The sequence below is a fragment of the Ornithodoros turicata genome, chromosome 4, assembly GCF_037126465.1.
Source record: "Ornithodoros turicata isolate Travis chromosome 4, ASM3712646v1, whole genome shotgun sequence".
In the NCBI taxonomy this organism is placed as follows: Eukaryota; Metazoa; Arthropoda; class Arachnida; order Ixodida; family Argasidae; genus Ornithodoros; species Ornithodoros turicata.
The window spans coordinates 34,654,256-34,798,434 of NC_088204.1; the positions used below are offsets into that span (position 1 = coordinate 34,654,256).

The window sequence follows — 144,179 nt, forward strand, 5'->3', positions numbered from 1 at the left end:
GCAGCCTGCGTCTTTGAAATGATCAGCTTTATTATATTTCTTGAAAGAAAGAAATAAAGCAATCAAAGCGCGGAGTTAACACCGTTTCGTAATTCCTGGAGTAGTTCGTTACTAATGTGTACACATGTACGCATGCAACAGCAGTTGACAAAACTATTGGCCACGTATTTGCGCATAGAGTTCAAAGCAAGACGCAACCGCAATTTTACATAACACATATCACACCAAGAGCGCCGGCAGCGTTGGGTTCTCCAGGATGAAAGATGAAAGTCACTGAAAAGGTTAGCCAGCTGTAGGGATCGAACCCACATCTTCTGGATTGCCGGTCCAGGGTTCTACCAATTGAGCTAAGCTAACACGCCTCTCCAGCGACTGAACCGGCAATCCAGAAGATGTGGGTTCGATCCCTACAGCTGGCTAACCTTTTCAGTGACTTTCATCTTTCATCGTTGATTTCTTAGGCAATTTGAGGCTTTGTTTGTATCTGTCCCTTCTATGTTGTTCCAGCCTCAGAACATCAGTTTATCTCTTGCGTTCTCCACTTTTCAGTGAGCTTTTTGCGCACCTCAGAATCAATATCCCGAGCAGTCGAATTCTTAAAAAAATATCTGATTTAATATTAATAGATTTCCCAGTCATCCATTCCAGTAGTGGCAGTCGTCAACGCATATTGCTACTAATTGCGCGAGCGCTGCATATAGCATTTGCATTGAGGCATAGCCTCCTATATACTATATATATCAGTATATAGGAGGCTATGATTGAGGAGAACCCTAGGATGCGAGCGCCCCAAGCGGAGCGGTGCAGAGGAGGATGGAGAGGAGGTTGAACGGGCGCTTCCAGGCTTCCAGGCTTCCAGGCGAATGCAGGCAAATGAGCAGGCATTCTCAAATATAGGAGGCTATAGCTGGCTATGGCTAGGCCGACTAGGCGGAATCCTAGCCAAGCCAATGGCCAAGCATAGCCAAGCAACTACTTCCATAATGGCGTCTGTGCGGGAAACTTGTGGTTTCGTGTTTTTGTTACAGAAAAGGGGCGTTTATTGCCTTTAGTAGCCATTTGTACGCAGCCTAGTACTGCATGATGCTGCTGAGCACTGCCCTTGCTCCACATGGAAAGCTGGCAAAACTGTCTTCCTTCAGAACTTTGGCATGCTTCCGAAGGTGCGTCTTTCACTAGTAAGTAGACAGCGGACTTTGAGGCATTACAAACACGTGGTGTGTTTTATGCGCCTAAAGAGGCTGTAAAAAGCCCCCAAAAGGCATGAATTTTTGCGGAACAGCCACGCCCTCACAGAGCGTTGTGGGTTGTTTAAAAAGTTTGCTTTCAACAAGTATGATGTATGATACACTGTGTGTCAAAAGGACGGTAGCGACCTGGAATGGTGAGTCAGTGCATCAAAGTTTTTCATGTAACCTTGAAACTGAGTAGCTGGCAGTAACTGAGTAGTAACACAATATCATTTCACGAGCAACTGCAACTAAGGTGCGTTTCTGTCTCAGTAACTTTCCCTGTAGCTTTGTTACAGTTAGAGAGATGTAGCTCTATGTTAATGACACTTCGTGAGTAGCTCATACAACCGTGGTCACACTAAGCACAGCTGGAAGGGCAGACGTGGTGTTGCACTGGATACTAGGAAAAAATAATAGGTTTAGGGTTGCCTATACCCTTTTGAGTCAGGGCAGGTATCTCAGGATACCACAGGCTGGGTCAGGACTGTCAGGACTACGGTGCAGACTGGAGTCAGGGCTGCCTCTGTGATGTTTCGGGGCTCTCCGGGGTTTGGGATCCGTCAGGGCTTCTGGTCGTCCATCCGAAGGGGAGGCCTGCTGTGCTTGTTGCCTGGGGTCGATTCGATTGTGCAGGACGCTCCTTGTTAGCCTTTCCCAGTTTGCCAGTTGGCTCTTGCATCTTTCAGCGATGTCGCTGGTTTCTTCTGCATTCGATGGGGCTTTTAGTCCAAGTGCTGTTGGTTCGCCTTGGTTTAGGCATCGTTGCATTACGTGTTCGAGGTCCTCACGCTCTTCCCCACATAGGATACACGTGTCGTCTTGGTGGTCGAATAATTTTGATAGCCTGGAGCGGGTTAGAAGCGCGCCTGATCGTGCCTGAAACTGGTGGCCACTTTGATGATCTCCTCTATACTGGTTTGGTTATATGGGGCTGGCTCTTCCTTGTATTGCTGTATAGATCCATACTTTATTTTTCTGGGTTTGTCTTTTCCAATGTTCGTTTTTTGTTTTCCGCATTTCTTCACTTACTTGTCTATGACATGATATGATGGTATTGGATTTATGCCGATTGGTGCCCTGGCTATATTTTGAGTCGATACGGTTCATTTTTTAAATCCAATCTGTTTTTGTTCCTTTGTATCGCACGTGGTGAAAGATACATTTGGCATAGTTGGTCTCTGGTAGGTGGATGAGGCGTCCAAGATATCTGGTCTTTGAGCGCGCTTCTCGAAATTTGAAACTGGGACCATCCTGTTTCTCCTTCAATCGCGACATTCGCTGTTGCCATGTTTCCTCCCAGGATCCACCTTCCAGTTTCCCTTTGTTGTCGTTCCAGTGAGTTAATCTGTCGTTACGATAACACAACACTTGATTGGCGTATGTTGCGTTCGGGACGGCAACAGTTTTCCAAAGTAGAGTCCCTATGGTGTACGAATTATAAGAGTGTCGAGCGAGGTGCCAGACATAGCCTTTCCTTCTGTTGCTCGTTGTTAACATCCCTTTTTCATCTTCCTGGTAGGTCTGGTACCCCGTCTTGCGTTACTGTATACCCATCAGAACAGCTGGACTGATCAGTACACCCTTAAAGGAGCGCAGAGGGCGCTTCAGTCAGAGCCTTTCTTTTTGTTTTTTTTTTTCAGACCGAGTCATTAACCTGACTGCTAAAACGCACCATATGAAGTGATTCACTCGACAGATGCGTACATATTGCGGAATTTCAGTTTGAAAATTGTGACCGCGAGTAACGGTGGTAATGCCCACAACTAACTGCCGGAGTCGTTTTGACGTCATCGCGGTGCAACCCGTTGTCTGGTTGCTCGTTTGGAGAAGCATTGTGTGCTATGCAGAGAGAGAACTGGGAGTAGAAACAAAATAGAAAAAAGTGCAAAAAGTGCCAGCCCCAGTTGGAGCGCAGTCTCTCTTGTGACCCTGATGACATCACAATCATCCTCCTTGTTTCAGCCTGCAGAGTGAGTCGAGCAGGAACGTGCGCGTCGATGTTCTGGGGCATTTTATTTCAAGAAAAATACTGCGTACAGAGAATTTTTTTGTGTTCATTGTCACGACAAGTTACATTCTTTTGTAATTCGCCAGAAACAGAATATCTTTTGGTTGGCTTCCTGGGCTCCTTTAAGACTACATGTGATTTGACAGCTACACTGAAGCTTATGCTTATGTGTGATGTACGTGTTGAAGTATTGGCTTGCAGTGGAAAGAACACTGCGAACAATTCAGCTTGCATATGTAAGCTGTGCATGACTTACTTTTCACGATACGTATCAGTCCACGCTAAATGAATTCAGATTATAGCAGTTGTGTTCAACAAAATAGGAAGCCATTGTAGCAGAGACAGGGCAGGTTGATACGTATCTGTAAATGAAGTGACACAACCACTGAAACAACAAGTTGACTTGCGACATTGTCTGTGTTGTTTGAGTGTGTTGTGCGTCGCTTCATTTAGAGATAAGTAGGAAGATCACAGCTGTACTTCCAAATGGCTGCTTCAATATCCAAGTTGTTGTATGCAACAGCCCCAGCAATTACAAGCATTCAACACTACCCTTCAAAGGACTGAAATGTTCATGATGAAAATGTAGCTCTAGCAAGATTTGGTGAAACGAAGGCACTTTGCAGTGGATCGCTTGGACAGCGAACCGTTCTTAGCACACCAAATGCCACAACCACACATGTAAAGAAAGCACTGGAAGCGCCACAAACAGCTTTTGATTTTCGCTTCACTTTTGCTGCAGCTGTGCACACATCCAGTTCCATTATGTAACATTAGGTATGAAACACAAAGGAATTACACAGAATGAAACATGACAAATTTGAGAGAGCAAGCTCTCGTGCAAAGCTGCCCTTGCTCCATAAAACCCTGAATCGTCATTATTAACTTTCATGCTAAGGCTGCACTTCATCACGTTACAAAAAATAATGTAATAATGGAAATATAGGGTAACTCTTGACGCAGAAGGGAATGATGGAAGAGAAAACATAAGTGAACTTAAGGATGTTAACCACAAATGGCAGCAACAGAACGGATGCTGTTGCCGTTTGTGCTTGATGTCCAGTTCTGTTTTTCTTTCTATGTCATTTCCTTCTCCCTCTCATTAACTGTATATTTCTGTCGTTACCTCCTTTTGTAACCTGAAGAAGTGCGACCCCTGCACAAAAACTTGTTCTGCTAAATTTCTTATGTTTTGTTGTGTGTAACTTTTGTATTTCATACTTACTAGTAGTTGGACTTGCTTTATTCTTTTTTTGCTTCATAATCTCTTTGGTCATGTACTATTCACTTTGGCTGTATGACTTCACTTTTTATTTGCCTCGGTTCCAAAATAATTATTGCCTTAGCAGTTAAGCATCAACATTTTACTGCAATCTTTTTTTTTTTTTTTTCTGGCAACAGCAGTCAACATGATCAAAGAGCCAAATCTACATTATGTCATCCATAATGGAACCCTGAGATTCAGGGGACATAAATGAAACAGGCCTCAGATTTGTGTCAATATGTATCAGATCTGTGTCGTTTATGTGCCCCTCAACCTCAGAGTTCCACTGTGGGTGTTTCTCATGTCTCCTCACAGCTCTATCAATGACATCATGTTTCTCCTCCATTTTATAGAGTTGCTATAATCGTACAACTGTGTGGACCCATTGTGAGAAATCCCAAAGACCCTTTCTACGGTGATAGTTAGGAAATGATGCCACAGGTTAGTCTCTGATTCACATAACTGGTTTCGTATTGCCATTCTGCAGGTGTGTGCTCGAATTTTTTTATACCTGGTGGACATGTGGTCAGTGAGGGCACATATAAATCTACATTTTTGCGTATTTTGCATAATGAAATGTACGAAACACATTTACGAAAGCAATTACACAGAACAATACATTACTCACTGTGGTTGTGATCACTGATTGTGAGATACGTGAGGAGCAATGTGAAGTGGCTTTGAGAATGTTCTAGAGGGTTGAATCATACGCATAATGCAGTGTCCCTTGCTTGTCTTTCCAAAATATGCACAGGAATGACGCATGATGATATGAACTAATAAACCTCCATTGTGTGTAATGAGCTGCATGGCCCGGCCGAGCCTGACTCTCGGAAACATGTTTGTCGGCCCGGGCCTGGCCCAGCCGGCGTTGGTGGCGTATTTTGACGATGCACTGCCGGCGTATTTTGTCGACCTTCGCACAGCCCGGCCCAGAGCACACAGCCAATCACAAACCCGGCCCAGCCCACAGGTAGGGCCAGGTCAGGGGCCTGGGCCCGTGCGGGGCTCTAGAATGCAGGTTTCGAAGCAGACAACAATGCTGGGAGACGTCATGGTATCCTCCTCAGGACTAACAGCCATAGACTTTCTGCTCCTCGCATTTTGGTTTCGGCTTGCTATTACCGTCATTTACAACCTAATTGCTCATGCAAAATAAATGCGAAGGTTGTATTCAGTATCAAGGGGGTGGTTCATGTGCGGTACGATGCTCACTTATTTTTTTTTTCGAATCTTTGCAAAGTCTTCCTTTAACCTCATACCTCAGCAACAGGCCTGATTGTGTTGCTGTTTGTGGTTAATGTCCTTATGTCGAATTCCATTTTTCTTTCTATGTTATTTCGTTCTCCCTCTCAGTTACGGTATATTTCTGTCGGTATATTCTTTTTGTAGGCTGATGGAGTGTGGCCTATGCACTAAAGCTTGTTCTATTAAATTTGTGATGTTTCATTCTGTGTTGTTTCTTTACATTTCGTACTTATTAGGAGCACGACTGGAGTTCATTCTCAATATGTTTTTGCTTCATAGTCACTTTGGCAATGTACTATTCACTTCGGCTCCAAAACGATTCAACATTTAATTGCGTAATCTACAGCGAAATCACTAACAATTCTGGCAGAAATAACCTACCATCTGATCTAGCACAAATATTTCCCTGGTACACTCAATGGGGCATGGAGCTTAACCACCATAAATGCAAATATTATGCACATGTCTAGGCGGCAGCAAGGTGTCAGCCACTGCTAAGCATTAGCCATATCCAGCTCCAGTCCGTAACCACATACAAATATTTAGGAGTGTTACTAACAACTGACCTTTCTTGGAAATCCCACATTAAACATGTCACAACGCCAACCGCGCCCTATATTTAGAAGAAATTTTTCGACGCCCCCTGTAGATGTGAAGTTAACACCATATAAGACTCTAATTCCTCCCAAACCTGAATATGCATCATCTGTCTGGGACCCAACTCACTCCACGTTAATACTTCAACTTGAGAGCATTCAAAGCCGCACGGCTCTTTTCATCTTATCTAACTTCAACAGAACGGCGAGTGTTACATCTATGAAGGCTTCATTATCACTAGATTGTCTATCACTACATTGGAAACGCAGGTGCCTCGCTCTTTTTCATGCCATTTATTTTCACAATCCAATACTAAAAGAACATTTGCTCACTGCACCCGCATTTATCTCATCGTGTATTGATCATTAACATAAGGTGGGAATGCAAGATCGATTTAATATCTAACTCTTTTGTACCCTGAACAAGTTTGGACTGGACGCACCTTCCATCATCAGCGATATGTATTAATCCAACCAATTTTCAACTGTGTATTGCTAATTTCATATAACCACTCCCCTCTGTAGTGCTTGGGCTTGAGGGTATAAATAAATTGCTGTGGCTTCAAAATGGTTATTTGCGCACACTTAGCAGTTAATACTAGTGCAATCTCTACTTTTTTTTTTTTTACAACGGTTGTCAACATGGTCAAATAGCCAAATCTACATGATATCAAGTTCCTTCTCCATTTGACAGGGTTGCTATCATCCTATCACTGTGTGGGCCTAGTATTGTGACAAATCCCACAGACCCCTGCTACAGCAACAGTTAACGAAAGATGCTACAGGTTATTTTCTGATTCATGTAACAGGCATTGTATTGTTGATCTGCAGATGGGTGATTACATTCACGGTAGACTATTTAATTGGTTTGAGTTATACAGTAAAACCTCCCTATGTCGGACACTCGTGGTGCAACCAGATCCTGTCCTACTTACAGGGGTGTCCGAGTTAGAGAATCGAACATTAGGAGTGTGAGAAAAACAATACACAAAGCATGTCATGGTGGTACATTTCAGTTTATTCTTGAGAGTCTCTGAATGTGAAGGAGTATTTATCGAAAATATTCTGTTATCTTACTCTGAACTGCATTCTTTACTGCGTTATCCACTAAGTCTCAGTCAAGTCTCAGTTTCAAGTCCAGAATTTCACTTGCCAGATGTGGAAAAGGCTGGTGTGCGTATTCCTCTAGTATCCGGAAAGCAGTAAAAGCATCCTCAGGCGTGTGATGTGGCACTACCTCATTGTCCTCTCCGGAGCCATCTTCGCTCTGACCTCCATCATCACTGTCCTGTTCCCGGGTGGTGTAGGGTTCGGTTGTCTCCTGGCCACGGTCATGCACTTCGACGTCATGGTCAAGGTTTGCATATTCTTCCGTGCTCACTAAACCAAATCGCTCCTGAAAGTAGTTGTACGTCTCGGTGTCGTCGTCGTCCTCGATGTCACCATAACACATGCTCGCTTCCTCTGCGAAGCCACACCTAGCAAAACACTTTCGAACTGTCTCCAAGCGAACTTCCTTCAAGGCACTTGCAAGCCAGCCGATTGCATCCAAAACGGTAACTTTCTTGAGATATTCGGAGACAGTGGTGCAGGTGGCAGCGTTGGAAACCAGGCTCGACAGTAGCAGTTTTCTGTAGGGGAGCTTGACTGACTGTGTGATGCCCTGATCTAAGGGTTGGACAGCGCTTGTTAAGTTTGGAGGGAGGAACTTAACTTCCACGTTGGGCAGGTTCTTCGTCATGATGTGGCTTGGAGCATTGTCCACTATGATGAGAATCCGGCGGCCTTCCCATCTCATTTGCTTGTTGACAACTGCCAACCACTCATTGAATATGACAGAAGTCATCCAGGCCTTCCTATTAAAAAAACCAATGGACAGGCAAATTGGAGGGATGGATCTTGCGTTGCCTGAATGCCCTCGGATACGCTGCGTGTCCTATCACCAAAGGCTTCAGCTTCTCTCCTGTAGAACTGCAGCATAGCAAAACGCTCAAACGTTCCTTCGCAAGTTTCCCACCTTTGCACTTGTCGACCTTTGTAACAAGGGACCTCTTCGGAATTTGTCTGTAGAAGAGTGCAGTTTCGTCTGCGTTGAAGATGTCTTTCGCTTCATAACCACGAGTGACATCCGGAACCCTTTTAAGCCATTCTTCGGCTGCCCTGGTGTCAATCTCAGCTGCTTCTCTACTGAGTGACTTGCATTCAGTGGCATGTCTTTCTCGGAACCTTGCAAGCCACCCATTGCTTGCTTTAAATTCGTGCACACCTTCACTCCTTGCCGCCGCTAACGCTGCTTCTTGCAACATTGGGCCGGAAACGGGAATGTTTTTTGATCGGCAATCAAAAAAGAAGTGGAGCACCTTATTGTTCACGCTCTCGTTGCCCGTCTTCCTGATGATCCTTTTCCTCTTGCTGCTGGAGTTCTGCTCCCAAGCGCATAAGATCTCATCTCGGCTCGTACCGATTTTGGACACTGTTGACTTGGAAATTTTAAATTCCTCCGCCACTTGCCTGCACGTTGCTCCTCCGTACAGCCTGTCGAGAACTTCTTTCTTCCTCTCGAGCGTCAATTCCACGAGCTTTCGCTTTGGCATTGCTGGGCAGTCCGCTGAGCTCACCCTACAAGGTCTACGGCCAGAATGGAAGCACACACACGTCAGGCAACTTCTATGGCGTCTGTAAGCACGCGAAGATGCAAGTGGTTCCATGGTGACTCAAATTGTCAAACGGGTTCTGACACCCCTTCTCCTTTGTAATCCGGGCAAAATCGGTCAACGGATTAGCCGCCTACGGGCCTTCCGAGTGGAAATTGAGGAGGAGGCACTGGGCCCTTTGTCCGACTTAGCAAGAAAACGCTGTCCTACTTCCGAGATAGGGAGGTGTCCGACATAGAGAATCTTCTCCCCATACATTTTCAATGGAAGCACGCCGGTGCAACAATTTTTCGTTGGACTTAGGGGGTTGTCCGAGATACAGAGGTGTCCGACATGAGAGGTTTTACTGTATGACTTTGTTCGGGTGGTGGACATGTGGTTAGTGGAGGTGTATCTAAGTATGCATTTTTTGTGTTTTTTGCATGATTAAATGTACAAGTTATGAGAACGTCGTGAAGTCCATCAACCAGGTATTCAGAATAAAATATAAAAGGTTAGGAACATTTATTTTTAGTGGCAAGCTTAAAAGAAGTGAGTGGGAAGACAACCAAGTGTCGTTTCGAAGCAGAAATTGCCCAGAATGCCTCTTCACATTGTACGATGAAATGTGCTACGGTGCCCAAAATATACGGAAGATTCATTGCACCTCGTACGTGTTCACGAAGCTCAGTGAGGAGACAAGCAAGCTGGCTCCTCACGCTCAAGGAGATGTTTCCGTTCAATCAGTGAAGTTGTTGCGGCTTTCTGGGGATTCTGTACATGATCCGATGTTGCATGATTAGCATAACCTCGTCGACTTCAAGGCACTTTCCACAACTAACCCGCCAATATGTGACAGGATATCACACTTGGCACCAGTTACATCTTCGATAAATACCTCCTCCAGGTCGCTGTTTTCATCCCTTTTGTCTGAGATTTTTTCCACCTGATCGCTCAGCAGATCTCGCGAGGTAGTCACTGTCGTCGATGTTGTAGTTGCTAGTCCGCGGTGTGTGTAGGAACTGGCAGACAGAAATTAGCTACAAGGCATGCTTGATGTATGTGGTTTTTTCGTAGTGTTTTTCAGCCTGGCTACTGAAAGGAGGTTCTTGGGGCAGTCTTTGCTCAAACGTCCGGTTAAAAAGAATTCGTAGCCGCCCACCTTCAGGCCTCTTTGTGCAACTTCAGTACAACGTCTGTCGACATAATAACACTGGCCTGAGCTGGCTTCCAATGGAGTGCACACCCATCTGCATATTGCGAATGGTGTTACTGGTCAGCTCGAGGACTTCGAGAGCCATTGCATACTTGTCCAGATTGGCGTGGCTCAGAGCCACACCTCGGTGCCTTGACACCATAAACTTGAACCAATTTGCAGTCAGCTCCATGAACCACAGCGTTGTCACAGCTGCCACAGGAAGAACATCTTTTTCAATCAAGTATCGGATGGCTGCGGTGCCTCCCGAAAGAGCCTCACGGCTACTCCAACCTTCATTTTCGTGAAGTGGATTTCACTGATGTGAGCATCAGAAGGTGCAGGGGCAATCTTCAACTCATTGCTTCAGTCGTAGCCTAGGATAGCTTGGATGTGTTCCACAGTCGCACAACCTGCCCAATGTTACTGGGCAGGTTGTTGTCCTCATGGCGCCTCATGTACTTTCGCCTAGTGAGGACCCACATGGCCTCACGAGTCCTCATCCTCACGTGCCCTCACCTCATGAGAGGCCTCATGGCCTCACGTACCTTCTTCTCATGAGGACCTTCATGGCCTCACGACCCTTCATCCTCACGAGCCTTCACCTCGTGAATACCCTCATGGCCTTACGTGTCTTGAAGTCACTAGGAGGCACATGAGCCTCAAAAGAACTTTCCGTCATGTTCACATGACACGTCGGCGTTGAACTACTGTGCCAGTAGTTGGTACTAATGATACTGCCTGGCATTAAACTGTTTATAGGGTTTCGTATTGTGCTTGGATAAATTTGGTAACAGTTGTTACTGTCACAGTGAGGTTTAACGTTAGTGTTTGGCATCAGCAAAGAGGAGCCCGAACCCATCACCTCATCCGTGAGGCCCCTCACGAAAGACCTCATGGCCTCATCTGTGAGATCCCTCACGAAAGGCCTCACGGCCTCATCCGTTAGGTTCCTCACAAAGGGCCTCACGGCCTCATCCGTGAGGCTCCTCACTGAATAGGGTGTACCCTCATGTATTGATGGCCTCACGACGACTGGCCTCATGAGGGCCTTCACGGTGGGCCTCATGTGGGACAGTGCCTCATGACTGTCCTCGTGAGGAACGTTCAGCGTGGTCTGGCCGCACTCGCCCTCACCTTATTGTCGAGAGGTGAGGGTGAGGCGCCTTCATGAGGGTCCTCATGAGTGAGGACGCCCAGCTATGCATGAGACGGGTCTGCCATGAAGAGTAACTCCTGGTTTTCAAAGAAAGGGTGAGGGATGGAATCAACAGTGTTTGAGTCTCAGTGGCTGCAAAATCTCAGGTAACTCCACATGGATCTGTTGGCGCTGCCCATGTCTCTTGTCACCACAAGCACCTCCAAATCAACCTCTGAGCACAATCGAATAATTTCCAAACTCTGACCTTTCAGCACCTGTCCATCAATTGATGCTCCGGTGAAATGGTATGCTATAACTTGTTTCCATCTGCTATTCAGTCCTCCAAGCGTGAATACTAACGCATTATTGGCAAGTTTCTCAGGCAGGTGTGGCATAGTTACTGCTCGAGGCAAGACATCCTGCGAATGGTCATGATGGAGGCCCTTGGTTATCTTCATCTCGTCACGAAAAAGAACACAGTCTCTTTCAATACCGCTCATGCTCTTCACCTTACTTTCGAGAATCGTGACAACTTCGAGCAAAATGCCAGGCAAGAATATGATGCATAATGTAAAAACCCGAGACGAGGGAACGCGAAGGGACAGACACAACACGAACTCTCAAACACAGCTGAAAATTTTACTTCACATACAAGAAATATATACACAGAGGGAAGAGAAACAACCAGTTGGGGACAAAATAGGAGGTCACTTCGGGAGAACGAGCAGTCTTCTCAAGGCCGGACCGAGGATTACGGATGGGTTGCTGACACAGTTCCCACAATGCAAAGGGTCTGTCTCTAAAGCCTTCTGTGAGGGTCCCGTGTGAGGGTCAAAAGCCTTCTGTGAGAGAGACCCCGTCGACACAGAGACACGAATCTTGCAATTGCATTTTGTTTCTGAATCCAAGGTCTCGCGAAATATTCTTATAGTGGTAATAAAAACGTGGAAATTTACAGGTGAAGTCACTCATTAACACCTTCATTACAGTATGGCAATAACTTGAATTTTGATCAATGCTGTCACTAATTGCTTCACAATTTTCACAAATTTCTCTAGTTCACTCCGTAACCACAAATTTCTCAAGTTCACTCACTGATGCGCTCATGCTGTCCGTGGTACTCTTCCGTCTGGACGCCGCTGATCCCCGCCTTCATGAACCCAGCACGCACAACGCTGACCCGTGCTTTGAGGCTTTCGTAAGTCTGGATCAGCCAGCCGGTATGTATCTGTTTCATTACGCTACTGCGGAGGTCAGCTTTCGTAAATCTGTGACATTCACTGCTTTTCATTGCAATGAACATTGTTCGGCATACCACTGCGTGAACAAATCCCGCAGTAACGTCTTGAAAATGTTGTTACTGACAAGATCGTTTGGCTGGAGCTCGCTTGTACAGCTAGCGGGAGCGAAAAGGTACTTGATGTTGTCTGTGAGCTTGTAGTGGAAACTTTTGTTTCTGTGAGCTGGGAAGACATAAAAAATACAGGGTGCTGATTGGCTAGGGCTACCAGTCTGGTTACGATCCGTTTCCTCATAGGGCACAATGGCGTGATCAACAAAACGAGACATTGTGGCTTCGTTGCTCCAGTGAGTCTCAGAATGCCACACATCCCAACAGTCAGGGAAGGTGACCTTTGCGTGGCACTTCTCCGTTTTATCGGCATAGATCACTCGAGGCAGCAGCATGCCACCGGACAGCATTGATGAAAGGATGACAGTGATTTCTGTGAAGTGAAACACCGTGCTGTTCCATTGTCCACTTACTGGTGCCAGCTTCATACCTGTCTGGTCAAAATTTATCACGAGGTTGTTCGGGATGTCGAACTCCTTGATGAGAGAAGTAATGGTCTCATGAAACTTGTCCCTCACCAAATGAAAATCATCTGGAAGCTTTTGCGCAGCTTTTCTTGCCTTTCATCGAACAAATCTCAATCGCTTCAAAAATGATTTTGCCCACGGCTTGTCCAGAACGAGGGCTCCACCGAACCCTGGCAAAAGCGTCTGTTTCTGGTCTCTGATGGTTCCTAATGCTGCTATGCATATTTGGGCATTCACAATTTTGCCACACCTTCGTAGCTCACATATGTAAGCTTGGATATCACAGTCTAGTTCTCCAAGCAAAGGCCTGACTCCACTAGGATTTTGTAGAAACTCAGACAGATCCATATCCACATCATGACGGGTATGTGTTGTTGTTGTTGTACCTTATTGAGCGCACAGTGCTTTCGCTGATTGCCTTGCCAAGTTCCGACGAAAATTTGCTCCCTGCTGCCTTGTTACCGTTTTCAATAGCGTACTTCACGATCTTGCACCTTACTTCAGGAGTGTAGTTGCCGTAGGGTCCACGGTTCCGCCATCCAAGCTGCTGACTGACAGCTTCGCAGGACACACTGGCATTCGCGGATGAGAATGAAAGCTGTGCATCTCTAGTTCCGAGCACCCTGGTGTCAGGCAGTCCGCACACGTGATAGTTGGTTGAAGATGGTTGTGATGACGTCTGCTTAAAATATTGTACAGTAAAACTTCGTTAATTTGGATTTCAAGGGAGCGCAAAAAAAATCCGAATTATCAGTGTGTCCGAAATAACGAATTTACGTCAAAAAACGATTATATTTATTTTTCTTTACATGCGCTGCACTCACACAGGTTTATTTTCGAAAAAACTGGTTAATAGTTGCCTGTTTACTAGATGTTTGCACGCGAATAATGAGTTTCCGGACGCCCGCAAGCGGTTCCTTAGCACAGGCGCCATCGAGGCCGCTGTAGAAGTCCTTCAGGGTGGCTAGGGCCCGAGTGGCGTCCTTCACGGACGGGCGCGGCGGCCGTGGCATCTCCTCACAGTTGATTCCGCTGTCGGATTCATCGCGTTTTGTGCCGAACGCATGATTGATACGGTCTTCGTCTGTCAACTGGCGTTGCTGTCGGCGGCGACGGCAACGCCGTCGTCAAGGGAAACGTAGTCCGCGAGTAGCACCGTGCGGGAAAGAACGCGGTCGAAAACGCCATCGTCTTGTATGCTGGCCTCGAAAGTTTCTCCTGGGGCATCCAGTTGGTCCTCAGATTGCACAAATCCGCTATATTTGAAGCAGTTAAACGCCACTTTTTCCACTTTTTGCGTGAGCAATCATGGCCATGTGCAGTCCGAACGCTCCCATTGAGTTACGAACGCCACGAGGAACAGCGAGGAAGGGCAGCGCACGTGCAATAAGAGAGGGAGAGAGAAGGAGAGCGGGTGATGGTCTCTCTCGATGGGAGCTTGCGCCGCTCATTTTCGCGTTTGCGACAGCCGATTGTCTGGCTGGGATCTCAATGGGAGTCTAATGTACCGCTCTTTTTCGAGTTTGTGACAGCCGATTGTCCGCCACGAAGTCCGAATTATGCGGAGCCCGCTCAATTTTTTGACGAATTAATGAGAGCGTCCTGCCATAGAAATACATGGTTGTTTTGACGGGACCAACTGGAGGAGCCGAATTATCCGAAATTCCGAATTAACGGGGGCCGAATTAACGAGATTTTACTGTACGTAACGACATCGCAGCTTGTAGGCGTGGAAGCACAACAGAAACTGTGAGAGTGTGAGAATGACAGCAAGAAGGGCGAAGGGCAGTGACCTGAATACCACCACGTCACAGACCACCCAAAGTAAAAACCCAGAACCTAAGTCCTTTGAGCCGGGTAGACGAGCGGTGACCTGACACGTAACACAAAAATGCCAAACAAAGGCTGTCATCCAGATGCCCTGTTTTGTATTAGTGTATGTTAGGGATTGCTTTGTGCTCCGGAATTTTCTAGAAGCACCGAATTCTTCAACCACACCAGAGAACATTCGTGAAATTAAGGTCCCGCAAAATATTCCCTGCAAGGTGCATCTTCGGAAATTCGTGAATTATTCAGACCGCAAAATTTACAACTTATACAGTATCGGAATACTTACATTCAAGTCTGCGTCTGAATGTCCGTAAGGATGGGAGTGGCAGCTTTTGATCCAGAAGGTTGCTATATCCTGTGTTTCCACAGGAGAAGTGGAGTTGCAGGGCCTTCTTTATCGTTTCTTCTGACCTCTTGCTCCCATGATTGCTAGACCGTGAAAGTGATTCCAGTTGGTTGTCGTTGAATACTGCACTAAGGTTCTCTGGGAACTTTTGCTTCTCTTCCTGCAGCTTGCTGACTTTCTTCTTTTCTCTGCAACACTGGTGTTCCATCTCTGCAGTTCTTTACACCAACCCCTGCTGATCACCAGCGGCTGCCCGCGTAGAGTGGAGATGCAACCTATTGGAGTCATGGGCCTCATATGTCTGTCTTGACATGCAGAGTAGCAGATATGCATCTGGTAATGCAGTTATGCAACCACAATAAACATATACCTCAGGATGAGATGTGGCTGAACAACTGTCAAGGGTTTCAACCAGCTGTGGGTTGTCCTGTGCCTCCAGCAAATAAGATGTGTCACATGAAAAATATGCAGAATTCAGATGCAGCGTAAAGGAAACTGTTTGCACAAATGAAATCATATTTCACAAAACCGAAGTAAACATTTACCTCAGGATAAAGTGCAGAAGAACTGTTCAGTGAGCTGTGCAGTGTTTCAACCTGGTTGGGCTATCTGGTGCCTGCACATGAAACTGTTTGGACAAATGAAATCTTATGTCATACAACTAGAGTAGACATTTACCTCAGGATAAAGTGCAGCAGAGCTGTTGAGTGAGCTGTCCAGTGTTTCAACCTGGGGTGGCCTGTCTGGTGCCTGTGTCAAAACCTCAGTGTGTGGGCATCAAGGTTCCCACTTGCGGAGCGTCGGCCCGTCCGTTCAGCAAGCAGAGAAAATGCAGCACTGCCAAATGAACAAGGAACAAACATCAAAGCCATTCTACAGAAGCACGAGCCCCTCCTCCAAAGCAGTGACCGACTTAGCAATATATTCACCCACCCCATACAGGTGACATACCGACGCGCAAAAAACCTAGCAGACTCCTTGGTCAATGCCAAAATCAGCGAAACGAGCGCCCCGTACACGGGAACACGACCCTGCAACCTCCCGCGCTGCAAAACATGCAAGCACGTTCAACACGCTAACTCCATCAAAAGCACTGCGAGCAATCACACCCACCCCGTTAACCACGCAATCACATGCACAAGCTCTAATGTCATATACTGCATTGAATGCGGCGACTGCTCTATGCAATACATTGGTGAAACCGGCCAACAAATGAACAACTGCCTTACCGGACACAGAACCGACACGTCCAACAAACCCCCAAAGCAGTCGCCTAACACTTTAACGTTCCTGGTCACAATTTTGACAACATTAAACTATATATTCTAGAAATCGGGTTTAGATCCACACGTGACAGACGTGATAGGGAGTCTTATCTCATATACAAGTTCAACGCTCTTCACCCGTCCGGTATCAACAAATCACAAGGCACCCTAGAAACACTTCACAAATAAAATATGCTTTTCCCTTTTACCTCCATTATCATCTGTTATGTTCTGCATGGCCACTGCTTTCTGCTTTCTTTATTGCATGCCACAACATTGTATTACAAATATTATAAAAAAAAAATCTTTGCTCGTTCTGGAATTTTCCCCACATAACCACTAACCTCCTTGTCTTTTGCTATGCTTGCCAATCCTTGCCTGTTGTCCCGTTTCGTCCACGTGTTCACTACGTTCACATAATCCCCTCCACACTCTAACAAAGCAGCCATTCACTCCGGCTGTAGAAGCCCGTACGGACCCTTTCTTCCCTCCGGGCTGTTGACCCACAGTTCGTATGAACCTTTAAAAAACGTCACACCTATCCCTTTAAATACCATGCCAATGATGAGGACGGTGCCCAGAAGAAGAACAGTCTCTGTTCGAAATATCGGCGGCTTCTGTCCTGAGGCAACTCCCTTCCTACATCTCTACCAGTTCGCTGGATTTCTACCCATCTAAGGAACAAAAAAGGTTTATTACCAACAGAAGAAGAGGAAGACATGGCCTCCAGCCGGTACATCAGTCGAAAACACAACTCTCCCTTTTTCGGGAAACCCGCTCCCTTTTAAAGCATTAACAGAAGCGCCCTTACGGCATTGTTCAAACACGTGCCTACAAGCCCATTCTCTCACGGCCTCGAAAATGCACTGTTGGTGCTACTCATGTAAACAAAACCCACAAGTGATAGGAATATTCAGTACTCAGTGAAACGACTCCTGTGGAACATACTTACCTCGAGGTCAATGCTGCATGTACTGAGATTCTATACAGCATCAGGAGCTTTGGTGTCCTGCATAGTGCACAAGATACTTCATGGAAGGAGCCCAATGGTAACTACGTTACTCACAATGCAATGCAAACCTAACATGCTGTCAGGTGGTGTGGCGGTGTCTCATGACAACTCCGACAAATCTATTTACTTATTTATTTATTTTTCCCCAGGGGCCCTTACGGGCATTACATGGGGGTGCGAAAACAAAGTTGTAATTGCAGTACAGTCACATATAGTGAACATACAGTTACAGTGGAACAGTGAACATACAGTGAAGAAAACAGTAAGTACAGTATATAAAATACAATAATGAATATTTTGTAATATGAAGATAAAAAAAGACAGAAAAGAGAAGAGGACACAATACAATAGAGTTAGTACACCATTGACCAACACGAACGCTGAGGCAAATGGTCATGCATTTGCTTGTGCAAAACCTGTAGAGAAACAGCCTTGACAACAAAGTGTTCAGTGGTGCGAGAACTGATTACATGTTGAGAGAAGTTTGCATTGCCTCGTATGCATTAGCTCGGAGGAACTGTCACAGGCCTGGTCATCCGTGTCTTGTGTGCTGAAAGGTATTGTCTGGCTTTGAGAAGCAAAACCATACATAAAAGCCAAGGCCATCATGGACATCCAAATTGCTGACATGATCTGGCACAAGCCCAGGACTTTGCAGAGGAACATTCCTTTTCTGGCACAGCAATGTGTGACACTGCCTGTAGAAAGCATGGGCGCGCAAGTATCTGTACAAGAGAAGAGTTATCACTAAACATGATGGTAGCGCGCCAAAATGTGGAACAGAACAACAAGAAGGGGACCGCACACACTCACAACTAACGTTTATTTATGAAGACCACAACCAGGAAAACCACAACACAAAAGAACAGAAACAACCACGCCCCCTACAACACCCTCTCCAGGAAAGCAAGCTCTTTTTCAGATAGTGTAATCTAGCAGATGATAGATTAGCACGTGTAATCTTCGGCCTTTTCAATTGCATGCACCTCTAGAATCTCCCTTACGAGGGCCTTGCCAGCCACCCCCAAAAGAACAGTCTTATCAAAATTTGGTTCTCATGTGCAGCGGCTGCAATGAAAAGCTGTCACTAGTATGAATAGTTCCGAACGGGAAGTGCTCTGTACATGATGGGCGTGAAGTTGTCTGCTGGGTGGTGAGCACTCTCTTCTGCAAGGCCTGTGTGCACAAGGCGGTGTCGTACGCAACGATCGATACATTTTTCGGTATCAGAGTGTGGATTGTGATACAGTGGACTCGTTAATTCGAACTCGAAGGGGCCGCGGTATTTGTTCGAATAAACCGGAGTTCGAACTAACGGGAGACGCTCTCCTGGAAGGGGGCTTGGGCGCAGGGAGCGCATGCAGATGTGTCGCGATGCACTTCGAGTTCTATTTTATGTTCGCGGTACCGATGTCACTTCAAGACGCATTTATATTGGCGTAATTCAGATCGTTACTGCTGCCGAACTCCGCTGCTACCATCGTTACGTTCCCAATGCAGAACCGAAGTTACGGCGTAGAAAACTCTCAGGGCGTCACGGTCGCGCGTTACGGCTTCTTATATGTACTTATATGTTCACAAGAATTCACTTACAGAAATTATGAAGCGACTTAAGGTTGAAAGCAGTCAGTATTTCGCTCTTGCAACGGTTTCTTTTAGCGGGACTGTTAGCATCGCTTTTGATTCGAAAACAAGTTCAAGAGTGGCATCCGCATTTTTCTCGGAAGAAAAATGACGCACTGTCATACCCAGCGCCGATGCTACATCAGACGCACTTGGTAAAGGCACTGGATCGCGAGACAGGTTCGTGGCTTGAGTCACCTGAACCTCCGTCGCTAAGCCGGTGCACGCGGTGTCGATAATGTCCGCGTCAGTTAAGAGCCCAGTCTCCACGCCGTCATCTCTGCTGACATGGTGCAAGTTAGGGAAATAAACGATATCAGTGAACGGGTTGTAGAACGATATTGACAGTCGCGAAGTCGTAAAAATGAGTGACTGCACGTGCACACACCTCCTCCACCCTTGACGGCCTCAAGAGCAAGAGAGAGAAAGAGTAGAGGGACAAAGGGACAATGCAAGCGTTCGCGTAAACTCCTTGCTGTCGTGAAAAGGAGAGAGCATCCTTGAACAGCGCAAAATGCGGAAAGAGGACGGGAAGCGTACGGAAGGTCAATAGCCATGGGGCGCTGCGACCCGTTCCTCTCTGACGTGCGAGCGCTGTTGGTTCGAATTATGCGGTGTATACGCTCGTCTGTTTGAATTACCGGGAGTGTCTCCCCATTGAAATACATGTGCTTTGGACGGGACTCGGACGAGAGCTCGAATTATCCGGAGGTTCGAATTAAGCGATTTCAAATTAACGAGATTCTACTGTACATGTACTTTTTTAAATTGATATTGGAAAAGTATTTTCATTACAAATTTATGGTAATGCAATCTCCATATTGTTTTAGTAACACTTTTAATGCATTTCATATAGAAGGACTACAGCGTCATTCCTCAGGGCACGTTTGCTCCACCTTCACTCTGAGTGCAGGAAGGAACTCCTCGAGAATGCCTGGTAAACTAGAGAAATTATTGCTATTGGTGTGAACTTTCACTAAAATGAGTGTGTGTTGTTCATATCCACGCAACCACAACTTCACTTGCACATTTGAATCAGCTTATGAGGTATGGCTGGTTGAAGCTTCATATTCTCAATCTTTCTCTGTAAAGCTCTTTGTACAGGGTAGTGGTAGAAGTTCTGCATTGACAAATTCATACCCTACTTAACTGCAGCCAAGTCTTAACTTCAATGCTTTGAGGGCAGTTGCATCGTCCTAAATATGCAAGAGAAGACTTTATTAGAATGATGAATGTTTCAGCTATTTTTACACTCTTGTTGCAGAACATTTCCAGTGAACGGGAACGGGTAAATCCCGCCTACTAGCATGTGCATCACTGTTTTTCATGCTCCTGAGCTGGTCGGAGGCCAGGTACGTCTTCGTGCTCTCTGAAAAGAGCCAACATCAAGCACTGGGACCGCAAGCACTATCAAGTACACGAAGCAGTGGTCACTTTCAAGAGCCTTCAGCTTGTGCACCAGTTAAAGGACTTTCTTCTGCGCAACATTCAGCCAGCATTTCAAAACAGCAATCAGGAACTCATGCTGGCATGGTACCCAATCGCAGTACAGTCATTCCTGACATGGCGGTATGAAACATGCATCATCGGAACCAGCCAGCATTACTTCTATAGGAGGTGAGTTGTGTGAGTGTGCTGCGATATGCTTGTCTCGAACGCTTATCAGATGTTGCACAGCTTGGGACAGAAGTTTATGGGACACAGAGGTGTTGCATTCCTCTATTGAAATGACACCCTAGCAGCAAACAGGAGCAGTCACACATACTAAGAGAAGGACAGGACAGCAGGTTGCCCCTTTCTTATTCAATCTTTTCGTTATGGCTAGCAAGGGGCTGCCCTGATGAAGAAATATGCTATCATCTTTTGTCCCAAGCTGTAAACCTTTTGAATCATTTATTTCCACTTTTACAAGATTTCTTTCCACTGTCAAAAACATGGAGGAAGGAAACACAGGAGCGGCCATTTAGAACAGATTTCCGTGGGACCCCTCTGGCGGTCGCTCATGTCAAAACCGCCATTACTTCCTGTCCACCTCGTGATCCTCTCTAAATTTTCGGTTTAGCAACGCTTTGTTGCTCGCACTGTTCTCCATGCTTTTATGCTGCTCCAAAGTAACTTACTCTTAAAGTGTGAGCACCCTTGCGGAAACAACGTTTCGTTAACGAGTTCTTACCGCGGTTGCGGCTGTCGTTAACAGAAAGCAGCTGCTCACGGGAATAACATTTCATTCGTAAGTACTTACTTGATCGGTTGTTTCATATGCCTGTCTGTGACAGAGTCATCTTGAATCGTTTGTTTGCAAGCTGGCGCTGTGCTACAAATTCATTTGATTTCCTCAACTGTTGTACAAGTTTGATTACTGGCATGCTTTACCACTTCAGCAACAAACACAAAACGAGGCCACATTGTCACTGCCATGATGTTTCTAGTCCTGCTTGCTTGTCCTGCAGACCGTGACAGGTCTTGTAGTAGAAGGGTAAACCAAGAGTAAACCTCCAAACACACAAATAAAACTGGACACGAGGCATTCATCACTATGCAGATATCTGAACTGCAAGACAATCATGACCCCTGTCGTCTGCTTTGGGAGCTGGCCTGCGCATGCTCTTGGGGTCACGTGAGTGGTCACATGGTAGACAGGAGCTTTCCAGAATGCAATGCGAAAACTGGCACGCCCGTCCCAATGGCAAAATGCTGGAAGGACTGCTCCTGTGTTTCCTTCCTCCATGGTCAAAATCACAGACTCTGACAGCATTCTGTTCACTTCCAAGGAACTGTAAGCTGCCTCAGATTCAACTGTGTGAGCAGTATCAATTTATCATGAGGAGACAAGCATGAAAGGTTCCTTCGAAGAGAGTAAATTTCTAACCTGGGTGTGACAGTGATGGGCCCACCATAATGTACTGTTGTGCAACAGACTGCTCAATTTCAACAGAAGACATGTCCATTTCCATGTGCAGTAACACCTTGTCAATTCGGACCTCACAGGACCTGCGACCAATGTCAGAGTTATCCGAATGTTGAAATAACTAGAGTCACCAAATAGGGGATAGAGTAATGACACTTATGCACGGCGGCAAGCACGACCGCCATTTTAAGTCAGACTCTGTTGTGCCGCAAAGTGGGGGCTGGGTTAAATCGAACAACGTGTGAAAGTCGTATTTTTTAATTCGCCCAGAAAAAAATATATGTTAGAGGACAGTTCAAACGACGCAAATGGCGCCACGTGCGACGCTCGTGCGTGGAGTAGTTTCCGCGTGGGAGAGGGGGAAAGTCTGAGGCTGCTTGAGCACGCTTTCTTCTGGACCGACTTTGACGGGATCTAGCACCGCTAATTTTATGTCTAGGAACTGGAAGTTTTTTGTGATTATAGGCTGCACCATAAACACTGTCGATAGTCACCCATAGAACTCTGAGAGCCACAGATTTTCTGTCAAAAAATACCAAACTTGGCGTAAACATTCAAAAAGGCCAAACTTTGTTACCAATTTGCTTCATGACGGAACCTCTGAGAACATCCAGCTTAGTGCCATTCGATAGGATATTGAAAGAGCTTTCGTGCTGTATAGAGCTCATTTTTCTCAGCCCAGTTGTTTCTGTGTTATTAACTTGAGAATCACACATAGTAGGCGAAAATTGCCAATGTTGCATCTCAGTTTTCTCAAAAATGCCATCTTCGATTTCCTTGATTATTTTTGAAAAGGTGGTGTCATGTCTCTACTTCAGACGCCAAGTGAGACAATATTTTATTTTTGCCCGGGAGACGCGCAGCAATTTTTTTGTTGTCAGGCAAGGTGCACGAGGCTGCGGCCTTGCGCGCCCCACCCACGAGCATGCGACTTTCAACCTCTTGTTTGCTACAGGTGTCCCGCTGACGGAGAAATCAATGACCACACTGCGTGAGCTTGTTGTAGTGTCCCCGGAGCATCACTTTACGTTTACCCAATGGTCTCCCAGTTCCGTCAGGCTCATTCAAACCGTGGGAGAGTACATGAGTTGCCTGTGCGCCCTTGACGAGAAGCCCCAGGTCGATGAACATACCGAGAAAGCAGTGAGAAGAAACAAAGCGCTTCGTAGAGATCTTTATCCACTGGTAACATCTTAGCTTTTGTTTCAGGTTGCCACCAGTCCCCCAGGAAGTGTGAAAGTCACATCCTTTTCATTCGTAAAAGAATGAAAAACTGAAGTTTCGAACAACGTAAAATGTGCCCGTTGGGAGATCCCTGCAGGTGGTGGCTGCAACCATTAAATTAGCATCATCCGATAGCTTTACACATGCCCTTTCACATGATATAAAGTGAATGGGTTCAAGCGCATGGATGCCAGAAGGACCACTGAAGACCACACTGAGGGTTTAAGGTACCTACGGCTACCGGAAACGAGAGATTTTAGTTGTGCGTTGTTCTGTCGGAAATTTTGATTCCCACGGTGACACTGACACATCTCAGTGAGGGCGAACGTGTTATACTTGAGAGCAGCAACTGTCATCACAGCGGTCTTACGGGTTTTGTACCACTCGTCGTGGTTCCGAAATAACGTTACGGAGCATAAAACTAATTAAAGAGAGCATGCACACCTTCAGAACTATCACTTATTGCGCCTAAGTTAAGAGGCGACTGCAACCACGCGACCACAAATTTGTATTCTCAGGTGTTGTAACTTTCTGAACCCTGTGGCCGTAGTTCTGCCTTCTTAATATTAACTCGCACGGCAGCCTCATAGCGCGCGTATGCGCATTGCCTCAAGCACATGTGCGGGAGAATAGTGAATATGCGCACGTGCGTGCGACTCCCATGAAAGTGCGTAATAGCAAGTTCAAGTCGCCCATGAAAGTATTGCCCTGCGTCTCCAAAGGAAAAAATAAACATACGTACCATAAGTGCAAAATAAGTACAGAACGCAACATCTGGGCATTAAATTACAAAGCAAAGACTACGAAGCAAAACGCGCTTGTAAACATACGAAGAGCGCCTTTGTGTGGAAAAATCGCTCCGCGGAAAGGTAGCCCTATGTCTCAATCAAAAAGAGAAAAGGTACTTTACCAGCAGCGCAAAGTACTGGCATAATTCTGCCCGTGGAATAAATCGTAAAAAATATTCCGGATTTTTAGAAATAATTGAGATCGAACATGCAAAATTTTCGCGTACCACTCGTGGTTTTGCGATACTAGGCGGACAAAGAATGCGCTTGAACCCAGTCGGATGATGCTAATCCAATGGTGGCAGCCACCACCTGCAGGGGTCTTGCAATAGGCACATTTTAGGTTTTTCGAAATTTTCGGTTTTCGTTCTTTTACCAATGAAAAGGATGTACCTTTCACACTGCCTGAGGGACTGACGGCAACCTGAAACAAAAGCTAAGATGTTACCAGTGGATAAAGATCTCTACGAAGCACTTCGTTTCTTCTCACTGCTTTGTCGGTATGTTCGTCGAACTGGGGCTTCTCGTCAAGGGCGCACAGGCAACTCATGTACTCATGTACTCTCCCACGGTTTGAATGAGCCTGACGGAACTGGAAGGCCATTGGGTAAACGTAAAGTGATGCTCTTTGGACACTACAACAAGTTCACGCAGTGTGGTCATTGATTTCTCCGTCAACGGGACACATGTAGCAAAGAAGAGGTTGAAGGTCGCTTGCTCATGGATGGGGCGCGCAAGGCCGCAGCCTCGTGCACCCTGCCTGACAAAAAAAATCGCTGCGCGTCCCTCAGGCAAAAATAAAAGATTGTCTCACTTGGCATCTAAAGTAGAGACATGGCGCCACCTTTTGAAAAATAATCAAGGAAATCGAAGATGGCATTTTTGAGAAAATTGAGATGCAACATTGGCAATTTTCGCCTACCATGTGTGATTCTCAAGCTAATAACAGCACACAGAAACAACTGGGCTGAGAAAAATGAATTCTATACAGCATGAAACTCTTTGAATGTCCTATCGAATGGCACTAAGCTCGATGTTCTCAGAGGTTCCGTCATGAAGCAAATTGGTAACAAAGTTTGGCCTTTTTGAACGTTTACGCCAAGTTTGGCATTTTTTAACAGAAAATCTGTGGCCGACTATCGACAGTGCCTATGGTGTAGCCTATAATCACAAAAAACCTCCAGTTCCTAGAGATAAAATTAGCGGTGCTAGATCCCGTCAAAGTCGGTCCAGAAGAAAGCGTGCTCAAGCAGCCTCAGACTTTTCCCCTCTCCTACGCGGAAACTACTACTACACACATGAGCGTGGCGTGATTTGCGTCGTTTGAGCTGTCCTCCAGCATATATTTTTTCTGGGCGAATTAAAAAATACGACTTTCACACGTTGTTCGATTTAAAATGAAACTACCCGGCTGCATTTCTCTTTCCCGCGCATTCTCTCAACGTGGAACACAGCTCCTCTACGTTACTGTGGTGTCGCCGAGTCCCGAAGAATGAGCCGTGCTCGAGCGTCTGTGCTCCCAACTCAATGCCTTTATTCTTTTTCCTCGTCATCCATCTCCATATCACAACATTCCCCCCCTTCCAAAAAATCCCCAGAAAAGTCAGTTAATAATGAAAACGATTCGGTCCACACTTCTTCCTGGTAGATCGCCGTAACTGTGGTGGAGTGTTGGATTGGGCGTGGGCCTTCCGTTTTTCTCGCAGTGGTGCATGTTGCTGCTGATCAGGTGCTTGTGTTCGTGGTGCAGATGTGCCAGATGCCTGCGGTTGTTCGTTGTGCTGGCTCTCTGACGGGTCCAGATGTTGCCACAGGGAGCTCATGTGGAGGTCCACTCTTACCGTTGGTTTGTCTGCATTGTGGATGTGCTTATCAGAGCTGTCAACTCGTCTGGCGAGGATTAACTTCGAGGCGTTCCACACCTTGTTGCCTTAGAGAAGATATGAGTGCTTCCCGCACTGTTTCAGTATCTTGACCGGCTTCGAGTACGTTCGTTCTGCTTTGAAACGTGGCTTAATTCGAATGCGTACGAGGTCACCAGGACGAAAAGTAGTGGTTTTTGCTCGACATCTTTCGTCTGTGATCCTCTTCATATATACTGTTGTTTCTGCTCCATGTGTTCTCTTAACACTTGTAATGTTTCGGTTGGATCTTGACGAGTCGGAATTCCAACAATGTCTAGCCTCGTACGTGGCTGTCTTCCATGTAGTAGTTTCGCTGGAGACTGACCAGTGGTGCTATGGGGAATAGTTCTGAACATGCCGAGGTACTCTGTAACAGCCGTACGCAGGGGTCTCCGTTCCAAAGATGCCAGTTGGACATACTGTTTGAATGTGCGGTTGAACCGTTCCATTAATCCGTTCCCTTGAGGGTAGTACAAAGAGGAGCAGAGATGTTTAATTCCTCGCTCTTTCAGAAAGTTCTCAAATTCACTTGACTTGAACTGTGACCCGTTATCAGAGACTATTTCTTGTGGATATCCCTCTCTGCTGAACACTTGCTGTAGAAAGGTGATAACAGTGGCTGACGTGACAGAAGCGGAGAAGAATACTTCTGGCCACTTACTGTAATAGTCCACGAGTGTTACCGCAAATCTGCAATCTGGTGATGCCTTCTCGAATGGCCCTGTGATGTCTATTGCAAGCTTCTCCCACGGCATACTTGGAAATGGTACGGGAGTAAGCGGTTGGGTTCGCGGTTTGGCAGATTCCACAACTGCGTACCACACGTTCCACTTGCGCATCCATGCGAGGCCACCAAAAGATGTCTCGTAATCTTTGACTCATGAGACTCATGAGCATTTTGTACTATCGCTTCGGTAAGTGCTGTTGGTACGACTATTCGGTCTTCCCGGAGAAGTATGTCTTCAATGCAGGACAGTTCTTCTCTTACGTGGAACTACGGAATATCTTGTTCTTCCAAGCACTGCTTAGGCGGCCAACCGTATGCGACGTACTTCTTGATTCTTTGAAGCGTTGAGTCCTCCGTTACCTTCTCCTGCAGTATTTCTCGACTGATGGGACCTGTCACAACTGATACAATTTCTTCCTCTAACTGTGTAGGAGTCTCGTCGTTCATCGGAAGGCGAGATAATGCATCCGCAACAACATTTTCCGTGCCTTTGTAGTACTGAACTTTGAAGTCATAGGCCAGTAATCTTGCACACCACCGTGAAATACGTAGCGGGCGGTGACCAGACCCTTGTGAAGATAAAAGCATCGCGAGTGCTTGATGATCAGTTCGAAGAACGAAATATCACCCCCATAAGTACACGTGCCAGCGCTCATGAGCCCATAAACAGGCTAAGGCCTCACGCTCACCTGTGGAGTACTTCTTTTCATGTGGGGCCAGTGTTCTTGATGCAAAAGCAACGGTTCGCAATTTACCGTCCTTTTTCTGTTGCAACACAGCTCCTACTCCAATGGATGATGCATCCGTTGTCACTGTGACGTCCAAGGTAGGGTCGAAAGGTTGCAGGATGTTCTCTGTGGCCAGCAGAGTTTTTAGTTCCCGAAACGCATTATCAGCTTCGTGGTGCCAGGCAAACTGTTCTTCTTTTCGAAGCATCTTGCGAAGCGGTTCTACAACGTCAGCATAATGTGGTATGAATCGTGAGTAATACCCTGCCACGCCTAAAAAGGAACGTAATGCTGCTACATCTGTCGGTGCGGGTGCGTCCAAGATGGCTTGTACCTTGTTTTCTTGGGGACTGATCCCACGACCACTGACCTTGTGCCTGAGAAATGTGATTTCTCTCTGAGCGAAAATGCATTTGTTATTGAGTTTGAGCCCTGTATTAGCAATGCGCCGTAGTGCATCACGAAGATTTCTTTCATGTTCCGCTTCGTTTCGTCCGTAAATCATTATATCATCAATATATACCATTACACCATTGCAGCCACGTAGAACCTTGGTCATCATTCGTTGGAACGCTGCTGGAGCTGACGACAGTCCAAAGCATACCCGTTTAAAACGGTATAGTCCTTCATGTGTGATAAATGTGGTAATCTCCCTGCTTTGCTTGTCCAACTGAAGTTGATGATATGCCGAAGCCAAGTCCAGCTTTGAAAATACTGTGGCTTCAGATAAAGAGTTCAGCATCTCTTCTATATGTGGTAGACAAAAAACATCCATGATAATTGCCTTGTTGACTTCACGCAAATCCACACAAAGCCTGATGCTTCCATTTGACTTTCGGACAACCACGACCGGTGAAATCCATTCTGAAGCTGTAACAGGCTCAATGATGTCTTTATCCTGGAGGCGTCGAAGTTCCTCAGAGACTTGTTGACGGAGAGTGAGAGGTAATCTTCTTAACTTTGCTGCAACCGGCTTTACCTCGGGACGTATTTTCACTTTGCGAGTGAAACCTTTGGCCATTCCAATATCTTCCGAGAATAAGTCCGTAAATTCATTCCTGAGGTTCGGCGGTAGTGCAGTTGCATACGTAGAAACTGCAAAACATTTCAGTTCTGCTCCGTCCAACCGAAGCTTTAGCTTGCTAATAGCGTCCATGCCTAGTAACGTTGTCCATTGGGGTGCGATGTGAAAGTTGATCTTTGAAGATACATTCTTGTACACGACATTTGTCTCAAAGCATCCTATTACTGGTATGGGACTCCCTGAGTAGTTCCGTAGGGTCACGTTGGAATTATGTAGAGGAAATTTGTCCCGGAACTTAGAACGAAGTATGTCAGACGACATGAGTGATGCCGATGACCCTGTGTCCAGAAGGAACTTCAATGTCTCCTGCTCTACTGCAACTTCAACAAAAATTCCTTTGGAGCCTTGGCTGGTATGTTCAACTTGCAGTATACTTTCGACTTCTTCGCTGTCAATTTCTTGAATCGGTAAGGATGTGCTTCTGCAGACTGATTTGAAATGCCCAACTTTCCCGCAGTTGTAACACTTCTGCCCAGTTGCCTTGCACGTCTTACTGTTTGCTAAGTGGTCTGCAGATCCGCAACGGTAACATCTTGCAGTAGATGATGTCCTTGTTCTTTGCCCGTCTCGCTTCCCTTTTTGTGTCCTCTTGGGACGACCTCGAAGCAGCATTACTTGTTCATCCTCCTTAGGAAGAAATTCACGAGCTGCCTTGGCTCCTTCTTCGAAATGGGTTGCAATGAACTGTAACCTTCCCAATGTAAGCTTCATCCCTTCACTTAACAAGCGTTCACGTAGTGCATGCGATGACGTTCCCTCGATGAACTGGTCTCTTACAGCTTCGTCGGCAGCTCGGTCGAATCCACATGTTGCTGCAAGCCCATGCAGCTCAGAAATGTACTCCAAGTAGGATTCTGTAGGCCTCTGCTTCCGACTTCTGAAGCGGTGACGTTCGACCATGACGTTCACTTTCGTGCCGAATCGCTGCTCGAGGATACTCAGTGATTGATCATATACGTTATCCGTCGAAGGTACGGTAACATCTTCGGATGGCAGTGGTGCATCCCCACCTTCTACGGCCTGCGCTCCACTTGTTGTTGCAGCAACCAGTCTCAGCTCAGCTGATTTTTGTAGTAGCGTGAAGAGCCTTTGACCTTCGATTCCCAAGTTGTGAACTAATATGGCCTTCTTACGTGCTGCGGAGAAGGCGTCAGCCCCAGCTGCTGCCATGTAGTTCGAAAATAGGCCTACCCACCGTGTCCATGGAAGAGGCGGTGTTCCCGGTACGTCGAGGAACGGATGCGGCGGTGCGACCACAAAATTCATTGTAGCGCGAAGCGTAGTAATGGCTCAGCGTAGAAATGGATTACATTGCAAATCCGTGATGAAATTCAGGTTTTCCAATCGTCGCCAAAATGTGGTGTCGCCGAGTCCCGAAGAATGAGCCGTGCTCGAGCGTCCGTGCTCCCAACTCAATGCCTTTATTCTTTTTCCTCGTCATCCATCTCCATATTACAACAGTTACTCTGCATGTCACGGATGAGAAACAAGTGTTCTACGAGGGAAACTAAGCAAGACTTTTTCCCTTAACGGAGTCAACCTTCGGACGTTGCTTTAGCCATTAACCTTTCCTTTCTTTTTTTATGAATGCAAATATCTCCCCGCCCTGTTTGGTCGGCGGCTACTTATTTGCCTGAGAGCGACACCTATGTGGCAGTCCTCTGCTTATTTCACAGCTAACCTCATTCAAAGGTGTTTCCACTACCTGCCACCTGTGGACAGTACAGCTCTGCAACCAGATGGGGACTACCTCCAGAGTCACCCCACTAAGTATACAGGGTGTTTTTTTTTTTAAAATGGAGACAGATTTTTCATTAAAAAACCATAAGGGCTATAGCCATGCTGCTTTCACTTCTATCATCTCTGGGCCGGCGGACGTTCTTGGCCATGTGTTGCTCAACAGTCAAGTGACTAATTACCTAAAAATCGTTAATTAACTTTTGAATTATAAAAGCTACGAGGTTGTTCCAATGAGAACATCTGTTCCTTTCAGTGACCAGTTATCGTAGGCGTTTTCAGAACAAAAATTTGTTCGGTAGATCATCCGTAAAAAATTCGTGAAGGAACACCATTTTTTTCTTCATTTTGTTCATTGCGCATCTTCAGAGATGCGGCTTTCCTTCACCCCCAATGTGAGATGGTGAAGGAGCCTCATGCATCGAAGATGCCGCCACAGTGCCGCCTCATGCGTAGAAGATTAGCTTTAACTTGCGGAAACAAAACAAAAAAACATGTATCGGGTGACGCTATCGGAACTGCCCTTATATTGGGTTGCATTTTCTGTTTTCTTTTAATCTTTTTCCAGGACGCAAGAGGTGACAGTGTGCTCTTTCACCCTCTCACATTGGAGGTGAAGGAAAGACGGGTCTCTGAAGATGCGCGATGAACAAAATAAAGGAAAAAGTGGTGTTCCTTCACAAATTTTTTGCGGACGATCTACCAAACGGATTTTTGTTCTGAAAACGGCTATGATATCAGGTCACCGAAAGGACGAGATGTTCTCTTTGGGACAACTTTGTAGCTTTTATAATTAAAAAATTAACGATTTTTAGGTAATTAGTCATGTGACTCATTTGACGGTTGAGCAACATATGGCCAAGAACGTCCGCCGGCCCAGAGATGATAGAAGTGAAAACAGCATGGCTATAGCCCTTAGTTTTTTTATGAAAAATCTGTCTCCATTAAAAAAAACACCCTGTATAGAGTAGTAACCATAACTACTGCACGTTGCTGGCCAATGTCCTCATGCCAACACTTTTGCTCCCAGCTTTTCCGGAAGGCTTACGTTTTGCTGCAGCCAGAGCATGAAGTTTTCGCAAGTGTATTCATAGTCGTAACATTAAATAAAAGTTCACCAGTTTCGCATAAAGTTCATGGTGGTTGGGAATCTGCAGCAGCCTGCTTGTCTTGAGGACAACGTCTCTCACCTCCTTCCCAACAAAGGAACGGACATCCAGTTTATTTTAGTCGAACACCTTGTCAGCATTTTGCAACAGCTGAACCACATGTATGGACGGTGTGACAAGCTGATTTTCTTCGTCTACTTCGCGGTAGGACTTGAGGGCTAGAAGGCGGTCGTGAGTCTGGGCAGTGCTATCTAGCAGAAAGTCTTTGCACTTCTTGCAAAGTTTGTACCGCCTCATTGCACGGCTTATATGCCCTGCAAGATATATGAAGGACAGCTGCTCCAGGTCATTGAAGTCCCCTAATGAGAAGGTAAAGTCAAATGGTTCCGGTTCACCTTTGCAGGGTATATCATTTCACTCCGTGTTACACTGCATAAAGTCAACCAATTCTATTGTCAACACTGTTGCTGCCACTTGAGCTAGGACAGAAGAGCTGTGAAAGTGTGATGAGGCAAAGCGTGTATTTAAATTCTAGTGGTCGTGGCACTGGGTTCTTCAGTCTCAGTGTTGAAAGAAGGATCTCCAGGGCATCTTGACTCAGGTGACTGTTGAATTTCTAGAGAAGTTGTGGTTGACACAAGTAGTCCTGCCTGCACTGGTTTGAATGACTCCCTCTGGTTAGATGCACTGATTGAAAGAGCCTTGAAGAGCTTTGCAAAGCCCTAGACAAACTCCACTGATCCCTCATGCTTGTCCTCCTTAGCATAGCTCATTGCTGTGCTAAAGCTGTGTAATATCATCAGGCAAAACCAGTGGTGCATTGTTCAATGAACCATGCAGTAGTTAGTGCATCTGATGCTATCTTCTTCATCTCGACAAGTAGATGAGTCCCCGCGGATACTGCTCTGTTCAGTACAGCCACTGCTGACGAGATGTTCATCTTATCATAGTGCTTGTTGTCCAGGAAACGTAATTCAAGGTGTGGAGCAAGGTTTAATGACAACGCTGCATCGATCTCTGCCAGTATCCTCCCATGCCGGATCGATACCCACGTGCAAAGAAAATGTCACGTCTGGTGAGACACATGCCAACTTGACGATTGTCGGTAGAGTCACATCATGAGATGCAATACTTCTGCAGTTGGCAGCCCATTCTGTGCAACAGTCTCCTTTGGCTAATGTATGGACTATCCCGTTACAAGATGGGCTCTAAGGTTCTTCAATGTATGGGGTGCATCAGCAATGAAGAAGAGCTTGCGGTCGCTCTCTTCTGCACATGGGTGGGTACACGAAACTGTTGTTCAACTGCGGTTTGCAGAAATCCCACACCTTCTCAATAAGGCCTGATTGCATGGTCCCATGTCTACTGCAACAGCGACACCTCCACACATTCTGATGATGGCGAACACCACATCCTGCAGAGATTCAGGAGAGATGGAGTCACGTGCAAAATTAGATGGGTATAAGAAACATTCATGTCAAATATCACGTCTCTAGAATGATGATTAAAGTCACCAACCCTCATGCTAGTAAATAATCGTGCTCGGTACTACAGTTGAACCTCGTTATAATGAAGTAGCACCGAGACCGAAAATCGTTTCATTATATCCGATATTCGCTATAAAAGTAAACATCAATAAATCACCAAACGAAGCCGCGATGGGGCCTGTGAAAGTGGCATACAAACTGGGGCGGTGGTGAACTACAAAAATGTGCTATTTCAACATATGGGAGCATTATAAAAGTCTGACGGTTCCCAAGCGTGTTCACAAGAATGAACTTTTCCACCCTATCTACGCAACACAACACTCTTTCGACTTTGACAGTTTTGACTGTGGTGAGCTTCTCAAGATAGCTGTGCAGTTTGCTGGCCATGTTCGCTGCCTCCCAGCTTTTTAACGGCGGCTCTTCAATTTTGCCTGCGTTGTCTTCTTCTTCGCTGTTCTCGGCACCTCTCGGCAACGCAACATAAATGCCCCCTCAATGTCTGGGTGATAGCAAGGTCGAACCCGTTTGCGATCAGTTTTCAGTGAGCTGCTCTCGTGGATTTCTTGAATCTTCCTTCTCGAGCCCACAATTGTTGACAGTGTGCTGGGGGAGATGCTGAACTCAGCTGCAACATCCTTCTTTTTTCTGTCCATTGTCCACCTCCCTCAAAATCTTGAGTTTCGTTTCCAAAGGGATCGCTTTCCGTTTGGCTGCCATCCTACCAACAGTGAGGCAGACCATGTGGCTTCTGCACCTGCATGCAGTGGCACCCTGTGCACGCATCCATCACGGTGATCGCAACAGCGGCGCCTGAAACGAGCGAGCACGCGTATTTTCACCCATCACGTAATTTCAACGTTGGTTGCACGGTCCTTTTTTTTTTTGCTTGCGCTCTCAGTTGAGAACCATGAAAGGTCAAATATTTTACGTTATAACCGATATCACGTGGAATTTTGTGCTGTTGGTTTCGTTATCAAAATAGAACAGCCGTTGCAATAATGCAGAAACCGAGCAAACTTTGCATTAACTTTGTTATAACCGATAATACGTTGTATCCGTGTTCGTTATAACGAGGTTCAACTGCATACAGTACTATCCAGCCAGGAGTACCGCTCGAAGTTCTTTCATAGATTAAATTTGCAGGATTTCGTTCGCGTATTAATTGGCAGTCACGGTCACACTAAACTGGTAAACTGACATCTTGGGATCTCACATAAGAGTGCGACATGAATGAACTACCTGGAAAATGATATCCAATAGTCTGTTTCCATCGGCGTGACAACCTCTCCAGCATAAACACAAGGCCACATGTCACAAGACTTGCTTCACTCATTGACGTATGGGCTCCAGGGGATGGGATGGTTGGTTGCACAACAACGCTCTGTGTGTTGCAGTCATAATTCAGTCCCGGGGTCAACTGCACCTCATCTACCAGCAGAACTCAGTGACGTTCACAAGGCAGCAGCATCAATATTTTGCGAGCAAAAACTGGAAGGATCTCATCCAGTATACCTGTGAACGATGCCGTTATGTAAAATTATCTGGACTACTTAAACCTTACTATAAGATGCTACCTGGTTTGAATTTAATGTTCTCTATCTTCCTTTGAAGGGTTCACTCACAGGTAATTGGAATGTGATTTTCTCTGATAGTACACTGTGGTGCGTGTCCTGCTGAGGTCACCACACATGCGAAAATTGAAACTTGTTTTTTGGACCAGTGGTATGATTGTACTTCATCAGGAAGAACAACCGTCCAGTTCTCCGCGAAATTGAAGTGGAGCACAACAGTTTTCTCGGGCAGGTGGCTCTTGATATTGTGGATGGCTCTACCTTGCACAGTTCTGATGAAGTTGTGAGTTATATGCATGGCTGTCTACTTTCTTATTTCTGTTAAGAAGAGTGAAGGCTCCAGCACTTTTCGTATGAGGCATCCTCCTTCCCAAATCACACCCATGATGTCATCGTCTTCTGGAATTTTGAGCTCATCAAGAGTAATAGCGTTAACGCCTGGACATTTTTTGCATGATTGAAGGTTGTGGGTTGTGGCACAGACACAATGCTTCAAGGCTGTCACTGCTCACTTTTTCTCCCATGCTGTTGCTTTCCGTAGCTGCCACATAGAGCCGAAAGTTCGTGCAGTATATGTGTCCTGCTGAGGTCACCACACATGCGAAAATTGAAACTTGTTTTTTGGACCAGTGGTATGATTGTACTTCATCAGGAAGAACAACCGTCCAGTTCTCCGCGAAATTGAAGTGGAGCACAACAGTTTTCTCGGGCAGGTGGCTCTTGATATTGTGGATGGCTCTACCTTGCACAGTTCTGATGAAGTTGTGAGTTATATGCATGGCTGTCTACTTTCTTATTTCTGTTAAGAAGAGTGAAGGCTCCAGCACTTTTCGTATGAGGCATCCTCCTTCCCAAATCACACCCATGATGTCATCGTCTTCTGGAATTTTGAGCTCATCAAGAGTAATAGCGTTAACGCCTGGACATTTTTTGCATGATTGAAGGTTGTGGGTTGTGGCACAGACACAATGCTTCAAGGCTGTCACTGCTCACTTTTTCTCCCATGCTGTTGCTTTCCGTAGCTGCCACATAGAGCCGAAAGTTCGTGCAGTATATGCACACGCACACTTCGTGGTGAGGATCAATACGTACCCACTTTGGCCGCAGCGCGTAGAATTTTGAGATACCAATCGTGGCATCATGGTGACTTCCCTTAAACATCCGGAAGGTCTCTCTGACCGACCTTGTCATGCACCATTTTGCCACTAGCTGTTTCTTGTCATTGAGAAGCACGGTGATCACATCTTCGCGGTTGGGGCTCTGCACAGAGCACTGCAGGTCATCCTCAGCATAGTACTTTAGAGCCTCGGAAACATGCTCAGGCTTGAGCTTCTTCCCCTCATATGGATCAGGAACTGCCCAAACACCGCCCTTTCTTTTTAGCCTTCGTGATTTATCAATCATGTACTTCGTGGCTTCCGGTATCAGCTTGATGATGTCCCGCCATGAAAGTGTATCAGGGATTAAAGTATACAGCCTGCACCGCTCAAGGTGTGATGTGCTTGCTGCGAGGTCTTTCCTGAGATTGTCTGCCCACTCCCTGTTTCCTTCAGTGTCGCTCACATTCGTCGATGGCCTGTACTGCCATAGATAGCACCGAATTTGTCACCAACAGCCTCTGCGATTTCACGTTGTTTCCTTTCAGCATAGGACTTCCTCAGTCGAGGTCTCCCGGGTGCTCTGGGCCTCAGAGGTGAAACATCAATGGTCCCGACTCCAATGCTTTCGTTCACCTGCTCTAGGACGTCGTCTTGAAAAATGAACGGACGAACTGCTCTCTTGGCTGCGCAGCTGGACAGGTAAGGGCAGTTCTAAGGTCGCTGGCGGTGCTTTGCCCTTCTCTGATCCACAAAAAAAATTTATGTTTATTTTTGGGACACGTGGAACAATGTCTGTAAGCAGTATGAACAACGTACTGAGTGGGTGGATACCTGAAACGGACGTCCAAAGTTATTTTTGGTGAACTATGGTTAAGCAATTGGCCCCTGAGCTTTGTCGTCGAACAACCTGTGGCATCCTTGATACAAGTAGAAAGTGGTTGTAATGACGAACATTATGATACCAAATTCACTAAGTATCGGTGACATAGAAACGAGCAGTGAGGCGTGTGAAAAGCAGGAAAATCTACAGATGGAGTGACTGAGAATTTTTAGCAAATTATCTGACAGCTGCGACCGTAGCAAGTATGCGGCCAACTAATGACAACCTATATATTCTGTGACAAAAATATTTTCCCCCTGTGCCTCATGGCCCCAGAGAAATGTCCAAAATTTGATGAAACTAACACTGCGCAAAATGGCCGTTACATGTTATTATTTTTTCCGCAATGTCGCCAAATAATTTATAATGTATTTTCATGCTGGAATGCTTTTCATCAGCAAGGCTTCAACATATATTGCGCATAAAAAATCCAGGAGGTCGTCGGGACCAACCTGCCTGATCTCACGTGGAATCACCCAGCAGGGAAAAAATATGCGTTTGTATGTAAATCTGAGCTCCAGTCACCACAACAGCATGCATTACCCATCAATGCACAAACACAGTGCTTTCAGCTTTTTGTATGGAACTCTTTGATAAGGCGTCAACTCATGCAGTACCACATGTTGTGTTCAACAATGCCCTTTCCCGAATTTTGCAGTGGTTCATTTGGCGGAGAGCTTCGCCATGATGTGGTGCTGTTTCGTGCATTTTCTGTGTTTTGTATTGCTTTGGGCCCTCTAGTCTGAGCAGTACTACCACTGCAGGCTAGTGCCGCAAGCATGAGGGAGCTGCCTTCCTCACGGTTGCCCTGTTTTGAAAGTTTCATGAGCTTTGAAATGAATATGTGTTTCAGGCTATGAATTACACTAGAGAGATTTTCAAGTGGATCCTGTTGCAGCCGTCGAGTTTGCAGATGTGTGAACGTAAAATGCCTGTGTACTTTATCATTCAGCAATAGCACACCACTGATGGTAATTTGCCACCCTCTTATCGTATGTGGCTGCTGTGAGCTGTGAAGTTCAATCTTTCAGTCCACAGCAGGCATTGATTCAAAAACTGCAGGTGTTGGAACTGTTCACGTTTGCATAGCATACTTTAACCTTTTTTAGCTATCTTTGAGGTGTTTATGACACCAAACAAGTTGTCCATTCTTTCTACAAAGTCTGTAGTTGCACATGGTGGCGAGTAATTCACAGAGATCAGTACAAGGAGTGCCATGTCCACAGGTGCACTCATCACTTGGAGTGCCCTTTTGACAGTCGAGTACAGAGACAGCCAAGTAAGACTGAGTCGCGGTTCTAGCTCGTGTTTGCTCTCGTATAACATGATAAGTAGGACCAGTCCCCAATCTCTGAGCTAATTTGCAGCCTATAAGTACGTAGATTGTGCTGTGAACATTTGATGAGATGAGGTGTGTTGAAAAGAAAATAGACTTTCTCCCGATTGATGACAGAGCATGGCTGTGGTGGTGACAGATTGAGCTGCACCGATGTTGTTTGAGCCTTGGGCACAAACCACTGCTTTGACACACATACCGTATTTGCACGATTTGAAGACAACACCCATTCTACAACCCCAAAATACGGAAAAAACTTTTGATCCAATGCTAGACACTGAGCTCTTTATTCGAGAGGTGTGTGAATAGTGAAATTTTGGAATACGAATGTAATATGAATATCCAAAAAATTATTCCCTGAATATCGAATCGAATATCATGCCTGCAACAGCGTTACCTTGTAACAGAAAGGAGCCTAGGAAGCCAGCAAGGAAACAACTGGTGGCTAGCATGTTCTTGGTGCTCAGAAAAGCTACATACACCTGAATACAATTTGCAAGAGTGTTAGTAGATGGTGTAGCAATCGGTCATACACAGTCAGTCACAAGTTGTCGTGAAGAAAAGTTAAGTATTCCACATTCTGTGGTAGCAAGCGCTCCCTTCTTGTGCTGACAATTGCTCCTGCAGTTGAAAACACCCTCTCACTAGGTACAGATGTTGCAGTAATGGCCAAATACTTGAGGCTTGCTTGCGCCAGTAGGGGCAACTTGTAACGACCATCTGTCTGCCACCGGCTGCATGGGTCTCGATCTCTGACAAGCAGTGGTTCCTTTGCATAAGCTCTGACTTCTGCTTCTGCCAGTGACACCTTTTCTCCTAGCTGCGTGCATTTGGCTAGTCTTTGAAATGCACTCCACAAGTCAGTTGACGAAGTTGATGGAGTAGCGTCAGGCAAAACGCTGGCGGTCTCACCATGCTGCTCCAACTCTGCTCCAAAAGTGCCTAGTTCTCTTTTTACAAGGTCTGCAAGCCACATTTTCATCTGACCATTGTTATTGTACAGTGTTCATTTAAAGCGGGGATCTAAAAACATTGCCAGCGTTGCTGTCTCGTCAAAGTCGTAGCCTGCAAAGCAAGGCTTCATGCACTTCAAAAGGCACTTGGCCAGCTGTGATTGTCCTTCAAGCTGTACAAGGCACTGCATTCGACCAAAGACAATCGAAGTCAGACAAGACAAAGTGGGGTATTTGTCTGCACTAACCTTTACAGTTGTGTCGTAGAAAGGCTTCAATGGGTTCACAATATCTGGCACAGACTTCCATTATGCAGTAGTAAAGCAGTCTATTGACGACTCTGAAGTAGCAAGCTCCAGAGTAATTGCTTCTTTCGTCTCTATCAAGTGAGAGAGCATAATGTACTGGCTGTTCCAGCGTGTGGGAACATCTTGAAGCAGGTGTAGAACGGCCTTACCCATTTTAAAGAGCAGATCATCAAGGCGCTTTTGAGCAGACGATCTGTGCTTGTAGTGGCCCACAATGGCTAGTGCCTTCTTACAAAGTTCACTGCAGCCGGGAACTTGGGGTAAAGCAGAGCAAGCTGTAGAGTAGTATGTGCAAAACATGCATGTTCCTTCCGAGGCAGCTGCCTCACTGCGGCCCTTATGTTTCGACCATTGTCTGTGATTACAAAGATCGTCGCATCACTCGGGATATTCCACTCGGCACACAATTCATGGAGCAGCGTGGACAGGTTCAGTGCGGTATCACACTGAGGCATGTGCCTTGTTGTTAGGGTGTACCGTTTTAGCTCTACCCAGTCGTCATGAAGTGACAGGTTAGACTCGTGTATGAATGGTTCGTGTTTGATGGCCACATATCACACGTGAATATGCATGCTGAGGTTCCAGCGTCAAACGCAGCAGACAGCTCTTGTTGAACTTTGCGTCCCATGTCGTGGTAAAGGCGTGGAACCGTCACACGCGGAAGTGTCGTTCTTGACGGTAAGATAGTTTCGGAATGGCTTCCTTCATCAGTGCAGTGAAACCGCGGTCTTCCACAGCGCTGTAAGGCTGCACGTCCAGTGCGATCATCTCTGCAATCTTGGTAGTCAGTGCTTCCTCTTTCTTCCTCTCTAAAGGGGCTCATTTTACGGCCATTTGCACAAGTGTTGGATGATGCGACACTTTCTTCTCCTCTTAGAATGTTTATACTCAGCGAACAGTTGTGGATGAAGTTTCAAGTGATTTTGAAGTGGTATTGTCGTTCCAGTTGGAGTTTGGAAGCGGCGACCGCACGTCTTGCATGACGCCACATCCGAGGAAATTTTGTCGAAGTAGTATTGCGAGACCTCTCTCTTTCCAGAGCTTCTTCAATGGCTGCCACCATCACATTCAATGTCATCCATGCTGGCAATGCACCAACCCCACAAAGACTGTGGAACTCGTGATAAAAGCAGTAAAAGTCACTCCCAAAACTGAAACTACGAAGCCGTTGGCACCAGGAGAGATGCACATGGACGCAAAAGCACTAAACGCGGCCCATCCGGTATAGCCAGAGGCTTGGTATGGCTCGGCTGGTTGGATGGATGGATGGAATGTAGGGGCACCCTCTGTGGGCCTCTTTGTATCGAGGGTCCAACAGCACTTACACAGTGTGCGGACATGCCAGTAACAGTTTGAAACTCTTTCGTTTATCTCCAATGTGTTCTTTTGTGCTATTCTTGCTGTTTCTGGTCTGTCGATAATTTCCATGTTGTCTTCATTCTGTCTGTGTTGGAGGAGGTACATTGCGTCTGTCTCCAGCCTCCAGGAGGCGCTCCTGTTTGTCCTCTTTTCCGGTTGGGTTGTTTCGTCATCTGCTTCCTTGTTGTCGGCGCCCTGGGTTGTAATTTCCCTCTCCTTTGCACTTTCTCTTGCTCTTTGTTTTTTGTAGTCCATTGCCTCAACCGGTCCTTAGTTATTCGGAGTTTTACATCCGAGCTGTTATCCTCCCAGATCCCCAAGGCTTCTTGTAGTGAGCATGACCTGTACGCCCCTACAGCAGCGCATTCCAGAATTACATGAGCTGTAGATTCGGTTTGTCCACTCTCGCACAGTTGGCAGCTTTGATCAAGTTGCTCAAATTTGTTTCTGAGCTCTCTCATCCACAGCATTCCGCTCCTCGCCTTGAACAGCAGACCACTCTCTATAGATTTGTCGTATAGCTGCACAACACTTTCTATGCTTGTTTTCCCCTCTCTGTCTCCTTTCTGTATACTTGTAATGCAGATTTGTTTTCCATCCTTTGTTTCCAATCTTCTGTTTCCACTTCTCGGATTTGTTGATGCAATTTCCTTTTGGTTGGCTTAGGTGAGGTCAGGTCTATTGGTATGATGGGCACCTGGTATTTTTGCCCAAGTTTTCTCATTGAAGAATCGATTTTGTAGAAATTCCCATTAGAATTGTGCACTTGTAGACTTACGTGCGGCCACCTGTGGTAGGCCATGTCAGTCAATCTACTCTCATAGGAGATTTTGCTGAAAGCTTCCCTGGCTTCAAAGGACGAGAGTCCCAGGTCGCCTATCACTGCCTCGTTGGGTGTGTGTTTGTGTCCTCGAAGGGCCATATGACCTATTTTCCTTTGTTTACGTTCCAGGATCTCTCTCGTGGCAACAGATGACTCCGTTGGCATATGTCAGTCCCGGGACTACCACCATTTTCCACAGCTCTCTCACTACCTGCAAATAGTTGTAGCTCCATATTGCCACTCTATTTAAGTGTCCCAATGCTCCCTGCGCCTTTGCCTGTATCTTTTCCTCATTTTTTGTGTACCCAGTTTGCATTCCCTCTATGATAACCCCTGGATAGGTGTACATGTCTTGGTGGGGTATGATGTATCCTTGGATCATAAATTCTGTGTCCTCCGAGAGAATTGCAGATTTTGTGGTGTTAAACGTGAGCCCGCTTTCTGATGAGAATTCCCCACAGTGGTTGAGCATTATCTGTAGTTCCTCTTTCCGTTCTAATAAAAGTAGGATGCCATCTGCGTATAGTAGTCCTGGGATTGTTAGCTGGTGCTGCTTTCCATTTTGCTAATATTTTAGGTGTACACCCATATCAGATTTTACGAGGCCTTCTTCTAGCTCTGCGATGTATATGTTGAATAAGTATGGGTGACATTGGGCAACCCTGCCTTAGTCCTTTCCTGATGTGGATTCCACTTGTGCGTTTTCCTTTACACTTTGCTACTGCTGTGGCGTCCTTGTATAGTGCTTGTACAGTCTCTATGATGTCAGCCTTGATGTTATGCTTTCTAAGTACCTCCCAGAGTTTATGTTGTACACTGTCATACGCCTTTCTGATGTCCAGGAACCCCATGTGCATTAGGGCTTTCTGTTTCTTCTTAATGTCCGGGAGTTGTGTAAGGACATTACTTTCAGAAAAGAAGAGAGGAGAGGAAGGGGAGACCCAGGTCCGCACCACACAAGGTATCGCAGACCTGGGCCTCATAGAGAAAGAAAAAGCTAAGAATAGAAACAGAAACTCAGCTAGGGTTAGTGGAGGAAGAAGGAAGACGAAATAAGGAATGAGAAACAGAATAGATATATTGAGTTAGCGAAACCACAGCCGGGGGAACGGGGAACAGGCAAAACCAACGGCGTTTATGATTTTTCATCAACAAATCAAAAACAAACAACACATAAAATACAACCATCTACAACGTAACTTACATTGTTTCTGGATACATCATGGCACATCATCATCAAAAGAGTAAATGACACACACACAAAAATTTTAATACACTTCCAATAAACGTCGCGTTACAACTGTGCTAACTGTTACACAGACGAGTCATTCGTCCTTCATTCTGAATGCTCTGTCCAATCCTTGACATACTGTCACACGCACTGTCCCTGGCGCACCATCCGGGTATCCTAGCACCGCCGTCACCTGGGCCGCCTTCTCCTCCCAGGTGTCTGCTGCCAGTCCAAGAACCTGCACCTATCACCAGGAGAGTCTACGCATACCACCATGGCTGCACGTACCACAAGGAATCCTCCTGGTGCTGGGCCGCCTTTTCTCCTCCGTATATGTCAGGGATCCTATCCACTCTTCTTTACCTAACAGGGTGAGTAAACACCACAATCTGACATCCTACCTGGTGCTGCACGTGTTTCCTGTTTGAAACTGCACATCCATGCTGTCAAAACATTTAAAATTCCCCTAATGAAAATTACTAAATGTGCCGCTACGATCACCCACTGACTGTAAAAGCTAAACGAAATGGTGTATTAGTGGAATAATAGTACGGAAAAAACGCGGTTTCTTCCCGCTTATAAAGCCACACAGAGACATGCTTTACAAATACAGGGACATGAAACCTTTGCTCCCCTCATGACACCCCACCAGTGGGGGGCTGCAGCTTTCGCGTAACCACCCCCCACTGGTGGCGAAAAAGTAAACGAACTAGTCCGAGAAACAGTCCTCACAGCCACTGCACTGCCAGAGCCCCCCCACCCCCCATCCCCAGGCCCACGCAGGCGAGAGATCCAACCGGAGAACACCGCAGCACTACATAAGGGGGAGCAGAGTGGAGCGACCCGGGTCCCCACCCCACATCTTACAGGTTTTGTCGACGTTGTATAGTCAGCAACGAGGGATATGGAATGACCACAAAGAAAAAGAATAAAATGTCCGAAGCAGCCCGGCACGCGCACACCAGTGGAATTGTAAGAAGCTTGTAGCAATAAATGAATATATGGGATACCGATAGCAAGGCACGGAGGATACCCCACCACCCCCGCCACCGCCCCACAGCATACACGGCGCGCGCCGTACAGTGCTTGCGGGTAGGGGAAGCCCTGGGGATGGACCGGCCTTCGGACATCATGACACTCACGCGCCAGACCTGGCTCCGGACCGCCCCGCTCCCCTAACATTTGCAACAAGAGCCTAGGATTTCCGGGACACCCAGGGGTCGAAGCCCAAGACCCCAAGAGCAGCCCCGGCCACCCGCGAAAGACACTTGTGAAGAGAGCTTGAGAGAAAACAAGAAAAAAGAAAGAAAAGAAGAAAAACCCGCAACCTGCCAGCGTCGGGCGATCTCTACAGCCCACACAGTGGTCAATATTTGGGTCACGAGGGGAGCGCCCACCTCAGGGGGAAAAGAGGGGGCTCCTCAGGTGTGCCCCTTATGCAAAGTCTCTTAGTGTATCCTTACAGTTGTGTAGGGACAAATAGATTGTCTTTCTGCCTATGTTCCTTACAACAACCATTTTGCGTCTCCTCGAATAGTTCCTGTTCTTCAGTTTGATCTTCCAGCCTATTGGTGATTATTCTGGCAAAGGTTCTATAGACTGCAGAGGTTACTGTTATAGGTCGACAGTCTTCTTGGGGGCCCTTTCCCTTATATATCATAGTAATGTGTGACTGTTTCCATTCCTGTGGTACTTGTCTTGTATTAATCACTTAATTCAAAAGTCTGAGGAGGCAGTTTCTTCCTTTTGGTCCTAATTCTTTCAGTATTCTAGGGGATACTCTGTCAGGGCCTCGGCTACTGGAGGCGTCTAGCTTGTTAAGTGCATAGTTGAGCCCCTCTTCGGTGGTAGCTTCCCAGTTCCCTGTGCTTCCGATTTCTCCCTCAGTCATCTGTTCTTGCTCTGTGTCATTTGACATTTGTTGGATCATCCATTGTTGGAGGTTCTGCACTTCCCTTTCAATGTACTTGTCATGCTGGGACTCCCCTCGTGGTTGGTTTGCTGTGTCCCACACTCCATAGTCCCTCTTCATCTATGTCGATGTCCTTTATTTCCTTTGCTAGCTGTTGTGAGAAGAGTAAGAGTCGATGCAGCTTCTTAGCCCTTTGGGATTCCATGTGTATTTTCCTCTGCCATGTATCCATTAGGTTCCCTATAACCAGGTTGTCCTGTTCTATGAAGTTTTTCAGATCACTACCCTGATTGTCTGTTTCCCTATCCAGTTCCTCAATGTGTGCGTTGAAGTCTCCTATTAGTGTTATTTCACCCTCGTTCGTCAGTTCTGTGATGTCATGCTTTACACATTTTAGGATTTTTTCATTTTGCTCACAAGATGCCTGGCCAGTTCATGGTATACTGATGTTTTCCCAATGGGGCCTTTCATCCATATATGCTCCTTACATTCTGGCTTGGTCCGATTCCATTCCGTTTTGTGTCTTGTAAACACTCCCAAACCTCCCCTTTGCCTTTCTCCATTTTATCTATTGAATCCTTCCCAGTGTTTGTCGTCATGTGGAGGTGGCATTTCTTTGCTTCTGAGATGTGTTTCTGCTAACTCGTATACATTTATTCTTTTCGATCGATCGTATCCTGTATTTCCATTCACTTTTGTGTCCTGCGGCCACCCTGCATGTTTAAGAATGCTATTGTGAAGCTCTTCTTTTTCCTTCTTCGTTGGTTCCTGCCCCCTTTTTTTTCTTGTTGTCTTTGGCTGGGTATTCATTAGGGTATGTGCTGTTTACCACCGCTGGCAGGCTGCTCCTTTTTTGCAGTTGATTAAGGCATCTATCAGCACATCTACCACACTTCTGCTGTCCCGTCTGTATGGTCTTCGGTACCCCCAGCTTTGCCTTTCCCTCTGTCCTGGAATGGGGATGTACACTGTTGGAGCACCTAAAAAACGTGCTGCCTTGTTGGCCATGTTGATCGCCAGTTTTGTTCCATACTCTTCATTATAGTGTAAGCCATCCGCCTGCAATGCCTCTGGTCGCCATAGGGTCCTCAGGATTCGGGCTTTGGGGCTCAACTCTTTTTATTAATGGCCATGTTCAGGTGAGTTGCTGGTGCTTGCAACTCCGGGCCCCTTTGGTATATTCCCGGTATTGTGCATAATTCAATGGTTGCATTAGGGTGTTTGCTTAGTGTCCGCTCAATCCACTCCTCCAGAAGGCCCTCCACCACGTCTGGAGGTGTGCCCTCTAAGAGGTTGTTTGTCCCGCCTTGAATTATGACAAGGGCTTTGCTCCCTTTTCCCTTCTGCAGCTGTAAATCTGCTTGGTGCAGAATTTCTTCAACTTTCGCTCCTCCTTTTGCACATATCTTGACTTTCTCAATGTTTTGTGTTTTCTGTCGTATTACTTCAGCCATTCTGCGGATATTTGAGTCTCCTGCCAGGATTGCTACCTTTTCCCTCTCATGGCTTGTGCGCTGGGTGTTGCAATCTAGCTGTGGAGAGCGATGATGGGTGTGTTCCATACTCATGTTCATGTGTAACAAGTGTCTGCTACCGTCCATTGCCACCACATTTGCTCTGAGGTGCTCTGTCCTGCTCTCCATGCACACGGGGTTATGAGCTCCACAGGTGCTGCTATCGTTGTGTATGTCCTCATATGGGTTAAGGCCCGTGTGCTTCTGGTTTCTTGGATCTCTGAAATCTGGTTGCCTGGTATCGGTACTGTCTGGTCTCGGCCTCCACGCGTTTTACCTTCATCTGGAGCTCCCGTAGCTCCACCTGTAATCGTTCTGTTTGGATTTTGCATTTGCTCTCTATTTTCTCTACCTCAGCTTGCACCCGAGGTTCTCCATGTCTGTTTGATGTGCTGTGCTCACTTCTTGGAGCTTCTGTAGCATCACGTTTTGGATTACGCTCATCTGCGTGCATGTAGTGCAGGTGAATTGCCTTTCCTCCACTTCTTGAATGTTGTTAAAGGGTGCCTCATCCAAATAGCACCAGCGTCGGCACGTTCAGCACTGGACTAACTCGCCTCTTAACTCATTTTCCTCAGGGAGATGCTTTAACCCTGAGCTATGACAGATTTATGAACTCACAACACTTCCAGCGATCACAGCAATGCCGTTTTACGGAGCAATGCACACTTTTTCACCGTTTATCACTAGTTACGGTTTGTTTGTGCCGCCATCCGCCATGCACGATACAATACTGTCGGCTTGATGATGACGATGCCAACGGCGCTCTCAACAACATTGCTGCCGAATGGACAGATGTGGACTTGCGAAAGCAAAAAAAAACAGTCAGTTATTCGAAACTTCCGAATATCAATTCCTGAATACGAATATTCGCACACCTCTACTTTATTCATCTATATCGACAGCATCGCTGTTCTCTTTGTTTGAAATATTCCACAACGCGTCTTCTGTGCTGTCCAGTGCGTTCGAGATGCCGCCCTTTTTGAACGCGCGTGTAATCACTGTGTCCAGGATGGCATTCCACGCTTCCAAAATCCACGACACCAGTTGACTCAGTGATGCCCACTTTAAGCAGCCAGTCAGTGTCAGCTGCTGGTCACCTGTTGCCTCCATTCGGCATACAGCCTCCGGAGCCCATCCTTGAATTGCTTGTTCATGCCGACATCCTGAGGCTGTACCTGCAACATCATGCCGCCTCGGAAGATGACCAGGTCGCCGCCATGGTCGCGGATGAGTCCCTTGCTGTGGTCATTTGTGCGACCCCTGAATACGTCCACCGCCAACATTGAGCGCCGATGCAAGAGAGCACCTGGACGGTAAAACCACACACCCTTCAACCAATCATCAAACAGTTTAGATGCCATCCATCCTTTCTCGTTGCACCTAATGACAGCACTACGAGGAAGTTGTTCATTCTTGGGCAGAGTCTTCCTGTTAAAGATCATGTAAGGAGGAAGCTTCCTCCCGTCCGCCGTGCAAGACAGCATGACTGTGATGCTCTGCTTCTCCCAGCCTGTCGTGCGCACTTTCACTTCTCGCTCACCCATATCGTCCACAGTGACGTTCGACGGCATGTCGGACCAGACAGGCGTCTGATCGGCATTGCTGATTTGTCCCAGCGAGTACCCGTGCTGTTGTATCAAATTGCAATGCAATATAGTAGGAGAACAACATGATTGAAGTGAACAATACCACGTGCGGGATGCAAATGGCGAGACCGCGCTATTAAAAAAATGAAAGAATGGGATCCACAAGGATCACCCCATATGTGATTATAACGGTGGATCTCATTCCGTCCAGCCTTATTAGATCTCATTCAGGTGGTCCTTTAGGTTCCCATTGGTTGAGGTCACACAGGATGATACTTCATTGTGGTCCAAATGTGGTCTATTTTTATGTGACCTAATGTGGTCTGTTCAATGTGGTCCTGCAGGAGCAGCTCTTTGATGAATCATGTGCACAGGACACACAGGCATCAGTAACAGGGTTTTATCAAACTTTATTACAACTTAGAAGTGACAGTAGAGACAGAGATTACAACTTGCTGAACTTAACGTGTCTCTCTTGTAGTCTGGTTTGCGGGGCACGTCGTAGGATGGTCGCATGTGCAGGGTCCGCATGGCAGTGGAACTTCCACATCAGTTCTCCCCTTCATCACTGTGACTTGTGCAAAATATAGGGCTGTGCGAGTACTCGAAATTTCGAGTTCGAGTCGAGTCGATCTCATACTCGACTCGAACTCGACTCGACAAATGATGACTCGTCAACTTTCGAGTAGGTACTCGATATCGTTTCGAGCTCGATTTAGATCCACATTAAAATCCATCACATATAAGATATAACCTGTCACAATGATTCATTCCACCATTTGGAAACACGCATTTGGCGCAGCCGCGATCGCTGTCACAATTCCGCCATCTTCTTTTCACCATTAGCTTCGGCTAACCTCGACTTGGCTACAGACTGAGTAGTGGCTATGAATGGCAAACTGACTTCAACTGGCTACTGCTGGCCATGGAGCCGTCTCGCGCGCGGAAGCGTATCCGACATGGGAGGAACGCACTTCGTAGTTTCGTTTCTTCGGCCGGAGAGTCAGTTTTGGTTCTACTAGTTCATAAATCTCAGAGATGCCTGACAAGAGTGAAGAATGTGCATCTGCGCACAACCGAAAAGGGCTGGAAGCCTTGTGTAGGATTACGAAAATTTCCGGTACGAACGCTTCCTTACCGCGCACATAGTGAGTCGATCACCGGTGACCGACGCTTTATGAGCGGCGCTACTCGGCCCGTAAAGTAGATTTGGACAAGTGGTCACATTTGTTGGATACCATAAACACTACAGAATGAGTTCCGTCTTCAGTCGTATCTTTTCCTTGTGGTAGTGATTTATGAAGTTGGCCCTGTGCCAAGGAGGCAGTGTGGAGATTCTATCTTCGTTGCGGCGTCGCGTTCCCGTGGCAGACCTCTTTCGCAAATGCGCAATACTCGCATTTGAAGCATATTTCAATTAGATTTTGTTTGTTACAACGCAAATAACAACTCTGAAGGTGTTAGACAATCAGATTTTTGTCCCGCATGTGTGGGCATGTATATAACTTGCACTATTGCTGTTCTTCCTGTTTCAAAATCAACCGGGACGAATGGAAGAGTGGTGAAATAGCAATAAGTGGTGCAACAGGAAAGTTGAGCCTGAAACTAATGTTTTCAGCGGAAATTACGATGCTAATTTCCGTTTTACTCCTTCAATGAACTCTGTCACTCAGTTACATGAACAACATGCAGTGTTAACGTTATTTTCCACAACTCATTAACTCCTTAATCCAAAGGGTTGATATTTACAAGTATTATTTCTGACAAAGACTGCCGTGTTTTGTATATTTTAGAACTTGTAGATTGATATTTTTGTTCAAAATACAGACATATCTTCATGAGGTTTCTGCTGTTACACCAATTTTTTGGTGTCCCAAAATCAGTTTTAGGAATACATGGATAGCTTTGTTTATGAAACTTACATCATTCGATAGGACATTCATTTGGCTACATTTTCCTGTATAGCAACATATTTTGAAGTGATACTGTCAGCCACAAAAAAAATATTTGTCAAACCACCGAAAAATGTGTTAAACCGCACGTTGTAGAAAGACCAGTTTTCCTACCCATAACTTTTATCCATCTTTTATGGTTGCAATATTCATTTAGCAATGCTGTCCTTAGATAACACATTGTTTTCATAAAGCTCTTATAATCTTAATTCGTTTCATTTTTTGTTAACTGTAGCACAAAAGAACATTTTTAAGGGAAAGTTGGCCAAAAAGTGGTGCTACAGCAGCTTGAAATTTTATATCTATCTTCCTGTTTCTACACATTACCTATCATTTAATGGAACGCCAACTACTCGAACTCGACTCGATACTCGAAACAGAGTTTTGGTATTACTCGACTTGAACTCGAAAATTTTGCTACTCGCACAGCCCTAGCAAAATACAATGCCAAGTACTTTGTTAGCTGGACCTGAACATTGCTGGTATCACACAGTACTCAAGAGAGATTAAGCTCGTATGTAAAATGCATATGATCTGGGGCAGTTGGCCTCTCATGATTGAAATAACAGAAGCGTTACAAACAAAGACAAACGTGAAAAATAAAAAAAGTGAATACCGTGCTGATCGATTGCCAGTTGTTCATTCCATTCTCGGACAGTTAACTTTTATAAGAGAGCCTACCTCTCTGTGACTCAGAGCAATACTTTGTTGGCCAACAATTTTCGTCTCTAATCAAGGTTGCACCAGCCTCCAAAGTAACTATTTTACCTTTGGGCATGAGGAATGTATAACTGATATGAGCAGGTGGTATATACAACTATAAAAGAACTGAGAACAAAATAAAATGCAGATATAAATATAAATAAAAAGCGCTCCTTATTGCTTGTCGCATTTCCTTATTTCCGCCTTTTAACGACTGCGTCATGTAAGGTGTGCAGGATATCTGCTCTATTGCGCCAAATACATATACTTAAATCTCACATGCTGTATCACTGAAGCATTCATGTCTGAGGTGCTTGGCGATGCCAAAAAATTATTTTCGGTTTTCAGCAAAAATAAATCCCGGCTTTTCAGATTCCACTCCTCAACTGGTCAACTTGCGTAACATTTTTTTTTTTAACGGAAATGGAAAGCCTGTGCCAGATTTATCCGGAAACGTCACGGAGTGCATTCTATGCCATAACAAAGACAGTGAAAAAAACGAGAAAATAGCGCAGCTTTCAGGTACAAATATTGTCGGCCACAATCTGTTCAATTCACGACCGGACATGGATCCTTTGCTCCCTCTTCAGATTCCGCATCCACACAAGGCTGCTTTTGTTGACAATGCCATCGGTGCATTGTGATGTGACCTGTCTTTCCTGCTTTCTGTTCTGTCATTTTCAGTGATATGGACGGGAAATGGTAAGGCCTTCTCAGCAGTAAACAGATAGCGGCTGACAAACTGTGCGACTGAAAACCACAATTTCCGCGTTTATTTTTCTCTTTTTCCCGGCTGCAGTAGGGAATGCACTCAGTGACGATAGTGAATAAATCCGACATGGGCTTTCCTTGTATGAAGAACAGCCGCAAAAAGACAAGGACAAACGGAAGCACTCAGGACAACATCTGTTCGCCCTTGTCTTTTTTGTGGCTGTCTTTCAATGTCATACCAGCTACCCCAATTCTACACCTTAGTATGGCGCTTTCCATATTAGTAAAAAAAAAAAAAAGAAAATGCCAGGCTAACTTAGCAAATAAAATCGTTGAATTCTGTAAATTTATTTCAATTGAATAGTTGTTAAATATTTGTTGTTACGGCACATATGCCCTGGGGTGCGTGTCCAAAGCCACGCTTTTTTAAATAAATTTTTGGACACATTGGTGCAAACACCCTGTATGCTAGATGCACATGCATACCCACCAGTGCCTCTCTCATCATCTGTATTTTTCTTGTCTTCGTGATATCTCTTATTTTTGCGTGCAGTACATTGCATACAAATATCTGCTACTCATTTTTGGTATTTGTTATCAAGTGTGCATCGCAGTATTTGGCATATAGGTCTGTCAACAAATGAAGGAACATTTCAGTGGTGGCAGGGGGGGAATACTGTCGATACGAGAAAAATGGAACAACTTACTGTACCATGCCACGAGCTTCCTGCCGTCGATGCATTCCTTCCCGACTGCACCACTCTGTATGTATCGGTTAGGTTGGAAACCGGTGATGCTCTGCTCTTGTCCAGCAGACCGCCAGTCGAGAAAATGAACATAGCTGCATTTCTGGCAGCCTTTTTCAGATCCCTAATGGCGAGAATGTGGTCATATCTCTCAAGCGGTAGCCGCACATCATTTCCCAGGTGGACCAATTTCTACCCCCGAATTTGGAAAAAAATAAAACCAGAAAACTTCAAGGTCTGTTTACTTATGTGGTCAATATGAGATCCCGAATGCCCTGTTGTTCGATCCCTGGAGACCGATTGGAGTCCCCAATGAGGTCCAACATTCATAGCTTTGTGACCTACTAGAGTTAGTTGAGACCCCATAGAAACATATTGGGGTCTGCCGAGGCATCACATATAACATCATACATGCTATGTGGGACCAAATGGAGTAACATTAAACCTCATACATAGATCATATTGGATTCTGTGATTTTTTTAAATAGGGATTGCCTCGTCGAGACAAGCGAGATGGCATAAATGGCTAGTGGGTGAAAGCGCCTTCCGTAGGACCAGCCCTATCACGTGCTCTTTGAAAAGTTTCCAACAGCTATCATTCCCTTTCTCTCTCCCTCCGTCTTCCCTCTTCCTCTCCCTGGGAACCAGCGGGACCGGCCAGCACGATAGCACGGGCAATGAGGGCATAATTTCCGTTGCAAGGTGAGCCGGATTTTTCATTTTCCATCTTTTAGGAAAAAAACTCATCTTGGAATCGTGCAAATACGGTATTGATTGATTGATTGATTGATTTTATTTAAACTGCCCACAAACAGCCGTGGCCTTTAGTGTGGTGCACGAAACACAATACATACTCTATATACAACAGGGAACTACACATGCATAATGCTGGCTAATTAAAGATTCTGGGACAACTAAATTAAGAGAAAGATATACTATCGAAATGTCGCACGATCAGAACCATAGTCATTATACACTTTCAGTAACCGAGACAAAGGAGAAGCAACGTCTGAATGACTAATGTAGAACAAATTTTGTGCCCTCGTCCTTGTTGTACACAGAAAATTAACGGATGATAACAACATGGGACAGTCGATTTCACCGTTAATTACTTTTTCCAAAAATCGCAAATCAATACATCGTCTTCGACACGACAATAACCCTATATAATCAAGAATGCGTTCATAGTCATAGTATAACCTCCTACCAATACAGTAAAAGCTCGTTAATTCGAATCCCGCGGGGACGCGAAAAAAGTTCGAATTAAACGAAGTTCGAACTAACGAAAGATAAAAGGAAACAGCCAAAAAACAGCATTGGTAAGGTCAGTAAAGCTTACGATTTTTATTGAAGAAAAAAGTCAGTGATCGCTTGCTGTTTGTGCCCTCGAAATCTGAGCACCATCAGCTTGCGTTCCAAGGCACGAAGATGGTGAAGAGCCTCTTCTTGGCCTTCTTCATGGCTGAAGAACTGACGCGCAACACTTAGCGCCTCCAAAACCTGCGATGGGGACGGTCGCACTGTCGTTTCCTCGACCTCTTGATCCTCTTCAGTTTCCTCCTCGGGTTCTTGTCGGCCTGACACTTCCGCAAGGATGTCTTCGTCACTCCGAACACCGCAGACCACCGCAGCGGTATCCGCGTCAACGTAATCAGAGAAGCGCACGCCTTGGAGCGCCTCATGCATGTCTGTAGGAACATTCTCCTGGTCCCATATGTCATCAGTCAGTTCCTGCACACAAGTGTCCTGCGCGCTTGAGCTGCTTTGATCAATGAAACCGCTGTGACGGAAACAGTTTGCGATAGTACGGGGCCTTACTTGGTCCCACGCGCGCGCCAGCAGTAATGTGCAATGCAGTGTGAGCAGCAATGAGCAGTGTAATGAGCAGCAATGTGCAGTGCTCCAAGCAGAGTCACGGTGTAGCTCATAGATCATCAATCTATCATAGATCAAGATCAAGATCATACGCTCCAACATATGACGTCTATAAAACGACTTCATATTCTTGATCACACCCTGATCCATTGGCTGCAAAATCGCGGTGGTATTTGCTGGCAGGAAAGCTAATTCGATAGCCTTCAGTTCGACGTGCATCTTGTGCGCAGAACAATTGTCAATGATGAGGAGAACCTTTCAGTTCCTCAATTCAAGCTTTCTGTCCCACGTCGTGAGCCACCGCTTGAAGAGATCGGCGGTTATCCACGCCTTTCCATTGGCAGCGTACTCTGTCGGCAGCGTTCGAATGTTCTTAAAGCACCGCGGCTTCAGAGACTTTCCGATCATGAAGAGGGGAAGTTTCTCCGTCCCGGCCATGTTCGCTGCCACCATCACCGTGACGCGTTCCTTGCTGCGTTTTCCGCCCGTGCAGCTGTCCCCTTTATAGGTGATCGTTCTGTCCGGCAGAAGTTTGTAAAACAAAGCAGTCTCGTCTGCGTTGAAAATGTCGTCCGGCGAGTATCTCCTCAGATAGTCCTGCAACTGTTCGTTTTTCCACAACATGCATGTTTCCGCACTAACACTGCCACGTTCACCGCACACTCTCCGGAATACAAGTTCATGTCTTTCCCGAAATCGGTGAAACCATCCATCAGATGCTGTAAAGTCCTCGATGTTCAACTGGAGTGCAAAGTCCGCCGCCTTCGCCATAATGATTGGACCACTTAGGGGAATGTCCTGGCTTCGCATCTCCTTAATCCATGCGATCAAGGCATTCTCCATTTCGGGGTGCTTCGCATGTCGAAGCCTCTTGCTCTCGGGGGTGAAATCCTTACTTTCGTAGGAGTCTTCAATGGACTTGCGGTTTCGGATGTATGTCGACAGCGTGCTTTTTGGTATCCCGTACTTCTTCGCAATGTCACTCTTGCTGATCCTTCCAGCGTCGACTTCACGCAGAATGTCCACTTAGTCCTTCAGCATTTTCGATCCGTATTTACCACGGGACGACGTCGGAGGCATGGTTGCAGCAGTCTACACGTGGCGAGATCACGAGAACGAAGCCGTCCACACTGCGAGGCGTTGCAAACAAAGAGGAGGAGGAAGCGGGGAAGAGATCTCTTCTCAAGAGGAGAAAGGAGGAATGTCTCCCACTCTGTCTCTCTCCCAATGGGTGACCGCCTATCTAGGCCACGTGCGGCGCTGGAAGGGTGCCAGCAGCAGCGCGAAGGGGCGCCCGAGAAGTTCGAATTATGCGCAGGGCGGCCGATTTGAGTGCGAATTAACGAGCTACTTTATACATTGATATGTATGGGAGCTTGGCGGGACCGCGATGGCTTGTTTGAATTATCCAGAAATTCGAATTAACGAGGTGTGAATTAACGAGCTTTTAAGTAGCATAAACAGTAGTAACCAACTTACGTTGTACACGTTCAATTTGGTCTGACTGCGTTTTAGTCAAACGGTTCCAAACAATACTGCAATGTTCGAGTCTGCTCCTGACATGGCTCATATACAGTACTAACAAGCGCCGAGGTCCAGTGAAGCCACGAGTAAATCGCGTTATAACACCCAGAGACCTGACAGCATTGTTCACAATGGTGTTCACATGTGGGCCGAAGGAAAGGGCGCTGTCCACTATGACGCCAAGGTCACGAACAGAGGGCACACGCTCGATATCAGTGTTTTCGACAACATAAGAAAAATGCGTGGGCTTTCTCTTTTTGCTTATCGTCAACACCTTCGTCTTGGCAGGGTTAAGTAACAAAAAATTATCTTCACACCAGTTATTTACTGAATCAACATCCCGTTGGAGTAGCTCACAGTCATCCACTGTGGAAATAACCCGATACAGTTTAACATCGTCAGCATACTGTAGCACCCGCGAGTGTTGAACGACCAAGGACAAATCATTCACAAATATTAAGAAGAACAAACGGCCGAGATTAGAGCCCTGCGGAACCCCAGAAAGAGACTTGTATTCCGACGACAAACAATTGCCTAAGCGAACAAAATTAGTGCGATTCGTTAAATAATCATTTATCCATTTGCAATAGCCATCTGTAACTCCAGTGCTAGATAATTTCTGAAGGAGACGCACATGAGACACGAGGTCAAAAGCTTTTGACATATCGCAGTACAAAACGTCGACCTGACCACCATTGACAACTGCAGGTGAGCAATAATTTAAAAAAGAACACAGATTTGTGTCCACAGATCTTCCACGCATAAAACATGCTGCGTTTCCACTATTCTTCTACTAAAGTACGCATAAAATCGTTCGTGCATGACAATCTCAAAAACTTTTGAAAAGTTACATAATAATGAGATAGGCCGGTAATTGTCGACAACAGTAGGGTCACCACTTTTAAGCACTGGTACAATGACGGACTGCTTCCAGACAGCAGGAAACACACCTGTTCTAAGTCACAGGTTAAATATATGCAACAGAACTGGACCAAGGATATCGGCACAACCCTTCACAAGAAAGCTAGGTATGCCATCAATACCACAAGTAATCTTAGATTTCAATTTTTTTAGCGCCACTAGTACCTCGTCAACAACAATATCGCTGCGCGACATGCTATCAGATACGACGATATCACAATTTCCAGTGCAGGGTCCAGATCTTTCTTTGATGAAGGAAGCGGCAAAGTGATCAGCAAACAGATTGGAAACAGAAACCGGGTCAGTACACAAGGTACTGCCACACTTTAGAGCGTTGACATTTTTGTGGGTTGATGTGTGGGCCTTAACAAAGGACCAAAAACGCTTAGGTTCCCTATTCAAGGAGCCTTCCACCAATCTAATATGTACATTCTTGTCACGAGCGTATAACCTTTTCACAAATGCCCGACACACGCTGTAATTCTGATACGAGAAAACATCTCGCTTGGCCCTAAACAGACGGTAAAAATGTAACTTTTTACGTAGATAATACTTTAAGTCTTTGGAGAACCAAGCAGGGTACCTCGTCGATCGGCGATTTTCACTTGTCGGTATGAATCTCGACATTGCGTCTTGCACGGTCAATGTCAACAAATTGGCCGCATCGTCAACACTTGTTGCGTTGAGCACTTGGGACCAATCGTGGACACTAAGATGTCGGTAGAAGGCAAGATAGTTACCGCTCTTGTAATTGTAGCGCTTGCCAGGCACATTTTGGTGATTCCACACAGGGAGATGAAAAGACACAGACAGGGGAGGATGGTACACGTCGACAGGAACAAGGGGCTCATTCGCCACTTCGACACTAGTAGGCACATTGCACAGTAGCAACTCCAGTGTATTACCGGCGACATTTGTAGCATAATTTATCTGTTCCAGCTCGAAGAAACACATGAATTCTGTTAATCTTGTATATTTACGTCTCGTACCACTATCAGCATTATCCGTCCTTAGGGTGCTCCAATTAACCCCAGGAAGGTTAAAATCTCCGAATAACAGAATGCGGTAATGGCCATCAGCTAATGCTTCTTCCAAGTCATCCATATAGGTAAGAAACCTGTTCACGTCAGTATCAGGTGCAAAGTAGAAAGTGCCTATTAGCATGTTCTGTCCTCCCACACAGGGTACTTCGATCCAAACTGACTCCGGGTATACTTCCAAATCTCGGCGTCTCAGGGCACGTAGCCGTGAAATTGAAGCGATCAACACTCCTCCACCATACCTACGGCCACTGCTCTTCGGGTCCCTATCACGACGGAAAACGGAATAGTTGTCTGGAAAATATTCACCACGTTTCGGAGATGCAAATGACGTCGTAGCAAGATGCGACAACCTCGGTGTAGAATTCGTTGGCTTTCGTACGTAAGCCACGTGCATTTTGATAATAGGCGCTATAGCTTCTTTGCTTCCCCATGTGCGTCCTTGACCAGGGTATCATTTGCGTTGTAGATACAGTTGCTTCTATTGCCATCAGTACCATCGGCAATAGTGGTTGTAGCAGTAGTAGTAGGTGGCAGCTGCCCAAAAAACTGCCTAAAGGAACAGTCCCTCGGCCAGACATCAGGCCTGTTAAGGGCGTCGAACAAGTCCGCAGGGACAGCCACATGAAATGATGCGTAAGACTGGTGCTTGGGCTGCAATTTAGTAATCACAGGGACAGCACCACACAAACTCGGTGACAGTTCGTTAGCAAGGTCTTCGGGAGTTGTGTTCGGTGCTAATCTTGACACAAAAAACGCTTTAGGACGAACGGGCCTATCTACCACAGAAATACCGCGAGGCGCAGCAGTGCCCCTACCAAGTTCAGGCCGTTTCCAACCCGTACGCCTTCCGACAGGAATAAATCCTTCATCCACGGTATCCCCGGAAGCCAAGAGAACTGGACCCACCTGGTCGACCGTTTGAGTATTCAGACTCCCCTTCGTTGTGGACACGAACGTAGTAGGTGTGACACCCCTCTGTGTCGTAGAAGCTGTCGTAGAAGCTGCCGCCACTGAAGCATACGTTGGAGCAATACCACTGACAGGTAGTCTGGGTGCAGGCCCTCCAGAAAGTTGACAAGAAAGCACTTCCCGAAGTTGAGACACTTCGAATTTCAGGGCACAGTTTTCGTTGCGCACCAGTCGAACCTCCGTTATGAGCACTTCAACCTTGGAAAGTAGCGACAGCAAAATTTCGTTGTCAACCACGACTGCTCCAGAAAAAAGACCATCCTTCGTCCTTGAATTCACATGAGACTCGATGTCAGCATTCTGGGTAACGCCCCCCGTTGATACCGTACGCTGTCTAGAGCAAGATTGGCATTTGTATGTGCTCACGCCATTTGCCATAAAGAATTCATACTCCGTCGGTCCAACATTGATACACTTCAAGTGGAAACGACCACCACACAATCCAGAACAATCTAGATATTGCTGTCGCGGGTAAAAACGGGCCGAACAGGAGCCACAGAGCACGTCCGCAGCGCTCGGCGCCGACATGATAAGTGATAAGTATTAACCTGCTGGAGTACAGCAATGATGGTGAAGAGCAGATTCTGAATTTTGCTTGAGGACACAGCAAATGCTATTGGTTCAACCAGTTCTTTGAGAGCCCAGAGAGAATATGACTAGAGCAGGGCGCCGAGAACACGGTTATTTAGAAAAAGGGGAGAAAAGAAAAGAAAGGGAAGGGGTTGGCCACGTGGGCAGTCCTTTCCACCCCATCATCAGAGGAGCAAGTGATCACATCACATCATACTGCAGATGTTTGTCTGGGCTCATCTCATCGAAGGGGAGGCCAGACTTTTCTTCACACAGTCTTTTCTACTCCAGTTTTCAGTTGTGCTCTGGATGGTTTTCAGCACCTGTGGTATGATCCCAGGTTTCATCTTGGTGTTGGGCAGCCTTCTCCTAGTTGATTGCACACTTCGGAGTGTCATTGCATATGAACCTGTATGCTTTTGGTCCATGAAAATACCGTCTCTGCGCAGATTCCTTCAGGTGACTGTCTTCTGCCAAAGGGTAAACAAGTAATTTCAAAAAGCAAAACAAAAAACAATGATTGCCAGCACCAGGGGTAGCTCCTAGGTACCGGTCGGGGATGCTACCTTTATACCACACTGGGATGTCTTCATGAATTGGGGAGCCTCAAGAAATTTTGACGGGCAGGTCATACACTTCTTTGCACTCACCTTTACATGTTTTTGCTCTCACTCCAACAGTGGCAGGCAGCTATCAGTGACAGGTGCCTATCTTGCCTCCTGCTTTCTGTTTTTGTTTTTTTTTTTCAATGAAAGAAGTTGCAGTTAACTTCATAGCACGAATTACCAGTATTAATGAATTATACTCATCTGAAGTTTAAGCTGGAATTATATAAAGTATATGGAAGCACATGCTATCATGCTTCACATAGCATCTTCTCTCAGATGTCGCTAAAAGTTTTGAAAAAGCAACCATGGTGCACTCCCCTTTCTTTTCATGTCGCCATCAATTTCCTCTTCCTTCATGATTTTCTTGGTTATGTGGTGAAAGAGGAGCTGAGTAAAGAGAGAGGCCACAAATCTGAAAACTTTTTATTTCAGAGGTTGGTCTGTGCTGAAACGAGGTCCTGGGATTTTGACCCTGCCTAGAGGTTCCGTGAGTACCAGAGAAGACTACTGGGGCACACATGCCCCCATATGTATATATATTTATATTTAATGTCCCATCACTATTTGACCACACCTTTCACACAGCCAGATGCATGGAATCTGCTTCCAGTAACACATTGCAACAATAAAAGTGTCTTGCTTAATCATCTAGTGTAGCAACGAAACCATTGGGCAGCAGGATTTGTTTAGACCTTTGGTTTGCCCTCCACTCCATAAAGTGCCACACTGGTACTCACCACTTGTGTAAGTGGACAGCTTATATAGAGGGAAAGCCCCCATAACAGCGGTGCAGCTTGTGGAAAACCCGTGTTTCTACAACCTCGGGGCGTCAGTCCGTCCGTTCCGTCGCCAAGGAAGACACGGCAAACGAAAAGGTTCAAACAACAAGCAAGGATTTATTCCATACCTTTGACAACGGATACGGTCGATACTCCCAGAGTAACCCCAGCCTCAACTTCCCACCCGCTTATATCATATCCAAGCACACAATCAGCGCCCTCTTCCTGATGGGCGTACTCGTGACCGACGCGCTTGTTATCGACATAGGTCGCGATACTCCCCTCCTCCAAAGTCCAAGTAAATACAGCCCTCACACATCGGGCATGTCCAGTACAACGTCGTCGGGGATCGCCGGGACTCCTTCCTGTCTCTGGAGCAGGTCCGGGCGGTGCCGCTGGAGGACAGCCACTGCCGCTGCTACGTCTGAGACAGTCCTCCTGCCTTCTCTCAGTGCGTCGATCTTGGCTCGATGTAGGGGACCACGGCGGTGGGCAGCGCGGTGAAGTTCAGGCACCCCGCAGACGGGGCAGAGTAGACGTTTCTCGTCCTCGGTGAGGGCAATCGGGGGGTCGGCGGAGTGCCTGTCTTGTAGCGTGAGTCCTCGAAAAGGAGGAGGGACCTGGCTCAGGTCGCTTCCGCGGAGTGGCCTGGGCTGGGAGGACCAGCGGGCCCTGGACGGTTGTACGCCACCACCGTCCAGGTGGCAACCGATCGGTGCGTCGGGGCTGCTGGCGCTGGTCCGCCTGGAGACCGAGCTCGTGATCCCGATGTACTTGTTCCCGGGGACTGTCCAGGAGGCCGGGCACTCTGGTGCTTCCTTTTGGGAGGCATCGTAGTCTGCAAGGGAAGAAAAGGGGAATACGGTAAGAAAGCTATTTCAAACCGTGAGAACCTGAAAAGATTCTCCCCCAGAAGATTATAGTTGAAGATTGCGAAACAGAAATCACACAAAGAAAGACCAACTATTCAAGATCATTGACTAGAGTAGCTTGATGGGCTTGTTTGTGTGTCTTCTTGTGTCGTTGTCCCTGTTTTTGACTGCTCCTTGTTCTCCGAGTATTCAAGAGCACTAGGATTTAGCGACTAGGATAGTGGCAGCTACGTGCGCCGCCTGCGGGGACGCAAACTGTAGCGACTGGAGGGTCCAGGAACGGGATCCTGGTCCAGGTCTAGAGGAGGAAGCTGAACGTTTGCTTCTTCGCCCTCAGGGTCTCGGAGGTGGTAAGTCTTCAGGTCCGAGATGTGTACTGCCCCAGTTTCTTCGCCCGTGTCGCAGCGACGAAGCCTGTAAGTGAGGCCGGAGGAGCACGCACTTACCTCGAAGGGGCCATCCCACCTATCTGCGAGTGAAGCTGCAAAGCCTCGTGACGCATCACTTAGCGGGTGAGTCCGTCGAAGGACGAGGTCACCGACGCTGTGGGTGAGGTTCCGTCGCCCTCGATTGTACTGGCGAGCCTGGTCCAACCGTACGACATCCAGATTCTCCCGAGCCGTCCGAGCTGCATCGTTCAGTCGACTCCGGAGTTCCTCAGCGAACCTTGAATAAGGAGGCCGGGTAGCACCATCCCGGAGGCCCAGAGCATTCTCCACTGGAAAAGGGGCCTCTCGTCCCAAGTTCAGGAACGCAGGGGTGAAGCCTGTAGATCTGTTTACTGTTGTCCGTGTAGCGAACGCCAGTTCAGCCAGGCAAAGATCCCAATCACGGTGGTGCTGACTAGTAAAAGCAGCCAACATAATTTTCAGGTTCCGATTTACACGTTCGGTAATGTTAGCCTGAGGGTGATATGGGGAAGTCTTCTTGTGCCGAATGCCTAAGACAGCGCAAGAATCTGAGAACACCTTACTTGTAAAGTAGGTAGCGTTATCTGTGATGAGCTGAGCAGGAAACCCGAACCGGCAAAAGGTGTCGAGTAGTCTTTCCCACACTCTCTGGGAAGTCAGCGTCCTGAGAGGAAACAGCTCAACCCATTTTGTGAAATGATCAGTAACCACAAACAAATACTGGTTACCTCTAGGACTACGGGGAAATGGTCCCATCACATCACAAGCAACTATCTGCCAGGGCCTATTACTCTGAATAGGCTGTAAGCGCCCAGGGGGTAAACCACCACGAGGTTTTGCTCTCTGGCATACGGGACAAGTACGAACATACTTTGTTACATCCTGCCTCATTCCTGGCCATGTCGCAACACGACATAACTTTTCATAAGTTTTCCTGCCACTGCTGTGACCTGCCAAGGCCGAATCATGAAAGTAACGTATGAAAGACTTACGCAACTTCCGTGGCACCACGACTCTGAAGGGGGATGAGCCGTCATCGTCATCCGCCTGGGGTATGTATCTGAACAGGATGCCATCCTCGCCCAGCAGATAGGAGTTGTGCCGTCCGTCAGTCGTTCCGGTGCCTCTAGCGTCCGGAGCGTCTAGGAGCTGCTCTCTGCTCACGACCGTGCTCCAAGACGAAGATACGTCTCGTGCCACTTGTGCTGCTGCCAGGAGCTGGGAAGGCGCCTCGGTGCCTTCCTCTCCCCCCTCCGGTAGAGGCGCACGGGAAAGCGCGTCTGCTACCACGTTCGTCGAGCCCCGCCTGTACTCCACGTTGAAGGAGTAGCCTTGTAGCGTCAGGGCCCACCTGGCAAGACGTCCAGACGGGTTGCGGAGCCGCTGCAGCCAAGAAAGTGCCTGGTGGTCAGTCTGGACGGTGAAAGTGGTGCCGTCCAGGTACAGATCAAACTTTTGTGAGAGCGAAGATGATCGCCAAGCATTCCTTTTCCGTGACTGAGTAATTCCGTTCTGCCGGATTCAGCGTGCGACTTGCAAAAGCCACTGGACAGAGAATAGCGTCATGCTCCTGCAAGAGAACTGCGCCAACCCCATAATCGCTAGCATCTGTTTGCACTACAAACGGTTTGTTCAGGTCAGGCAAATATAGCCTGGCCGTATTTGCGACTGCGTGAGAAAGAGCTCTAAATGGTCGTTCGTGCTCCTCTCCCCACTGCCAGGGTGTACCGTTGCGCAACAACCGGTTAAGCGGCTGCGCGAACTCAGCGCAATTAGGAATGAACTGTCTGTAGAAACCAACCATACCCAAGAAACGCTGCAAGGCTTTTACGTTACCGGGAACCGGATACTCCATGATCGCCTTTAGCTTGTCATCGCTAGGACTGATGGTTCCTCCGTCTACCATGAAGCCGAGAAGGCTGATCCTAGGCGATGCCAGCTGCACCTTACGGGGGTTGATGGTTAGCCCCGCCTGCTTCATCCTTGCAAGGACGATTGACAGGTGTTCCAAGTGTTCCTGAAAGTTTCTGGAAAACACTACGACATCATCCATGTACGCCATCGCGAAGTTATACTTCGCATCTCCCAAAACGGTATCCATTAGCCGTTGGAAACTGGCGGGAGAGTTAGACAGACCGAAAGGCATCCGTACAAACTCAAACAAACCCCTATGACAGGTAAAGGCTGTTTTCGGGACATCCTCCGGGGCAACTTGGATTTGCAAAAACCCTCTACTACAATCAAGCGTTGAAAACACTGTAGCGTTGCCCAGGGAATACATAATAGACTCGATGGACGGAAAGGGGTAGGAGTCCCTTACAGTTACTGCGTTAAGTCGACGGTAGTCTACGCATAACCTAGCCGTACCATCACGTTTCGGAGCCAGAACGACAGGAAACGCCCAAGGGCTCTGGGACCTTTGAACTGCACCGGTTTGGAGCATTTCATCAAGAGCAGCGTCTAACAAAGCACGCTTATGCACACTCAATGGTCTCGGATTACAACACCAGGGCCTAGCGTTACCCGTGTCTATGCTATGCTGTAACATAGACGACTTACCGGGTTTTTCCGTGAAGACACCGTCAAACTGCCGCAGTACTTGTTTAAGCTGACGGCGCTCCTCCTCGGGACCATGGAATGACCCCAAGACAGTCGGGAGCGGGGACGGTTCGACGGACGTTGCTGCAGCTTGCTTAGCTGAACTGCTGTCCTGTGGCACGGCGAAAGGAAAAAATCCTGACGATCCGTGGTAGACGTATCCTCCATTGGGCAGGTCCAGCACAAATTTCTGCCGGATGATGAAGTCCCTGCCCAGGATAACGGGCACTGCCAGGCCAGGAAGGTGGACGAAGCGCTGCTTTCGTCGTCTCCCATCAAAGCGAAGCCTGAGCACAACTGCAGTTTGTGCTGGAATCACGTCATTGGAAGCAAGACGTAGAGTGACATCTGTGGATTGCAATTCCACATTCCGTGATGCGCAGTGCTCGTAAACACAATCGCCGATAAGGGAGACTGTAGCTCCCGTGTCGATAAGGGCGATGTAATCTCTCCCCAAAATTCGAACAGCGATGTTTGGTTCCTTGTCCTCGATGTTATCTCGGACAGAAAAAGCAAAAGGAGCTAAAGCGTCTCCTTTTATTTTGCTGCTTGCAAAGCCAGCTTCTGAATTATCAGGGTCACGGATTGTAACCGTTCGTTCGCTCTTTCGGCAGATAGCCGACGTCGCTGAGCGATTGTTTACCGGCGTCGGCTGCGACCGTTTCCCGTTGGCACATTACGAGGGTTTGGTCTTTGCTGCGGACAGTCCCGACGAAAGTGGTCCGGGCTGCCGCACGTCCAACAGCCGGCTGGCATTCTGCATTGCTGCCGCGGAGCATGCCGTTGCTCTTGCGGCCTCCTTGGGGTTTCGCCAGCTAAATAGCCGGGTTGCCCATGATTATGGGACAGGACGGGTCTGCCAAGGCTCGTTCCTGCGGGGATCGCCCTCTGTTCATAATGGAAGGGATCGGGTGCTCGGCGTGATGGCTCCGCATAATAATTGCGGTTCTGCTCATCCAGTCCCACTGCAGGTGGGCGCTCAACCGAGGCTGCTCCCGCTGACCACGCACAGCGCGGTTCTAACGCCAATTCAGGCGGCAGCGGGGGCCGATACTCGAGTTCCGCTAAGAGGTCTCCTTCAATTGAGCGAGCCTCTTGCGCCAGCGCCTCAAGGCTATTAAAGCGATGGGCTCGAAGATAGGGCCGGTAGCGAGGATGACACTGACGGATAGCCCGCGTCACACGCTGCTCCTCTGAAGCAGTAGGTTCAGCTCTGCTATACAGGTCTTGCAAGGCCCGAACGAATTCTGCTAAGGTCTCATCTGGATGCTGAGTACGCTTATGCAGCTCCTCCAGGATCCGATATTCGTAATCCGGGGGAAGAAATTCGCTCTTAAACCGCTTCTGGAAGTCCTGAACGGACGTAAACCTCGACTGCAGCCGAAGCCAGCGAGCGGCGTTTCCGATCAAAGCAACCTGCAGGATGCGTTGTATCAGGACCTCATCTGAGATTCCCATACCAGTCTGATAGGCTGTAAGGTCATCCAAGAAGTCTGCGACCGACTTTTTATCGGTATACCCTGAGAAGGTAGGGATTGGTAAATTCAGTCGCAGGGGCGCTTGTGCCTGCGGCGGCAAAACCCGGCATCAAGGCGTTGTGCCACCAACAAACATAACTCCGTCATGCGCGACAAGAGTTCTGTCGTTATAGCGGAGTCAAACTGCGGCACCGCAGGTACCGTAGTTAACGTACCTTGGGACGGAGGCCCTGCATGTGCTCCTTTGCCCCCGGCTGGTCCTTTCGGGTCCGAAGGTGCCGAGGTGTCCGATACCAGCGTCTCCTCTGAACGAGAGACCGCTGATGAACAGGGCCTTTGTTCCGGAGGTTGTATCTGCCTGGCGGCGAATGGTGCATCGGCTCCGGGGCTCGGGCACCGAGTGGGAGCTGCGAAGCACTCGCAAACAACTGAAACACACTCAAAACAACAACGCTAGCTCAAAAAAGAAAAAAAAATGACACCCCGGAAAAAGAACAAAAACAAACCGGCAAGTCCTGAATGAAAGAAAAGAAAAGAAGAAAACTTACCAAACGAAAAATGAACAACACGTGCTGCGTCCTCCCCGCTGTCGAACGGACGAACTGTGACCCCAAACGTCGGGCGTCAGTTGTGGAAAACCCGTGTTTCCACAACCTCGGGGCGTCAGTCCGTCCGTTCCGTCGCCAAGGAAGACACAGCAAACGAAAAGGTTCAAACAACAAGCAAGGACTTATTCCATACCTTTGACAACGGATACGGTCGACACTCCCAGAGTAACCCCAGCCTCAACTTCCCACCCGCTTATATCATATCCAAGCACACAATCAGCGCCTTCTTCCTGATGGGCGTACTCGTGACCGACGCGCTTGTTATCGACATAGGTCGCGATAAGCTGTGACCACATTTGTGTGACATTTCAAGACCCCAGCTTGGAATAAGCATTAAGCATACTGCATGGATGATTATAAAAGGCACATATAATTTGGGAGAAATCCTAGTTTTACAACCATGTATGACACATGCAACAATATGTGCTATAAAGATGTTCGTTAAGAATAGCCGTATTTGTAATTGTGTTACCTGGGAATAAACTCAATTTTCTTTCCTTGTTCCCGCTGCGGTTTCTTGCGTGGTTTTCTCCACTGCTGGGGCCTGTTCGTGCAAGAGTCGTCTTGAACAGTGTTGACATAAAAGAACACAGCGGCTGCATGCTTTCACATTCCTTCTATCCCCGCTTTACACCTGCACCAACTTTGCATGACTACGTGTTGCACGGTCAGTCTAAGACATAGGAAATGCTAAAATATATACAGGATCCTGATGCTGTGATGCTGGTGACACAGCACCACTACTTTAAGCACGTCAGAGAATAAAACGTACTTGCTTTCATGGTAGCGATGTAAACAACACCATCTTTACTTGTGAGACGCACTTGGCATTCAGGCTGACAGCATCGGCTGAAATTCTTTCCTCTGAGACGTAAACGCGTTTCACGATGACATTGCCCTTGATGCTTGCAGCAGAGAATAAATCCTCCACTAGATGCACTTCTTTGAACGAATGGAACAGACGCAACGTTTCCGACCCACACGGATACAACTGTATGGCGCTTGTCAAGTGCACACCGTGCACTACTGATGTCATATACAGTCAAACCTCGCTATAGCGAAATACCACAGGAACTATAGATTGGTTCGTTATACCCGAACGTCGCTGTAAAAGAATGATGCAAAGAAACACCATTGAAAATGGAAAAGAAGTGCCCGCAGTGGGGACGGCATATTTATTGAGCCATTTACATAATAATCCTTTCAAACAGCGAAAAAGTCGGTTATATTCTGCTACTTCGTGGCACTTGAATGTGGGAGAATGAACTCCCCAATCCTGTTGGCACAGCGGAAAGCTTCGCAAACGGCTTCCGATGACGCTGTCGGGTGCGCCAATACGAAGTCCTTCAGCGTGTGCACCATATTTAGCGCTTCTTCGCTTCTCACGTGAGGTGCTTGCACGCTTTCGTGGGCACCGTCGTCGTCATCTCCGCCGTCGTCGTCGCTGCCAGTATCAACACCGCTGGTGCCAACGCCGGCAACGACATCGTCGTCGGTCAGTTCCGGCGCCACCATGACTGCGTCGTCAGCCGACACGAAATCGTCGAACGTAACGTCCTCGACGTGAAGGTGTCTCCAAGCGTCCATCTCAGGCTGCTCCAGGTTTGCTTCTTCCTGTGCCGTTGGAAGGTCACGGGCGAAACCAGCCTTTACAAAGCAGTTCCTGACTGTGGCCGCGGTGACATCATTCCAGGCTCCGTATAACATCTCTATCGCTGTTCTCACTGTTATGGCTGTCGGAACCCTCTTCTGGTCCATGTCGAACACGAGCCTGGAGACGAGACGTTTCCTGTACAAGCTCTTTAAGGACCAAATTATGCCCTGGTCGAGAGGCTGCAGCAGCGACGTCACGTTTGGTGGAGGGAAGAGCAGCCGAACAGCCTGTAACTGCGTTGCAATTTTGTGGGCTGCGCAGTTGTCCAAGAGCAATAGCACTTGCCTGTGTTGCCTCTGCATGTCGCGGTCAAGCGCGATCACCCACTGCTCAAAGAGCTGTGACGTGACCCACGCTTTCTTGTTGGCGTAGTACTCGACTGGCAGCCGCTGGATCCCCTTAAAACAGCGTGGGTTCTTTGACTTGTCTATGACGACCAACTTCTGTTTGTCAGAGCCATCCATGTTGGCCGCACACAACGCTGTCAAACAGTCCTTGCTTCTTTTTCCGCCGTGACAAGTCTCACATTTCACAGCTAGCAATCGCTACGGAAGCAGCTTAAAAAACGGTCCAGTCTCATCAGCGTTGTAAATGTCCTTCTCGTCCGATTCTTGCAGTAAGGGTGCAACTTTTTCCATCCACTTTTCACAACTGTCCCGGTCAACCGCAGATGACTCACCAGACGCCTCGAAGCATCTCCATGTACAAGGACAAAGCCTTCTGCTTTCTTGACATACTGAGTGATCGTTAGCAAGCAGATCAGACAAGAACGTACAAACTCCAAACGACGCCGGTTTAAATGAGACCACGCGAAACGTGCAGATCGAGAAGGGAAGGTCACCGTGAGCAAGGGCGATCATGTGATGGCACGTGGCGATTGGAAGGTGCAGGCGGGGTTGATGGCAAGGGTCACAGGGTGCAGCAAATAAGATCTCCCGGCCTTCCCTAGTTTGTTGGCCTCACGCTCTCCCCTTTTACGACCCAGAACCGACTGGAAGTGAAAACGTAATCCACAGAGTGGCCCAAATGACCGTTGTTTGCCGCTTATCGCGTCGTAAATCGTACGGAATGCGCGTGTTCTTTCGCCGTGGCCCCTTCGTTTTAACCGAAAATTCTGAGAACGGAGCGTAGTGAGATTCTTTACAAAAACCGAATCTCCATAGAGTTAAAGCGTGACCAGCCAAAATGAAATAAAACTTTGTAATACCCGAAAATTCGTAACATCCGAGTTCGCTACAACGGGGTTTGACTGTACTTTAGAAAACGTATGAAACCGCTGCAGGTGTCTCCGTGTGCACAGCGCACGGTGCATCCCCTGGCCCAGCAGACACAGTTTGAAGCATTACTGTTCACTTACTGTTCATGCCAGTAGCCCCTTGAGAGATTCTGTGTCAACCTAGGATTCTACAAGGAGATGATGGCAGCACTGCATGTGCTGCTCAGAAACTCCCATCACTAACTTGAAGGGGAACAGCACAAACCGTCTTCACGAAGTTACCTCAGCTCGTTTAAGGATTGGCTATATCCATCTGGCCCATAGTTTTTTGCTGCGCAGAGAGGAACCACCCAATGCATGAGTTGCAGGGAGTAACTCTCTGTACTGCACGTACTTGTCACATGTCCAAACTATGAGACTCAGCAAACTATCGACAGCAACACTTCTGAGAATTTTATAGATATTTTTTAACCTTTCCACCCCGCCCTTTTGCTGAGCGAGGAGGCTATCATTCCTTTTACCAGTTTCATTCCATTTTAGCTAAACACCATCTTTCTACGATGAAAGATGAAAGTCACTGAAAAGGTTAGCCAGCTGTAGGGATCGAACCCACATCTTCTGGATTGCCGGTCCAGGGCTCTACCAATTGAGCTAAGCTAACACGCCTCTCCAGCGACTTTCGGGGTGCGTCATCTGAAGGGACGACAAACCAGCCACTCACTCTCACCCACCCTCCTTTCACTCTTACATTTTTGCTCACTCATACACACATTCATACGACGGAAATCGACGCAAGCGGCACCTGTTGAACAAGAGATAAACTGATGTTCTGAGGCTGGAACAACATAGAAGGGACAGATACAAACAAAGCCTCAAATTGCCTAAGAAATCAACGATGAAAGATGAAAGTCACTGAAAAGGTTAGCCAGCTGTAGGGATCGAACCCACATCTTCTGGATTGCCGGTCCAGGGCTCTACCAATTGAGCTAAGCTAACACGCCTCTCCAGCGACTTTCGGGGTGCGTCATCTGAAGGGACGACAAACCAGCCACTCACTCTCACCCACCCTCCTTTCACTCTTACATTTTTGCTCACTCATACACACATTCATACGACGGAAATCGACGCAAGCGGCACCTGTTGAACAAGAGATAAACTGATGTTCTGAGGCTGGAACAACATAGAAGGGACAGATACAAACAAAGCCTCAAATTGCCTAAGAAATCAACGATGAAAGATGAAAGTCACTGAAAAGGTTAGCCAGCTGTAGGGATCGAACCCACATCTTCTGGATTGCCGGTCCAGGGCTCTACCAATTGAGCTAAGCTAACACGCCTCTCCAGCGACTTTCGGGGTGCGTCATCTGAAGGGACGACAAACCAGCCACTCACTCTCACCCACCCTCCTTTCACTCTTACATTTTTGCTCACTCATACACACATTCATACGACGGAAATCGACGCAAGCGGCACCTGTTGAACAAGAGATAAACTGATGTTCTGAGGCTGGAACAACATAGAAGGGACAGATACAAACAAAGCCTCAAATTGCCTAAGAAATCAACGATGAAAGATGAAAGTCACTGAAAAGGTTTTCTTAGGCAATTTGAGGCTTTGTTTGTATCTGTCCCTTCTATGTTGTTCCAGCCTCAGAACATCAGTTTATCTCTTGTTCAACAGGTGCCGCTTGCGTCGATTTCCGTCGTATGAATGTGTGTATGAGTGAGCAAAAATGTAAGAGTGAAAGGAGGGTGGGTGAGAGTGAGTGGCTGGTTTGTCGTCCCTTCAGATGACGCACCCCGAAAGTCGCTGGAGAGGCGTGTTAGCTTAGCTCAATTGGTAGAGCCCTGGACCGGCAATCCAGAAGATGTGGGTTCGATCCCTACAGCTGGCTAACCTTTTCAGTGACTTTCATCTTTCATCGTTGATTTCTTAGGCAATTTGAGGCTTTGTTTGTATCTGTCCCTTCTATGTTGTTCCAGCCTCAGAACATCAGTTTATCTCTTGTTCAACAGGTGCCGCTTGCGTCGATTTCCGTCGTATGAATGTGTGTATGAGTGAGCAAAAATGTAAGAGTGAAAGGAGGGTGGGTGAGAGTGAGTGGCTGGTTTGTCGTCCCTTCAGATGACGCACCCCGAAAGTCGCTGGAGAGGCGTGTTAGCTTAGCTCAATTGGTAGAGCCCTGGACCGGCAATCCAGAAGATGTGGGTTCGATCCCTACAGCTGGCTAACCTTTTCAGTGACTTTCATCTTTCATCGTTGATTTCTTAGGCAATTTGAGGCTTTGTTTGTATCTGTCCCTTCTATGTTGTTCCAGCCTCAGAACATCAGTTTATCTCTTGTTCAACAGGTGCCGCTTGCGTCGATTTCCGTCGTATGAATGTGTGTATGAGTGAGCAAAAATGTAAGAGTGAAAGGAGGGTGGGTGAGAGTGAGTGGCTGGTTTGTCGTCCCTTCAGATGACGCACCCCGAAAGTCGCTGGAGAGGCGTGTTAGCTTAGCTCAATTGGTAGAGCCCTGGACCGGCAATCCAGAAGATGTGGGTTCGATCCCTACAGCTGGCTAACCTTTTCAGTGACTTTCATCTTTCATCGTTGATTTCTTAGGCAATTTGTGGCTTTGTTTGTATCTGTCCCTTCTATGTTGTTCCAGCCTCAGAACATCAGTTTATCTCTTGTTCAACAGGTGCCGCTTGCGTCGATTTCCGTCGTATGAATGTGTGTATGAGTGAGCAAAAATGTAAGAGTGAAAGGAGGGTGGGTGAGAGTGAGTGGCTGGTTTGTCGTCCCTTCAGATGACGCACCCCGAAAGTCGCTGGAGAGGCGTGTTAGCTTAGCTCAATTGGTAGAGCCCTGGACCGGCAATCCAGAAGATGTGGGTTCGATCCCTACAGCTGGCTAACCTTTTCAGTGACTTTCATCTTTCATCGTTGATTTCTTAGGCAATTTGAGGCTTTGTTTGTATCTGTCCCTTCTATGTTGTTCCAGCCTCAGAACATCAGTTTATCTCTTGACCATCTTTCTTTTTAGCTAGTCGCATGATCACCACTGTTTTGGCACATTATGTCCTTAGTTGACGATGCACCAATAAAACATATATCATCATCCTATGTGCCACTCAGTTGATCTTTCCTCGTGATATGCGCGCAGGGAATTCGTTATACGTAGTGGTAACCGTGACAGGTCGGTTCCCCAGCCAATTGACGGGAGAAGCGTTATTCTAGTACATGTATTTCAGGAAGAGCAACTGAGCAAGCTACATTTTGGTTGCTATTTCAAACAAAGAAGGCTATGAAATGCATAAGTTGCAGCAAGTGGGCTGCTTGAGCTCTGCTCAAATGCTGCTCTAGTCCTTCTTTCAAGTACATCCCTAGCGAAAATAGTACTTAGCTGAGATCCATAATGGATGCAACTAGGACATGTAATGCTCCGTGCTGGAACCCCTTGATGAGTCCAGCTAGCACTCCGTAATGGATCTAGCTGGACCTCACCCTGATGGACTTAGCTGGATGTATTCACTTTAACGTTGCCACCGCTAGACTGCTACTAGTTATCCTCAGCTCATTTTACATAATTGTACACATATTTTGTTTATGCGCGTACATGTTGAAACCGTTTTTGCATCACCTTTTCTCAAGTTTCAGCAGGTCTTACATTTTCTTGGAGAGTTTTCACGTGTACTCCCTTTTAGCTCCCCCAGTGTCTGACAGTGGCTGCAGGACAAACAATGAAGGTCTTCAAGTGTTGCATGGCGAACTAGCACTGGGAACGGGACGGGGTTCTTCACTGTGATGTCATTCCTTTCTTGTTCATCGGGCCTAGCACCTGTCCTGTCGTCTCTTCTCTCTGTCCCGTTCCCAGTGCTAGTTCGTCATGCAAGATCAACACCAACACACCCGGTTTTTCGCTTTTAGGTCTTCAAATGCTCTCACGCAGTGTGTTCAAAAATGCGACTTTTCTTGCGCCAGAATGCTTCGAGGCACTTCCATCACTGCTGCCACCATGGCGAATGTCCCGTTCGTCAGATGAAACTAGGAAATAAAAAAAAATATGTGTGACTTACAGGCACCTTGCGAAGTTTTAGAAAAAAATTAGTACCACCAAAACTTGCTAGCATACCTGATCTTACATATGTGAAATCTTCACAGATGCCTGCACAAAATGTCGTATCACTACAATTCCATAATCACAGTGCAAGAGTGTGTCCAATTAATTATGGCTGTAATGGACCTGATAGCGGTGCTTCTGTCATGAAGTGCAAAGTTGTACAAAGATAAATGTGGTGTGCACAGTAAGAACTGCTCACTTGGGACAGTACTACTGTTGTGTACATATGAGGCCAACTCTTAAAGTAAACGGAAAGAGGTCATATGGAGCAAGAGTTCTTGGAACAGATAGTGCATGTTGGAGCAGAAATGGAGAGTCCTTCACACAGTTTTAAGGGCATTTAACACTACAAAACAAAACACAAAACCGCAACAAAACATCAAGACTGAGAACGGTGTCGCTCTCTGCGTTCCATGTTTTGTCGATATCAATGTCACACTGGCAAGACGGCAAAACCAAGACTTCTACGAGACACATGTTCTTGCAGTGTGAAATACTTCAGCGACAAAAACATCAACAAAACATGTAGTTTTCACTGCTTTGGTGGCAGACCAAATTTCGGGTGGCATAAATCACAAAATCTTGCATGTTTATGGCTATCTAGAGGTGCGCGTTGTGGTGACCATTGCCACTCTCGGGGTCGTGCTCGCCCGTCCGGCCCGTGAAAGCAACTCAGAAACCAAGTCAATGCATCCAAGTTTTATTTACCTCCGTGCCTCCGCAGTTTACACGAGTCCATCCACCAAGGAGAGCCTTCCTGTACCTTCTCCCTTCTGCTCCTTCAATCCCTTTCTCTTAAAGCACCACCACGCCCCCCTTCCTGAACAGCGGACCGATAAGGACTGCGTCCTCTATCGACATGTTGCCGATATACGTGGAAGAGTGCCCACATTTCCCCCATCCCAAAAGTATGTACACAGTGGAAGACAATCACGATTAAGCGTCCAGGTCCAGGTCGATGAGGTCATCGTCACCGGCGGGGGCAGGAGAGGGTTGTCTGGGTTGCCCCTCGGTCTCGCGTAGCAGCTCCGGACGGAGCCGACGGAGGGTCGAGAGGGCGGTGGCCACGTCGATCGTCTCAGGGCGGTGGGCCTGCTCAACACGAGATCGGTGCAGGTTGCCGCGCCGGTGAGTTGCTCGGTGCAGCTCAGGTACCTGACAGACGGGGCATAACTTGCTCTCCTCTTCGGGTGACCAAGGCTGAAGAGGATCAGCTGGGTTCCGCTCTGACATGGTGAGTCCCCTGAACGGTGCTGGGGCAGAGGCCAGGTCAGCAGTCCTAAGGAGGCGTGGCTGCGCCGACCACCGGCTATGTGACGCCCAAGAAACTGGGTACCCTTGATGCACTACGGTCCACGTCGACGCCGACCTGTGGGTGGGTCCGGGTGACCGGGAACGGGCGTACTGCGTCGACCGAGGGAACCGAGATGCCCATCGAGATGTCCTGGGTACGTTTTCGTATTGAGGTTGGCGGTGCATAGTAAACCTGGAATAAAAAGGAAAAGGGAACGGCAGTAAGAGGGTAACTCCGTACCGCGAGCGCCTGGAAAAGCCCTCCCCAAATGTAAACGTGGAAGTCCGCGTAACGGAAATCACAGTAATAGATACTACATCGCGAGCACCAGGTTTTGGTGACCGAAAATAGTAACCGCTACGTGCGCTGCGTGCGCATAGTGTCGTAGCTGAAAGCAGGTCCGGAAGGAACCAAGCGTAGTTGATGCAATGAGGGCCTCTCTAGGTCCCTAATTGCGGTGATCGACCTCTGCTGAAATACGAAGGGATCAAATGCTTGGAGGAACAACACATTAGAAGCATGGTTTGCTCATCCCACCAGCTAAAAGCCGGTACTCGGTTGAGTAGACGACAAAGTCACTAGGAAGATATCGTGTAAGTACGATCTTCCCACGCTATCGCTTCAGAGCTATCAAAGTGATACGCTCGGAGATACATGCGAAAGGGGGGTGGCAGTGGCGAGAATAGCTTGTGCCAGACGTCTGATATCAGTGCAGCATACAGGATGCACGTGATTATTACTGCGTTGACGGTCCTCATGACAGTCTGATAGGCAGTCATGCTGGCTACGAAGTCTGGTTCAGACCTCTAGTCTGTGTAACGGTACTAAGTGAGCACCAAATAGATTTTGGGGAAGGCACTGCAGATACCATAACCCCAAGAACGTGACTGCCCGGCAAATCGGGTCACCGTCAACAGGCCTACGTCCGACCGATGTGACTGGTCGGTGAGGAATCTCCCCTTGGGGGCGGGTTTCGTATCCGTGGTCGGGGCGCGCCGGGAGCCAGTCCGCGCCTGGACCTCCAGTGAAGCGACTGCAAGACTCGAAAACATGGGAATGCACAATAAAAAAAGGAAACATCCGAGGCTTCGAGTTACCGTATTCCCTACCAATTTCAAATAGTGGCAAAAAAAGAAACGTAATTAGCTAGAAAAAGAGAGGAAACTTGAGTAACTGACGACGTCCCTCACGTGGCCGGGCACACGAGCAGGTTCTGCAACAAGGGGCGTTAACCACCCACTTCGGCAGCGCAGGTATCGTGAGGCCAGAGTAATAATAAATTTAAAAACAACGCGGTTTTCCGGCTAAACTGTCCCCGAGACAGGAAAGCCAACCGGCACCGGGACAACAGCGCGAGGCTGTTCAAACAGTCCCGAAAAACAAAACACATTCAAAAACAAGGAAAAACCTACCCTGGCCGCATCCTCCCGCCACCGAACGCACGTGTACATCCCTAAACCAATTGGGCGCCAAAATGTGGGGACCATTCCCACTCTCGGGGTCGTGCTCGCCCGTCCGGCCCGTGAAAGCAACTCAGAAACCAAGTCAATGCATCCAAGTTTTATTTACCTCCGTGCCTCCGCAGTTTACACGAGTCCATCCACCAAGGAGAGCCTTCCTGTACCTTCTCCCTTCTGCTCCTTCAATCCCTTTCTCTTAAAGCACCACCACGCCCCCCTTCCTGAACAGCGGACCGATAAGGACTGCGTCCTCTATCGACATGTTGCCGATATACGTGGAAGAGTGCCCACAGCGTTCACAGACATCAACATCGGGGCACAATTTTTTGTGTGTTTAATTTGCAACGTCCCCCGTTGCTGGGATGCCGGAGCACAGAAAAAATGGGAGAAACAGTATCGTACACAAAACAGAACTTCACCACGTAAACGAGTCACTTCTGATTCGAAGGGGACTGGGAGTACGCCTACGTAAAAGGGACATTGCTGTGATTATCGCACTGCAAGCTATTGTAAAATACAAATTGTCCTTGCTGACTGGACAAGGTGATGTAAGTCGATTTGGAAGCTTCAGTGAACTGTGAACACACTCTCTCATGCAACATGTGCAATATTTCTGTGCAATTACTACATGCTGTGATGGCAAACTGTGACGCAAGATAGACTGAGGGAAAGCAGTGAAGAATGTAGATAACCATCGGTGATGAAGCGGATGCCCCTGGCTATCTGCCAAACTCAAAAGGAGATTCAGGAATACGGCATTTGGATAACACACTGATAGTTTACTAGCACTCTGGTATGATACATACAATGAATAAATGACTGGAAAGATATACCTAGCAATTTGGGTGATGAAGGGCTGAATGTGCTAAAGTAAGGATCCAATGTCCATGGCTAACGATGTACGATGATGAATGTCATACGATGAACGCACAACAGCTTGTGGCGTGCGCTTATAGCATGTAACAGCGCCACTGCTGGCTCATGACAATGACGGTGAGGCCGAATGAACAGTTTGGCTCTCACATGCCCACATCTAACAGAAATGAAATGTCCTCATTTCGTTATTACAGTGAGGAAAAAATTAAACGTTAAAATAGTGGTAATGAATAAGCTTAACAGTTCCATGTCAAAGCTGTTCTGAAACAGGATAAAAACAAAACAAATGAGAACGTTATTCATGCCAGGGTCCTTGGCAGAACCATGCAGCATCTTTTGTCGTGAAATGCAGAACAACCTAGATTGAAGAGCGTTTAATAATCCACCCTCGAAGGAAGAAGTAGAATGTCCTTTATTCTAAACACATTGTGAATTTGTTGACATTGAAGTACATTAAAATTAATACTCAAGAGGATATGTTAATAGTACATGACATAGCACAGCACAGCACAGCATAAATAGCATAGTGACATGTAATACATACACAGTGAGTGATGTGAAGTTGAAGCGAACTAGTGTGATAAGTGACACTAAATTCAAAATGTGCAAAGTGTTGATCTGAAGAGGTCAGTAAAAGGGGAAATGCTAAACGGCAACAATGTAACGTGCGTTTGAGTGTGTCGAACACAACAATTCGAATTCTAATTCGAACATCGAATGTCACGTTCGAAATTGCGAACAACTGACAAATGCAAAAAGATGCAATGAAAAAACTGAAGATGCAATTAATGGGTGACAAAAAGTGAAGTGGAAGTGGTTGATCCTTGGATGTTGTGGTGCTACAAAGTATAAAAGCATATATGATGTTAGTGACAATAGCAACTTGAAGAGAAACAGTTATGTTGGCTAACTTCACTTCCACGACGGCTTTGCCGAACGGCATGGACTCGTTCTCAACGGCGATCATTGCTGCGTCACTCCACAGTGTTATGTTAAAGGTCAGATATGCCGATTTTGAAGTGCCGCAGAACTGAGCGATACTCGCGCTGTGTGTTCATTACCTAACACTGAATATGTGTGCGAAATATCTTGCTCCAACTGTTCGTAGTTTTTTAGAAAACAGTTTTTTTAGTTCCCACGCCCGGCCGTCAGACCGTCGGCAAACCCTGCGCACGGGCGCACCGACGTCACTGCTCTCGGTTTATCTGTCTTTGGCTTGGCATGCACTCTTGGCTTGGCCGCTTGGCTTCTTTCGCTTCGTCCTCTGTGCATCGTACATAAGCGAACAGCTGTTACGTTATTGCTAAGCCGGAAACAAAGCATGTGAATATTTTTTTTTGGCACGGCGTCGTTTGGAAAGTGCACTTCCTTGTTCTGACCTTGCCTTTTATGGGCTGGAGCGATATGCCACGGCGAAGTTGTCGAAGATGCGACGGTGCTACGTGCTACGCTGTTAGAACAATTCATCGGAGCATTCAAGTGTTACCTTTTATAAGCTGCTAAAAGACCAAGCAGTGCGAAGCTCTTGGCTGACAGTGGTGCCTGCTAATTTCCACTGCAAGGATTTCGTCAACGAATGTTATCATAGGTTACGCGCGACTCCAGAGGCAATTTGGAATATCGGCACGAAATCGTCGGATGAAAATCTGAGGTGCCCGACGCACAACATTTTGAACGTGCCACAGAGGATCAAGGCAAAAAACGAGAGCAAAAAAGGTAAGTCGAGGTTCAGATACAAAAAATAGCAAGCCTAATGAATCGATTGTGCAGCTGTCCTACTGCGCTTACTCTGATATAACCACGATTAACAACACAATAGTATTGATAATCTAACTTCTGAATTGTCACAGGTGCACGCTGAAGGCGGAAATGAAGCATGATCTGGCTTGCATCTGGTGCATGAAGAAATTGCTGGCACGTTAGTTGCAGTCTACCTCCACCAACAGGTACGACAGTGTGATGTTATAATTTGAGTATTCACCTATGTTCAACTTTTCATGTGCACTCGCATGCAGACATCTTGACACCACTTTTAAATCTGCCCTCAAAGTTACAACCTGTGCTTTCGGGGTGGAAAACAAAGGTCGCCATTCCGATTAGCTGCTATCTCCCAGTTCAAGCACTTTTGCTGTCTGGACACTGGTTCCTGTGGATGGGCTGTTACAAGCTTCACTGTCTGATATAGAAGGTACGTTACATTAGTTCAGTTAATTTGTCTTTTGCACATTTTCGTTACTGTTAGTTGGATTACTGTTGGACATACAATCCTTTGACACACAGAAGCTGATGTCGCCTCTGATAACGTTTTAGAATTTTCAGTGTCATCAACGTCCATTGAGGAAGGTGCCTTTACTTTCTGTGAACCTTTAATTGAAGAATAGCCCAGAATTCATGTTAACATTGTCTACTCTTATTAATTCACTGTCTGTGTTCTGAGAGCTTAGAAAAATCGAAACTATTTATTTGTCACAACTTCACACTGGATGTGGTACTGGCTTGACATGTAAGCTAAAATACCTGGATTCTACAATAATTGTGTTGAACTTGGTGCATTACCGTGGGCAATGCCACATTCACTACATTTTTAGTGGGTCTGGTGCACAAATACTGTGTGCATACTGCATACATACATACTGTTTGATAGGCAAAAATACCTGAGCAGTGCTGTGTAGTCTTTTTACCTGAAGTCCATACTCTTACTGCAAAGTCACAGTACGTAGAACTGCAATGTGCAGGTATGCTGCGATAGAGATTCACAACAGAAAGAAGTCTGTTGAGAGCATCTAAATTTTAATGAGACGAGACGTTCGTGCACAAGGCTGCTCTTGTTAATGTCTAACATGAAGTTACAAAATCCCGGAATATATAAAACATGTTGTAATGTAGAGAGCGAGGGTTGCTACAGACATAAAAATAATTACACAATCATATATAATAAAATAAAAAGGGGGTACAACTCCCCCCTCAACTCAACTCGACAACTCAATAACTCTACTTATTCTCTACCTTACAACATGTCATATATTCTGGAATTTTGTAACTTGATGTTAGACTCAAGAAGTACAGCCTTCTGTGCGAAAGTCTTCTTTCTGTTGTGCACAATCATTATACAGTAAATACGACTATCCATTTCTTGTCATTAAATGCTTTTTCTTTCTTTTTTTCTGCAGTGATGAGCATCCATAAGGACACATGGCAGAAAGGGAGTCTCTTTGAGATGACAAACCCTCATCACCTCATGAGGATACAATGGTTGACGAATGGTTCTCAAGTACATCGAAACTTCAACAAATAATTCATGAAAAAGCCAGTCAGTGCTAGCACCAGGAATTGAACGTGGACCGTCCTGCTACCAGTCAGAGATGTTACATTTCAGGCGCTCATTGACTTTTGGTGAATTACTTGTTGACTTTGTCCCAAGGTGGAGCTCGCCACAGCTCATTTGTCTATCCGTTAATGTTGTGGCGTGTGTTGCGTTTTTCTCTTTGTGTGTTCCAGACTCAGAACGGTTAATTTGGATCAGATCAGGTACGTTTCATTTAGACATGGCAAACATAAAGTGGTGTTTCTCAACACAACTTAGCAGTGGCCTTCATGCATTACCGCTACGGCCATGAAGCGTGAATGGAAGGCTGCACATTATGCATGATGTAAAACCGCAAGACTAGGAACACGATGGGACAAACACAAACACGTCCCTTTGTGTTCCCTAGTCACGGGGTTTTACATATGCATCATCTTCACCAGCTAACTTGCTTCCTAGCCATTTTTTTCTGCACATTATGTTCACTCTACTTCTATCGTGTGCTATGTAATCTTGTTCAAGTTCTGTCAAACGACGTGTAATGCTATAAAAAAATTCAGTACACTGTTTATGTGGGTTCAATGGTAGCGCATAAATGCAGAAAGGGAACTGTCATGTTATGGAAAGTGTTTACGTATTGTACATTTAACTACTAATTTTATTGGTTAGCTTTCGCCGGCATATGATGTCAAGCCATGTTATATTAATTTGGAACATGTTCTTCTTAGTAGCCAGAGCAGCTGACACACATTGAGAACATAGCCCGTGTGTGTTTGTCTTTTCCACCGCAGCCCTTGGGTTTCCTCCCTGATGGCTACACATGTCAGGGATAGGTTTCAGAACCGGTAGTTCCCGCCAAGTGTGAATTACTTTTCAGGGGATCATCACGCTGGCAGATGAAACATATCGTTTAAATTATTTGCAGGACAGGAATTGCGTAGCTTCACACAAATACTACTACTACGACGTAAGAGTGGTTTCAAATGTAGTTTTTTTGTATTCCTGACATTATCGCACGAGATGTAGTATCCACTATGATCCTTTATGTGGGGGGTATGTACAGTGCAATCAACAGATGCTATTTACAAACCTGTGTTTTCTACTGTGTTGAAATGGGGTAGATTGTATCTGAGAGATATAGTGAAACACAGGCAGCCAAGGACAGACTTTTGATGCCCTCGAGAAACATGGCAACACATTGCAGGGATTCTGGATGCTGCATAAATTTCCAGAACACACAGCTCAAGGCAGCGGTTAAATAACAAGTGGTTTGAGAAATACAAGACAGTTGCACGTGTAAGCAGTCTGCTGTTGGATTTGCTTCTGTCTGAGATACGTTATCTCAAAGGGAACGCACGGACACACTCCGAATGATACTAGGGCTGCCTGTGAAATAGAATGAGGAGAGGGGAAGATATATAACCCTTTTTTCTTGTCTGTTATTCTATTGGTTAACTTGTCGTTTGCTTAGCAGCATATATGTGTATATTCCAGAGTCTGCTAATAAATTATATCAGTTGAGAGCTAGCAGTCGCATTGCAGATGTCTCATCCTGTCCTTGGCTGCTTGTGTTTCACTATGGCCATGCTTGCTATTGCAAAAACAGAAAACAAAAAAAGACAATAGAAAAACACGAAAAGAGCGACCTAAAAAGCTGCCTGTGCTAGTGCTCACATGGAGGGAATGCAATGAGGTAGCGTGTTCCATTCATGAACTGTGCATAGTAGTACATATCACAACGACAACCAATTATTCAGATTTTTTTTTTAAGTACTTTGTTTTTTTTAGCTTTGTTTGCACAGTCTATTATTGGAGCTTTATGTGACTCCCCTCTTGAGCTACTTTAAGATTGCTGATGCTGTGCAGTTTGTTAATTTTGAAACTGTACTGTGCTGAGGTACAAAAACAGAATTGTCATATCTGCATTTGAGCACATAGGAATAATTTGTAAGTACTTTCCTTGTTGACATTAATATTTGCACCAGGTCACAACATTGTTGATTGATGGAAAATGTAAATAAATATATTTATTTGCTTGCCAAACAATGCACAAATGTCTTCTTTTCTAGTGAGATATTCCCTGTTGACCAGAAATAAATGTGGAAAAGTTAAAGGGGCACAATGATGGTAGAGTCTAGCATTGCTTTTTGCCACTTCACATATATTCACTGTTGTTCGTGTGCACATGTAGGAATAGGAAGGTAGAGCATGCGCATAAAAAATTTCGTATGCACCACACATATGGTTCAGAAGATTAATTAGATGATGTCCAAGCATATATAATTGTGCTTCATGTGCAATGGGTATGCTAATGGATTGCTTCCATGAAGCCTTTTCATTTATTTTTTATAAATTCTTTTTATAAATGCTATTTTTATTTTATATAAATTTCATATTACATATTGTATACTTATATTTTTATAAATTAAAAACTCAAATTACACGACCCCAGTAAGTGTGCCCTTTTTAAATGGTTTGGTAACGTGTCTGAAACTGTAAAGGTAAGAGGCCATCGAGAATGCTGCAGACAAGGTTGCAACTTACATATTGCTTATCATGTCCTACATACAAAGTGATTTGTACAATAATTCCTGAGTACGGAATTAATTCCGAGGATGGCCAGTGATGTCACCCGGGACGACAAGTCACATAATTGCCTCTAACACTTTTACACCCCATGGGCTGAGTTGTGAATTGAAAGAGCACTCTACAGAAGGATAAGGTGCACCTGATTTCTAGTATATATGCTATGCTCTAACTCTTCAGACACCACATTTCTAAAAACACAATTTCTAAGTGGCAATATGTGCTCTGGTACTTCTTTTGCGTCTGCATAGTGTGCAACCACATGGCTACTGGAGCTTTCGTGTGCATGTTTTTGTGCGACGGTGTTCATTACAAACAATATCCAGATGTTAGACATAAAATGCAGTAGTTTGTAGCGTACCACACAACGCAGCGTGGGGGTGTGATTCAAAGATTGCTTCTGGAAAATGCACAGAATCCCACAAAAAGTTTAAAATGTGATTTGTATTTCGTTTTACGTCTCTCGTCGTTACATACCATCGTCGACGCTGTTGCACATTGATAAATCGTACGTAAAACTTGTCCCATAGTAATATGCAATTTCTCAAATACACAGCACAATTTTTTCCTGCAGGAATAAAACGCTGTCGGCATTTTCTTGCTAACACGGCTGTCGAAACGTCAGTCTCTACAATGGGCAAGTGCTGTAAAGGCGCTAACGCAGACGGGACTTGATACAAATTGTACATGCTCACAAAACACAAACGACGAATTCCAGTCACAACATCGCACAGAGGTTGGTTCGCGAATGAGTTCGCAGCTGCTGCACTGTTTACTTATCGCGGAACGGTGGAACCCGGCTGTCCGCCATCTTCAAGCACAGATACGTGAAGCCGCGAGAAGCCGTAGCTGAAATCCACTGGCAAGTACGAAGGCGCGTACACGTCACAATGCCCGTTCGGGTGCATCTACGTCATAAAAATGGCTGCGCCCATGTGTGTTTCGGAATGAATTATCTATTTTTTTGACATGGTACTGTACCGAACTGAGAGAATGAAGGTGCATTTTGGGGAGAGCTGGATGTGGGCTTTCAGAATATCACAACCGTTTCGACTATTTGGGATATCGGCATAGCTGACCTTTAATGTCTTTGTCTTGTCTTTTCTTGTCTTTGTCCTGATGTTTGGTGTAGTCCTTTGGGTCTTTCGATTTGTGGTTTGATTTGTCCGATGTTTCGGTGGAAGTAGGAGAATGTGTCTCTCTGTTTTGCCGAGATGTATATACTTAGGCTGAGATGTGGACGAAAAGCCTTGCTGACGTTGATGTTCCATCTTCGTGTAGTCCTTTGCCTTGGCTCCTTGTTCACGCCAGTTTGGATCATGTGTTTCTGAGAAGAAGGTTCGATCTGTCGTGCCAGTTTGATGAGAGTGAGACAGTCACATCCAGTAGACATGTAGTAGGAAGTGAGACTGGTCCTCGTTGCCTCGCTCTGTAGACCCATGGTGATGTAACGAATCTTGTCACGTTCCCTGAGCTGCTAAGGGAACTTTCAGAGTATTTTAATCTTCGCATTAATGTAGTCAAGAATTGATTCTTCACTTTTCTGTACTCTAACTTCACACTGTATGTAGCTGTGTGTAGCTTGTGTGTAGCTTCACACTATCATCACTGTACTCTAACTTCTATGGCTTCGAGTCCAATTTGGGAGGTCTGGGTCATAATAGAACTGTTCTTTTAAACATTTTACCCATTCTTGACATGCGATATAACTTCTTCCGGATCCATCGTCCCAGTTCTTGGCCGCACCACAAAGCTCACTCTTTGCTATGGCTAAATAGTATAATCGTCCCAACTGTATTGGATATGTAACACTTCAATTGATGAAAGCTATGCGCGAAAATCATCGTTGGGCCGGCCATAAAAGAACTTCAATGTTTGACTATGGTTGGGGGTGGTTACTATCCTCTGTGGTGTGGAAACTAGCTGTTTGAAAATCTCAGCTAACTGATTGATGGTGATTGGAGTAGAGAAACTCGCAGTAGGAGTCTTCTCATTTACTTTGTTAGCTGATGAGACTTGTCCATCCTGATGTTCATTTTCTGACAATTCGTACTCTTCGTTTTCGTTGTCTTTGGTGGGAATCACACTCGTAGATGCGTGTTTCCTCCCTTCGTCGTCTTCCATAATGAGAATTGCTGCTTGGTAAGGATCAGCGTTCTCTGGGGGTGTGAGATTACGTAAGATGCACTCTTCAAACAACCCTTGTGCTTGACGCAAAAGAAGTCTCAACACCTTTGGACTTTCCATGAAACAATAGACTGAAAGGACTGGATATTTGTCGTTAAGAGACAACGAAAAATCGAGAGATGAAATAATACTGCATCAAGCTCCAGATAGGTGTTACCAGCAGAACCTAATTCGAACATCGAACGTCGCGTTCGAAATTGCGAACAACTGACAAATGCAAAAAGATAAAACGAAAAAACTGAAGATGCAGTTAATGCGTGACAAAAGGTGAAGTGGAAGTTACGAAGGGCTAGTACTGTTCGAAAGATGCTAAACAATGCGTTCGAATGACGAGGCTAAGCCTAAATCGAACTATGACAAAAAGCATAAGACTTCAAAGACTGAAGTACTTGAAAAAAATAATACGGTATCAACCAGAAGTGAAAAGCCTGGAGAATCACTTGCCGTATTCTGTTGACTGTGGCATGTGAGGCAAGGTAGACCAAGGGAAAGGGGTGAACAATGTAGATAAGCGTCGGTGATGGACCCGATGTCCCTGGCTATCCTGTCCTGGCTATCTGCCAAACTCGAAAGAAGTTTCGGAAATACGGCATTTGAATAACACAGACAGTTTACTAGCACCCTTGTATGATACATAACAATGAGAAAATGACTAAACAGATATACCTAACAATTCGGGTGATGAAGGGCCGAATGAGCTAAAGCAAGTATCCACCATCCATGACTAATGACATATGTTGATGAGCGTCCCAGTAAGCCATATGTATCCCAGAAATATCCACGTGATATCCTGATCTGCATGTTTGGATATCCCAGGGAGCATCATGTACAGCCCCGGGTATCCCTGGGGTAAATGTATCCCTGGGGTATCCAGGAGACCAGCATTTCGGTCTTCATTGAACGTCCCATGTACGTCCCAGTGATGTCACTTTGAGACATATGGACGAACATGAGAAATGATTCAAATGAACTACAGTAAAAGCTCGTTAATTCACCACTCGTTAATTCGAATTATCGGATAATTCGAACCAGCATTCACGGTCCCGCCAACTCCCCATAGACACGCATGTAAAACGCCGCTCGTTAATTCGCACGCGAACCGCGCCTGCTGCGGATAATTCGAACTGAGCGCCACCTCACGCGCGCGCAAAAAAGTAGGATTTCTAAGTTTTCGCCGGCGGCGGACAGGCGTCGTCGTAAACAAGAGATTGCCCTCTTCATTTTCCTTCTTTCTTGTCCCGTGATCTCTCGTGCTGCTGCTACTGTTTCCTGTTTCCACGCCGCTGATCGTCGAGCCTCCCCACGGTGTTCGTCGGCATTTTTCTTTTTTTGTGTGTGTGCGCGCGGGAGCACGTGGTTTTGCATTCGTCATGCCGTCGTCGGAAAGAGGAAAATACCGCGCCAAGACGCTGAAGGACAAAATCTCGATTCTGCGTGAAGTCGACGAAGGCAAGTTATCGAAGCTGGAGATAGCCAAGAAGCACGACATCCCAAGGAGCACGTTGTCTACCTATGTTCGAAACAGAAGGACAATTGAAGAGGCATACGAAGCCGAAGCATTTGCTTCCGACAGGAAACGTCTAAGGACTGCTAAGCACCCGGACTTGGAGCGTGCCCTTCTCACGTGGATAAAGGACGTGAGAAGCAGAGACATCCCACTCAGCGGTCCAATCATCATGGCGAAGGCAACTGACTTTGCGCTTCGCTTAAACCACGCTGATTTCGCCGCATCTGAAGGTTGGTTTCAGCGCTTCCGAGAAAGGCATAACCTGGTTTTCCGGACAATCAGTGGCGAAGCTAAAGAAGTTAACAAGGAAACGTGCAGCACGTGGCAGAGGGGGCAGTTGCAAGACTATCTGGCCAGGTATTCCCCACATGACGTCTTCAACGCGGATGAAACCGCTTTGTTTTTCAAACTGCTGCCGGAAAAGACGATAACGTACAAGGGCGACGACTGCGCAGGCGGCAAGAGGAGCAAGGAACGCGTGACTGTGCTGCTTGGAGCCAATATGAGTGGCACGGAAAAGCTTCCGCTGTTTGTCATCGGGAAGTCTTCGAAGCCACGGTGTTTTAAAAACATCCGCACCCTTCCTACAGAATACACATCCAATTCGAAGGCGTGGATGACCGGTGAATTGTTCAAGTGGTGGCTCAAGAAGCTTGACAGAAAGTTCGAGCTGCAGAAACGGTGCGTGCTATTGATTGTGGACAATTGTTCCGCTCACAAGGTGGATGTTGAACTCAAGTCAATTGAGCTTGCCTTCCTGCCTGCCAACACGACAGCAGCCCTGCAGCCGATGGACCAGGGTATCATCAAAAACGTCAAGTCCTTCTACAGGCGGCATATCCTGGAGCGCATGATATTGTGCCCAGGAAGTTACACTGTTAACCTGCTCTCTGCCATGCATATGCTAGCTCGAGCGTGGGAACAGGTTACTGCGGCAACGATCTCGAATTGCTTCAGACATTGCGGATTTGTTGTTGCCGACACGGAGCCTTCTGACAGTGCTGCAGCGCCGGAGGTGGCTTGTGAGGATGTCAGCGACGTGCTGCCTGAGGCGCTCCGTGATGTGAACTTCAGTGATGACGTCGATGCGGATTGTGGTGTGGCTGTCTGCGGTGCACTGACCGACGATGACATCATTTCCGAGGTTGTCGGCAGCGAGGACGCGGCTACGGACATTTGCGACGACGATGACGAGGAGGACCCACCAGTGCGCCCGTCTGCGTCGCAGGTGATGGAGGCGCTCAACGTTGCGCGTCTCTTTTTCTCTTGTGAAGAAAACGCAGAAAGCTCATTGCGTCATCTTCACGCGCTCGAGCAAAACTTGTCAGCGATTGTGCTCAAGGAAAAGAAGCAGAGCATGATCACTGACTTTTTTTCAAAATAAACTGCCGCTACCGGTATTGCCGGCGCTGAGTACGTCTCCATATTCTTGTACATTCGTTAATTCGAACTCCGGTTAATTCGAACTTTTTTCTAGTCCCCGTGAAATTCGAATTAACGAGCTTTTACTGTACTGACCCTTTACCAGCGGGCCAGGTACGTCACCACAGCATCTCCAGTGTATCAAAATGTGAACATCTCGGGCAACAACCGTCGTCGACTGAGATACCGCATCCGTCGTAAAAGCGATATACGTTTCAGCGGTAATTAAAACGTCCAACCTGTAAATCGTAGTGCAATGTGTCACTGGCACCCGTCCCCACCAGCGTCACACGGGCACTGCGGGTAGGGAAAGTTTCGCAGCAGCCTATATCAGCGTACTGCATGGACGGTGACGTCTTTGGACTTGACCCGTACGTCTGCAACAACGTCAAAAGTTTGCCCGCTAACGTTCCTGACATTTCCTGCCATATATTGTTTGTAATTCAATCAAGCTGTCTTCTACAGTGTGATTACTTGGTAAATAATGTTGTAAACCAGAATCGTTTCCCTTCTGCATGAAAACTGTTACGCCATTCCAGTAAACATCATCCGTAGACATCACATATCCCAGATATTCCGCAAAATCTCGCGCTCTGGGTTCTCGCGATGTCCTTGGGGTATAAAAAAAGTGAGACAAATTTGAACGTCACATTGTGTATGTACAGAAGACATCTGGTAAATGTCTCGGACATATGTGACGTGTGCGAATTTTCTGGGTCGTCACAGGGATATTCCTGGTTTACTGGGGTCGTACGATGAACGCACAACAGCACGTGGTGCATGCTTATAAGCATGTAGCACCGCCACTGATGGCTCATGAGAATGACGGTGAGGTCTAGGATGAAATCAAAAGCACCGTTAGGAAGACAACTTTTCTTTAAAGAGTATCCTAACCTAGCGTCCTCGCCCTACGTCCTCCGCATCATCCTCTGGGTCGTGGACCCTCAACCTGCTAATATAGAATCACGAGAGTGATTCTCTCGCCAAAAATAAAATAAATAGCTTACTGGATTACGAATTGGGGTCCGCTTCGCCTGTGCGCGTTGAGATTCCACTGGAAGATCAGTGCGTGCAGAATCTCCTCGATCATTCCAGTGGTTAGGAGGATGCCCTCATCGACATCAAGGTCGGTGAGGTCATCCACCAGGCTTCTGGTCACTGCGGAAAGCTCCTGATCTGAAGGGTGATGATGCAGACCCCTGCTTTCCCATTCCGCACTGTAGTAGGCGAGGAGGATGGTGCTGAGGGCCTCCTCAATGACGTTGTCCAAGGGGAAAACCAGAAACTCTAAAAAGTCCTCAAAGACCGCCCTCGGAACGTCGTTATTATCCATAAGTTGGAAAAAAGGCGACAGGATTCTATGATGAGCACTCACAAGTCGACAGCTCCATATCCCTCAACAACTGTGTTACACTTTCAAAGCACCTTATCGTGAATTTTGGATCAACGTTGAGGGTTGAGCTTTAGAAGGTACACTAAATGGCTGACTGACTGAGTGACTGCATGTTGTGGGTTGGTCCCCCATATTCACTTGTCATGCTCAGGTTGCACGGTTTCGTATTCGTCTACTGAGCTGGGTTCTCACGAACGATCAGCGAGAGAGAGAGAAGAAGAACAGCTCAGAAAAAAGCACTCAAGCTCCGCACCTTGGTTTCCAATCCACGTAAGACGTAGATGGCCGGCGTGGTCTGAAGCCGCCGCTCGTATTCCAAAAACAGGGAAGGTGCCAGCGTCACCTTTTTCAAATGTAACGTCATCTCTTTTATGTCTACCTCGTAATTGTACGCCTTCTTGTCGTTGGGCGCCGATATGAGTTTAAATTTGTCGTTGTTTAACAGGAAAATGATGCGAATTTCGATGGCAGGTAGCATCAGTCGCGGCTGTTGGAACAGGTCGGTATTGATCTGACCGACCAGGTTAAAGTATTTTCCACCCTTCGTCGCTTCGTACTGTTGTTTCGGACCGCGAGATGAGACATCGTAATCATTTTTAAATGTTCGTCGTCCTGGACAGAGAGTCCAACCGCATGCACTGTATCTTGAGCCAAGGGCGTGGAATGAAGCACGACGTCCAAAATACTCCTGTAGGCGTACAACTCGTTGGAACTGACGAGCTTGTTCGCATAAACGGTGACCGTCTTAAACGTGCCGCTCAAAAGATGGTTTATTGGGAAAATGACATCTTTCTCGTCCATTTCTTCCCCGTCATCGCGAACAATGCGCGCGGTCAAAGACACGAAGCTACCGTAGAGATCTAAGTGTGCCCTTTGTAAATTTTGAATACAAAACTCGATCACGGAATTATTTACTCCGTTGACCGGATAAAAAAGTTGGTATGAAGTATCTTCCACTCCGTATTGAACAGAAGGGGGTCGAATATCATCACGTCACTCATAAGACAATGCGGTGACCGTGGCGTCTGTATTTTTCCTTTCGTTGACGTCATGACGGGAGCGTAGTTGATATGTGACCCTCTCGCTCAAAAAGAACCAAAGATCTCTGCAGGTGCTTCGACAGATGTGGCTTTTTGTAGTCTTTTGCGGCGTAGCTTCCCATTGGAAGCGCAGAAACGAAGTGGTATTTTCCGGTTTCTCTGAAATAACGGAATATTCTGTCGCGTAAAGTCCGTATGACCCATTCTGCCTGTGATGCTTTGATTACTGGAGAGAAGGTGGAATACATGTTGACTTTCTTTTGTGCCAGGTACTGCTTGGCGGTCTTGTTGTAGAATTCTCCTCCTCTGTCGCAAAAGATGTGTGTAGGCACGTTACCGCCCCGAAAAAGTCGCATCATGGCCTTTTTCATTTCGGCGGGGCATTTCGTCTTTAGCGGGAGGGTGCGCAGAAAACGGGAGAAGGAATCAGTCGCCACGAGAATGTAGCGGTACCACCGTTGAACCTCTTGAATTTTGAAAAGTCGCCGAGATCCATTTGCTACTCGTCGTTGATCTTGAGCGCGATGATGCGTCTCCTATTAAACTTTCTTCTCACCGGATGGTGAAGGGTGTAGGCGTCCAGCTTTCTGAGAATGGCAAGAGCCTTCTTTTTGCTCAAGTGATGCGCTTTTCTATAGCGGTCCACACCCCCCAAACCACCCTCGAGTTTCTCATATCCCTCCATAAGTCGTCCACGCGATTGAGGCTTGCTGCTGCTGCTGAGACTCGCGAGGTTTGGGCAGGGAAATCAGGCACAATAGTTTCGAGACTTTGGGGAACCAGGAAGGTTTCTTCCCCATCTTACGTTGTAACAAATAATTAACGAGTTCGTAAACAGAGGAGTGCCTGATGGGCTTGCCCAACATGGAGACACAACCCTCGCGATCCCAGGAAATAACTTTTTTAAATTCCGAGACGACCCTTTCCGCTTCCTCTTTGTCAACCTCTGGAGAGAGGAGCGAATAGTCAAAGTCACTTGTAGCGTCGGACGTCTTGTTTTTATTGTTGTAGGGATCGAATCCGTACTGCTTGAGTATGCGGTACAGTGCCTGCAGTATGAGTTTCGCTTTGACGTCGTCACTCTCCTTTGAAGAAAGAATATTTCCGATGGAACTGGTCACTTCAATTCTCTTGGCCATTGTCGAAAAGGTTCAACACGGCGGAAAGCAGGAGAGGAACCACCGATGAAAGAACGCCCTGCAAATTGTCTGCAAGAAAGGCAAAAGAAGCCATAAAAGCTGCAAAACTGAGTGCCACACGCCGCTTACAAAACACCCTCACCCACCCCCTCCCCGAGACGAACATACTGGGAATATATTTGCTGTGTCATCGAACGCGTTTCGCCTGTGATTGCATGGCATCCATTATGGCTACGGAAAGACCGAGAGCACGTGCAGTAACAAAACATTTGGGGAGGAACAACTTCGTCTTCTTCTAATGAGACGACTCTTATTGGTGCGATTACAAATTTTCGTCATCGTTACCATAGCGAAAACATAGTCTCGCACCCTTTGGCTGTTTCTCTCCGAGGTGCACGTGACAGGAAGCGAGCAACTTCCTCTTCCTCGTCAAAGGGGGTACCCTCTCCACAACGTTAGCTTTGTGAATCGCGCTTACGACGCCGTCGTACGCGCGTCGCAGGCTACGACGTCTTAGCGCATCTTAGCTTAACTTACGATCGCGTTCGTGAATCCGACCCCTCTAACCTAAAACAGTGGAGTGAGTGAATGAATGATTAAACAAACACAATGACCTTAGCTTGGTTGTCTGCCTCTTTCGCAGTGTATTTCACTGCATGGCCAGCAAACCAAAATCCATACCTGCGATGAACCCCGAATCACGCATTGGGGCGATGCGTGCGTTCCCAGTAGGAATGCCATTCCCCGAAAAAACTCCGAAAAACGCACAACTTGGCCGCCCGAGTAACGTTCCTGCAAGCTACCCGCGGGTCACCCGAGCGATCAAGCTGGGATGATACTGCGTGCGTCTTTTGAGGTATTGCAGTGAAGCACGCATGCAGCCCAGAGATCGCGGCAGGCTCCAACAGCTCCCCATAGAGCCCATAGTTTGAGATAATTCACACAACACTGGGCACACGACCAATGAAATTGCGACGTGGTGGAAATTATGCACAACCAGTCGGCCAATCAGGAGCCTCAATGTCTGGCTGGCCTTTCGGCCGGTCCTGGCTACCATCGACTTCTACTGGATTTCAGGCCTGCCGCTGTTATTCGGTATTCAAAATAACGAAAGCGATTTTTGGGTAAAATAAAGATTTATTTGATACAAAGCACTGATTCAAAGATCTGATACATGGGTGCACTGTGCCTACAAAGCCTACTGCGTTGCTGACACACTCGGACAAAGTTCGAACATAAAGCAGAACGAACACCGTTCAACTCCTAATACCGAGCCAGTCTCATGAGTTCGTACCATTTCATGATGAGCATCTTCTTTCGCTGCTTGTGGTACATCCATTATAGCGAAACGAAAACTGCTTGTGTGGCACGTAATCCTGTCTTTGTTGACGGTCCTCGAAATCCAACGGCGCCCGAACTTGTTCTTCGCGGTCGAACTCATGAAACATTCCGGTACTGCAGTTGATGGATTGTTCTTGGGATAATAGTTGTGTCCAGAAACAGCACAACACACGTAGACTCACAATGACAGACGAATAAACCCGCGAACATATTTCTGCAAACTGTTCTGTCGATTGACACAACACAGGAGGACGACATGCCGGCCGTGCTATTTCGAAACTATGCTGGAACGGCCGAGACGCTGCACGCACATGCGCGCGTACAAAAGGCGATTTCAAAACATTCTCGACCAATCGGACGCGCACGTACAGTCTCGGCCAATGGGCTTGCAACATGGTGTATGGGCGCAATGGTACATACTCTACAGCCGCGTCCGCGGGTACCTGAGGAGGACTGATCGCGGTAGCCCCTCCTTCCGCTACCCACCCACTGCAGGGGCTCAGAATGGCGAAGAGCACTGAAACTACTGCTTTCAAACATCAGTAAAACATATTTATTTCCTAAGCACAAATGGTGCTGTACACAACATGTACTATAAACGAGGGTACATAAACACACTGTTGGAAAAACCTCTGACACAGTTGAGGTGCAAGGTTCTACCTATTCTCGCTTCAAAAACACATTCACAAACTCCTCTCATCTCTCTCGGAAGAGAAAATAGTAAATGGGTGGGTTGAACAGCAAAAAGGGAGAAATGTTTGTGTACAGGGTGTCCCAGCTACTGTGAACCACGGTTTTAAAACAGGCGAAGCTTCTACGCGAACAGCAGCTGCTGAACCTGTCAACAGTGTGATCTGTCTACCCATTTTTTCCCTCAATGCTGCTAATAAATAACTTAGGGAACCACCTCATGCAGGGAAGCATCAGGTGAAGCCCACTTTCGGGGGGCGTCGTTCGTATTCGTCGAATAGTCAAATTATTTGGAAACCAGAATATTGGCTATTTCAATTCGCGAATTGGATACTTCGAGTGATCGATATTCGATTCGAATTTGAGAGCTCTATTTCCACACACCCTTAAAAATAAAGGATTCCGTGAAACTCTGTGCCAAACGAAGGATTCGGCGAGTAATTCCGAACTCCGCGAAATCTCGCGGAATCAAAGAATCGCAGAAAACGAAGGGCCTTAATAATAATAATTGGGAGTTTACGTTGCGAGACAACTGAGATCATGAGCGAGACCACAGCGGCCGGTCTGTAGATTGCTTTTGCTCACCTGAGGGTTCTTTAACGTGCGATGAAAGCTCATCACACGGCAACCCGTATTTAACGTCCCTCGCGGAAGACGGCGTGTCTAAGCAACTTGTACCCTGCCACCAAGTTGCTGGCGTCCTTGGCCTAGTTCGAACCTGCGATCTCGGGATCAGAAGGCGAACAAGCTACCGACTGAGCCACCGAGGCCGGTTAAGCAGGTCTACTAATAATAATAATGATTGGGTGTTTACGTCGCGAGACAACTGAGATCATGAGCGACGCCACAGTGGTCGGTCTGTGGATTGCTTTTACCCATCTGAGGGTTCTTTAACGTGCGATGAAAGCTCATAAAACGTCACCCCGTATTTAACGTCCCTCGCGGAAGACTGCATGTCTAAGAAACTTGTACCCTGCCACCAAGTTGCTGGCGTCCTCGGCCGGGTTCGAACCCGCGATCTCGGGGTACAGAAGGCGAACACGCTACTGACTGAGCCACCGAGGCCGGTGTTCTATCATATGTTGCTGAGACATACTGTTCATCACAAAATATTTTTTCCCTCGCATAGTAGAGTCCCCAGGAACAATGTTTCAAGTCAGATCACAAGGAAATATTGTGTACAGTACTTCAATTGGATAAACTATGCTCCAGAAACTATCACAGTATAACTTCCCTCTGTACTTTTGGCAAGCAGATCTACTCGACTGCGGAAAAGTATTGCCACGGTCCTTTGATACTCTCTCTGGTCACGAAACTCCGCCTGAAAGTTAGCCTAGGGACCGGAGCCGCCGCGCGGCTGCGCGCACATAAGCAGCAGGGGGTGACGATAGCATCTGGCGCATCATAGCCGTACGTTTGCACGTGGGCTGAGCTGGCTGTTTTGGGAGGTTTTGGGCACAACTAACCAAATAAGGTTATTCAGCGTATTTGAATTTTGTTTTATTTTGCACGTGCACGGATGTGCGGCTTTCGGCGAGCAATGGCTTTCACATGCCGACGTCCAAATGGGACTGACCACAAATTTGCAGTGGCGCTTAAGGCGTTAACGATTCGATACATGGCTTTGTACTTAAAAACGCTGCATTTAGGCAGTTATCTCATCGGCACGTTATCTGTACGTGTTTTGATCGCGTTTGATGTCTGATAAAAATGAAGACTCCTACATGAAGACTACCAACGCACCCAATCATTTATTGCAGATTTACTATTTTAGGTATAGCAGAACTCCACAATGTTGCTATTGCAGGGTGGTTCCAACACCATGGAGGTTTTAATTAACTACATTTTATGATTGTATTATACATTTTATGAATCGCGAAACAACAGTGGTCACAATCAGTGGCACTGGCAATAAGGACTTTATATCACAGAACATCAATGGCCATGAATCACTGAAATAATTTACATAAAGTAGTAATCATGCAACCCAAGTTTTACACAGAAAATCCACGACAAGTATTGCACTTTTTACTTTAAATTATTTTTAAATTACTTTAAATTATTTTTAAATTACTTTAAATTATTTTAAATTAAAATTTTTAAATTGCGCAAAATCTAACTCAGTGCAATACTTCTCGTGGATTTTCTATGTAAAACTCGGGTTGTAGAAAAAAAATCAAAAGCAAAAAAAAAAGAAGCAGACAGTGGGAAATAATTTATTTGAAAATCAACGACGCCATCTTGAAGAGATCATGCCGGTGCGGGCGACTGGGGGGGGCACGACGGTTGCAGAGGCAGGTGGCCACCTAGTTCCAAGGCATTTTTTTCCCCAGGACGGTAGAGGAATGGAATAGCCTACCGGAGGAGGTTGTCACGGCGAAAACTGTAGTTCAGTTTCTGTCGTTGCTGTCAGGGCAGTTGGCATAGATGTACAATTCTGTCATTGTTCGGTTTTGTTGTCTTTTCCCATTCCTACTTAGGCTTCCAGGAGGAAGCCAGTAGTATTTCAAATAAATAAAATAAATAAATAAAAAAGGCATCACACCAGATGGCGCCAGCATCGTAGCTCTATGCGAGAAAGACAGAGAACAACACAGTACTAGCGGCACGTAAAAATGGCAGCACTGCTCAACAAGTCTAGGCATGCGAGAGAAAAGGCCTAACCACTAGCCACACGACGGTAAGCATGCGTCAACAGGCTTGGTACGGGACACCGCTAAACAAGTCTAAACATGCGCGTACGGCGAGAAAAGGCTTAACACGAGCACAGTAGAACAGTGCGCAAACATCCGGAAATCACTCACCTTTTTCCACTGCGACTGCTCATCAGCCAGGCAGAAACTGAGCGGACGCGGGGACTGCGGAGCAACAGAGCACACGTCTGCTCTCTGCGACAGCCAGTCAGAAACTGAGCGAGTGCGGGGACTGCGGAGCAACCTAGCTCACGTCTGCTCTCCGCGACAGCCAGCGAGCAACTGACTGGGATGCCGCGCCGCGGCAGCTACGCATACGCGCGCGCTCCTAGCGCCCTCAGCGCTGCCCGTCCGACCACGGGTAGTTTCGGTTTCGGCTCTCTGCTCCTCCCGCTGCGCGCGCGCGTGCTCCTGGCGGTAACGGGTGGCTTCTTCGTTTCGCTTTCGCTCTCGTTTCTCCGCGCGTTTATGTGTATAAAGGCAGCGCGCACCGCGCTCGCGTCATCAATACGTGAAGATGTTCAGCTACCACTCGTTACAAAATTGTTCCCACACCCACGCTTCTTGGGAAGAAGTGGAGAAGGAATGTTTCAGCAGCGAAAGTCCCCGCAACGAGCTCGTCATCACTGCTTTTCGCTACGTGATAGACATGGTAGGCTTTGGCAATATAGGAGAGATCTGGCTGGGGCCGCTGCAGGAGATGGTGCGTCGGATCTACGCCCGTTACAAGAACGTCTGTATAACGGTTCCAGACGGGCCCCTGGGACTGATGAGCGCATTTGTGAGCTTGGTCAATGCAGAATTCAACTACATTGCTGCAGACATCGTTGACCTTCTCGCTCGTGCCATCGCTGATATTAAGCACGCCCTGCGGAAGCAGCGACATTTGGAAGCAGTCTACATCATCTCTGTCATTGATTTATTGAAATACTGCTTGGTTATTGACATGCAACGCATTAAACAGTCCGAATAACTTTGATGAGACTCTGTGTTTTCTTTCACTGAAACATGTTTATTGAATACATACAAAAGAGTTGGACGATAGATGCCTGCACCCTCCTTGTCGTGCCTAATCTCACGAACGGAACATTACGAGATGATCAGATGTGCTAGAAAAGGGGAATCCTCATCGTGACGTCGTCATTGCACGGGTCACGGTACCAGTACTATGACGGAATGGTCATTCTTTTCGTACACCCATTCCGCTACCACACTGCCACGATGACCAGTGCCTCTCCTGTCAGAGAGAGAGAGAGAAGCATGTCTCGACTAGAACTTTTATTCTCGATTACATGCGCGTGCAGCTCTTTGTTCCACGGTTACTCGATGCCTGATGACGACGGTCTCTGGCTCTCTTCTGGGTTTTCCGTTGCTGCACAAAGAGGGAGTATTATCGTAATGCGATATGCGTCAAAACACCAGCAAAGCTTACCGTATTTGCAGCTTGTTTAAGGGAAGGAGTGTACGGCATCCACGAGATAGTAGTAGTATATCGGTAGTACATCGTTTGCTTTATACTCTGGATGGTGCACTTCTTCTGAGAGACTGTCTTTTCATTCAACAGAGAATCTCGGTACACTTCGTACAATAAGTGTTTCCTCACCACGTCCTTCTTAACTCCTTTCGCTCTCGTGATCTGTTTGTGTGACCCAACCAAGAGAATGCTGTACATTTTCGCTCGGATGGCTATGACTTCCGGAATAACACCACCTCCCGTCTCGTCTTTGAAGTACCCCATCTGGTTCGCGTCCTCGTCGTTGAAAAGCGGGTGGTCCGGTGGATAGGAAGACAAAGACTCATTCTCAATCTTCATCAGCTGTTCTTCCAGGCTTTCACACGTGATAGAAAAAATTATGCTGTCCGTATCGTTATAGATCAATTGCACTGGACACGTCAAGCGAGAAAAGAGCGACTCGTAGATGAAGCTGTACATTCGGACTTTGGATATTTCTAGAATGGCAAAGCCCATGTAAAGGGAGTGCGTGCATTTGACCCTCTTATTCTGCACCTCGTATAAGATGCACTTGTCACTCAGAATGTGAAAATGCTGACTGCTGACGGAGCTAGCTTTTCGGAGCGCGCTTTCTTTGTCGTAGGCTATAGCGTACCTTTTCATGCGTCTCACGTTTTGTATCGACTTACCGAACGTACTGTTGGACATGGTTTTGTACAAAAGTCGCTCGTATTTCGTGGTGGCGGCATTCCTCAACGCGACGTTTCTGTGCACGAAGGCTCGCAAAAGATTGTCTTGGCAGAATGAAAGAATGCTGTGAACACGCTTTATTTTCATACCCAACCTCACATACAGTGCGAGCAATGCATAATGAACGACGTTGCGTTCTTTATCATAGCACGTCAGCAAGAGTTTCTTTGTGGGAGGGGCGTTCAGCGCCAACACGTCTTTCCAGTGTCGCTGGTAGGGGGAGAGTTTGTTCTCCTCCACACACCTGTGTTCGGATGCCAGGGGAAAATCCCTGGTGAGCGCGTGCAGTTCTTCAGGATAGGACAAGTCTACCACGTAGACGTAACCCATTTCCGAATCGTGAGGAATGTTATGAAAATCGATCTCGCTCCACCTCTAAGGATCGCCCCACTCAAAACCACTTGTCGGGAGATGGAAAGTCATCGTGTACGGGTACAAACCATTCACGTCGTGTCTCGCGTGGACAAAGACACGAAGCTACTGTAGAGATCCAAGTGTGCCCTTTGTAAATTTTGAATAGAAAATTCGATCACGGAATTATTTACCCCATTGACCGGATAAAAGAGTTGGTACGAAGTATCTTCCACGCCGTATTGAATGGAAGGCGTTTCGAATATCATCACGTCACTCATAAGACAATGCGGTGACCGTTGCGTCTCTATTTTTCCTATCGTTGACGTGATGATGGACGTAGCGCGCAGCGGATGTGTGACCTTCACGGCGTACCAAAGATATCTGTAGGTGCGTCCTGTGTTGGTGCCTTTTGTTGTCTTTTGCGACGTTTCTTTCCATTGTTGTTGTTTCCAGAGCCCTCCATGGAATCCAGCATGTCTCTCCCCATTGCTATGGCAGTCTTTTTTACTGCGCGCGATATTCCTTCGCCACCGGGAAATTCCGCGCCAAGCGCTTCAACGTTCTCTTGGCGATCGGTTTTATTTGCTGCCAGATGGGAACGATAAACTTGGATATGTTGCTCAACACACCGCCCCCTCGTTGGAAAAGGGGCCCCGTGTACGCGGGAATTATTTTGGGGGAATTACGGTATATATTCGAAATGCAACGTTAGATTGGTTCTGCCTTTGGACCGCAACGGCAAACGTCTTCCCGTTTCGTCTGCGAGAACAATCGTAACTGAGGGAATTTCGAATTGAGACAGGTTAAAATACTGGATGTTATCTAACGTGTAGGTGACGACGTGCTTGTCTTTCTCATAATAAAAGGATAGTATTTTTAATATCGTTTTTTTCCCGCTCCCAACGTACGTGGGTTCCACGGTATCCGTGTAGACGATTATGTTGTGAAACGGGTGTTCGAGGAGTACCTCGACGGAGCTCGTGGCATCCTCCTCACCCATGAACACGGTACGCGATTCGAGGCCCAAAAGCGCGGCCAGGTACTCGGAAAGTCTTAAGGTGGAGGTGCCCTCGGAAAGCCGAATTTTACATTTCTGTTCGATTCCGTCGAAGCTGAAGCCCGCGCGTCCGCCTACGCGCTGGTTAATCGCATCCAGAAGTGCTTGCGGCGTCGCATAATAGCCGGGAGGCAGATGTACTTGCAAAGATCAGGGAATTTTCGTCTTGATCGTGAAAGAAAATTGGCGCGCTACGGGGAGAGAGACGCGTAGCGTTTCTCCGTGTCCCTTGACGGGTATGGGATGTAGCAGCTTGACAAAGGGTTCCGGTAAGTGCAACCCTTTCGGCGTTTTCAGAGAGTAGACGTTATCCGTGAATTCTAGCGAGGCGTCCAGCTTGTGCGTCTTACTTGTTGAGTGTGTTACGTAGGGACGTGGTTTCTGAATTAAAAATGACGTCGCCGAAAGCGACTGGTGCGGCGTGCTCCAATAAGATGGTGGTGGCTTCGCGTTCGCTCAATTTGGGAGGCTTCACCGCACGTCCTGCTTCGCGGGACGCTAGCGAGGCGTCGAGCGCCAGTGCGAGCCGAGGGTCGAATCGGGTCCACGGCCTTCACGTCCACGGGTAAGACGAAGTCGTATCGCGATTTATTGTACGCGAAAGAAACGTTAAATTCCGAAAGGGCTTTTCCCAAATCCCTCTCGAGATCCGAGGTGACACGAAAAGTTCTCCCGGCTTCGACCGTGTCCTCGAAGGAAACCTCGATTTTCGCATCTTGCCTTTCGTACCCGATATTTAAAAAATCGTTGCTTATGCTGAGATCCATCAGACCGACTTTATAGTGATTCGAGAGCTGAAGCGGACTATCGAAAGCTACCGTTAAGGCGTTGAGTTTATTCGAGGGAAACTTATCCATGCTGGCGTTCAAGAGCAGGTGGACGTCTGACGTCATTTCCCAATCTTGACCACGTCGCTGCTCGGAACCCAACTGTCGTGTTCTTTGTCGTAACCGAACCAGTGAACCAAGGAGAAGCTCTGACCATTCACTTGCTTCTTTCTCAGCACTTTTTATACTGGCCTCAGAAAGATCCGTGCACTTCCTTACCCCGGTAATCTTCCAGGTGCACGACGGGAGGGGAGGTGTCTCTCAGGCGGGAGACGTTGAAAATCTGAGGCGACCAACTCCCTTCCGAGCTCTTATGAAAACCTTTTCAGTGTAGTAGGACCCTCACTTTATCTCCCACATTGAGCTTCTTTTTTTACAGAGGGTACGACGGGCTTCCCATTTATCTTATTGAACAGATCCAATTCGTTTTCGGGTGTGACTTCGAACGGGCTGATGCCCAAAGTCCTGTGTTTGGTGTTGTTGTAGTCGCGCACGATCTTGGGAAGCGCGGAAACGAAGTGGGATTTTCCGGTTACTCTAAAATAGCAGAATATTCTGTCGCGTAAAGTGCGTATCACCCGTTCAGCCTGCGATGCTTTGATTACTGGAGAGAAGGTGGAATACATGTGGACCTTCTTTCGTGACAGATACTTCTTGACGGTCTTGTTGTAGAATTCCCCTCCTCTGTCGCAAAAGATGCGTGTAGGTGCATTACCTCCCCGAAAAAGTCTTATCATGGCCCTTTTCATTTCGGAGGGGCGCTTAGTCTTTAGCGGGAGGGTGCGCAGAAAGCGGGAGAGGGAATCGATTGCCACGAGAATGTAGCAGTAGCCACCGTTGAATCTCTTGTATTTTGAAAAGTCGGCGAGGTCCATTTGCCACACGTCGTTGATCTTGAGCGCGATGATGCGTCTCCTATTAAACTTTCTTCTGACTGGATGGTGTACCGTGTAGGCATCCAGCTTTCTGAGAATGGCGAGAGCCTTCTTTTTGCTCAAGTGATGCGCTTTTCTATAGCGGTCCACACCCCCCAAACCACCCGCTGGTTTCTAATATCCCTCCATAAGTCTTCCACGCAATGGAGGCTTGCTACTGCTGCTGTTGAGGCTCGCGAGATTTGGGTAGACCAATCAGGCGCAATAGTTTCGAGACCTTGGGGGAACCAGGAAGGTTTCTTTTCCGTTCTACATTGCAACAAATAATTGACGAGTTCGTAAACAGAGGAGTGCCTGATGGGCTTGCCCGACACGGAGACACAACCCTCGCGATCCCAGGAAAGAACCTTCTTTATTTCCGAGACGACCCTTTCCGCTTCCTCTTCGTCCACCTCTGGAGAGAGGACCGAATAGTCAAAGTCATTTGTAGCGTCGGACGCCTTGTTTTTAGTGTTGTAGGGGTCAAATCCGTACTGGTTGAGTATACGATACAGTGCTTGCAGTATGAGTTTCACTTTGACGTCATCACTCTCCTTCGAGGAAAGAATGTTTCCGATGGAGGTGGAGGTGGTCACTTCAATTCTCATGGCCATTGGTGAAAAGGTTCAACACGGCGGAAAGTAGGAGAGAAACCACCGACGAAAGAACGCCCTGTCACCGCTGCTGAGACAGATAGCGCTTCAAACGTTGCGGATTCTTGTGAATCTTTTTGTAGGCGAGCCGTCGTAAGAAGCGTTTGTGCTTCTTCAAACGCGCAAACGTGTCTGGAGCTACAGCCACCTTTCCATTCAATACATTGAGGCAAATTTCGGAGAGGTGTTTCATGTCGGACGAGGAAGAACGTCTCAAGACGTCGCGACGACGTGGAGGGGTTAGAGTGGAGAGTACTTCGAGTAAAGTGAGGTGAGGGCGGAGATATATTGACGTTCACCCGGAAAGATATTGCTACGCAACCTGTGATCCTCGTGCGTATAGTTGTGAAGATCCACGAGTAAATAAGCGGGGGGCGACGACATCGCTTGTTTATATGCGTCCAGAACATACTCCAATCTTTTTCTGCCAAATAGCTGTTGCCCGAAATGTTCCATCTGGTGCACGCTGCGCCACAGGACGACATAACTGGTGTTGTAGGATATAGTTCTAAAATGGCTACTGTCGAAAAAGATGTTTTGAACGAGTAAGAAGATTGACGCGTTGGCGTGGTGGGAACCCCAAATGAAAAGATCGGTCACCTCCTTCAAGGAACCGGCGTCGGTCAGCGTAGTGCGCGACGTGTCCCACTGTCGCGGTAGCTCCTTGGTAAATTTTACGGAGTCCCCAAATTCGTCCTGCATGCTCGGCGAAGCATATTTCTGCATGTAGAATATTTGTGACAGAGGCTTGTCCACCACGTCGTTCAGGTTCCTCAGCACGTTCGCAACGAAAGTCTACGTTTGTAGATTCGCCGCACATGGAGGGGCCGTTTAAGATACAGCGAAAAGGATGACTGAAACTAAAAGGTTCGGGGGAAGACATGTTGCGTGTGTACACTTTGCACGAAGAAAAAGAAGAGACTGAGACTCGAAGAGGAATGCATCGCTTTTATTTACACGTCGTCGTCGTCCTCTAGATCGGAACTGCGTTCCCAATACAGATTATCCAGGCTAAAGTTGGACTTCTTTTTCGTCAATCTGTCCGCAGCTAAGATGTGGTCGAGTGTCTTCATCTTGTCCTGACACATTTCTTGACGTGCTTGCAACCATTCCAGGCAGTGGACTTGAAAGGCTTCCTCCACGATGCCGCGAATAAATTTGCGAAGTTCTTCGTTTTTTGTCTTTCCTCGCCGACGAGAAACGCAGGAGAATAAACCACACATGGCATTTTCCACGTATCGGTAAGAATGATGGCGCGAGCGCGGTGCGCGCTGCCTTGATACAGATAAACGCGCGCAAAGAAACGAGAGCGAAACGAAGAAGCCATCCGTTACGGCCAGGAGCGCGCGCGGAGCGGGAGGAGCAGAGAGCCGAAACCGAAACTACCCGTGGTCGGACGGGAGGCGGAGGTCCGCTAGGAGCGCGCGCGCATGCGCGGTCGGGTGGAGCAGAGGGCGCTAGGAGCGCGCGTATGCGTAGCAGCCGCGGCGCGGCATCCCAGTCAGTTGCTCGCTGGCTGTCACGGAGAGGAGACGTGCGCTCGGTTGCTCCGCAGTCCACTCGCTCGCTCAGTTTCTGGCTGGCTGTCGCGGAGAGCAGACGTGTGCTCGGTTGCTCCGCAGTTCCCGCGTCCGCTCAGTTTCTGCCTGGCTGATGAGCAGTCGCAGGGGAAAAAAGGTGACTGATTGACCGATGTTTGTGCGTTGTTTTACCGCGCTTGTGTTAAGCCTTTTCTCACCGTACGCGCATGTTTAGACTTGTTTAGCGGTGTCCCGTACCGACCCTGTTGACACACGCTTACCGTCGTGTGGCTAGTGGTTAGGCCTTTTCTCTCGCATACCTAGACTTGTTGAGCAGTGCTGCCATTTTTACGTGCCGCCAGTACTTTGTTGTTCTCTGTCTTTCTCGCATAGAGCTACGATGCTAGCGCCATCTGGTGTGATGCACTTATTGCACACTGTGATGCAAGTATTGCACTGAGTTAAATTTTGCCCAATTTAAAAAAAATTTAAATATTAAAAAATTTAATTTTAAAATAATTTAAAGTAAGAAGTGCTATACTTGCCGTGGATTTTCTGTGTAAAACTTGGGTTGAATGATTACTACTAATCATATATGGTAATCGGCAAGAACAATGTTCCAGGGCAACTCATGAATTGACTAAATGCACTGTAAATGACTTATTTGCACTGTTCATTGTCAGTGGTGAATCTTTCCTGAGACCTGCAGCAGGGCGTGACCTGGGAGTATCTAGCTTGGTTAAGCTTCTTGTTCTTTTCGCGGAAAAAGAAGTGCAGCCGTCATCACACAAAAAAAATAAGAAAATAAGCCCTTCAGCTGTTTTGGATGCAATGCGCACTGCATCCAACGCTAGCACCTGGGAATGTGACATACTTGTGAGGTGACTTGTGCCAACTTTCTCTGCAGGATGTACAGCTTATTTTGTGTGTCCCACAGCTTCTGCTTTATTCGGTCAAGTTCTGCTTTTGTGCAGACTGTGAATCAGTCTGACATGAGTTGTTGGAAGTTTCACTGCAGGCTAGAAAAGACAAATTCATGAATGCGGACGACCGTTGAAAATTCGTGGCACGGCCCCAGGACGCAGCTTTGGCCTGTCGCAATGCGACCTTCTCTTTGCTTGCGTGCCATTCAGAGCTTCCCGTGTCACGAGGAATTCGTCCGCTCTGACGATGCTGGATGCGTCAAAGTGCTCTTCACACGCACGTGTCCACTTTGACTCAAAGCTGAAACGAGAGTCCTCTTTCCGAGGTATCGAACGCTTCCACTTCTCTCGCTCGATGGCATCGGTCAGCAACTGAACCAACCCACACGCTGTTGTACCAAATAAAGGTTGAAATCAACACTTGTCGTGTGTCTTGTCTGAAGCGGCTGCCAACAAATTCTGGCTAGCCAACCACTGTTCAGTAGGCTTAGCGTGGACCAATCGGGGCCAGCCATCGGTAGGCTTCGCTATGAAGAGCCAATCAGTAGGCTTAGCGTGGTTCGTCTTAGAAGTCTGGATCAGTAGGACCAATCAGCACGAAGTGTGTGGAGCCAGTAAAGAGTTGCGCCACAAGGTAAGTAGCGTGGACCAATCAGGGGCAAGCCATCGGTAGGCTTCAGTGTGAAGGCCCAATCAGCAGGCTTAGCGTGGTTCAGCTTAAAAGTCGGTAAGCTTAGAATGGGCCAATCAGCATGAAGTGGTTGGAGCCAGTAAGGAGTTGCTCCCTCTATGGCCAGTGGAACGAGGGCCAATTGGTAGGCTTAGACTGGGGACGACCAATCAGAGCGCTGGGAGAGTGCTCAGCAGGCTTAGCGCGGACCGGCTTAGAAGTCAGCAGGCTTAGAATGGACCAATCAACATGAAGTGGGTGAAGCCAGTTGCGCCACAAGGTAAGTTTGAACATCTGAGATAAAGCCGCAGCGTGGCCGCTGCCGCCGGGCCGCGCCTGGACAGTAGGACCAATCAGCGGAGCCGGTTAATTAGCACGGCGGGCGTGCACCAATCAGCGTGAAGCAGGGCGGAGTCAAGTAATTAACATAAAAGGGGCGGAGCTATGGTGAACCAATCAAGGATCAGTAGGTTCAGCGTGGACCAATCAACGTGAAGTGGGAGCGAAGTAATTAGCATAAAGGGGTGGAGCTATGGTAATCCAATCAACACTCAGTAGGCTTAGCATGGGCCAATCAGCGTGAAGTGGGCGGAGCTGAGCCGACTAATTAGCATAAAGGAGCGGAACTACGGTCAACCAATCGACGATCAGTGGGGCTTGGCGTGGGCCAATCAACGTGAAGTGGGCGGAGCTAATGGCGACCAATCAGACGGCTTTGGATTTGGCTTGTGATGGATTACAAATGGTTTGTGTTGGCTTAGAACTGGATTGTGTTGGCTTAGAATTGGATTAGAATCGGCCATCTTGGATTAGAAAAAGGATGTCGTTATGGCGCACGGGTCTTATGCCGCATGGTTCTTATATAGGCACCGTTATTATGCCGTATTAAACTATACTACTACCGCTAACTTGGCTTTTGCGGAAGGGAGCACGATGGTCGTGGGGTCAAGCGCAGGAACAGGCGTTTACCTCTCGCTAAAGCGATTGCGGACACTACCCACTTGTGCCTCCCAGACCTGAATCGCCCATTTGTACTTCAAACAGATGAACGCGATTACGGCCTTGGTGCAGTCTTGTTACAAGAGCATCACGGCAAACTCCAGCCCGTGGCATTTGCAAGCCGTACGCTGACGCGTCCCGAACGCAATTATAGCGTGACGGAAAGGGAGTGCCCAGCAATCATGTTTGCACTATATAAGTTCGCCATGTATTTGGATGGTGCGAAATTCACTATTCAAACTGACCATAAGGCGCTATCCTGGTTAGAGCGGTTGAAAAACCCAGCCGGACGGCTCTCACGTTGGAGTTTAACGTTGCAGAGATATGACTTTTCGGTGGAATACCGGAAGGGAACCTCAAATAAGGCGGCAGACGCGCTATCTCGAGCACCGTTGCCCCTTGAGGACGTCGTTATTCCGCAGGAGCTTGTGGCCGCGGTTAACCAGACCGTCACGGAGGAGGAGCTCTCGTGGGGACAGATTGTAAGCAGGAACGACATCCTGGAAGCGCAGAGGACCGACGGCCTTTGTCAGTGTGTGTCAAGGTGGCTGGAAACGTCAAACCTGGAAGGCACGGAAGGCGCTGAGGAGAGGTACGACTCCTATCAGCTGAGTGAGGATGGTCTCCTGGTCCGGTACATTCCCCAGGCGCACGACGAGGAGGTTGGTGATAGCCCCTTTCAGATCGTAGTTCCAAGGAAGCTACGTAAGTCATTCCTCAAATACTTCCATGATTCTGCATTGTCGGGTCACGGTAGCGGCAGCAAGACTTATTCTAAGTTGTGTCGTATCGCGACTTGGCCAGGCATGAGACAGCATGTTTTCCGGTATACACGCAGCTGTCCGACATGTCAGAACTCTAAGCCGCGTGGAGGGCAGCCTCCCGGCTTGCTGCAACCGATTGTTAGCCAGAAACCTTGGCAGATAGTCGCATGTGACGTAATGGGTCCTTATCCCAGAAGTCCCCGTGGTAACCAGTATCTGTTAGTTGTTACAGATCACTTCACGAAGTGGGTTGATCTTTTAATTGAGCTTTACCCGCTGCGGAAGCTGGTGTCCGCTCCGATCTGGGACAGACTGCTGGACGTTTCTTCCCGGTTTGGATTCCCGGACCAGCTCATCACGGATAACGCCTCGTACAGGGTGTTACCCTATAAAAGTCTACCCGCGCCGGCATGACGTGCTCGCCAATTACTCAATGCAGGTGGTACGATGTGTTGCCTACGTATAAAACTCATAAGGATATTCCATCATGGTAAATATCGAAGTGATTGAGCACCGTAACGCAAAGTTATAGCGCAAAACGTGAGGTTCCCATAGCCAAACAGCCAAGATGGAGGTGTTGTGAATCGCAGTTGTGACACAGTTCCCCAGACGGCGACGTGTCGCTCTGGCGATCCACCCATCCGTCCATCCAGGCAGAGACGTCCTCGCGTTATGTTATTTCACTGCCTTTCAGTAAGCAGACGACATCCGTTTTGGGTGTCGTCTGCTGAGTACGTCGGCATTTTTGTTCCTCACGTTGCTTACTTCTGAGCAAAATACGACAGTGACGCGAAAGCGAAATGAAAACTGCAGTTCCGTCCGGCTGGCAGGATATGCGACACGTCGCCGTCTGCGGAGCAGCATGTCAACTGCTCTCTCAACGCCGCCATTTTGATTGCTTTGACTACGGGAATTTCACGTTTTCAGTTATAACTTCGTGCCGTGGCGCTCAATCACTTCAAAATTTACCAAGATTAAATGTCCTTATGAGCTTTATATGAAGACCGCACAAACTGAGTAATTGGCGAGTACGGCATGGCGGCACGGGTAGACTTTTATAGGGTAACACCCTGTACTTTAGTAAGTTACGTGTTCCTGGATAGCTGCTCTGCATTGAGCATACGTCACGTAAAGGCGTCCCCTTATCACCCTCAGGCAAACATAACTGAGCGGATTAATCGCAACATCAAGATGATGTTGGTATCTTTTACCGAAAGGCATAAAGATTGGGACGCCCGTCTTACGGAGCTTGGCTTTGTCACTCGTACTACGGAAAATAGGTCGACAGGATTTACCCCGGCTTACTTGAATTTCGGACTGGAAATTGTGTTCCCCCTCGAAAACACGTTGCAAACACGGCACGCACAGCCTGCTCGTTCGTACGCGAAGTATGCTAACAATCTTCGCAATAGAATTTCGACTGACATTCGTTTGGCACGAGACAGTCTTGAGGTCGCAAGACTGGAGCAGTCTCTTCAGTACAACAAAGGTCGGCGCCAGGTCATTTACCGCGTTGGAGACCTGGTCCTAAGGCGAACACATCCCCTTAGCGATGCAGCAAAAGGCTTTGCCTCTCTCGCTGATTGATGGGACGGTCCTTATTGGGTAAGTGCACAGCTAACTCCGGTCACTTACAGGATCGAGCGTTGCAGCGACAACGACGAAACGGGCCCCGTCCACGTACAAGACCTCAGGACCTTCAGCCAGCGCATCTCGGACAACGGCAGGTGGGAGGAGGACCACGATCTAGCATCGCAAGCCTGCTCTCCCACAAGTCCCCCTAGGGCCGGTCAACCATCCCCGCGAGAGACTACTGCCCAGGGCGGGGTTCCCGCGATTACCCGCTATAACCTTCACCCACGTAAGCAACCGAGGTGACGCTTTTCCTTTTTTTTTCAACGCAGGCCTCGACCGAAGTCCCGGACTCCCAATTGTCCCTCCACAACACGGCAAGGGCAACCCCCCGGACGTGACGATTGTTCCCTGCCTAACCCAAGATGGCTGCCCTCGCGCCCAGCCCAGCATGTGGCAACCTGGACGGTGCTGTCCGGCGACACAAGCGTCGGGTTCGTGTCTCGACGCGGTTGGGGAGACCAAACTCGCCCTCTACGAACCAACCCATCATCCTCGCTCCCTGAACCCTTCAGAGGTCTAACACTACCCGACCGACACCCGACAGAACCTCCTGCCGTCTACACGCCAGAGGAGAAGTCACAGCTGTGCCTCATCGGTGGCACCCTCCAGCTTCACCAGGAAACTCATCGTGCCGGCGCACAACACCTCGCCCGTGTTCAACAGCAGCTTGCTACTCTTGCCCCAGCTTTCCTGGGCCCGTCGGACGTCCGGGCTGCCCTGGAGCTGACACAAAGGTACCAACCACAGCTATTGGTTGGTTCCCACACCCCCCTGTTCGCCCTGCAGACGAACGCATACTGGAGCTGCCGGACCTCCCGGAACTTTGACTTAGTGGTGGTGCCTGTGTTAAGGGGGGGGGGGGGGAAGAATGTGGGCTGGCGCTACTGTCGAGACGGACAAGCCGCACCAGGGTGGGGGGCGGATCCGCGGAAGGATTACCGCGATAAAAGGAAGATGAGAGGCATTTCGCGGGGGGAAGAACGCAAGAAGAGACAACACGGAATTGCTGCTGGGCCAGGGACTTGAGATTGTACACGGTGTGAGTGCCCGTTTTTTCCAATTTGTTGAATTCTTTGTCAGGTAATAAAGAGAGTCTGTTCGTTCCACTTCTGTCGGTGTCTTCCAGTGTGGCGGTTTGGCAAAAGACGGGTAGAACTCAACCCCGCGTGGGATTCAAGGAAGTAGAATCCTACAGGGGAAAGACTGAGTTGGTCACATAGGGACTCAACTTAACTGTGGACAATTATCGGGCAGCATCAGCATCTGAAAACAAGTTCTTTTATTCTACTTTTATATTCTTTACTTTCAATAAGAGTCCTAAAATTCTACTCTCTACGAAAGCTGCTCTGTAATTGCGCTGTTACATAGATTACTATCAATCAAGCGCTCGAAGTTCTTCACAGTTCCCATTTCAACCTACCACATCCTGCCTTGCAGTGAAGCACACTCACACCCAAGATAATTAATTTACCAAATGCTGCTGAGGACGACGTGTTTTGTAGGAATTTCAACCCTGCGCTCTGATACAAGTATCCATACCTGTAAAATTAAGCACTGCTTACTTTATCACCATATCGACGAAGTGCATACACAAGCAACAACATCTAACAAACAAACCCACTTCTCCTGATAGAACACTATTCACCTGCACCAAGTGGCACTGATTTCTCCTGCGAAACAGCAGTGAAAGAAGTAAAGAGCAGCAAGAAATTGCATGTACTTTTGATCGTTTAGCTATGACTTCAAAAAGCGAAGCATACGCTAATAAACTGAGAAAGAGAGACCCATTTCTGCTGTCATAAAATTATTCCATAACGCTTCATACACAATTGCATTGTCCCTGTATAGAGAAAACACTGAACAAGGGTACACAAATTCCCTTAATAGACGAACAGATAACATCCACCAAAAAATCCGCAAAGCGGCTTTCCCGACGTTTCGGAGCCGACTTGGCTCCTCCTTCCGAAACGTCGGGAAACCGTTTTTGTGGATTTTTTGGTTGGTGTTACCTGTTCGTCTATTTAGCCTCCCAACCAGACACACCTGTGTCAAGCATGTTCACATTCAAATTCCCTTAAGCGAGCAAGGAAAATCACTTCTGTTCTGACAGCATAACACGGTATACGCTAATTTTTATGTATCAAAATTGCAATAAGAAAGGCAATGCTAAGGAGATCCAGACATGTGACAGGGCATATAAATCACCAGGGGAAAGGCTTAAGACGGAGCCGTCAAGCATGATTGCAGCGTCACCGCACAATGCTACAAAGCGCACCTGCTAAGACAAGGTAACAACAACAAGATACTAGCGGCTGGTAAAAATTGCACAAAGAAGGGCACTGCTAAACAAGTCAAGACATGCGACATCACATACTAAAACACTGCTCTTCTTAGAAAATGCTTAAGCCTGCGACAGAAAATCATTGAGCATGCACAAGTGCATTTTTTGTGTAAACTACACGCGGATCGCTATTTCCTGTTTGGAAAACGACACACAAATTCTCTTAACTGAGCAGGACAAATAACTTCTAGTAGAATTGCACTCTGAATTTCTACCAACAGGGCAAGGGACACATACAGGGTAGTCCACCGACCATGATAGAAATTTATAGTAAAAAACGTAGTTCCCGGGAGAGACATGCGGTCAAGGGATTTTTTTCTGCCAATGACTTTTGCCACATATTGGTAACAACCCCGGCAGACCAATTGTATCTAATAACAACACACCAACAGAAAGACTCGAGATTCCTGGACCACTATTTAAACCATATTCCTACAACATTGCCGTCACATGTACAAGACACTTCACACCTCCTCAGAATAATCAGAGATATAAACAACACTCGTACATTTGGTAGGGACACAATACTAACCATGCTAGATGTGACATGACTGTATACTAACATCCCACAGAACGACGGAATCACAGCCCTCTGCAATACCCTTTCTACAACAAACACCAGAAAAGACACGGAAACCATACTCGCTCTAATGGACTTGGTCCTTAAACTGAACTACTTCAAGTTTGTGGAAGCCTAAGTTCCCACAACCTCGGGGCGTCGGCCCGTCCGTTCCGTGCGTGAAGGAAAAAGCAGCACACACAGAAATTCAATGCAACAACATACCAGGTTTATTTTCCTCTCAGCTTGCATGCAGCAAATCAACTGCCCCTCTTCCCTTTTCGCCCGGCTTTTAAATCTATCGGGCAATGCCCCCACGATCCCGACCGGTTCCCTCCGGTGTCGTTATCAGACTGCAATGTGGTTGCACCAAGTTCAATGGCGAATACTACCTACAAGTACACGGTACAAGTATGGGCACACCTGTTGCACCCACGTACGCAAATATCTTCATGGAGTTCCTAGAAAACAAAGTTCTTACCGCCCTCTCATTAAAACCCACTGTGTACCTTCGATACATACACACATGATAGACTGATAATATGGGAACACAGGGAACACGAATTTGAAAAGTTCATAGATCTACTGAACATCGCGCATAGCAACATAAAGTTAACATCACAACGCTCAACTCACTCAATGAACTTTCTCGACACCACAATATCACTAGACAACAGAAACCTCACCACAACCCTGCACAAAAAGCCAACTGACAAACAACAATACCTTCACTTCAAGAGTCACCACCCGCGCCACTGTAAGGTTGGAATTCCTAATGGGCAGAGTGTAAGACTGCGCAGAATTTGTTCAAACGACACAGATTTCGCTGAGAAGCTTGATGAACTCTGCAGTACACTTGCTCAAAGGGACTATCCGGACACCCTCCTAACCGAATTCCGTCGCAAGGCACTCACACTCGATCGGAACTAGGTTCTGCAAAACCGACAAGATCCTGACGCGTGCCAAATAAGCTTCATCACAAGATATTCCAACGCACTTCCAAACATCAAAGCCATTCTACAGCACGAGCCCCTCCACCAAAGCAGTGAACGACTTAGCAATACATTCACCCATCCAATGCGGGTGACATACCGACCCGCAAAAAAACCTAGGAGACTCCTTGGTCAATGCAAAAATCAGCAAAACGAGCACCCAGTTCTCTGGAACATGACCCTGCAACCTCCCGCGCTGCAAAACCTGCAAGCACGTTCAACACGCTAACTCCATAAAAAGCACTGCGAGCAATTACACCCACCTCGTTAACCACGCATTCACGTGCACAAGCTCCAATGTCATATACTGCATTGAATGCAGCGACTGCTGATGCAATACATTGGTGAAACCGGCCAACAAATGAACAATCGCCTTACCGGACACAGAACCGACACGTCCAACAAACTCCCCAAAGCAGTCACAATTTTGACAACATTAAACTATACGTTCTATAAACCGGGTTTAGTTCCACACGTGACAGACGTGATAGGGAGTCTTATCTCATATACAAGTTCAAGGGTCTTCACCCGTCCGGTATCACAAATCACAAGGCACCCTAGAAACAGTTCACAAATAAAATATGCTTTTCCCTTCTATCCCCATTATCATCTGTTATGTTCTGCATGGCCACTGCTTTTTGCTTTCTTTATTGCATGTCACAACATCGTATTACAAATATAAAAAAAAAATAATTTGCTCTCTGGAATTTTCCCCACGTAACCAATAACCTCCTTATCTTTCGCCATGTTTGCCAATTCTTGCCTGTTGTCCCGTTTCGTCCACGTATTCGTGAACCTCCCATTTTTCTGTAACCGGTCTGGAGCCAAGATCACTCCGTGCACATAATCCCCTTTACACTCTGACAAAGTGGACCCTTTCTTCCCTCCGGGCTGTTGACCCACAATTCGCATGAACTTTTAACTCATGAACTTGTCACTTCAAGGATCCTGAAAATATGGTCACTTTAGTCAATGTCCAATGTTAGTGAAATACAACGACCAGAATGCAGGTGCTCAGGGGCATATACCTTTGTACTCGTACTTGGCATGTCATCAGAAAGGGCATCAGCCTCTAAATTCTCTGAAATTTGTTGGTTAATGTCATCAACCTAGTCTGAAATTACATAAATATCATAGGACAATTCTCAATTATATAGTGCAAAGACTTCGGTACCTGGCGAGGCTAGAATTCATGACACTCCCGATGGGTAGAGTAACAAAGCGGCCATTCACTCCAGCCGTAGAATCCCGTACGGACCCTTTCTTCCCTCCGGGCTGTTGACCCAAATTCGCATGAACCTTTAAACGTGTCACACCTAACCCTTTAAATACCCTGCCAATGATGAGGACAGTGCCCAGAAGAAGAACAGTCTCTGTTCGAAATATCATATCGACGGATCCTGTCCTGAGGCAACTCCCTTCCTACATCTCTACCGGTTCGCTGGATTTCTACCCAACTACTTCTAATGGAGTACCTAATGAGCTGACAGCGGCACTTACGCAGCCTACACCGATGACATCTACAAGTTGAGGATACTTCTCCACCAACAAGTTGGTTGCTTTGTAATAGAAATTTTAGACAATGTCATAGAAATGTGTAATAGAAACTTTAAGACCATGTCAGAGCGAAATTCCGAACTAAGTTGCTCTGCTGGTGTCGACCTCATTCCACCATTGTAGCTCTAGTGGCCGGACTACAGCAACGCCGTCAGGTGAGAGATGATGGTACAACAATTGTGTGTCATCTGCTAGCTCCAAACACAGGCCCCCTGTTCATTTGGCAGGCACAGTGCAATCAGAACTGACATCTGTTTAGCTTTTCCTTTGTTTGGAAACACAAACAGTACACCAATGTCAGGACATGTTTGAAGCATTTCCATTCTGGTCAGGATTTTCTGCAGAAGTGTAGGTGCAATATCAGAGACGATGGCTGTCCTGTAAAACTTGCAGAGATGAGGGATTTCTCATTTTATTTACTGTTTGCAAATAAGCAATCAAGCCTGATATTCAGAACATTCATCATGTAAATAAATGGGTGGGTGTGCCCCCGATGTCACCCAATGATAATTGACAATCTGTATTACCCCTTATCAAGAGGAATGAGCACGGTGATTTAGTGCGGAAGGGGACTGATGCACCACTAAGGTCCTGTTCTCCACACCAATTCCTTTTAGCTGCTAGCCAACAGACAAGGCTTGTTTCCTTATTGCTCCACAAAAAGATAGACGCTCGTGAGCGCAACATTCACAGGACCGTCGTGGTTGGTCACGTTACCTTTGCACCCTTTACAAAGATACTGATGGCCACAGAAAATCTTGAACATGGCATGAACCTTGTGTAATTGTGCTTCCAAAATAGGGAAGAAGGAAGAACAGAAACAAACATGCTAATTCTAAAAGGTACAGCTGTCAAGCTATCATCTCTCTCGTGTGGCGGCAGTGATGCAGCCCAGTCACAAGAACCACGCAAGTGAAGTGAAGGTGACTCCAGCGTAGCACCCAGGTTTAGTATTCGGCTCTAACGAAGACTGAAGATTACAGATAAGTGTGCCACGAGTCACACATAATGAACAGATTCAGTGTTCAGGAGTTCAGGAAGTTACTGCTCAAAAGAGACTCGTTACAAGTTAAGATAGCAGCACTAAAATGTAACTAGGTTACTAACAAAGTTAGTGGTCATGAAAAAGAACTCGAAGTTTGAGTTACATTGTAAAAGTGACGAGTTACATTCAGGTTATTCCGTACTCAATATTTTATGTCATAACCATAGATACCGCATCACGGATAAAGCCATGGCATATGCACAGCGTGTTTCGATTCAACTCATGTTTTTTTTAACAACATTAAAGTCTCCGTTTCAGTATTGTGTAAAGCCGCTGCAGAAATTATGTGGCAAGGGAACGCGACTGTCTAACGACAAATTGAAAAAAAAAACATTACATTTTTGTAATTAAACAGCCGCGATAGCAGAATGCATTCCAACCTCAGAAACTCGCATACTGTTCGTTAAAGACCCAATAACTGCATGCATGCTGCAGTACTAGCTGACATTGATTGCTTGTAAACAAGGTTGGTGAGAAAAATAAAAACATAGTTTGGAGAACCTGAGCCCTGCACACAAAGAGAGACCGGACAAGTCCGCGGTAAGCATAGACAGGCAAAGTACGAATGAAACGCCGTGCATCGCGTGCCTCTGCACTGGAATTTGGAACAAGGGAGAATAAGGTAACTTGAAGTCATTATAAGTTACCCAGAAAAGGAACGAGTTCATTGAAAAGTCACTGGCCTTTAAAATGCCAGTAACGAGTACAGTAACGGGTTGCCCTCAACATTGGATAAATTCCCTGATATTGCGTGAGACAGTGACCGCATCAAGTCACACGACGTGACTTTTTGTTGCTGCCTCTGTCACATTTTTGTGATGAAATTAATAATTGCAGCGAAATGCTTGGAAATACATTGGTCAAATTTGCGCCTGTGCCCTGGTACTATAACATAGAGACAGAACCAACTGCAGCCTCTCTTTACACATATGATGTGCAAAGCAGTGTCAACCATGGTATGAAAAACGGTGATCTAATGTCCAGTGCTGTCCCACTCATGCCATGATTGTGTCACTTACGTTTTCCTCATCACTCCATTACTTGTGCCTGGTTCAGGCTCTGCGAGACTGGAGAGTGAACTGTCGTTTAGTAGCATTGCTGAGTCACATAACAGTACTGGTGATATGTCATCGGCCATCATTGGTGAACTCTTGCTACCCAGTGTTGGGTCCTGAAACGAGTTGCATGCAGTTATGACCAAGCACAAACCACAAATTTATTACGCTCTAGAAAGGCACCTTTGCTGTTGGCTCAGAATGGCGCGATGAAAGCTGCACAGTTGCCAAATGAGGAATATCACCCTCGTCAGCAAGGGTGATGAAGCACGCCAAATCTTTATCATACATCTGCAACTACATATCCAAATTGTTCCCACAATATTAGTACATGCGTTCACTGGGATGACCTATATATCAGCCTATACTACTGTACATACGTGGCCTCATCGATACACGCTCATGGGGAACGAGTTCAAGATACAAACCGCCGTACAATGCTCCAGCTCTGCAACTGCCACGCCTGCCGACTGCCTTTGCAACTCATTAGGTGAGCTGGTCAACGTATTGGGAATCTCGAAACAACGCATCTCGAATCGAAACAATAGGCAAAGCACGGCAAAAGCGGGACTTTGAACGGTGGCAGCAGAAATAAGAGCACTACATTGAACACAGCTTCTGAGATAGAGATTCTGTCGCTGAGGAACCTGCATTCTTGTACCGCAAGTTTCAGTTCACGCAGTGTCGTGCTGTGGCCGTTTGCAACGGCGTCCAACTGAAGCCTCCGTCTTACGTCCGTACCGCTGACTTCCACAAGGCAGGCCACTCGGGCCATTACGTACCGAAATGTCAGTGCTGGAAGTGTGCACAACACTATAAATATGCATTCCCCACCGTGCCGAGAAATTTACTTGGCGTCTCAACAGCACCTTCCGCATGTCGTAGCGTCGTACGCTCCCGCCAACGCAAAATAAAGTGCCCGGATGAGGGATTTAATTGGCATGGATGGCACGACTTTGGATACCGTAGTTCACTGCATTTTGGCTTCTTACCGTTTTGTTTGTGATGCAAGAATAAATATAAGGTCATGTTAAAGACATTAGGGCTCATTTCATCTCGTAATCACGTTTACCGTTTCGCAAATTCGGTTTTCTAGAAGCCGATGGCTGACGCAGGCTTCAGCTTTGACTATGGCTTTGCCAATGCAAAAATGTAACCATCGAAACCAAGTCGCACGTGGTGTGTGGTGAAAGCCCTTTCCTCGTTGCATTTCGCTGTGTTGCGGACGTGATGTGGGCTCAATACAGCTGGGCACGGGCCTCCACTACAGCATGGTACGTATTCCCTCATCCCTAAACGCTCTGCCATAGAGTAACAACAACAAGCAACGTCTTTATGAAGCTGTGGGACGACAGACTGCAGCGATGCATCACCCACCACTCCTAAATTAACCCCACCCCACCCTTAAATTTTTCACCTTGCACATCCTGTAGAGGGTCGTAATTAAGCGTCTTAAGGGTCTTAAGGCGTTAATTACGTTGTCTTCTGCGTTATGACTGCTAAGGAATTATGACCCCCTCTCAGTTTTTGCGACCCCCCCCCCCCCCCTTGGCGCCGACTTTCTTGATAAGCCACTCAAACAGCAGCTATGCACGACTCCCACATGTTAGTAGAATGCGCCAAACGGTTGTTTCTACCCTCTTGAGTAATAGCCCACCAACAAGCCCATATACAGTGTGTTTTTAATATATTTTTTTATTGGAAACACAGCGCTTGACGAGGCCGGCGATATAAGAAAACTCGAGTCTATATTTACGCTGCTTGAGTAGGAAACAGGTGTTACTACTTATGCAGCACCTGTTTTCCTCAAGTACCAGGAAGGTAGCGCTCGTTTTGCCTTTATTCCTCTATTCGTGAAGCGTAGTGTTTCCAACAATAAAAAAAAAGAACACCCTGTATACTATTTGCTCACCTGGCTTTGGGACGTTGCATCCAGTAGAACATTGCACAGGCCTAAATTTCTAGCATCCAGTCTTTGTACCGTAGGTAACAGTAACAGCTCGTTATTCAGGAGGAATATTTTTTACTCTCATTATTCAGGAGCGAGGGATTTTATAGGCGACCATGATTCCTCCTAGGTGCCCATTTTTCACTTACAACATACTGAGGGTCAGTGCACAACTCCAGCTGCACTTATGTTGCTGCAAGTTGTACAACGTGAAGTTTGCGAAACTGATCGTGCTTGTAATATGAACTGTCATATAAACAATATGAAAAAGTAATTAATGTGCACTGCTGTCGTGTTACAGATGTCAAATACCGGCCAGATATCTTGCCCACGCTACCAATGGAAGGTCTTCACCATTAGGGCTCTCTTCAGGCACTTGTGCTCATACATAGTCATGAGAATTAGGAACTGGGTGTGTGGCCTGCAGGGATGTGTCAAGACATATCAGTCGTATTTCAGATACCGACAGCATGTCATTGCAAAACATGGGGATTTGCTAGGGAGGAGGAGGAGTGTCGTTGGGAGGAACCGAGAGGTCTGCCTGCCTGATTAGGCGGCATGTTTCTCGGGAAGGGAAGGGTGGTGGAGAGGAGGAGAGGAAAGGGTGAAGTGGAAGACCGAGCGGAATCCGCTCGGGGGGAGGATAGCTGCGTCCATGGGCCGACTTCAGGGGAACTGTGCCGGCATACGCCTATTACACATCTGAGGGAAACCCAGGAAAAACCCCAGACGGCACAGCCGGCCCGCGGATTCGAACCGCGGACCTCCCAGTCTCCAAGCGCACGCGTTACCGCTGCGCCACCGGAGCTGGTGGGATTTGCTAGGACGCTTTGATTCACGAGCATCCAGTGAGCAAGGCACTGAAAATGAAGGTGGCGAAGAAGGTGGTCAGCCCATAGCTGATGCGCAGGATGCACAGCTGAACATAGATGAAGGTGAAGCAGTTAGTCCCTCAAGGAGCCCTGGAGGCAAGAGAACAATTGTCTCAGACCACACCAGACTCTACAAAGCGTTTTGCACTACTGCTTCTAAAATGGAAAGAAGAGATGAGGTTTCCTGAATCAACCTTGAACGAAGTGGCAAATGACATAACTTTGTACCTAGACGAGTTGGCCCAGGAAGCTTCAGATACGCCCGATCGAGGAACATTTGAAAACTCTGTGAAGCAACTATACCTATGTTGCAGACAAAATACTGTCGGGAACAGTACTGGAAGGGTACACTGCCATTCTTTCAGCCGTCAACAATTTGCTTGGGAAACAAACCAGACGGGAAGCCTATTTCTTTCCAGTACATCAGCCTACTAAGAGTATTGAAGATGTACCTGGAGTGCCCACAGGTTCCAGACATATATGTGAACGATAAGGAAGAGAGGGACGTTTGACCACAGTCTTTGACGGCACATCATTCCAAAATCATAAATACTTTCAAGGTGACAAAAAGAAGCTGTGTATACAGCTTTATACCGATGAGTTCGAACCACGTGATCTCTTGGGTGCAAAGCGTGGCAAACACAAATTGATGGTTGTGTATTATTCCGTCCTTAACGTGCCCCCTGAGCTGCGGCCTCGTCTGCATCTGGCATTAATTGAAAAGGACAAATTAATGGAACAGTATGGACTGCACCGCATTCTACAACCACTTCTTGAGGACGTGCGACAGTTGGAAACAGAAGGCATTGTTGTCAATTCGGTGAAGTACACTGGGTCAGTGCTGTATGTCACAGGGGACAATTTGTCAAGTCATCGCCTTGGGGGATTTGCAACCAACTTCAGTCATGGCCGTATATGTCGATTCTGCATGGCTCTGCACCACGAAATTTCCATCAAGCACAAAGAACAATACTTCGTCATGCGCTCTCCAGAAAGACAGCGCTACCACGTCAACATGCTTGAAAACGGGTAGCCAGCTTTGTCGTTGTATTGAGTGAAGGCATCATGTGCAATGGCACTTCAGGGATTTGAATCTACTGATCATCTCCCTCGCGACGTGATGCATGATGTTCATGGAGGCGTTAGTAGTAATAGGGGTTGTCCCACTAAACTGGATGTCAGTTAGAGACATGGGTGTCTGGTTCGAACCCCACAGCGTCTGGGACACCGTCGCGTATTTTCCCTGCGCGTATTTTTTCCCGTGCGGCGCGTTTGCGGAGGCTTGTCCGCGCGCTTATAACATGTAGAGACATGCAAAGAAGGGTCATACACAAAAAAGTACGAGTGAAAATATATTTATTAATGCCAATTGTGCTGGGAATTGTGCCAATTGTGATGCCAATCAGGTGAAGGAGAAAAACCCAGCCGAAAAACCTTCACGACCTGTAACAGAAGAAACACAATACACATAATAAAGAATACATACATTTATTGCTCTCTAAATATTTCCTTCAATGTCTCTATTATTACATTTTTTAAAAACTCTTGTTTCCACTCCTGAAAGAAAACATAAAATTAACGTTGTCACATTTGCTTACAACACGATAACTCACGTTGGACACAGCACTGACCTGAAAAAGTGGATATTGTTACTATATGAAAGCACACTTATATTTCAATAATACATACAATGCTGTGGTGGCAGACCCCAGTAATCTGTAAGTGAATCTAAATTAATATCAATTTATACATTTCATTAATACATACACTGTGGCGACGGACCCCAGTAATCTGTAAGTGAACATCATTTATTATTGTAATTATGCTATAACTTTTACTTACATTCAGGCGTTGGTCTTGGTACTGGTGTGTACGCTGAAAAGATATTATCAATTAATAATACACACACACACACACACACAAGACAATAATACATACATATCGGCGGCGGCGACTCTGGAGCTGAAACAAGAAATCAAATTTAACCACCTTTTTCATATTCTTTATAATTCATTACCATTTTCAAAGTATATAGGACTCGATCTGAGTTCTGAAAAAAAAAAAAAAAGACAATATCCATGAGAAAAAAAGAACTACGATGCGGATCAAAAAACTTACCGTTTTCGTTGGACATTTTTTGGAATGTGTGTCAGTCAAGTGAGGAAGAAACTTTTAAACGCGCGCATCCTCATTATCATACAACCTCCTCTCCACTCTTTCCCATTTATTACCGTTCGAGCGAGCCCACCTCCTCATTTTCCCATTCGTTCCCCAGACCAGGAGCTCTCTCCCAAAAATAATTATGTGGAAGCTCTTTCGTCGCTGTTTCGGAAAGAAATGTGAAGAGGAGGAAGTTGAGTCTACCGAAGACAGGAAATGGCGTCTGAAACAAGAAATTCATGAAGCAAAAGCTGAAGCTATCAGACGCGTTTTGTCTCACGAACGTCTCCTCAGGATCAAACGAGAGTCTGCGAAAAGTCAATTTGATCAAATCGATGGTGGATGGTAATAAATCTAGTTATCAATACACCTTATTATCAGTTTCACTTCTACCTCTGCGACACAATGTCCGACGTAAGACCGTTTTCTTTCATCCACCCTGCACGAATTATTATATGTGGACCTTCCATGTCAGGAAAAACTTACTTAGTTCGTAACATCCTTAGAAATCTATCAGTATTCAGTGTAGTCGCAGAACAAATATTTTATGTTAGTAAATATGACGCTAGCTGGCAAAATGAATTCACTAAAATTACATTTAGTAAAGAATTACCAACGACATGGGATGAGAACATACCAACACTGATTATAGTTGATGATCTCATGACTGAAAAGAATGTTATGCAAGATATGGTTCACCTCTATACAAGAGCGTCCCATCACAAGAACGCATCAATTATTTTTCTTTGCCAATACTTATTCCATAACGATGTAAACTACCGCACTCTATCACACAACAGCACATATATAATATTATTCAATAATTTAAGATCTCGTACGCAACTCGAACTTCTAGGACGACAAATCTTCGGGAAATCACGGTTGCCATACTTTCTGAATGCATTCGAACAAGCAACAGAGAAACCATTTGGTTATCTAGTGATTGACCTACACCCACTTACCCAGTCTGATAAAAGATTGCGAACAGGTATAACCAAGCTCGAGCCACAATTTGTTTTCATACCAAAATGAAAAGTCTACGTCACCATTTATCTTTCCTTAAAGTGCTTGCAACCTGCACTCCAAAAGAGCGGGAAAACATATTGAAGGAGGCTCCTCCGCACAGCATTGAAGCTCTTTCCGAAGTTTGCAAGAATATATTGAATGGTAATGTTAAACTTTCACCGAAACTATACAAAGATTTAAAGAAATATAAAGCTACAATTCAATACATCGCATATAAAACATTGCACAAATCACCAAAGAAGCTACAAAAGTTTTTATATCGACAACGAGGAGGTTTGGTCCCATTACTCCCACTATTACTGACAGGCTTGACTAGTATATTAGGTGGTGTAGCAGGGCGGGCTATAGCTAAGGTAGCTGGTGTTTGAAAATGGCAACAAAAATTGAGGTATTAAATCCAGTGGACACTATTTTGGAATCTAATGAAAGTGAAGATGTAAAGGTAAAGCGTATGCTAACAGCTATGTACTACACTATAAAAAAATCAATTGAAACCGACAATAGAATCAGATCCGCCAATAATAAAACCATTACAAATGGAGGAAAGTATTAGCAGAAAGTTCGATTATGACGCTCTACCAGATAATATAAATATTAAAAAAGTTAGGCGCATAGTGTCAGCGATACCGAGGAGTTTGTCATAGAATGAAAAAGGAGAAATCATTCATAACAACAAAACCATTCAGGGCTCTAGTATAATGGAATTGGTCTTGTACCTATCCGGTCATAAACGAGTGAGGCCCGCTTGGTTTCTAAAGGTGTCAAAACTTCTACCATCACACAAGATCAGACAGAAAAGAAAATCAAAGAAGAAAATATTGTGGGAGACCTACAAGTCGCCGCAAAGAACAAAGTTGATTTCATCTTCGGATGAAGAATATTTCTCAGAAGAATGAGCTACAGATCACCTGACGGCGGGCTCGGAGGGGTCAAACGATATCAAAAGGCACGGAAAATCACAAGGAAAGAAGCACTACAAGAATTACAACGCGATGACGTCTATACTCTCCACAAAGATGCAAGACGAAGATTTAAGAGAAGGAAAGTCATCTCACTCCACCTGAATGATCTACATCAAGCAGACCTCATTTCATTCATCCAATACAAGAAATACAATAAAGGATTCTCATACATACTGCTTGTGATAGACTGTTTGTCGAGGCAAGTCATGGCCACACCTCTCAAGACCAAGCGAGGTGAAGATGTGAAGAAAGGATTTATGAAGATATATCGACAGAGAGGGGAAACCCCATGGCTAATCCATGTAGATCAGGGGTCTGAGTTCTTCAACAAACATGTGCAGGCTTGGTGTAGGCGTCATGGCATCTCAATATATGCTACTAGGACTGGACTTAAATCTTGTCTAGCTGAACGCGCCATTAGTACTATTAAAGGTCGCCTATTCCGCTATTTCCGCAGTAAAGGACATCACAAGTACCTTAAAATTCTTCCAAAGATTATAGAAGATTATAACAATTCTTACCATAGAACTATTAAAATGGCACCGAATGAAGTGAATGAAAGCAACGAAGTTGAACTCTTCAATAGACTAAACAGTAAAAAAGATGATGACATCACAATACCATTCAAAATTGGCCAACAAGTTCGTATTCTTTTGAATCGATCAATATTTGACAAGGGGTATACGGGACACTGGTCTCACATAATCTATACAATTTCGAGGTATAAGAAAACAGATCCTCCTGTCTTTTACATTGCAGGCCCAGATGGCGTAGAAGAAGAGGGCACATATTATGCAAACGAATTGCAGCACGTTGTTAAAGAGGCTGATGATCCATATCCAATTGAAAAAATTATATCCAGTAAGAAAATTGATGGAGTCACTCATTATAAAGTGAAGTGGGCTTGTTATGACGATTCATTTAATTCGTGGGTTCCAGTGCACGATGTTGCCAGGCTCTGAGTTTTATATGTACCTCCTGTCCAATGATTGTACCGAATTATATCCAACAAATACACTGGACAACTTTACAATTGCTTTGAATGCACCCCTACAACTGAGTGGAAAGTATGAAGTTGGATTACAAGAACTATCTATCTGTAATCTATTCTACAATATACCGCGGAGTGATGATGGTGTCATGCAGGTTGATTACAAAGAATTTGCAGAGGTTCGCAAGACTATCGTCGTTAAAAAACTATCGAAATGGCCCTTCTAGAGCTTTTTAAAGACTTGAACAGTTCTATCAATTATATTGAAGGGAGATATGTATTCCGTTTACCACATTCTGTTCGGTCAATTAAATTTATAGATGAAAACTTGCAAGAGACTATTGGAGTGTCAACCATTCAAGGCAATACTGTGATAGGTTCTAAAGTGCCTCGTCAGGACACATTCCTTCGAGAGGAATTCGCTTCACAGCTATGCATACTAGAAGAAATTTCTATTCTTACTTCAAATGGCTTGATCGCATTCATTCCAGGTTGTTCTATCAAGACAACATTAAATCGCTTTTTTAAAACACACAAAATTGAAGCAAATGTAACATTCCGGGAGAATAGTTATAGATTGACACAGCCATTACACAGTCTCTTTGCTATTCCAGAACAGCTCAAGAATCTCCTCAGATTAAATAATTTTAATATAAAAGATGATACAGCCTACTACTATGGAGATCCATTTGAACGCACTTATGACTTGATTATAGAGAAAGAAGTACTTGTTACAAAAAGAATAACTATTCCACCAGATCATTATGAAACTCCGAAATTACTGCTACATACAATCAACAATCAATTAGAAGGCAAAGCTCTACTCACATATAGTAACGAGAGAAAGCTCTGCACTATCAACCCAATTGATGGTGTTACTATTCATCTATCAGAATACCTCTCTAATATGCTAGGTTTTGCACCACTTACAACTTTTGCGAACAGTACAATTGGAAACACACACCTCAGACTTACACCATTATTCCATCATTTTATAGTTTATTGCGATATTATCGAATCATCGCACTTGGGTGCAAAGAAGTTTCCCATATTAAAATTAGTTCCATACTCTGCAAAGGAAGACAGTATCATTCATTATGCTTTCCAAAACATACAATATTTTAAGCTATTGCATAATGAAATAAATTTCATTTCAATTAAGTTGTGTGACGACTCTGGTCGACCTCTCCACTTCAAAGGACCGGGAAAAACGGCTCTAGCTCTACATTTTAGACATGTATCTTAAAGAAATCCCGGAAATCCACTACGGTCACGGACTGGGCAATATTATGCCGTACTCAGGACCGATGTTCCAGAGGGGCAGTGGATTCTTTAAATAATTGCGCAAGTTTGCATTACCACTCCTGCGACGAGCACATCCATACGTTACTAAGACCGCAATGAATGCAGCAAAAAACCTGGCACGAAAACTATCAGATGGTCAACATCTGAAAGAAGCCATTAGAAACAGTGCATCCGAGCTTAAGTCGCAAGTGTTAAAAGATTTTGCTGGCGGCGGTGGCAGACGTAGGAAAAGAAGAAGAAAAGACGTCTTTGACAAGCAACCCAATTGGAGTGAGGAATAAATATTTTCGTCAACGCTGGCGTCCGTTTGTCTGACTGGATAGTAAAAATGTGGGAAATAAGGCAAGATTGCAGTGGGGATAAGTGCGACTGTCCACTTAAAAAAGCCATTAGAACCGGCGCATCGACACGGGAGGTCGCGACGATAACGGATTGCGGTGGGGGTAAGTAAAAAAAGAAAAGCCGTTAGAACCGGCGCATCGACACGGAGTTGTCCAATTTGAAAGAAAACCGTTAGAAGTGGTGCATATCAGCGGTCTCGACACGGGACCGCATTTCGTACTCGTTACCATAGGTCGTGGGAAGATGCGATAAAAAGCTGCTTAGGAAGAGTCGCGAAACAACGCCGGAGGTCTCGACACGGGATCGGATTTTGTACTCGTTACCATACGTCATGGGAAGATGCTTAGAAAGAGCTGCGAAACGATTCATTTCTTCTTAGAAGCGACACACTGTCTTCCAACTTGAAAGAAGTGGAGGGGTGGGAAAAAGGGGCTACAGGTAAACAATCCTAAAAAATAAAACATGGGAGAGGGTGACAATTGTATTCAGTCGCAAACATGTCACTGGTCAACGTAGTCCACGCCCAGTCCGAATTGGTTTTGAAGGGGGAGTGTGAGCTTTTTCAAATCCCACCCACTCAAATTTCTATAGAATCATGCGAGAATCAATTATTCTACCCTGTATCAACAATTACAGGCGGCGAATCTACGATTGAATGGAATATAAGCAACTTATCCGATCTCTATCTCGATGTTTCTAGTATGTACATTAAACTAACTATGCAGATATTGAGAAGCGATGGGAGTGATCCGTATACAAGAACGGCGAATGGTGTAGTCAACGATGTTGTATTCCCTGTGAATAACTTGGGAGCTGCAATGTTTAAGTATATTAATGTGTATATCAATCAGCGATTGGTATCATCAAATTGTTTGAATTCCTACCGATGTATGCTTGATACTTTGCTCCACACCAACACGCATCTTCAGAAAACGGTAGATGATTGCGGAATGTATATTTATGATTCAGGTGAACATGCCGCAAACGATCCAAATTCGAATGTTGCTAAAGCACTCATTTCTAGAACAAGTGGTGGCAAACTATTTGAAGTTGTCATGCGTGTTAATACGGATTTGACAGATCAAATTAAGCTATTATTACCGGGATTGGATGTTAGGGTGTCTGCTGTGCACGCCAGCGACATGCATCGCTTATTGACTGGTCCAGGAGAAACTCATCAACATCAAATCAAGATACACAATGCAGTACTGTCATTACGTAAAGTCAAAGTCAGTAACTCAACTTTCCTCTCTCACCAGTCTATACTGAAGAAACATCCAGCGTGTTATACTATGCGAGGTTTTGAGAGCAAAATTAAGACAATAACTGCTGGCTCAGTGGATGGTATTTTCGACAATCTATACACCGATCGCATTCCAGATCGGATCTCAATGGTTATGACACGGACCGACGCCTATCAGGGTGACTTCAAACTGAGTCCTTTCAATTTTGAACATTTCAACGTGACAATTGATGGACATCGAAAACAACTCTCATACGACTGGGACAATGACCTATGCAGAGGAAGCTATTATGATTTCCTATCTCAACTGAATGATAGAAGCGTCGAGCTGCGTTATCAGAATTATAAAACTAATTCATTCATATTGCATTGGAACCTCAGTGCAGACGAGTCCGTTGGCGGCTACTTTAATCCGATACGTAAGGGAAATTGTAGAATTGAACTTAAATTTGCAAAACCATTGCCTCACGCTGTGCCGATTATACTTATAAGTGAGAGCCCCAAGATATTGACAGTCAATGCTGACCTTGCAATTCATTTGGATTAAATCATGGACGTTCTAGATCTTGAATTATTGTTTTCAATGAACCCTCAAACTGTGAGAATGTATCGAGGAACCTACGCTGTCGACAGAGTTTCGCCACTTCAAGAAGGTTTCATTGTCATTAATACGCATCCACACGACGGCGCGGGAGAGCATTGGTTGTTGTACATGATGGATCGAAATGATAGATTCATCTATGTGGACAGCTTTGGTCTACCACCAATTGAAGAGGAACTGCTAGATCTACCTGTTGACGAATATTGTGACAAGTGTATACAGAGTCTCTACAGCTCCCACTGTGGCCTATTTGTTTCCGTATTTGCTTCCCGTCTTTGTAAGAATTATTCACTCAAAAGCATTATGTCATTATTTGACAATAACCTTGTACACAACGATCTCAAGGTAATAAAAATGACTGAAGAGGAATACCTCATTTAAGAAAAATTCTCTCATTTATTCAATGTACAAGCACTTTGAAGATAATCCTCCAGACTCACTATCTTGCGAGATCCGTCTTCTTTTCGTTGGACGATGTAGTGCGAATGCTGAATGTAATAATTCCGAAGGATCGGTCTTCTCAAACCGGCATTGATAATGGCCGGTGAAATCTGTTCACCATCACGGTATCGTCTTAACAAGTCACATTTCACAGCGACAAACTTTTTTAGTCTCTTCTTTAGTTGTCCACGTCTTGTTTTGAGATGATAGGGTAAACATCGCAAGATGAGTGTGAAGTCACTCTCAGGTCCGTTGCAATTCAAGTACGAGTTTAATTTCATCAGGTCCTTATACATCATCCATTGTATAGTCAAGTGAAATCTCTCAGCCGAGTTCATACTCAATCCGAGTTGGGATGACGTCCGAGATATGGTCTGATGTTATGATCTAGCCAGTCTGACGATTTCGATGAAATCAATCCCCCGCATCGACATTGTCTCAGATGATTGCCATTTTGTATAAAGAAACTTCTGGGCGGTGTCTTCAATGTTTGCACAATGGGCAAGTCGCCTGTCAGAAGACACTCATAATCTAAAACAAAAAATCTCCTTAAGTTAGTTGAAAGAGAGGAGAAAAGCTGTAAAAAACTCACAGTCCTCCAGGGAGAGTGAATAGCACTCGTCTGTTTCCATCGTTGATTTGGGAGAGAATGAGATGGAAAGGATGCCTATTGGTTTTCTTAGTATGCCATTGGTTAACGATTTTCTATATGCAATTTTCGGTTCCGCCCACATTTACTATAAAATAGTGGCTGGCGGGTTGTTTTTTCCACCAAGTTCTGTTGCCCTGGTTGCAGTGCTTGTTTCCTTTGCCAAAAAAAATTGTTTTGGTGTGCTGCCGAGATCTTTGAAAAGTAAGTCTGCTTCTTGCTTATTGTTCTTATTTTAATTTATGGAATGTCTGTTTCTAGTGCCTCGCTGTGGAATCTGTGGGTATGATTGCGTTGAGGAGGTAATTCGTCGCATGGAGGAGGATGCTAATGTTCCAAATTTAGATCCTGCTTTGTTTGATGAAGAGTGGGGATTAGAATTTGATCAGGTTTTGATGGATGGAGTTTTTGATGATAATACGCCAGCAGATGCAGTGCAAAATCCTGATAGCCCAGAGCCTGTTGTGAACAATCTCGCGGAACATGTTTCGGTGGCTCACCCTGGTGTTAGCGTACCATACTTTCCGTTCTTTGAAACCGCTGCGGCCTTTGAAGGGTACCTTGGACGTTACGTCCTGTTCGCGTCACCGTATGATGACTTTGTCGAGGATCCGTTCGAATACCTGGTACATTACCAGCACGATATAGTTTCCATATTACAACAAAGTAGTGATAGATATAGCACTTGTTAACAATGGGCCGCTCAGGTTACATGCGACACGCACACGCACGATAAGATATATCAGAAAACAATGGAAATCATGTATCGATAGTGTGAACAATGGGTTCCCAGGTTTCAATAACATGCGCCGCCAGGATAAGGTAACGGTTAACTCAGGTAAACAATGGGAACTCATGTGTCGATAGTGTTTGATGGGCACCTGGATGCACGTTTAATGACATTTAATAACACGCAATGACATGTAATAACGCGCAATGACATGTAATAACTCGCAAATGACATGTAATAACACACAAATGACATTTAATAACAAGCAATAACATCCTATGACATTTAATAGTATTTTTCCGATCGGGTTGACGTCAGTCCGTCACCTAGTTTGGTTGCCGCGTCAGAGCGCCAGGTAGTTTTGGTTCCCACCAAGCGCCCTCTAGTTTTCAAGCTTTGGCCGTCTGTAGTTTCGGTTTCGGTTTTAAATGAATGGACGCCAAGCTCGGTTGCTCCACGTGTAGTTCTGGTTTCAGTTTCGAATTCCTAGGTGTTGCCAGATGCCCTCTGGTTTCAAGCTATTGACCGACTGTAATTTCGGTTTCAAACCGCAGCACGCTAGTTTCGCTGTGACAACGTCAACGCAGGTTTTTTGAATGGTTGCCAGATGTCCCTCTAGTTTCAAGCTTTTGACCGTCTGTACTTTCGGTTTCATTTGACAAAAAATAAATGCCGCGTCGCAGCATGATTTTTTCCCCCATTTGATAAGTACACTCAAATAATGATGTATATCAGAGACCAGACAACACTGTATATATTCCTTTTTTATTTCAGCACATTATTTTACTACTCTTTTATTCAACTAACGAAAGATATGTTACAAATTACCAGAGTCTTGCTTGACTTCATCCTTGTACAGAAGCAGTCTGCAAAAACAAAGGGAAAACGAAACATCCTGTGAATGCTCTTCTCAATCAGTACAAAGTCTAGGATGACTCAAATCTCGATCAGGTGTCACGCAACAACAACAAGCAGCATTATCAAAGAATCGGTTAACGTTTTCCACTTTCCGATATGTCTCTGTTACTGTGTCATGCATTTGCATTGGAGTACGACGTTTGGAAGTAAATAACCCAGTGACAACAATCACAATAAAATAGAGGTGTTCTATACACACACATTTCCAAACTTGTGTTGCGCATTGCGACAACAGCATACAACGAATCGAGAAGCATTGCATGACTACGTATTGCGGTTACCAGCTGTGATGGTTTCGAAATAAAAATAACAAAAAAAAGGCATAAAGACAAGAGGTATACTCACATCCTTTCAAAGTTGCGTCGTCGATGAAGGTCTGATCGGTCTCAGTCGTCGACAGCTAGCTTATAAGACCCTTCATTTTTGTTTTATTTCAAAGGAAGGAAGGATCACGTGAATGCATCGTGGACAGCTTCTCCTTTCGCAGGAGCAGCATGTGAAATGCGATACCTCTTGCCGACGCGCTCTTTTTTCTTCTTCTTTTGGTATGATAACACAACCGCGAAACACCCGTCTGGCTTTTTCCAAACGCTCTTTGGGAACACCAACCTCACACACACAAAAAAGAAACCGTTATCGCCCACGCAAGATGCATTTTCGACTGGTGGTATACGCTGTCTGCCACGTACGAGCTTCCAGCAGTGAGTGTGCCACGCAAGAGCCAAGTTCTGCCTCAGCGGAACGTACTTCTCATTCAACGGAGAGTACTACAAGCAGACTACCGGAACAGCAATGGGTGCGTCAATATCGGTAACCGCAGCGAACTTGGTGATGGAATCAATTGAAGAAAGGGCCCTGCAATCCCCCGATATTAAACCGAAAACATTCTTACGGTACGTAGACGATTGCTTCTGTATTTTGAAGAATTCCGATGTCGACGGGTTTTTGGCACGCCTAAACCGCATCGAGCCATCCATCCAGTTTACCGTGGAAATCGAGAGGGACAACGTTTTGCCTTTTCTCGATGTACTCGTAAAGAGAGAAGGAAGTGACCTAAAGTTCACCGTGTACAGGAAGCCCACTCATACGGGACGATATCTAAGGTTTGATTCCAATCACCCTACGTGTCACAAGGCTTCGGTGGTTTCGTCCCTTTTTTCGAGAGCTAAGAAGATTTGTTTGTCGGAGAAAGACAAGAAAAAAGAAGAAGCAGCAATCACTTCCGATTTAAAAAAGAACGGATACACAAGTAGCTTTGTTCAGAGAGTCGCCCGTCGTCAAGCTCGCGGTCTCCGAAACCGACCACGTCCAACTGACGACCAGTCCTGTCAGTCTAGACGAATCACCATGCCATATGTGAAGGGAATCAGCGAGTCTCTGACACGTATACTAGCGAAGGAAGGAATACGTGTGTCTCACAAACCCGTCTCAACAATCGGACACTATATACCGCGGCCGAAAGATCGCCCACCGAAAGAAAAAGCACAAGGTGTAGTCTATAAAATTCCATGCACCAAATGCAGCGCATCATATATCGGCGAGACAAAGAACTTCCCCGAAAGGCTACGGCAACATAAGAATGATGTACGGAAGTCGGACATCGAACGAAGCGCTCTCGCTGAACACTGTCAAGTTCGAGACCATCCTATCGACTTTCAAAACGCCTGCATCATCGACCTTGAGGGTAATCAGATCAAAAGAATGTTTGTAGAGTCCTGGCATATACAATCCACACCTGGAAACCTTAACCGATCTGTTGGAGCGTTACCCAGCGTATACGTCAGCGGCCTCCGTCACGTGACTGAAAAACAATCCGGCCAATCACGAAATTCGAACCACGGCAAGAACGCTGCTGCCAACGGCCACTACAGTCACCCCTGAGGAAGGAGCCGAACTGGCTCCGAAACGTCGGGTATCCCCGTCCTGTAACTTGGTTGGAGATTTCCGTTACTATCATAGTTCTCGCCCAACCAGACACACTTGTGTCGAATATGTTCACTTTCAAGTCTTTACGCCTTGACTACGGCCAAGAAACAGCAAAGTTGGCGAAGCGTTACGTCAATGTGATTCGCAGCATTTCAATCTTCAAAACCCACCTCCAATTTACGACCACCTGCCGAGACATGGACTTGATCCCCCGAAGCCTACGCATCAAACGGCTCGTCCACACTGCGGAAGGACAGAATATCTTGGCACAAGCCGAACGCCGTTTGCTAATTGCCCGGATCCACGAGTGCAGGTCAACATTGAGAAGAAAAGATCTTGATCTCTTTTTCATTCGTCGGCAACTCGAACATCGCATCCCAGACTTATTTCAATCGCTGGACTCGTTTGCCAGGACTTGTGCCTCCACTGTGGCAGAAAAACAGCGGATAGCTCAGGAACGAAAACTTACGTCGCTAACCAAGGCAGACAGGACACAGCCCAGCGCCGACGTCGCCGGATTTGTAAAAAACATCACTTCGAGACAGCTCTCACCCCTCGAGACAAGTGTGCTGGCGAAAGGTCACGGCTTCAACCTTACAACGGCACGACCACCTCTGGCAAAGATGGTCGCAGCTGTCGAAGACGGTATAAGACACCTGGATTCCAGCATTCAAGAACAAGTAAGACTGAAAGCGATTGGAATTATGTCGAAAATCCAAAAACAGCAATGTCACAACATAACCAGGGAAGAGCATAAAGCACTTCGAAGCCTCCAGGAAGACTCGAAGATTGTCATTCTGCCTGCTGACAAGGGAAACTCAACGGTCGTCCTAGACCGGCAGGACTACGATGGCAAAATCCGAGACCTCCTTGACAACAGTACGTATGAAAATCTCAAAAAAGACCCGACATCGCAGATTCAGACTAAGCTTAATAAGATACTTGCTGATATATTCAAGAAATACCCAGATGCAAGAGCCCTCTACTTACGACTTATCTGCAGGAACGGTAACGCGCCTGGTTTCTATGGTCTCCCTAAGATCCACAAGCCCGGTATCCCCCTTCGCCCCATTGTAGACTTCAGATCGTCCCCTCTTCGGGCGTTATCCTGCTACTTACACAAGGTTTTATCCCCGCTCACCGGAAACACCCCAACTCATGTACGAAACTCTGCCCACTTCGTGGAACGCGTCTCACCACTCACCATCAGCGCTGACGAGTGCCTCGTTTCGTTTGACGTTGTGTCTCTCTTCACGAACGTGCCGGTCCCACTGGCAGTGGACGCTGCCAGGATGGCACTTGAGAGGGACAACGACCTGGCGACTAGAACCAACCTCAGCGTTCACGAGGTGTGCCGCCTCCTAGATTTCTGCCTCAGCGGAACGTACTTCTCATTCAACGGAGAGTACTACAAGCAGACTACCGGAACAGCAATGGGTGCGTCAATATCGGTAACCGCAGCGAACTTGGTGATGGAATCAATTGAAGAAAGGGCCCTGCAATCCCCCGATATTAAACCGAAAACATTCTTACGGTACGTAGACGATTGCTTCTGTATTTTGAAGAATTCCGATGTCGACGGGTTTTTGGCACGCCTAAACCGCATCGAGCCATCCATCCAGTTTACCGTGGAAATCGAGAGGGACAACGTTTTGCCTTTTCTCGATGTACTCGTAAAGAGAGAAGGAAGTGACCTAAAGTTCACCGTGTACAGGAAGCCCACTCATACGGGACGATATCTAAGGTTTGATTCCAATCACCCTACGTGTCACAAGGCTTCGGTGGTTTCGTCCCTTTTTTCGAGAGCTAAGAAGATTTGTTTGTCGGAGAAAGACAGGAAAAAAGAAGAAGCAGCAATCACTTCCGATTTAAAAAAGAACGGATACACAAGTAGCTTTGTTCAGAGAGTCGCCCGTCGTCAAGCTCGCGGTCTCCGAAACCGACCACGTCCAACTGACGACCAGTCCTGTCAGTCTAGACGAATCACCATGCCATATGTGAAGGGAATCAGCGAGTCTCTGACACGTATACTAGCGAAGGAAGGAATACGTGTGTCTCACAAACCCGTCTCAACAATCGGACACTATATACCGCGGCCGAAAGATCGCCCACCGAAAGAAAAAGCACAAGGTGTAGTCTATAAAATTCCATGCACCAAATGCAGCGCATCATATATCGGCGAGACAAAGAACTTCCCCGAAAGGCTACGGCAACATAAGAATGATGTACGGAAGTCGGACATCGAACGAAGCGCTCTCGCTGAACACTGTCAAGTTCGAGACCATCCTATCGACTTTCAAAACGCCTGCATCATCGACCTTGAGGGTAATCAGATCAAAAGAATGTTTGTAGAGTCCTGGCATATACAATCCACACCTGGAAACCTTAACCGATCTGTTGGAGCGTTACCCAGCGTATACGTCAGCGGCCTCCGTCACGTGACTGAAAAACAATCCGGCCAATCACGAAATTCGAACCACGGCAAGAACGCTGCTGCCAACGGCCACTACAGTCACCCCTGAGGAAGGAGCCGAACTGGCTCCGAAACGTCGGGTATCCCCGTCCTGTAACTTGGTTGGAGATTTCCGTTACTATCATAGTTCTCGCCCAACCAGACACACTTGTGTCGAATATGTTCACTTTCAAACCATTCTTGTGTTACAGTGTATCTTATAGCTAAATGAAATGCGGGCATGTATTTGTTTTAAATTCTTTTTATTGTTTCGCTCAGATGAGACAGCAGAGATATGGTAGCCGATTTCGAAAGAGTGATACCGTAACCGCTGTGCTTTCCATTCCCAATGAGTCTTGCAATATTGTACACATTGCCGGGACATCGTTCTATTACTTGCCTGGGTTCGAAGCTTATTTCACATAGCTTCGAGCACTCGAAGTTATAATAATTGTGCGCGACATTTGCTTCTTTCAAGCAATGCCATAGTTGACGTGTATCATTTTGCGACAGATTTACTCCGTATCTCGTCGGATGACCATTGCTGAGCCAAAGGCGTACGGCAGTTACTGCAGCTGGACATCGATGGACGTAGATGTTATGGTCAATCTGAGTCACGGTAGTGCATTTTCCCTGTTTCAGTGTTGGTTTTGTAAATTCTGTTGTAGCTACGAAAACGAACAGGGAAACAGCACTCAGAAAGGACAAGGTGTAGCAGAACATCTCCGGACATCTATTTACCATGACGACCTACAGTAAAATGAGACAACTCGTCATGGATTTCAATATTTATTGGTAAGCGTCTTTGGGTGACAACCTATTTTGCAACAGGTCAATTGTCATGTCGTTTATGTACACAGCCAGGTAATGGTAGCCGGTCTTCATTGCGTAGTACATGATACATAGACTTTCGGCCACCAGTTGCATTACGTCGACGTCACGATCACCGTAATAGCTGAATATTGAGCTCATCTGTTTTCCCCATTCGGAGACCAGGTCGAACGGGTGGTCGGATAGGTGCTCACACTTCCTGTGTACCCTGGCATACATTGTTTTTGAAGACTCCCACACAGTCTTTTTCGCGGGAAGGTTCAGAGGCAGGGACTGGAACAGGAAAATGTCTCTGGTTATCTTAAATGCTGCGACGAGCACTGTGTCGTCCGTTGACTTCGATGAACCACATTCTAACATGTCATTCCAACAGGTATGAGGACGGCGACATTTTCCTTGGAGTTGATGATCCTGGGTAACGTCCCGCATGCCGCACACATCATCACCCGATTGGGACCAGGAATCGCCAGCGTTGGCTGGCTGTTCGACATCGGACCAGTGATCGCCAGTCATTTCGTCGTCGGTGGTGGCAGGTAGTTCTCCGGAACCCAAGTCCTTCTACGACTTCCAGAAGGTTGCAACAGGTACTGCACATTTCCGTTCCGAACGCGTCTTTTTATAATGCGGTGGCCCTTTCCAGGCTGCACACGTGTTAATTCGCTTGCATAAAATTGACCTTCAATAGGTTCTTCCTGCTGGTCACGTAAGAGATAGGTATTCGGGTAACCAATCTTGACTGCTCTCACCACAAAAATTTCACGCGTAAACGAACCAAGATAACTTTTGACTAACTGGTGTCTAGACTTTGCTATTCTGACAAGCTGGCCAACGCGAAAACGTGGCTTCTCTGGGGGTTTGCTCGGAGTAGGATAGAGCTTTTGTCTAAATAAATGTTCATTTTCTTTGTTGACATCCACAGGTCGTGCCGACAGAGTTCTATGAACACGATGATTATATGCTTTGACCAAAGGCTGTAAAATTTTCAAGTACGATTTATGTCCCTGATATTCAAAAGCACGATAAAGTGGCGTCATAAGACTTCGAATAGATCGTTCTGCAATACTTGCTTTCGTATTTGAATTAGAGTGGAAGAGAGATATCCCTTTTGATTTTAAAAATGCTCCGACTGACTTATTGGTGAACTCTGTACCTCTGTCTGAATGAATCAGTCTCGGAGTCCCAATACGTCTAAAAGCGAGTCTCAGTCCACGTATAATTTCCGCTGCTCGTTTATTCTGCACAGGCACTACAGCAAGCATACGAGAAAATGCGTCGATACAAAACAAAAGATAGCGAAAACCCTTGTTGTATCTCGACAGTTTCTGAAGGTCTTTCAAATCTATTTGGAATATATCCTTCACACCCAAAACGATGGTCTTCCGGAACTGACGTGGTCGCTTAAGTTCTCTGAAGAGAGAGTACACATCACTGGTTTCCAGGAACTTGGCAACCTTCGCCGGCTTTTCACCGATCGCTCGTGCGAGTCGTTAAACACCACCTAGAGCACCAGGATGGTATACGTCCACGTAAGCAGCCATTAGCACAATTTTCTTCCACGAACACGAAGTCCGTCGAATGATAAGTAGGCATTTATAACGGCTGCAACGTCACCTTTGTACCAAAAGGGCGATCGATTGTGCAGTTCGTATTTTATAAGCTCGATGACGGAACTACTTGGAACAACGCGAGAATGACAGATAATCCTTCCCTCTTCATCTATCGCAAATACGGTCTTTAGCATCTGCAGAATGGCGAGGGCCTTCTTCCTGTGTCGTGTGGGAAAATGCGCCAGAATGTTTTCGTCCCGAAGGTAACCACAGTGTTCCTGTTGCGGTTCCAACGTGCTCAATACTGGTTCCATTCTCGAAGTCTCTTAGCCGCTCTTGTGATAACCGGAGAAATGCGTCGACGAGGTGTCTCAGGTGTGAACGTAGGACTACTGGCTGATGGCTCTGCAGTCTCCTTTTCAAGTCGAGATGGATGTACGATAAGTGTCGGTATATTTAGCTTGACCAATAGTGGTAGGATCCTCTCGAGATACGCGGGTCGCCACACATTTCGCGCTCTTGTGACCAAATAATAAACAAGGTCTACAACGTTGGTATTTGGTATTTGTTCACCATTGACAATGAGCTCAAACGTTTTACTATTCCAGCTGAGCACGGGTTTTAGTAAACGCAGTAATTGGCTTGCTCTCATCTTGTAGCCGCTGCTCATAAAATTAACGATGACATCTTCCTCCTCGTCCACTTGAATCTGTGTCTGCTCTCTTGTCGACGCCACAGGATTTGTCTCCTCACCTGCTGCGCGCACTAGGCTGCCTTAATGTGTTCGCGGGAGGATGCAATAGCTTGTGCAAGTACTGGATGATCTCCTTGGCCTTTATATCATCAGGCTCCTGTTTATTCAATATCGCCGGAATAGTGCTCTCCCGATAGGGAACAAGCTCGTATTTCTGCATTATTTAAATGCCGATTGCTTTTGCGATGCTTTTGCCCGCTAAACTTGAAACGAGACCTAACAAGGGTGGCAACAAAAATTGCAAAAACCCGCCGGACTGATGAAGAATCCGTTTAAAGGGACAGTCGCATCGACCACAGATCGATTCCGAAACCACAGTGAAATGAGATTCCCCGTCCTTCACTGACCATGACTCCGAAAGTCCCGTTCCGATCGACGGAATACTTTTTGCATAATTCGTGTGTAAGCGGCGCTACAGCAGACGACGGAAGCGGGCGTCAAGCGGAACTCCCTGCTGAGAATCTTTAGCAACGTCACATGGAATCTGACCAATAAGAACGCGGCGAGCCAGAGGAGTCCCCGTGGCTTGCAGCTTGCATGAGCAAGGTCAGGGAGACGAAGGCGAAGGCACATACGGAGATTGCGGACTCGGAACGCGGAAGTGGCGAATCGAGCTGTTCAAATGCCTTTAGTAATAGCTCCCGTGACGAATATACATGTTTGATGACGGCCCATATTCGACGGATCCGCTTATTCTGCAAGTCGCTGGTGATGTACGTGCCGCAGCTGCGTTAGCGCAACAGAACGAGCCTCAGGACCACTGCTTTAGGTACGTTCATGATCGGAGTGCTCAATACTTAATCCCGTGACATTCACACTACGACGCAGGAAACAATCCAAGTGTTTGTGCGGCGTCTGTGTTCCTCAGGAACTGGATGAGTACCTATATGCTGCAGTGCTGGTGAAGTGGTAGAGTTGTGCAATGACGGCACGCACCACACGCACGCATCACACTTTGTTCCCAGCTCCCTGTCATCGGCCAGAACTTGTAGTGGTGTATCTACCGCAGTATTGCAGCGACGATCACAGTCTTCGCCTACTGTGCCCACGATAGATAGGCACGTCGAGCAATCCTTATTTTCGTAGATGTCGTCGTTGTTTGCACACACGACGAATGCCCCATGAAAGTTACGAAGGCTCTAACCAACTGTGCAACTCAAGGGCCGGGTTAGAATTAGAATGATTGTCAGGAAATTACTATGCTACGTGTTTAGGAAAGTGTCCTTTCTTTTTACAGCTACGTCAGGTTCACTGCTTATTGTGTGTTTACAAGCTGAGTTTGGAGATTCCTTGAACCGAAAAACAGACGACAGATACCTGGGTGTGTCGTCCGCATGATTCGCCAACGTTTTTCCATCCTGGTCCTATCAGGACTATCATCTTTAGTGTGCCTCATTTCCTGTTCACACCTACACCATAATAGACTTGCGTAGTTTCCAATTGAGAAGTGTGAAACAGAATCTGTGTTACCACAGTAATCCTGAGAAGTGCAAAGGAATCGGCAGGAGCAATAAACTACCTGGCCATAAGTGACAGTTATACTTTTAATGATAGTGTAATGCTTCTTATCGTTGGCAGTATTATAGCATGTGAGGGATATAACACGTCAAATAATTTCAGGTAACGTTTCATAACTCACTAATGGTACAGTTACACCTCATTATCATAGTAAGTGATACATCTGTCTGGGAATGTCCAAAATTTGTCATTCCCACGGAAGATTGTTCTGCTTTGATACAGAAAAACAAATTTTGATACCTGACATTGATCCAATTTTTTAGCACCACTGTCTTGAAAACAGCTTTCAAGACTGTAACTTCAGAGATCCTTGGCAGAGCATTACCTCTTGTCTATGTATTATAATAATTATTATAATGACATGCAATAAGTTACGCAAATGTGAATAAATCTTTGTGTTGACTGAGTGTTGTCCATTCAAGAGCCATTGCGCAAGTCCACATCCAACTCTTCACGCACAGATATTTATTATTTGCTATGCACAGACAGTTATCAGCGTGCACTACACTGGCAATGTCCCTTGGGATCTGAAGCGGGGACTCACAAAAATAAAAAATAAAATAAACAGTTTTGTAAGTACTTCAATTGCAATGAAAACGGGACGATTGGACAGTACATTGGACGGTTTCATTATAACAGTGGTACACAGGAAAAAAACTCGGGGTGTTGGGGGGGATCTGGATCGATCTCTGGGCATAACCAAGTGTATACTTTTAGAAAGGTTAGTACATCCTGAAATGGCCCTCATGCCTCAGACCCCACTACTCGATTAATGCACCTCCCTTTTACAGTAAGAGGCCTCTTACTATCTACGGCATATCCTATCAAAGCTCACAGGACAGCAAATTTGGCCAATGCTTATGTGACAGTGCCTCGTAGAACATGCAGGTTTTCTGTTGAATTGACACTACATCTCTGGTAGCCCCTTTAATGTCTGGAGGTAGGTGCATCATTTTACATTTAACCAGCAGTAATGTATAGCATTGCAAAAAAGGAAACAAGGGCTTAATCTCAACGCTGCATCAGCATCATTCATCATCTCACAATAGCGTTGTTGTTGTCAGCCTCTGCACAAAGATTTGGGTGGACCTGAAACGGACCTTTTTTTTTTTCTTTTCATTTCCTGCTGTCAAATTATTTTGTCTTGGCATGTAGCTGTGAGATGTCAGTAGAAGCCATGAAGTCATTCACTTTACTTCTTGAACTTGGATGAAGAAAGCACTGTTCTGGAAGATCCTAATTTGTCAGAGGCGTCGTAAAGGCATTAGTGTAAAAACCAGGTCTCTCAGCAAAATTGCCGTGCACACACGTACATTGTTTGATGCCGTTTCATGGATGGATGGGACTTGATCAGCAGCACCTGGTCCTTCTATAACACAGAACGTCAAAAGTGCACCTCAAGTTGGCTACGACAACCGCAAATACCGCAGCCCTACAGCACACAAACAGTTCACAAACAGAGAGAAAAGGTAACTGGGAAGTGGGTTATGGCGCTTATGTTACGGACAGAGGTACTGTTTGTATAGTGCCTGTTTCTAACACCAGCACACAAACAGCGTCAGTTCTTCCTTTTAGTGATCGGGGTTCATAGTTTGCGAATTGTTCTGTGTCCAAAAATTGTAAACACATTATATGTATTTAAGTAATATACGTACCACTTGCGCTTGACCCTGTCGAACTGCCTGCAGCTGTAATACACATGAAAATCAATCATGTCTACCACATTCCACAAAAGTCACAGATTCAGTAACAGTGAAAGTTTCATGATAACGCGTCCGACAACGAGAAAAGTCAATCACGTTCATATGAATGACATCACTTGAACTTGTTTATTGTATTTTATTTATCTAGTTATTAATCATAGGTTAGGGGATACCTTACGTTGTACCGATTTCGTCTTTTGCTGCTAAGTGCTACTCACGTGTAAGAGTGACAGACCCGATTGGGAAACTACATAGACATTGTGACTTACTGTCGAAGTTGCTGGCTCGCTTTGTTCGTGGAACACTGTCGGAACGGCGTCAAGTTTCAATTCGTTCCTTTTTTGTGTCAATCCAAGTTGCACTTCCATGATGTTCTCATCCAGGTACACATTATCGGTGAAATGCGAGGAGCATACACGGACAGCATGAACACTCCTTGCTTCATCTGGATACCCGCTAGTGATGTAGCTGCTTCCAACTTTCGCTTCGTCTGTCGTCTGGCTGTAGCTGTATCCTTGGCGTGCGAAATCAAACATCGAGGTTTTCGAAGGAAGTTTTCCTGGAGTCGGGAACGCTGCGTCGGTTTCCAAACGACATCCCACGCGAAGGATGCAAGCGTAGCGATAGTATCCGAGTCACTAGAAAGTGTCACATGTGAATACGGGCGAGGTGCCGGAAAAAACAAAGCAGCCCCAGACTTGGCGGCAGACGACAGCGTCCTTCACAGCGGATTAGCCAGATTCGACCTTGCGTCACGCGATGTTGTTGGCGCTGGCGCTTTCGAGGATCAAAACGAAACCGGATCTTTTAAATTCGATTCCTCATCACCCGGTCCGTTTTGGAAGGAGAAAATTTGGCAAATAGCTCGGTGGTAGTGTACCGAACACATTGGTATTGGATTCGTAACCACGGTTCCGGATGCGACAGTCCCTTTAACTTTCTTCACATCTGCATGGTCTTGCCTGGAAGCCAGTGTCCTAATGGGTGTTGCAAAAGGCTGCAATTGCTTTTTAACTTTCGGCGGTACGTCGATGTTTCCTTTGCAGAGGTTCATACAAATCTCCCTGATTGTTCGTAGCTGTTCCCTGCTGGCATGTTGAATCAGGTTGTAACGATCTTCCCCTGTCTTTGCTTCAGCGATCATACGAAGGAAACGAATGTGTTTATTAAGCCTTTTCATGACCTGTATACGATCTGTCTGTGATCATCCGGGAAAATGTTGGTCCACACCTTATAGTGATCGTTGCTCTGTTGAGACAAGTCGATAACTAAGTATGAGTATGGTTTCTGGCAGGCATCTTTATATATCGTGGGCAACAAATCATTTCGCCCGAAAATCTGCCTGGACAGCATACGCAGCTGGTCTGTAGTGCGTGGTGAACGAAATAAAACGAGAGCCGTGCTATTGAATTGTATTGTGCGATACAAAGGGTCGTTGACGAACAGGTATTGCGAGATGAACACAGCCGTGATTGACAGGTGGTGACACCCAGCGATATAAAATTTGCAGATTTCTTTGAGTCTTTGCCGGTCGGCTAAACAGTCGTCAAATATAAATAATGAGTGGCTATAATTCTCCGGATCTGCAGGGAGGTCTTGACTGAAATTTACTTCAGGAAGGGTATCGAATACCGGCTGCTTATAAAGATAGATATACCATATTTGCTTGAACGGTTTGTGAAAGAGGACAGCTCTGTGTTTAATTAGTCGTGCCATGAAGGTGGATTTCCCACTTTGACTAGCCCCTGAAATTGACACCGAGGCAGGCGTCACGAACCTAAAAGGTGCTATCACTGTCATTTCGTGCAAGGGAATGAAGTCTGGTCAAGATACGTTTCGTTAGATAAACAAGTCCGTGCTTGCAAAGTGCAGGAAAAAAAAGCAAACTGCAAAGGTAGGTTCGACTGCAGAGTTGACGATGTAAAAAAAGAGAAGACTCCTCAAGGTTGCCATGCTGGCAACTTCTTATATAAGAACTGTCTGACACTCAGCTCCTTCACTCTCGAACCTCCTTCTGAGGAGGTATGGTGTTCAGAATGATGAAATATTTTGCAGTGTTCTAACATGTGCTCCTTTTGTTTTCAGTCAGTCCAACGTGTCCGAAGGATCATCGTCGTCATCATTGCATCAGTGTACAAGTAAGCATCATGTCTTCGTCGATCTTGCATAAACTTGACAAGCTAAAGAAATGTGGAGAGTTTCAAAAAATGGCGACAATTCCTAAAAACATCAAGTATGAGGTGGTTGATGTTAACAAAATTGAAACGAGGTATGGCGAGGCGGTCTACGTAGAAATTATGAAGGATCACGAGCACGTAAAGGTGTTCCTTCCAGCTCGGTTTCATAAACTAAGCACTCAAGACATCGATGACATGAGGAACACGAGCGGACTCTGGATGGAGAAGAAAGAGAGAGTTGGAAAAGATGGGAAACGTCTTCTTTCGCCAGACATCGTGTTCGGTCAATCCGAGTAAAAAATAAAAATAAATGGTGACATGCCACCTTTGTCCTCCGGCCGATCGGCAGCACTACACAACAGCGCTGGGACTTCAAATTCATCTGGCTAACGTTCATAACCTTGCAACACCCTGTATCCCATTTTGTGAGACACTCTGTACGCTCCGCAACTATACCAACCGCTATGAGCTTCATCTACATGACAGAGACGACGACGGGCAGGATGTCAGCACATTCTTTCATGAAAACGGACGCTACCTTGCCAGTGTACTTCAACATTTCGGATTTCCGTTACGCTTTTATGTTTTGCTGAAGGCGGAACTCGGTCGACATACGCCTGAGGATGAGATCATATTTGTCACTCAATTTATTCCTTCGAGTGTGCATACGCTGTGGTCGGAACGAGACGTAGAACGTGCTGTCATTGAAGTAGGCACTGAAGTCACCAACAATTTAGAAAAGCTTGAAATGCAAGGATCGGGATTTTTCTTATTTCGAATTCACGCCTGCATTCTTCATGTCGGTCGTCTCGCACCACAGCTCATTGGATGTACCGACTTTGAATTGCCAAACGAATTGAAAAAAAGTGTCGGTGTCTTCTGAGTGTCGACCTTCACGAGGATAGTGAACAGAACATGTGTTTCGCATTTTGCGTACTTGCCGGTCTACATCCTGCAAAGGGTTCTTACAGACGCAGAGCTTCATCCTACAGGTCATACCTGTTTCAATATGTATTTCCAGACACATTTCCTGTAGTGTTCCCGAAAGATGTAGAAATGTTTGAGAAGCAGAACGATGTGAGCATTAACGTGTACGGATATGACAAAGATGAAAAATATGTTTACCCGATTAAGGTTGTCGACGACCAGTGCAAGAAGCATGTCGACTTACTGCTGATTGACTTCCATTTTGTACTCATTACTAATTTCAATGCTTTGTTCACACCACCTGGTTATTTTCACTGCAAACGGTGTACGAT

General features: G+C 46.4%; 4 protein-coding genes and 2 long non-coding RNA genes across 6 annotated transcripts; 3 read left to right on the forward strand and 3 right to left on the reverse strand.

The window, feature by feature from the left end:
* The first annotated feature begins 994 nt into the window (after window positions 1–994).
* Window positions 995–109,301, forward strand: LOC135392318 (uncharacterized). Its single transcript, XM_064623033.1, has 9 exons — window positions 995–1,178; window positions 4,858–4,945; window positions 12,376–12,537; window positions 20,068–20,148; window positions 20,476–20,828; window positions 36,124–36,277; window positions 42,684–42,839; window positions 52,243–52,296; window positions 108,545–109,301. The coding sequence occupies exons 6-9, from the start codon at window positions 36,237–36,239 to the stop codon at window positions 109,299–109,301; spliced, it is 1,008 nt and encodes a 335-aa protein (XP_064479103.1). The 5' UTR covers window positions 995–1,178; window positions 4,858–4,945; window positions 12,376–12,537; window positions 20,068–20,148; window positions 20,476–20,828; window positions 36,124–36,236.
* LOC135392316 (tigger transposable element-derived protein 4-like) lies at window positions 7,463–8,194 on the reverse strand. Its single transcript, XM_064623030.1, has one exon. The coding sequence runs from the start codon at window positions 8,192–8,194 to the stop codon at window positions 7,463–7,465; it is 732 nt and encodes a 243-aa protein (XP_064479100.1).
* Window positions 8,208–8,942, reverse strand: LOC135392317 (tigger transposable element-derived protein 6-like). Its single transcript, XM_064623032.1, has one exon. It carries the CDS (start codon window positions 8,940–8,942, stop codon window positions 8,208–8,210), a length of 735 nt encoding a protein of 244 aa, XP_064479102.1.
* On the forward strand, window positions 71,705–81,858 carry LOC135391424 (uncharacterized). The gene is made up of 4 exons (XR_010421942.1): window positions 71,705–78,170; window positions 78,305–78,400; window positions 78,470–78,642; window positions 79,625–81,858. It is a non-coding gene; the product is annotated as an uncharacterized LOC135391424 (long non-coding RNA).
* A 22,702-nt stretch (window positions 109,302–132,003) lies between the features above and the next one.
* LOC135392319 (uncharacterized) lies at window positions 132,004–133,939 on the forward strand. The gene is made up of 2 exons (XM_064623034.1): window positions 132,004–133,682; window positions 133,843–133,939. The coding sequence occupies exons 1-2, from the start codon at window positions 132,004–132,006 to the stop codon at window positions 133,937–133,939; spliced, it is 1,776 nt and encodes a 591-aa protein (XP_064479104.1).
* Window positions 133,940–140,236: 6,297 nt separating this feature from the next.
* Window positions 140,237–141,221, reverse strand: LOC135392969 (uncharacterized). The gene is made up of 3 exons (XR_010422345.1): window positions 141,013–141,221; window positions 140,696–140,728; window positions 140,237–140,409 (listed from the first exon to the last, which is right to left on the reverse strand). It is a non-coding gene; the product is annotated as an uncharacterized LOC135392969 (long non-coding RNA).
* Between the last annotated feature and the right edge of the window lie 2,958 nt (window positions 141,222–144,179).

What these genes read in the sequence shown, in the direction of transcription:
- LOC135392316 (XM_064623030.1), bottom strand. Translation starts at nt 8,194, where the DNA reads ATGACTTCTGTCATATTCAATGAGTGGTTGGCAGTTGTCAACAAGCAA.
- LOC135392317 (XM_064623032.1), bottom strand. Translation starts at nt 8,942, where the DNA reads ATGCCAAAGCGAAAGCTCGTGGAATTGACGCTCGAGAGGAAGAAAGAA.
- LOC135392318 (XM_064623033.1), top strand. Translation starts at nt 36,237, where the DNA reads ATGAACGGACGAACTGCTCTCTTGGCTGCGCAGCTGGACAG. An exon ending in ACTCTTCTTTACCTAACAGG is followed by an intron (nt 42,840 to 52,242) that starts GTGAGTAAACAC and finishes CCTGGGAACCAG; the next exon opens with CGGGACCGGCCAGCACGATA. An exon ending in GGCATAATTTCCGTTGCAAG is followed by an intron (nt 52,297 to 108,544) that starts GTGAGCCGGATT and finishes TTTTCAACGCAG; the next exon opens with GCCTCGACCGAAGTCCCGGA.
- LOC135392319 (XM_064623034.1), top strand. Translation starts at nt 132,004, where the DNA reads ATGTTCACTTTCAAGTCTTTACGCCTTGACTACGGCCAAGAAACAGCA. An exon ending in CATACGGGACGATATCTAAG is followed by an intron (nt 133,683 to 133,842) that starts GTTTGATTCCAA and finishes AGCTTTGTTCAG; the next exon opens with AGAGTCGCCCGTCGTCAAGC.